At 34.0% G+C, this 132,389-nt stretch overlaps 10 protein-coding genes and 1 long non-coding RNA gene across 12 annotated transcripts; 7 read left to right on the top strand and 4 right to left on the bottom strand.

Annotated features, from left to right (window-relative positions):
• Positions 1–17,217: 17,217 nt before the first annotated feature.
• Positions 17,218–21,295, bottom strand: LOC131595601 (calcium-binding protein CBP-like). The gene is made up of 5 exons (XM_058867993.1): positions 20,583–21,295; positions 19,523–19,569; positions 18,961–19,136; positions 18,057–18,075; positions 17,218–17,537 (listed from the first exon to the last, which is right to left on the bottom strand). The coding sequence occupies exons 1-5, from the start codon at positions 21,136–21,138 to the stop codon at positions 17,433–17,435; spliced, it is 903 nt and encodes a 300-aa protein (XP_058723976.1). The 5' UTR covers positions 21,139–21,295; the 3' UTR covers positions 17,218–17,432.
• Positions 21,296–26,144: 4,849 nt separating this feature from the next.
• LOC131598130 (uncharacterized) lies at positions 26,145–36,389 on the top strand. The gene is made up of 11 exons (XM_058870761.1): positions 26,145–26,323; positions 26,411–26,494; positions 26,681–26,720; positions 26,924–27,067; positions 27,283–27,360; positions 27,447–27,476; positions 27,717–27,800; positions 28,616–28,695; positions 34,322–34,547; positions 34,638–35,088; positions 35,197–36,389. The coding sequence occupies exons 1-11, from the start codon at positions 26,145–26,147 to the stop codon at positions 36,387–36,389; spliced, it is 2,589 nt and encodes an 862-aa protein (XP_058726744.1).
• Positions 36,390–37,977: 1,588 nt separating this feature from the next.
• On the top strand, positions 37,978–40,839 carry LOC131600016 (TMV resistance protein N-like). The gene is made up of 4 exons (XM_058872249.1): positions 37,978–38,805; positions 39,060–40,140; positions 40,232–40,533; positions 40,626–40,839. The coding sequence occupies exons 1-3, from the start codon at positions 38,330–38,332 to the stop codon at positions 40,493–40,495; spliced, it is 1,821 nt and encodes a 606-aa protein (XP_058728232.1). The 5' UTR covers positions 37,978–38,329; the 3' UTR covers positions 40,496–40,533; positions 40,626–40,839.
• A 947-nt stretch (positions 40,840–41,786) lies between these two features.
• On the bottom strand, positions 41,787–43,910 carry LOC131600015 (uncharacterized). Of its 2 annotated transcripts, XR_009282978.1 has the most exons (4): positions 43,597–43,910; positions 43,287–43,361; positions 43,086–43,150; positions 41,787–42,463 (listed from the first exon to the last, which is right to left on the bottom strand). It is a non-coding gene; the product is annotated as an uncharacterized LOC131600015 (long non-coding RNA). The 2 variants fall into 2 exon arrangements; XR_009282977.1 differs by having other exon boundaries at positions 41,787–43,150.
• A 6,008-nt stretch (positions 43,911–49,918) lies between these two features.
• On the top strand, positions 49,919–63,257 carry LOC131595600 (chromatin-remodeling ATPase INO80-like). The gene is made up of 23 exons (XM_058867992.1): positions 49,919–50,282; positions 50,475–50,565; positions 50,720–51,113; positions 51,209–51,641; positions 51,723–51,923; positions 52,037–52,147; positions 52,589–53,013; positions 53,292–53,400; positions 53,499–53,579; positions 53,648–53,820; positions 54,818–54,943; positions 55,155–55,316; positions 55,401–55,458; positions 56,078–56,308; positions 56,456–56,602; positions 58,059–58,604; positions 58,723–58,986; positions 59,091–59,198; positions 59,621–59,715; positions 59,825–59,981; positions 60,193–60,390; positions 60,539–60,697; positions 62,631–63,257. Exons 1-23 carry the CDS (start codon positions 50,223–50,225, stop codon positions 62,910–62,912), a joined length of 4,611 nt encoding a protein of 1,536 aa, XP_058723975.1. The 5' UTR covers positions 49,919–50,222; the 3' UTR covers positions 62,913–63,257.
• A 1,243-nt stretch (positions 63,258–64,500) lies between these two features.
• Positions 64,501–66,436, top strand: LOC131598129 (omega-6 fatty acid desaturase, chloroplastic-like). Its single transcript, XM_058870760.1, has 6 exons — positions 64,501–64,545; positions 64,775–65,044; positions 65,131–65,274; positions 65,362–65,513; positions 65,605–65,727; positions 65,863–66,436. The coding sequence occupies exons 1-6, from the start codon at positions 64,501–64,503 to the stop codon at positions 66,434–66,436; spliced, it is 1,308 nt and encodes a 435-aa protein (XP_058726743.1).
• A 10,648-nt stretch (positions 66,437–77,084) lies between these two features.
• On the bottom strand, positions 77,085–80,936 carry LOC131595599 (S-formylglutathione hydrolase-like). The gene is made up of 6 exons (XM_058867991.1): positions 80,590–80,936; positions 80,447–80,494; positions 79,171–79,367; positions 77,819–77,917; positions 77,671–77,736; positions 77,085–77,408 (listed from the first exon to the last, which is right to left on the bottom strand). The coding sequence occupies exons 1-6, from the start codon at positions 80,855–80,857 to the stop codon at positions 77,229–77,231; spliced, it is 858 nt and encodes a 285-aa protein (XP_058723974.1). The 5' UTR covers positions 80,858–80,936; the 3' UTR covers positions 77,085–77,228.
• A 998-nt stretch (positions 80,937–81,934) lies between these two features.
• On the bottom strand, positions 81,935–83,659 carry LOC131598128 (large ribosomal subunit protein uL5-like). Its single transcript, XM_058870759.1, has 3 exons — positions 83,515–83,659; positions 82,406–82,569; positions 81,935–82,099 (listed from the first exon to the last, which is right to left on the bottom strand). Exons 1-3 carry the CDS (start codon positions 83,657–83,659, stop codon positions 81,935–81,937), a joined length of 474 nt encoding a protein of 157 aa, XP_058726742.1.
• Positions 83,660–92,036: 8,377 nt separating this feature from the next.
• Positions 92,037–95,686, top strand: LOC131600014 (glycerol-3-phosphate dehydrogenase [NAD(+)] GPDHC1, cytosolic-like). The gene is made up of 5 exons (XM_058872248.1): positions 92,037–93,216; positions 93,463–93,684; positions 94,324–94,571; positions 94,975–95,114; positions 95,247–95,686. The coding sequence occupies exons 1-5, from the start codon at positions 92,574–92,576 to the stop codon at positions 95,368–95,370; spliced, it is 1,377 nt and encodes a 458-aa protein (XP_058728231.1). The 5' UTR covers positions 92,037–92,573; the 3' UTR covers positions 95,371–95,686.
• A 2,498-nt stretch (positions 95,687–98,184) lies between these two features.
• On the top strand, positions 98,185–99,996 carry LOC131600013 (uncharacterized). The gene is made up of 5 exons (XM_058872247.1): positions 98,185–98,367; positions 99,173–99,215; positions 99,322–99,413; positions 99,492–99,584; positions 99,825–99,996. The coding sequence occupies exons 1-5, from the start codon at positions 98,293–98,295 to the stop codon at positions 99,870–99,872; spliced, it is 351 nt and encodes a 116-aa protein (XP_058728230.1). The 5' UTR covers positions 98,185–98,292; the 3' UTR covers positions 99,873–99,996.
• A 7,592-nt stretch (positions 99,997–107,588) lies between these two features.
• On the top strand, positions 107,589–116,026 carry LOC131595598 (putative calcium-transporting ATPase 11, plasma membrane-type). Its single transcript, XM_058867990.1, has 7 exons — positions 107,589–108,077; positions 111,600–111,654; positions 111,953–113,892; positions 113,975–114,133; positions 114,695–114,866; positions 114,958–115,256; positions 115,471–116,026. The coding sequence occupies exons 1-7, from the start codon at positions 107,907–107,909 to the stop codon at positions 115,774–115,776; spliced, it is 3,102 nt and encodes a 1,033-aa protein (XP_058723973.1). The 5' UTR covers positions 107,589–107,906; the 3' UTR covers positions 115,777–116,026.
• Positions 116,027–132,389: the final 16,363 nt, after the last annotated feature.

Raw genomic sequence — 132,389 nt, 5'->3', positions numbered from 1 at the left:
GATATGATGATTTAGGGATGACCGCAGCTACTGTTCATTACTTTTGGTCAATTGAGAGACATACACACACCCTTGCTATTCAATGTATAAACCACATAGAAATTAAAGTAAGGAAACACGTGATGATGCATATCATAGTGATAGAATTGGCTATGTACTAGCACTTGGCCAATTAATAAAATGAATCACTGTAGCCTTCGGTTCTATTTTTTTAAAAGAAAAGAAGGGAATCTACCTATATATGCTTGGTGCTAACAGATGAAACGTGGGTAGTTTATGTCCCTTTAATGTGATTACTACTGTAACTATTTCTTGGACCAAAGAAAGTGTTCCATACAATTATAAATATTGAAAACAAGCCATGTCACTCATGCTACCATAGCCTTTAGCGGCAGCATTGGATGTGAAGGGGAAAGGGGTGCCGTACGGCAACTCCTTTGTAGGCCATGGGTTGTATCTCACTACATGCTTGTGTTAAGTTTGCGGCCAATTGTGTGTTTTGTTCCATCATTCACTTAGCTACTAATCAATTAACTTTGGTCAATAGAAAGGTGAGATAAATATTATACTTATACTAGAAATATATAACAAACAGATTTTATAGAATAATTGGTAAAAGATTACATTTTGATAGAAATTGATTACTATATTAAATAGTGGACTCCAAATAGAAATGATACAAACATGTTCCTATGATTGTCCTAAAGTGAATTTTATTTTATAAATAGTTAGATGGCATGATCCTAATAACTTAGTAGTTTGTTATGAAAAAGAGTAAATCCTATAAAATTGATAAATTGTGAGTTAGCTTGTGATAGTATTAATTACTAATGTTAATTGGAATGGAGGATTGAAAATTTTGTGTTGACCATTATATGTGAATAATGCTTATGTGATGAGAATGTTGTGTACAATATTGTGGATAATTCATTGAGTGAATTATTGTGATATGCTAAAATATTAAGATGGTAGAGATGATCTTAATTGCATATGTTTGCTTTACATTGTACATACATTCATATCATGGATGCCTTGAAACAAAGGTGGTTTGCTTTGAAACATAAGCGAGGCTTAGATTCTAAAGTGAATCGGAAGCGGTAAACTATATGTTTACGTTTGGTGGGCTTTGGTCTTGTCCGGATCGGAAGCGTGGCTTGGATTCTAGATATTGAATCGGAAAGCGGTGAAACTTTGGGTTCACAATTCGGTACCACATGCATAGCGTCACATATCTTGCATTGAGTCACATTAAAATTATGCGATAATTGAGTATGTGAAGTTGATGTAGTTGTGATATGTGTATGAGTTTGATAATTGAAACGAGTGAAGTTTGAATACATATTTGATTAGATGTGTGAATATGTGAGAGTTATGGTTGTGTACTTAATTGAGAATATAATAGTAGAATTGAAATATTATACTATTTAAGCTTGTTGTATACTCGATAACATGTGAAATATGCATTGATTACTATTATCTATTCCGTTTTACATAGTATAACTAATTACTTGAAGTGTTGATTTAACCATTATATTCTGTTATACTTTCTTCATAATGGTTCGTATTCTCACCCTTCTGTTTTAATATTGCCCTCGTTTGGCGACATGCAGGTTTGACGATTAGTAGCTTGCGTGTGACCTAGTCGGAGTTTCTTCTGAGGTTGCTTGGTAATTAAGTAGTGAGTCAATGCTCTGGTCATGTAACACTGGGTAGCTTAGACATTGAACTCATGTTCTAATTGTTTATGTATTTTGTTATAACTTGTGAACTTATTTGTTGGTTACTTGTCATTTTGAGAGGCTTATAAGCCAAACCTTGATTATGTCTTATGTTGAATTGAGACCATTAATCGATGTATGATCATGGTATGGGACATGAATCATTATGAATCACATGAGTATCATATTTTCCGCTGTGAATGCATATCCAGGTTAAATTGTGATTTTATATTTGAGTGTTATTAAAATGACCAGGTGTATTGTATTTTGTGGATAAATGTTGTCGTTTTTAAAAGCTTTTAGTTCTTCTAAAAACAACGATGTGACGCCCTTTGAATTATATGCATGCTATTCTCTGATTATATGTTAAATTTTTGGGGTATAAAAAGGGGTGTTACATTAGTGGTATCAGAGCATGGTCGACCAGTTGGTCAATAGTCTTTAATGTCTTTTATCCTGTTGTATTTGATTCGTGTATCTGACACGATCGATACTGTTTTGTCTGGTTGTTTGGTTGTTTAGGCCGATGGCTGCGGGAAGGAATGTTGACACTAATGTTGAGGCAATGATGAGGTGGACTGGTGCGATTGGACAAGCGCCGCAAGAGAATGCCGGCTATGGAGGAAAGGATGAGTTTCGTGCTTTTGGAGACTTTCAAAGGTGCAACCCGCCGATCTTTGAAGGAGGGTATGGACCGGACAAAGCGCACGCATGGATGAGAGAAATTGATAAGATCTTTCAAGTCGTGAGTTGTACTGCTGTACAAAAGGTACAGTTTGGTACTCACGTGCTAACAAAAGAAGCTGACGTTTGGTGGAGTAATACTGTGCGGAGATTTGAAAGAGAAGGTATTGAAGTTACTTGGACTCTTTTCCATGATGCATTTTTGGGAAACTATTTTCCAGAAGATGTGCGTGGAAAGAAAGAAGTGAGATTTCTACAGTCGAAACGAGGAGGAGAACAGTTCCGTGGGAAATCGTATGATGACATGAGGGAACAATCTGGTCTTGGTAAGAAGCCAAGTGGGGGAGGAACTTCTACTCCGATTAAGTGCTACAGGTGTGGCGGGACGAGTCACAAAACTATTGATTGTGGAGTTGGTCCGAGTAGGATTTGCTACAGTTGTGGCGAGCAAGGACACAATTGTGCCATGTGCGATAGGCCAAAGAAGGATCAAGCGAAAGGAAAAGTGTTTGCGTTGTCTGGTGCTGAGACTACTTCTAAGGATAAGTTAATCTGAGGTACGTGCTTTATTATTGATAATGGTGCAACACATTATTTTATTCTTTGGATTGTGCTATAAGATTGAATCTTGTTTTATCTGTTATGCATAGAAGTATAGTTATTGATACAACTGTTGTGGCTTTGTTTCTACATCTTATGCGTGTTTGAATTATCCGTTGAACATCTTCAGTAGAGACTTCGAGAATTGATTTAGTTTGTTTTCTATTGGACTAAGTTGATGAGGATTTTGGGTGTGAACTTTTTGGGGTCGAACTAAGTAATGGAAACTGTAAGAGAGATTGTGGATCTCGGTGTTGTAAGTGATTCCGAGTGCGAGTTCCGAAGGAACACTATTATAGTTTAGTAACGGTGGTTTATGTTTCATTATAATTGTCAACTGTCTATTGACAAATTGAGGACTTGATCACCCTTAATCTATTGTTGATAGGAGACAATATCGTATTGAACGAGATGGACTTGTCTTACTAACTTGGTAGCGTGTAAAACGATTAAGGAGAAGTTGAAGAGTAGATTTGAGGAATTGTTTGAGAAGAGGTTCATTGTCTGACTGTATAGTAGTAGAGTTACGCCTATTTTGTCGAGTAAGAAGAAAGAAGGTTCTATGAGGTAATGTTTCTTGAGGATATTCGATTCTAAGAGCGACGATGATCATGTTGAACATTTAAGGATTGTGTTACCGGCACTGAAAGAGAAGGAGGTTATGTAAAGCTTTATGAATATGAGTTTTGGTTGGAAGAAGTGAATTTTCTTGGATATGGGATTTCGAGTTGAAGTGTGTTGGTGCAGATATCGATAAGTGGTAGCTTATGCTTCAAGGTAACGAAAGTACATAAGAAGGATTATTCGATGTATGTATTGGAGTTGCTTCCCGTTGTGTTTGTTTTGGAATGTAAGAGGCATTGTTTGTTTGGATCAAGGTTTGATGTGTTGAGTGATCACAAGAGTTGAATATGAGGTAAACAAGACGAGTAGAATTTCGAAGGATTTTAATCTTTGGTTTGAATTACCATCCTGGAAAAGTGAAGGTTGTGGCCGATGCATTGAGTAGGAAATAATTTTATAAGTTATGTTGAGAATTCAAGAATTGGAAATCGTTGGAACGACTTAGAGAATTGAGTTTGGTTGTGAAGCGACGTCTTTGTGTGTTAAGTTGGCATGTTGAAGTCTACTTGTGATTGTTTGACAAGATGATTTTGATTAAATCAAGGAAAAGTGATGACTTTTGGATTGTCGAGAATGGTGTCATGAGATGTTGTGATCGAGTTGTATTCCTGATGGTTCGAATTCGGACAAAGAGAATTTTGGATGAGGAACATCGTAATGATTTGAGTATTAATCATGGTGTTAATGATGTATCGAAATTTGAGGAAATGTGTAGTGGTAAAGTATGAAGAGGGATATACCGAAACTGTGTATTTAAGTTAGATTTGGCAGGAACCGTTTCGCTTGGTGCAACAGTTATCTACTTTGGGTGGAAGTGAAATAGTATCTCAATGGATTTTATTTCGAGGTTGTCGAGGCATCGAGTGATTGTGAAATGAGTTTGGTAAGTGTGGATAGTCGACGAAATGTGCTCGTTTTATTCCGATGAAGATGGATTATTCGATGAAGAGACTTGCTAAGTTGCGCATCAAAAGGATTATGTGTTTGCATGGTATTTTCTTCGGATACTGGAATGATATCTTTTGAAGCTTTGTGTGGTCGTAAGTGTAGAACGTTTTGTATTAGTATGAATCGAGAGAGAGAGTGGATGTGGTTTTGGTCTTGAGATGGTTGTGTCAATTGAATTTTCGAGGACGAAAATATTTTAAGTGGGGGAGAGTTGTAACAGCCTGAATTTTATTATTCGACTAATTAAATTAAATAAGAATTTATTTACTTAATTTGGACGAAGTTTGACAATTAATTGGATCGTCGGTGTTATTGAGAAACGTGTTCTAATTATTAAGTGAAGTTAGAATTTATTCGGTTAATCGAAGAATTAATAAAGTGGAGTATGTAGAGAAATAATATTAGAAATAATATTATTATTGAATTTTACTTATTTGAGAAAAAAGTCAGATTTAATTGGATTAATCGGAATATAATATTAAGGATAATAATATTATTTGTTGGAGCATATTATTTATTGGACTATTTTTATTTTATCAAATTGGGCCTATTTATTAGAAGTAGAAGTAAATTGGGGGTGTTATTTCTTAAGCCCATTAAGATAATAAGTTATTAAGTTAGTAAGGGTTTTATGAGAAGGAGAGTTGTTATTTCATTTGCTGAATTTTTTTAAAGAGAAGAGAAAGTGGAGAAAGGAGGCTAAGAGAGGTGAAGAGCAAAAGCTAGGGTTTGAAGAAATTCAAGAGGTAAGGGGGAGAATCCCTAATCATTGTGGGTTAGTATAATGGGGTAATTGGTAAGTTAACATATTTTAATTATGTGGTTGATTTCTGTTTAATATAGTAGATCTGTTGAGGAATTGAAATCTGGAAAAAACAAAGCTTAATGTCGGAAATGAATTCCCTTTTCAACCGCCACTGTAGTTTTCCAAAGTGCCATGTTTCATTCCTGTTCATTTCGTGTGTTTCTTTATTTACTCACTTGACTTGAATAATGATGTTAGCATTCTAAAATCCACACGTGAGATAACCTATCATGCTTTATTGAATAGAAGTAATTAAGTAGTAATTCAAGTAGTGAATTGAAGAGACCATTCATTATTAGTTGTTTATTCAATTAAATAATGGGAATTATAATATATGCTATGGAATGAAAACAAATGCTGCACAAATGTACCATTGACACACAGAAAAACGTGATATGATGATTTAGGGATGACCGCAGCTACTGTTCATTACTTTTGGTCAATTGAGAGACATACACACACCCTTGCTATTCAATGTATAAACCACATAGAAATTAAAGTAAGGAAACACGTGATGATGCATATCATAGTGATAGAATTGGCTATGTACTAGCACTTGGCCAATTAATAAAATGAATCACTGTAGCCTTCGGTTCTATTTTTTTAAAAGAAAAGAAGGGAATCTACCTATATATGCTTGGTGCTAACAGATGAAACGTGGGTAGTTTATGTCCCTTTAATGTGATTACTACTGTAACTATTTCTTGGACCAAAGAAAGTGTTCCATACAATTATAAATATTGAAAACAAGCCATGTCACTCATGCTACCATAGCCTTTAGCGGCAGCATTGGATGTGAAGGGGAAAGGGGTGCCGTACGGCAACTCCTTTGTAGGCCATGGGTTGTATCTCACTACATGCTTGTGTTAAGTTTGCGGCCAATTGTGTGTTTTGTTCCATCATTCACTTAGCTACTAATCAATTAACTTTGGTCAATAGAAAGGTGAGATAAATATTATACTTATACTAGAAATATATAACAAACAGATTTTATAGAATAATTGGTAAAAGATTACATTTTGATAGAAATTGATTACTATATTAAATAGTGGACTCCAAATAGAAATGATACAAACATGTTCCTATGATTGTCCTAAAGTGAATTTTATTTTATAAATAGTTAGATGGCATGATCCTAATAACTTAGTAGTTTGTTATGAAAAAGAGTAAATCCTATAAAATTGATAAATTGTGAGTTAGCTTGTGATAGTATTAATTACTAATGTTAATTGGAATGGAGGATTGAAAATTTTGTGTTGACCATTATATGTGAATAATGCTTATGTGATGAGAATGTTGTGTACAATATTGTGGATAATTCATTGAGTGAATTATTGTGATATGCTAAAATATTAAGATGGTAGAGATGATCTTAATTGCATATGTTTGCTTTACATTGTACATACATTCATATCATGGATGCCTTGAAACAAAGGTGGTTTGCTTTGAAACATAAGCGAGGCTTAGATTCTAAAGTGAATCGGAAGCGGTAAACTATATGTTTACGTTTGGTGGGCTTTGGTCTTGTCCGGATCGGAAGCGTGGCTTGGATTCTAGATATTGAATCGGAAAGCGGTGAAACTTTGGGTTCACAATTCGGTACCACATGCATAGCGTCACATATCTTGCATTGAGTCACATTAAAATTATGCGATAATTGAGTATGTGAAGTTGATGTAGTTGTGATATGTGTATGAGTTTGATAATTGAAACGAGTGAAGTTTGAATACATATTTGATTAGATGTGTGAATATGTGAGAGTTATGGTTGTGTACTTAATTGAGAATATAATAGTAGAATTGAAATATTATACTATTTAAGCTTGTTGTATACTCGATAACATGTGAAATATGCATTGATTACTATTATCTATTCCGTTTTACATAGTATAACTAATTACTTGAAGTGTTGATTTAACCATTATATTCTGTTATACTTTCTTCATAATGGTTCGTATTCTCACCCTTCTGTTTTAATATTGCCCTCGTTTGGCGACATGCAGGTTTGACGATTAGTAGCTTGCGTGTGACCTAGTCGGAGTTTCTTCTGAGGTTGCTTGGTAATTAAGTAGTGAGTCAATGCTCTGGTCATGTAACACTGGGTAGCTTAGACATTGAACTCATGTTCTAATTGTTTATGTATTTTGTTATAACTTGTGAACTTATTTGTTGGTTACTTGTCATTTTGAGAGGCTTATAAGCCAAACCTTGATTATGTCTTATGTTGAATTGAGACCATTAATCGATGTATGATCATGGTATGGGACATGAATCATTATGAATCACATGAGTATCATATTTTCCGCTGTGAATGCATATCCAGGTTAAATTGTGATTTTATATTTGAGTGTTATTAAAATGACCAGGTGTATTGTATTTTGTGGATAAATGTTGTCGTTTTTAAAAGCTTTTAGTTCTTCTAAAAACAACGATGTGACGCCCTTTGAATTATATGCATGCTATTCTCTGATTATATGTTAAATTTTTGGGGTATAAAAAGGGGTGTTACATTTGATGCCCTTAAAAACAACATTCGTGCCAGTTGTCGTAAACCCTAGTTCGTTTCTCTCTGGCTAGATTATCAATCCATCTGCCAGCATCCAAATTTTGACGATACGATAATGTTATAAGTGGTTGAGTTAATGCATATTCAATATTGAAAAGAGTGTTATGTATAACCTTATCTTTGATGTAGATCATTTTTTTTAAAGAAAAATCTATGTGTAATAAGAACCCCCAAAACATAGTTATCTAGATAAATTTTTTTAAAAGGTGATTATTTGCAGTTTTTTTCAAAACATAAAGTATGTTTTATGTTTTTTTAGGAACCTCATCTTCTCCTTTCATTTTTTCCCCTCCATTTCTCTCATTAACTAATTTTTTTCTTATTTCATCTCTCTTTATTTGTTTATCATTTTTTTATTAATTTTTTTCCATCTAACACTTATTTTTGTGCAAAGAATAAAAAAGGAACGAGAGAATTCAACGATTTTTTTTATGAGTTCTTACTAACATTGAAAGATTTAAATTGATACATTTTAATTATATTATTTTCATATTAGTTATTTATCTATAAAATTAGGTTGTAATACGAGACGTGTTATCTTTTATAAAATTATTTCAAATTTTATTTCTTTTAAATATGGGGACTTGTGTTTTTGCAATAATCGACTAAACTCACGCCAAAAATATAGGTATTGCAAATTTAAACATGTGTCTTAATTAACATATTACTCTTTTGTTCTTAATTATAATTTTTTTAAGGGTTAATACTACTTTACCCCTCTGTCATATAGGCGAGATTCGGTTTACCCCCTCTAAAAAAAACTTATTGAACAAACCTTGCAAAATAAAGATTCCATCAAATTTGACCCTGATCAATTTTTTTGACCAAGATTCTTAGAATCTAGCCTACATGGCATTTTTGGTAGTGATGACTGTACAGCACATAAGCAATGTGGCACAGTAAGCACTGCCACGTGGAATTTATTTATTTTTTTATTTTTTTTTAAATTTTTTGTTGATTTTTTTTAATTTTTTTTTATTATTTTTTTAAAAAAAATTAATATTTTTTTTAAAAAGAAAATTAATATTTTTTTTAAAATAAAAATTAATATTTTTTTTAAAAAAAAAATAATTTTTTTTACGTTTTAAAAAATTAATTGACAGTACCTGCGGATTTACATACGGATTTAAAAATATCTGCGGATTCACCAACGGATTTGACTATACCCGCGAATTTACCTGCGAATTTGATAATACGTGCGGATTCACCTACTGATTTGACAATACCTGCGGATTTACCTACAAATTTGACAATACCTGGGGATTTACCTGCGAATTTGACAATACCTGCAGATTTACCTGCGAATTTACCTACAAATTTGACAATACATGCGAATTTACCTACGGATTTAAAAATACCTGCGGATTTACCTACGGATTTGACAATACCTGCGGATTTACATACGGATTTACTTGCGGATTTACCTACGAATTTACCTTTAAAAATACATGCGGATTTACCTGCGAATTTGACAATACCTGCGGATCACCTACGGATTTGACAATACTTGCGGATTTACCTACGAATTTGACAATACCTGGGGATTTACCTTTAAAAATACCTGCGAATTTGACAATACCTGCAGATTTACCTGCGAATTTACCTACATATTTGACAATACCTGCGGATTTACCTACGGATTTAGAAATACCTGTGAATTTATATATAATAAAAATAAATTTTAAATAATAATTAAAAAAAATTGGAAAAAAATATTAAATTTTAAAAATTGGAAAAAAATTAAATTGGATTTTTTTTAAAAAACGTAAAAAAAATAATAAATATTTTATAAAAAAATAATAAAAATTTTTTTAAAAAAAAACTACAAAAAAATTAAAAAAAACCATTAATTTTAAAAAAAAAATTAAAAAAAAAAATTCCACGTGGCAGTGCTGATTGTGCCATATTGCTTATGTGTTGTACAGTCAACACTCCTAAAAAGGCCATGTAGGCAAGATTCTAAGAATCTTGGCCAAACAAATTGATCAGGGTCAAATTTGATGGAATCTTTATTTTGCAAGGTTTGTCCAATAAATTTTTTTTTTAGAGGGGGGTAAACCGAATCTCGCCTATATGGCAGGGGGTAAAGTAGTATTAACCTTTTTTTATTAGTGGGGAGGGCCTAAGCGTAAAGAAGAGAAATTTTACATAAACAACGCATTAGAATATGTGAATTCTAACCAATCAGCTAACATATATAATTTTATTAAAATAAACGTATTTATTTGTGTGAGATATTGGATCGAACTCTAGTATGGCCGAAGGGTAGCTTCTTGGTTCAACAGGGTTAAGCATGAAGTCGAAGGTTGTTCACATGCTTGTGTAGAAGATGCTACGGTTGTTAGCATGTTAAATTAGGTTTTAGTGTTTAAACCCTAATTTGTTAAGTTAGCTTGTTTATTAAGTTGGCTTGTGTAATGGGCCTTGTGGAAAAAGCCCATTAGTTAGTATGTTAGGTTTTATTATAAATAGCATACTAGTCTCTCATCATTGCTAAGCTGCAAATCCTAATTTAGGGTGAGAGAGGTTATTTGTTATTCTTGTAAACTTGTAATCTTGTTTTAAGAGAAAGTGAAAGAATAACAGTTATAACCAATTCTTGTGTTCTTCTTCTCCTCTCTAATTCCTTATTATACTTTGTTATTGGTATCGTTTTTCACAACAAATTGGTGCGGTGAGCGTGGAGAAGATGCCGTCAACAAAGTATGAGATTGAAAAGTTCACCGGAGTGAATGATTTCGGTCTGTGGCACTTGAAGATGAAAGCCCTACTGGTTCAGCAGGGTTGTTTGGAAGCGTTGAAGGGAGAGGCAGCCATGAATGCTGCATTAACGGCAGCGGAGAAGATAACTATGATTGAGAAAGCACACAGCGCAATTCTGTTGAGCCTTGGTGATAAGGTTCTACGACAGGTATCAAAGGAGACGACGACATCAGGGTTATGGGCGAAACTTGAAAGTTTGTATATGACCAAATCGCTGGTAAATCGACTCTACCTGAAGCAAGCTTTGTATTCATTCAAGATGATTGAAGACAAAGTATTGGCTGAGCAATTGGATATGTTCAACAAGCTGATTCTTGATCTTGAAAATACTGATGTGAAGATCGATGATGAAGATCAAGCGCTGTTATTATTGTGTTCTTTGCCTCGATCACATGCTCACTTCAAAGAAACTCTCTTGTATGGAAGGGAGTCCTTGACGTTTGAAGAAGTTCAATCAGCCTTGTACTCTAAGGACTTGAATGAACGAAAGGAGCATAAACCTTCGACTGTTGGCGAAGGTTTGGCCGTTAAAGGAAAACTCTTACGAAAGGATGGTAAGTTCGACAAGAAGAAAGGCAAAAGCCAGTCGAAGTCTTACAGTGGCGAAGCATCTGGCATTCGATGCTACCATTGTAAGAAGGAGGGTCACACAAGAAAGGTGTGCCCTGAACGCCTGAAATATCATGGAGGTAAGGATAATGGCAACGCTGCCATTGTTCAAGATGATTTCGAATCATCTGATGTTCTTGTGGTTTCAAGCAGTGACTCTAAGAAGGAGTGGAGTATGGATTCAGGTTGCACTTGGCACATGACTCCAAACAAAGACTTGTTCGAGGAATTATGTGATCAAGATGGTGGATCAGTATTGCTGGGAAACAACAAGGCTTGCAAAATTGTAGGTGTTGGATCTGTGAGATTCAAGCTCCATGATGAGTCAATAAGGTTGTTGACTGAAGTCAGGTATGTTCCTGATTTGAAGAGAAATCTGCTTTCTCTTGGTGAATTCGACAAGAAAGGATATGTTTTTTAAGGAGAGAAAAGTATCCTAAGAGTCATGAAGGGTTCGAAGGAAGTTTTGAGAGGCGTGAAGAAACAAGGCTTGTATACCCTTGAGGCTGAAGTTGTAAGTGGTTCAACAAATGTTGCATCCATGAAACCTTTGTCGAAAACAGAAATCTGGCACATGAGATTGGGCCATGTCAGTGAAAGGGGTCTGGTCGAATTAGGGAAACAAAATCTGCTTGGTGGAGACAAAGTCGAAAAGCTGAAGTTTTGTGAACCCTGTGTACTTGGAAAATCTTGCAGAGTGAAGTTCAACAAAGGCAAACAAAGAACACATGGATCCGTTGATTACATCCATGCTGATCTTTGGGGGCCTGCAAGGTGTCCATCACATTCAGGAGCAAGGTATTTTCTATCCATAGTAGATGATTATTCCAGAAAATTATGGGTATTCATCCAGAAGACTAAGGATGAAACTTTTGAGAATTTCAAAAGTTGGAAGACTCTGGTTGAAAATCAGACTGGCAGAAAGGTCAAGAGGTTGAGAACCGATAATGGCCTTGAATTTTGCAATGAGGCATTCGACAGTTTTTGTGCTGCCTCTGGTATTGCAAGGCATAAAACTACTGCAGGTACTCCACAGCAAAATGGTTTGGCTGAAAGGTTTAATCGAACTATTTTGGAGAGAGTCAGATGCATGTTGACTAGTGCGGGGTTAACGAAGGTGTTTTGGGCTGAAGGTGTTTCGACAACAACATATCTGATAAACAGATGTCCTTCAACAGCGTTAGATATGAAGACACCTAAAGAAGTTTGGTCGGGACATCCACCAGATCTCGACAAACTGAGAGTATTTGGCTGCGTAGCCTATGCTCACATTAGGCAAGACAAGGTCGAACCTAGAGCTCTGAAATGCATGTTCATGGGATACCCAGAAGGAGTCAAAGTTTATAGGCTATGGTGCTTAGAGCCAGGTCACAGGAGGTGTATCACCAGTCGAGATGTTGTTTTCAATGAAGCTGAAATGGCTTTTAAGAAAACTGATGATGTTGGTCGAAGTACAGAAACATCTGACGAAGAGCTGGAACAGGTAGAGATTCCTGTTGAGGTGGAGCATGTTGATGCTGAATTGCATATCCCTGATGAAGTCGAAGAAGAAGCAGAAGATGCTGAGGAAGTTGAGGAAACTGACGATGACTACCTATTGTCGAGAGATAGGTCGAGAAGAGTCATAAAGGCACCTCAGAGGCTTGGGTATGCAGATCTTATAGCTTATGCCTTAATCTCTGCAAGTGAGGTTCTAGACGAAGAACCTAGAGACTACAAGGAAGTTATGAGGAGTCGAAATAAGACTGAATGGCTGAAGGCCATGGATGATGAGATGAAATCTCTTCATGATAATCATACTTGGGAACTGATCAAGAAACCTGTTGGGGCAAGGTTAGTCAGCTGTAAATGGATTTTCAAAGTTAAGGAAGGAATTGAAGGAGTGACGTCGAAAAGATACAAGGCAAGGTTAGTTGCAATGGGTTTCACTCAGAAAGAAGGTGTCGACTTCAATGATGTGTTTTCTCCTGTTGTGAAGCAGATGTCCATTCGAATGTTACTTGCCATGGTAGCACAGTTCGATCTTGAACTGGAACAGATGGATGTGAAGACTGCGTTCTTGTATGGTGATCTAGATGAAACGATCCTGATGAGGCAACCTGAAGGGTATGTCGAAAAGGGGAAGGAAGATTATGTGTGCAAGTTAAAGAGATCTTTGTATGGGCTGAAACAATCTCCTCGACAGTGGAATAGGAGATTCGACAAGTTCATGGCACGCATAAGTTTCATTAGAAGTCAGTTCGACCACTGCGTTTACTTCAGATTTCGACCTGGTAATTCATTTGTTATTTTGTTGCTTTATGTGGATGATATTCTCATAGCAAGCAACAATGTTGAAGATGTGACGAGGGTGAAGGCTGAACTCAATAAGGAGTTCGATATGAAGGATCTGGGAGCTGCTTCCAGAATTCTTGGAATTTACATTCGAAGAGATAGAAAGAAGTCTAAGTTATGTTTATCTCAAGAGGCATACCTACGGAAGATTCTTGAAAAGTTTGGTATGTCGAATTCGAAGCCAGTTGTGACTCCAACAAACCCTCAATTCAAGCTGAGTATTGATCAGTGTCCCAGTACTGATGTGGAAAGAGTCTATATGAATAGCATCCCATATGCTAATATACTTGGTTCTTTGATGTATGCTATGGTCTGTACTAGACCCGACATAGCATACGCAGTAAGTCTTGTAAGCAGGTACATGGCGAATCCTAGAAAGGCTCACTGGCAAGCATTGAAGTGGATTTTAAGGTACATAAATGGGTCTCTGAAAAGAGTCCTAATTTATGGTGGAGCCTTGGGTGAAGATGGTAAATCAGTAATCGAAGGATATGTCGACTCTGATTATGCAGGTTGTATGGATTCCAGGAAATCTATTTCTGGATATGTTTTCACTATGTTTGGCACAGCAATTAGTTGGAAAGCAACACTTCAGAAAGTTGTTGCTCTATCAACCACTGAAGCGGAGTATATTGCATTAACTGAAGCTGTGAAAGAAGCATTGTAGCTTGAAGGTTTTGCGAAGGAGCTGAAACTTCAAGGTCGAGGTATCACTGTTAAATGTGATAGTCAAAGTGCAATACACCTGTCGAAGAATTCAGCCTATCATGAGCGAACTAAGCACATTGATGTGAGGCTGCATTTCGTCAGAGGAGTAATCGAGCGTGGAGAAGTCCAAGTGCTGAAGGTTTCGACTGAAGACAATGCTGCTGATATGATCACCAAGACATTACCGAGTTGCAAGTTTTTCCACTGTATGCAGTTGCTAAAGCTGCATGAAGAAAGCTAGTTTGTTCCCTTGATGTTGTAGAGTTAGATTCAAGGTGGAGATTTGTGAGATATTGGATCGAACTCTAGTATGGCCGAAGGGTAGCTTCTTGGTTCGACAGGGTTAAGCATTAAGTCGAAGGTTGTTCACATGCTTGTGTCGAAGATGCTAGGGTTGTTAGCATGTTAAATTAGGTTTTAGTGTTTAAACCCTAATTTGTTAAGTTAGCTTGTTTATTAAGTTGGCTTGTGTAATGGGCCTTGTGGAAAAAGCCCATTAGTTAGTATGTTAGGTTTTATTATAAATAGCATACTAGTCTCTCATCATTGCTAAGCTGCAAATCCTAATTTAGGGTGAGAGAGGTTATTTGTTATTCTTGTAAACTTGTAATCTTGTTTTAAGAGAAAGTGAAAGAATAGCAGTTATAACCAATTCTTGTGTTCTTCTTCTCCTCTCTAATTCCTTATTATACTTTGTTATTGGTATCGTTTTTCACAACAATTTGTATTTGAATATGAAAAGTTAACATTAAAGTGTGTACATACACAATTTATACACTTTGATTAAACTACAAATGACAGAAATAAGCTATGATGAGAATGTTTATTTTCAGAATTGAGACAAAAGGTTGGGAAATAAAATAGGGTGAATTCACTTAGCAAGGTGATATTGGATTAATGAATTGTGGCATTTTAATGTCTCTTAGAAACATAATAAGATGTTTTTTTTAGAGACCCGACCTCTAAAGGCATAGTCAGTCTACAAATAATAGTCTACAAATAAACGAAACAGTTTTCTGATAATCACGTGATAATGAGGCATTGTCTTTCTCATAGAGGATGCAAAAGCCCACAATTAAGTACCTAAAATTAGAAATAGAATTCCTCTTTTAAATTAGTCATCAACAAGTCGAGTGGTATACTAAACATGATTCACCCCCCTTTCATGCTATGAATTGAAAAAGGGCGACAAACAGAGGAAATCCCTTGATTGGGGAAACTCATACCGAAGATATACGCAAAAAAACCTAAACAATAAAAGATTGAATTAATATGACACATAAGGTCCGAAAGAGATCAAAACATTTTCATTAGAAGCATGGTTTATATATCTCGAGGCAAGCATCAATACAAAGATGAAAGATCAAATACACAAGTAATAGGTGATCTCGCAAGTGTACCAGTAATTTGTAAGTAATATTTATTAACCAAGTGATTTCGAATAAAAAACAAGGTGAATTGTGATATTCATGTGGAGTCAATCTTCTAATTGAATTATATATTTTTATCAAGATAAATATGTAGAAAGAAAGAAAAGATAGACTGCCTCAAACTCTCAAGGTCAAAGAAGTCAAGAAATCAATATATTGATTTTGGTCAAGATGTAATTTATTCAAAAGATTGGATTTTAATTAAGGATAATGCTAAATTGTGCCATAAGAATACAAGTTAAGAACTAAATGAAGAAATGATATCTTAAAAATTATGCATTAATTTGAATAAAAATATAGAATTAGTTTTTTTTTTGTTTTTTTTTTCAATACAAAATTTCTATAATGAGTTTATTAACTTGTGGAACCTAAGACACAAGTTAGTATTACCCCTTAATCTAAGAAATTAGGTACTGTACAATTTACTAATTACCCCTTTTGCATGATTGTAATTAAGGAATGTAAATTAACATCATTTTAGTGAGGTTTTAATTGTTTAAATTAACATCATTTTTCTTTTGGTCTTGAGTACAACTCTTAGCAACCACAAAATTAATATTTTAAAATACAATTTAAAGTCCTCACTTTAAAATTTGCTTTAGGCCTCTAAATGGGTTGGGCCGACCCTATAATTAATTAGAATAGTCGAGTACACAAGATTTTAATTGATTTTAATTGCTTGCAAGTAATTTATTCATAGCACATTAAAATCTAGCAATTTATTTTCCAAGATTTTTCTTATTATAATTCTGTTTAAAATTATTAGAGAAGTACACGTGACTCATTTTAATTAGTTAAAAATAACTCAACGATTTAAACATCACTCTCGAGTACTTCACTAACTATATCAATTATGAAATTCTAAAATAAAAGTTCAGAGTACATGTGAAAGTTTTAATTGATGGTGGATAATTTACTTATAATTTTGCAGCAGATTTATCTCACCAGCAGTAGGGCAGCTTCTCACAACAACATCGATTAAATGTCCAAAACCTTTTACATCCTCCGTTTATTATTATAAGTCGTTTTCTTTTCCTATTATATGCTTAAATATTTATTATTCTCTCTCCTTTCAATTATATAAATTTATCTTCCACATGTCATTAATGAAGGATAATTTTGTACAAACCTTCGTAATTTCTCATTTTCATACAACAATTATTATTTTTCTTAATCTGTGTGAAAAGTCTAAAACGACTTATAATAAAAAACGGAGGGAGTACCATTTAACAAGATACTATTACTACTATATATTCTAATTAAATAATCAATACTAGATAGAATATTTAATTTATCCATTTCATACACAAATATCCTAAAATACTACCTCTAACTTCTCAACTCTCATAACATAACAATTTGTAGTATTTAGGAACAAACTTGTTCCAAAACAGACTTATATTTAGACATATAAAGTAGTATATAGAGCTACCAAACTTAATTTCATGACTTCATTCACATAGAGTACTAGAAGGAAGTTATCGACAAGCTGAAAACAAAGTATTTTAGGATTTGTTTATAGAAAAAGACTAATGAAAAGCATAATAAAATTAAACGGCAGGGCTGTCCAAAGTAAACTCAATTGCCAACAGGAATAGCAGGAGAGTAAATTTACATAGTCTACTGACATACACCAGCACTATCCTATGCCACCAGGAATGGCAGGACAGTCAGCATAAACGCCTCATATGAAAATGTTGCAGAGCCAGTATACCCAGTATCCTTCTCCTTGAATTTGTCAGTTAGTCCCTGCAAATATACAATCATAAGTGAATTTGTCAGTTATTCCCATAAAAAAAACAATTTATGGTTCATGCTAGAAAACAAAACCAGGTTCATTATTGTTTCATCATGTATAAAACTAATAGCATAAGAAATTTTACAAAAAGGAATGTGTGTTTTTTGTAATAATCTTATAGAGCTAATACCAAGAAACAACATTATGCATACATGAAACTATAGGAGCTTGGAAATATAGAAACTAATTTGTGACACTATGGCTGCTAATGATAAAGCTCTCCATAAGACACTGAATATTATCATTGTCTCCGAAAAAAATGTTTAGTTTCAACACTGAAGTTTTGATAACAAACTAGCAGCAAACATTTACAAGGTTGTGTATATTGTGTGGAGTTTGTGTACATATACATGAATGTTGTGTTAACAAAGCTCTGATACCCTTATACTTTTCATTTTAATAAGAATAGTAAGATGTAATTTGACTTGCAAAAACAGATGAAACTATAAAAGAGAATTTCGATAGCTTACCTTCACAGTGAGACAGCACCTGCGATAGCAAACAAAGGAAAAGAATTAACTTATCAATCCATTTTACACCAAAACACACAAGGAAAAGATAAAACAAAGTTTTCCTATATAAGAAAATTTTAATTTAATCGAAGGTTTTTCTATATTAAATAATGAAATTTGACTCCAAACTATAATACATGACTGGGATAACTTTAATTGGGACCTAGAAAAGGACGTCCCATTACTCAATCAGCCCAAAATGCGACATAAAGGGCAAGGGCCACAGGACGAATCAGGCAGGCGTGACCTAGCAGGTCATTAGTCGCCTGATCCGACCCATCATGCCTAGGGCATGGATCCTGGCCCAAACTCGTGTACATCAAGTGACGACCACATGTTCTTGAAAGGACCGGTATTTGCCACTTCTCCAAGGAAGAAACCGCTCCTTTCTACGAATGAGGAGAACGGGTCTGGGTCTTCCTATTCCCATGGTCTAGTCAAGCAGTTGGGATGAAATCGGTTCTGCACCCAACAAGCATTCCTCACACAGACAGGATAATCTTTACTGTATATCTTGCCATTGTAATACATGAAACACAAATTAATAAATAACACAACAAATTTTTAAGTGGCAGGGGAATCAAATGGCACAATTCTTTTGTTGGTAAATTAGAGGATTAAAAACATGACTATTGCTTTCCAGTTTCCAACTGACTGTTTTTGCATTAATAGCTCCTTCATCCATTTTCATTGAAAATACAAATGATCAAGGCTTTATAATTTTCTTCTCTTTTTAGTCAAAATAAAGTAGTACTATAGTGTACACCGGAAAAGAAGACACCTAAGTAAATTCATCGGAAAAGAAGACTATAACTCTATAAGTAAATTCAATAAAAGAGAAAGAGTAGCAGCAAAGACATACTCAATGAAATTGTCATATTCAACAGCCTTGTTTTTGCCGCCAGTTTTGTCAAACTTGGAGACAAGCAAGTCCAATACCGTAGGAGAAACAGCATAACCCAAACTTAACAGTGCATCTCGCAGCTCATTTGAATCGATTTTGCCACTCCTGTCCTTATCAAATCTCTCAAATATTCCCTGTAACAACAACCACTTGGTCAGGAGAAGCTGATTACATACAGTATAAGTTTGTCTATGCGTATGTTCGGTTAATAATTTACAAATAATTTGATTTCGTAGAACTGATTTAGCATTTTCGCTAAACCTAAGTTTGAATAGAAGTAATTTATGTTGGTAAGCTTTCCCCCTAACGACAAGTTTGATGTAAAACTGTATCAAGTTTCAACCTCACCCATAAGTTACGATCATATCAATCTTGATTCAAAATAACCTAACTTGATGTTTACTAAAACCAAATTCGACCACAAGGAATTTTATTCCTCTACATTGTAAATCCAAATCCAAACGCTTAAGTTAAGATTAACTTAGTGAAAACTTGGAATAAAAAAAAGAAGAGAAAATACCCTCCAGCTCTGAAGACTGTAAAACAGAGAAGTGAACTCCTTGGGTCCTGCATTACCAAGTCCAAAATTCAAACAGTGAGGATGGCAAAAAAACAGATGACAATCAATGATTGAACAACACATTAGATTTTAGGAAGCAAAATAAGTTTATAAAAGAATAAAATAAGAGATTAATTAATATGTCCCATCAATATAAAATTTGTGAGTATAACAAAATTAACACGTGTAGTATTCATGAGTGATAATAAAAGTCAACCATTTATAAAAAGAAAATGCTAATCAAAGCTCTCATGGCTCTTTAAGAGATTAAAGTGGTAAGTTTTTTTAAAAATGCGTTATTCAATTCATTGAAATGCATTAGAAATTGAAGTAACTTTTATAAAAAATATTTTCCTTAAGATTGACCTGATGGCATTAAATTCATAAAATAATACTAGTTGAGATAATATAATACCCACACGTGGAATTAAGATTAAAAGAAGCCACCGAATCCAAATATCCAATGTAATTATTGGGACCAAGTAGAGTGGGACCAGTAGTAGATATCCGCCCACAGCATTGTCTCAAAAGTCAGTCCCGCGTTTGCATTAACGCGCGTTTCTAATTTTTCTTTTCGAAGCATATGCATGTAAACCAAGTCGCATCGCATGCAATGATGCAACTAACAATTATAATTAATCGGTGCCAAGTGTCATTTAACTAAAAGAATGAATTTAATTGGAATGCACTGACAGTGTAAAGAAGTTTTACACTGTCAGTGAATAATGAACGTTGGATTGTAAATTATATTTTATTTTTAATTTAATTATTTATTAATTTGTATTAGTGGGTGGTTATGATTCACTGACTGTGTAAAAAAATTTACACTGACAGTGCATAGTAATTAATCTCTTAAATTCATGTAGTTGAAATAAATAAATATTTGTTGCTTAAAAAAATCGTGAAAGCGCGTATGGTCCAAGGGCGTAACGGCCGTTCAGCCAGCGCATTTTATCACCGAGCGCCGGTAAACCAGAACAAGTTAGCAGAAAACCTAATTTTACCAAATCGGAACTCGTACCTATCTTTTTGACACTGGTGTTGGTGAAGTGGTACATGAGGAGATGCACAGTTCTCAAGCTGAAGCTCTGATTGTAAGAAGACAAAGCCCTCTGTAATTCCTTGTCATCGATCAAACCGCTTCCATCCTGATCAGCCACCTGGAAGCACGCGACGATGCTGGGATCGGTGCCAGGAGGAAATGTTGATGGCAGCAGTGACGCAAACGGGCTCCCGTGTGCCGGCGGTGGGTATGCACCGCCGCCGCTGGAGTGTGATTCTTCTTTTGGGGGTTTCTGATGAGGAGCGGCGTAGGGAGCCGACGGCTGTCCGTAGGGGGTGGCGGAGTACGACTGACCGGGTGGAGGAGCGCCGTACTGAGATGGAGGTGGTGCGCCGTAGGATTGAGATGGAGGTGGTGCGCCGTAGGACTGAGATGGAGGTGGTGCCCCGTAGGATTGAGATGGAGGAGGTGCGCCGTAGGACTGAGATGGAGGCGGCGCGCCGTAGGATTGGGTTGACGGTGGTGCGTTGTAGCCGTAACCGTAATTGGGTGGCTGATTTGGATAACCGGACATGTTGAAAGGGGAGAGGGTTTTTCTTAGAAGAAAAAAATGAGTAGTGAGTAGAGACAAGTAACAGAGGGTTAGGTTGAGGTCTGAATTTATATGAAGATATATGCTGAGGTGAATGGGTTCTGCCTGCTTACTCGAATAAAATGATGCTTTTTTTACCTAATTAACCCTTTTCTAGGAGTTCCCTTTTCCATAAATTGCCAAAATTCTCAACTTTTTTCTATAAATACAATTGACATTTTTTTAGTTGCATAAAAACAAAAACGCCAATTGTTTTGAAAGCCTCCACACAGTTTTTGTTATATTAAAAATTACTATATTATCTAAACAAATAAATAAGAGGGCCAGGGTTGCTTATCACGGCTTTGGCTAATATGCATAAGGATTTTCCTTATGCACCATGCATACAGGGGCGGATCTAGATATTATATATTGGTGTGGCTAAATATTAAAGAGTGTATGAACTAAATTATATTTAAAATAAGAAATAATACTGTTAAATGAAGTACGTCTACGATGAAAATTACTTACCATCAATTTTTTAAAAATAAGCTAAAATAATATCATTGTTAATTATTTCAAAAACATCTCTATCTATAAAAGTTACAAGAGGATCATTTAACCATTAATCACTCATTTTATTACATAGCTCATTCTTTACAAACTTCATCCCAAACTTACAATTGTTGTTGATAAGACTAAAGCCGACTTCAAAGTTTATAAATCATATTAAATGTATTGTACTTATTTATTTCCACAAAATTTGTGGAAAAAAAAAAACGAAAGTCTTTTTAAATTTATAAATTTTGAGTCAAATCAAACAGTCACTCCAAATAATAACTGACACATCAAACATTAAACTATAATAATTGACACATCTATTTCTTTTGAAAAATAAAAAAGATTATTTTATTGTTATATCAAAAAAAAGTTAATTAAATAAAATAAACTATTTTTAAAATAAACTTGTTAAAAAGTTTAAATCTCCTTTTCATGATAGTATAGTATTACTTGTAAAAAAAATAATATTTCACTTTAGTGTTAAGAATTTTTTTAGAATACTCACGTCACTTAACTAAGAATATCAGTCTGTGAGAAAATAAGTGATTTTTTATTAGTACAAAATAGCAAATCTAATATATCATTTGGGGGTGAAACAATTTAAATGGGTGTCTCTTGCAACAAGCTAAGAAATATGTTATCCTTAATGTACATATAATATAAAGAAATGAAATAACTGGTGTGGCTATAGCCACACCCTGCCCCAACGTGAATCCGCCAATGCATGCATAAGCCTACCTAAGTCATTGGATCATGTTTTTAATTCAGTATTGAGTATTGAGTATTGAGTATTGAGTGGTGAGTATTGAGTAATAACAGTTGATGTCTAGAATTTGATCCAATGATCTAATGGTCCATAATAATCTATGCACGGTGCATAGATTTTTATCTATGCACGGTAACTGCACCCGCTTATCACATCTTAATTGATGGAAAACACTTAAAAAAAAGTAAAAATGTCTCTGATTTTGAAATTTTCGAACCTCATTTAAAAACTAGTGATCTAATTTAAAAACTTAAAAATTATTCCGTTTGAAATTACACTTCCGAATACATTCCAATTTTTTTTTTTTTTAAAAATTCAAACTTACTATAAACTAACAAATTTTATGCAACAGTTATTTACAGAATGTTTAAAATATTGTAAAATATTAAAAAAAAATTAAATGAGAAGAATTAAATATGAATTTTTAAAATTTTAAAGGTTAATGATAAAAGTAATAAAAATTTTAACTTAAAAATTAAATTTTAAGTTTTTTTTTCAAAGAACTTTTTACAATGTTTTAAACATGTCTACAAAATAATCATTCAAAAATACACATTTGCTTAATATCGGAGACTAAAACTACGTGCATAATAATTTTGTAGGAACCAAAACATGTCACTTTTTTAGGGATCAAATTTTTTTTTTGTAATTTATAGGGAACAAAAACATATTAAACCCTATTAATAATTTACATTTTTATTCTTATTATTTTATATAAGTGATATGATATTCAATGATAAAAAATTCATAAATATTTTTTAGCAATAAAATTAATAATATTGAATAATTTAAAAAGTCATAAATTACCGCATAACATTAAAATAATTAAGTACAAACTAATTCATATTGTAACTATCCAACACAAATTAAACAACGTGCCGATAACAACTTTTAAATACATAAATTACTTTTAAATACATAAATTACATAAAAATGAATAGTTTAAAATTTGATATAAAATAAAATATAATAGAATACGTAATAAAATTAGAAAAAAACTAGCATAAATAAACTGAAAAATAAAAATTATAAAAAATTATAGTGATTATAATCTATATTAAATAAAAAAATAAAAAATAATTTGAAGGTGAAAAATAATTATAATAAGTTAATGGAAGCAATAGAGAAAAATCACTCAAAAAAGAAGCAAGAACACGAAAGAAATTAATAATTTTGAAATAATAAAAAAAAACTGAAGGTATTTTAGTAAATATAATAATTTCCTAAATATCAAAACTCATATTCTCTCAGTTTCCCTCCCTTTCAAATCCCTTCGGTTCTGAGAGACACAAAAAGTGCGATTTGAACAAACACATTTCATTAGAAATATCACCTCCCTTCCCCTACATCTACCTCAAACCAACACACCCTTAAAAGCTAATTATTACTTTTTCTTGGATCAAATATAATAAGAAAAATTAAAACAAAAACTGAAAATCCCAAGTCACATGTTGTTGGAGTTGAAGTAGTAGTGCATAGCATCGACAGTATTTTGAAAGACTTGTTTTGTTTGGTCCAAGCGGTCCTCATTTGGTCCTTTCGTTGGGCTAAGGCTTGATTTCGCTCACGGAAATATGTTTCCATGTTTGCAGTAGTGGTAAATGTTGCCTCAAGTTTTGAATTGGCATGTGATCTCAGTGCTCCTCATAGTAAGGTGTAAAGTTCGATGAAAATCTTGATGGATCGACATACAAGTTCGGTCAAAATTTTAGTGATCCAACTTGCCATGTGGAGGGCATGCTTCTCCAACCTTTGCAAACGATAAGGTGTTTAATGTTGTTGTCGAGGAATTCCCCATGGTTGTTGGATTTGTGGATGATTGAATTGGTCTTCCTCTTCATGTTGTGCTTCTTCTTGTCCTCCTTCATGAATAAGGTGTGTCAGAGTCCTTCTCATGGCACTTTAGTTGATTGAAAGCATTAGTGTGACTATCTCATCATTTGGATAACTTCAAACTCCAACAAACATGCATAATTCATTAATAACACAAAAAGGCTCACAAAGTCGTTGCAGTGTGTCAACCATATATTTGATATTTTTAGCAATTAACAGCCTAACATCAATTGGCTCATGATGAAGAATTGCCACCAGAGTCATACAACTTTTCACAATAAGTCCAGGCAGATTGGATGTAGATTCTAGAGTTTGAATAATAAAAGATGCTCTTGCTTAGGTATTGGGCTCATCTGCCTTGTACGCAATCTCAAATGTAGAATTCTCACACTAACTTACTCATTGTATGAAATTGCTATGTTATTTGATTGTCTTTTATTATTTGTCTAATATATAATTTTTGAAATCTTGGCATTTGAAGTGAGCCAATTCCACCGTCAACTTGCAGGGCTCCGTTTAATGTTAAAGTCAGGGACGGATGTAAGTAATGTTAATTGGGGTCAAGTGACCCCACTTGATTTTTTTCATTAAGACTAATAATAATAGTTATTGATATATTGACCCCACATAAAATATCTTAATGTCCCCACACCACTCATTTACTTTAAATTTTATCCTCTAGGAAACATAAATCTTACACTTAATTTTTCTTTATTATTTTTATTTTCAAAAGTAATTGCAAATTAAAAAGGCATAGGAAGTTGAATAGTTTTTTTCTAAACTAAATCTACCGTAGCACTAATTCTTTCATTCTATTTTCTTTTTTGTCTTCTTCTTTCTTCTACACACTACTTTATTTTTTTCTTCACAAGTCTGCAACTTTAAATCTTTTTTTATCTTTTATCAAAGTGAAGCTAAAAGACAATCATTCAAGTAAGCTTCTTCCTTCATTTTTTTTCTTTGGATATATTATTATATTATTGTGTTGTGATTTTATATTTTTTTCTTAATTTTTATGATGTTTTTAATTTACAATATAAGAAAGTTTACTGATCTGGAAAATACCATATTGTCCTTATGTTACTAAATTCTGCCACGTGGATGCCTTGACAATCTTTCTTTTCTTTTGCTTCTACTTTATGTGCCTAGGGTTACTTCTATTTTGAAAAACCTTTCTCTCTCTTCCTCTACCTCTCTCTTCATCTGCCTCTCTCTTCCTCTTCCTCTTTATTTTGTCTCTCTTTCTCTATTATCGTTCTTCTTCTGATTTCTGTGCAGATAAATATGATGTTGATGGTGACGATGAACACGTTTGCTGATGATATCGTGATGTTGATTTTGAATCGTTGATGGTTGTTGCTAAGGGTTACGGTCGTGAAATTGATGATGATGTTGGGGACGCTCAAAGTCACAGCAAATCAGTGAGATCTTTCTTTGTTTTTCATGTTTTGAGTTCTCTAATCTCTCTTCTTCTCTCAATATTTTCTGAAGGGTTTATGTAAAAAATGAGGAAGATGATGATAAAATAGGGTTTCATGAATGTTAGTGTTGTATCCCATTTACTGAATATGAAATGCGTTCTTTTTCTTTCTTCTAATTATTTTTGGAATATTTGTATACATGAGGATGATGATGATGGAATTTTAGGGTTTTAGTTCTATATTCTGCTGCAGTGAAAAAATGTGAATCAGATTCTCTTTACTGTGAACCAAAGTTTATTTGTGATTTGTAGTAAAGATTAAGCCCATGATTTGAATCATTCCCCTTAAAAATTATGATTCCTTCACATAAACCCTAATGATGAAATCTGACAGGATGTTCATTGTTCCCGGAAAAGAGAGTATCTGTCATGGTACCCGATATTGTTTCGTTCATCAGTATAATTTCAGCTTGTGCAAATGTTGCTTCTAAAAAGCAAGGTAAGGACATTCATGGACATCTGGTAAAAAGCTTTTCCATACTCTTCTTTTTGCAGCAAATTCCCTTTTTGATTTTTGCTAAAGGCCTCATTCCTCATATTCTCTATTTGTAAGCGCTCTTTCTCACACTTTCTACAATCTCCACAATATTCTACCGCTGCATTCATATTGTGTGGACGTTGATGTGGTGTTTCAGATATGGATCAACTACCACTGCTCGTGATTTTGAAATCTATGATCTCAATGCTTCCTTTAAGGATCCTCTTATGCGTGCACACGGGTATGTACTACTCTTTCAAACATGGTTGCTACTATTGAGATTATTGAAATTATATTTTATTTATAGATTAACTGTCTAACTTCCTGTTTTTTTAATTTACCGAGTTCACCTATTTTAGGTAGCAATGAAAATTGCTAAAGTAAAAGGATAATTTGACTAACACAATTAAAAATAATGAAACTGCAGGGTGAAGCAGATCAAATCTGCATTCTATTCTCTTCCTAAGGTTTTTATTACCACATTTTGGTCACTATTTTGTCTCTTTCTTCATGTTGATTCAAGATGAGTTGTGAATCACTATTGATTACACTAGGCGAAGAAACCGAATTTATTTATGCATGGCCAACGCAAAGTTGCACATTGCGTTCATTTTACAGGGAGATGTTTGTATGAATTTACGCACCGTTGTTTGCTATCATTGAGTTGCAGTTGCGGAATCAGAAATATACGGGTGCTGGAACAAGTCTACCGCGTGACAGTTTCAAACAAGATGTGTTAATTGTTATTGTGCCTATTTTCGTCGAAAGTGGAATTATACTGCTTTTCTCTTTAACTAATTGCCTGTCATTTTCTGTTAGATTCGCTACGTAAAACTGTTTTGCAGATGCTCTGTAGGATCGTCGGCAGTTTGGTACACATCCGTACTGTGCATGAAAAGGAAGACGCGAAGCTGGGCTCACCGATCCAAGAACTAAAAGAGGCCAACACAAAGCTGCACATGGCGTTCATTTTACAGGGAGATGTTTGTATGAATTTGCGCCCTGCTGTTTGCTATCATTGAGTTGCAGTTGCGGAATCAGAAATATACGGTTGCTGGAACAAGTCTACCGCGTGACAGTTTCGAACAAGATGTGTTAAGTGTTATTGTCAGCAACTTTTTAATACAGTCAAGAAGCTGAGGATGTCAGCAACTTTCAACTATATGTGTTATCTATTCAATGCTAATTTACAGTTCTTTCTAATGACTGATGATTATATAGTGGTACTCAGTAGCATTTTTGCATTACTTTTGTATCTTTTTATAGTTATTATATTTTTCCGATTTTCTAATTCTTTCTGAGAACCAACTCTCTTCTTTTGTAGGGTCATCGGTCTTTGGCCAAAAGCCTGCTTTTGTAGATTTTGGCTTTACTCCTACTCAAACAAGTCCATTTGGAAGTAACACCTAACAATCTTAAATCAGCATTTGGAAGCAGCATATTTTTGTTTCTCTTTGATGTAGATACTAGCAGGAAATGCGAGAAAGGTGAGCGTTGTTCCGTTTGAAAGGCTTGATAATGGTGACGAAATGTTGGAGGCAAAAGAAGTAACACGAATGTTCCTAAAAATTGTAAAAAGGAAATGGAACAGTGGTAATGTATTGTTTTCTGCAGTTGAATGAGGTTTTGGTTCCTAATCCATTCAATCTTGTAGCACACCATTCACATGACCAATTTTAGAAGTCTATTCGACATAAATCATTCTGAGGAGTTGGAGATTTATCGTTATGCTGTTAAACAAAGCTGCAGTCATCTGAAAAGTAATTATTATTATCAATCATTTTTCTTGCCTGCTCATGTTAATATTTTAATTATAAGTGATTCATTTTCTCAGATGTTGTGTTGCTTATTATAATGTCTATGTAATTTGTATATCTTTGTTATTTTATCAATCTGTTTTTAATGAATTACGATTTAAATATGCAGTGTCGGTAAGTCTATATATATCTAAAGAGTTTTATTTATTTGTTTTAGCTACTTTGGAGGACTGGAGTAAATTGTTTTGAATTATTAAATCAATTCATTGTGGGACTAAACTAAAAACAAGATGTATCAAAGGTTAGTAATATAAACTCTAAGTGTCAAAAAAACACATTGAGACTTGTCCTTATTAGGGGGGTGAGGCTGAGTTTCATTTTTCTCCATTTCTCTTTTGGCTCTTGCTGAGGTGTTGTAGGTTTTGATGTAGTTCTTCTCTCCATTGCCCTTAGTTGTAACAGTATTTCTGCATTGCTTATGGTGTATTCTATTTTTGCTCCTCCTTTGTGTGAATTTCAGCAGACTTTTGTAAATGTTATATATAATGGTACTTTCTTAGTGTTGTGCTCTTTATTCTTTTGGTTATGCTTAATGTAATTGGTAGGGAGCTGTACACAAGGAGCATTCTGGATTTGAGGGCCCATGGACTTCTAATCTTCTCATTTTTGACAACTCATACTTCACGTAAGTCTTTTAAGGGTCCATGTTCACTTTTTTGGTATAATAAGAACACAATACATATTCCGTTATTTTCATTTTAGACTTAATCGCCTGCTGCCGATGATGTTCATGGCTCATCATGGAGTCCTTCTCACATCGGAGGTGGTTATGCAGCTTCTGCTAGACAACCCGATGACACTACATCGACTTTAGAGGGAACTGATTCTATAACTAGGCCAGCTTCAAATTATTCCTTTGATTTCTTTGATTTCTATGTTGCTTTATAATTCCTTCTCTTTGTTTTCGGGCGTCGTTGCTTCTGTTGGTTCTCACAATATGGTTGTGGTGTCTGCTATATAAACATGGCGGTTTGTGCGTAGTGGCTGATTTCATCGAATTTGGAGAGGTGATATGGCAGCAGAAAAAGCGACCATCACCAAAACTCTAACATCAGGATGATTTTATAACAGTTTCTCCCAATTCTTGATAAAAAAACAAAAGAAACTTTTCTGCAGTTGGCATGGATATTAGAGTTGATGATAGATAATGTTCTCTCTCAACATGTATATTTGAAGAAGAAAAAACGTTAGAAAGTGGATAACCCAAATAATTTAAAAAATAATCGTGTAAAATGCAGTTACAGTGTTGATAGTTGTGTATAGTGAGACATAATTTTTTTTACATCAATTATCTATATTTATTAGAACTGGAAAGTTTTTTTTTTTTTTATAGATTGAAGGGTTAATGAACTTTTTCGTCCCTTTAAATATTGCAGATTTTGTTTTTAGTCCCTCCAAAATTTTCCTTTAAGAAATCGTCCCTTCAAAATTTTTCTTCCGAACTATTGGTCCCTAACGTCAAATTTCGTAGCTAATCGGTGGCTAAAGTCGTAGCTAATTTCTAGCAAATTTGACGTTAGGGACCAATAGTTTAGACGAAAATTTTTGAAGGGACGATTTCTTAAAGGAAAATTTTAGAGGGACTAAAAACGAAATCTGCAATATTTAGAGGACCAAAAAGTTTATTAACCCTAGATTGAAAGTGGTTTAATTAGACGTCAAATGCAGTTACAGTGTTGAAAACAGTGGCGGAGCCAGGGGGTGACTGGGGAAGGCTACGGCCACCCCATTTTTTTTGAAAAATACAAAATGTATAGATTGGATTAGTGACTGGACAGACTACTTGCTACAAATTATCTTAAAGCAATGCTATTCTAATACACAGTAAAAAAAGAAACATATTCATTATAAACATTGGAATGAATCATTCTAATTAATTACCAATATCATGGTCCCACAAACTATTACTTTTCGCTACTCATATATCTATACTTCAATGCTATTTTTGTTTGTTTTTCCATGAACCTTCTTTATTCCATGAACAACTAGCAGTCCAAACATTTCAATGTCCAAATAATTGTTCTGACCTTATTTTTTGTTTTCTATTGTAAAAAAAAGAGTCACTTTTATTCTACAAACCTCATAGTAAAAATAAAAAAAATCAATAAAAAATAAAGACAACAATCAAATAAATTTTTTCTAAACCTTATAAGCATTGTTGAAGTCTGGCATTTCATAAAAGCATAAGTTCCAATCAATTTCATAGGACTTAACAATGTTGTTCTAAAAATGTGTATATATGTATTAGCTTGGTTTTAATTTCTAATGAATGAGAATTTTAATATTTAATATTTGTTAAAAACATTTTGCAGTGAAATTTAATTCTTTGTTCGTATTAGAGTTTGTGTTGATGAATGTGATAGAAAAAGACTTATGTGTGATTATTATTGTTAATAGATTTGAACATTTAAAAATTTTAAAAATAAATGTTTGGTAATACACTAACGAGGACTTGATGATCTCTCATTTTAGAGGTTGCATAATTTATATATTTAAAATTTTTAATTTATTTTGGCGGCCATCCCAAATATTTTGGTCTGGTTTCGCCACTGGTTGAAAGTTGTAAATGAGAGTAGTTCAAATGAAGGGTAAATGAGAGTTTTTGATACAGACTACTTATACAATGTATTGACAAAGACAAAACAAAGGTTCAAGAGAAATTATTCACCATCATTTTATGATACATAACTTTATACATAATTATAAAAAATTATCAATAGGTTATATGCCTATACTATTGCCAATAATAATTAATCAGTACGTGCAGAGTATTGCATCCACTTCTTTTAATAACTATGACAAATATACTTTAAAAATTGCAGAAACGATGTAAGAATTTTTTTTTAATCACCATGTTAACTTAATTTCAAATTCAATTATCTAACCAACAATATAAGAATTTTTTTAATCACCATGTTAACTTAATTTCAAATTCAATTATCTAACCAACAATATAAATTGAAGTGAAATGGTACAGCCATCATTGTTATTTCAAAAACTCTTTTTAATAGCAGAAGGAAAATGAGAATAGCTAAAATTTAAGAGTATAAAAAATTTGATAATAAACTAATTAACCGAATGTTATATAGAGCACACACTTGAGATAGAGATGAAGAAAGTATACAGTAAATGAAAATGGTAAAGAAAGAGAAACTAAATTTGTATGAGATGCAAATTAGTGTGTAAGAACAAAATAGAGTTAGAGAATACAATATAAAAATATAAAAAAAATAAAATTGAGAGTAATTTTGGAACATGTGTATAGTATTTTTAGTTTTTAAAATATAAAAAAATAATAAAATATAAAAATAATTAATTGAGAGTAATTTTGGAACAAAAATAGGTCAGCCAAAGAAGATATCTCCTTTATATATAGTTATAGATTTAATATTTTATGTATCTGACTTCCTACATGACTTAAAGTTGGACAAAAAATTGACTCTGATTAGTTTCATTTAGAATACAATTGGTCTTATCTCTCTCCAATCTGCATATATGATCAAAATGACACTATTACGCAAAACCTACAAAATGGTACTTAAAGTTAAATTAAGTGTAGGCTATCCTTCATCTCTTTGTACTTTGTATGAATTGAACTTTCTATAGTTATATATTTTGCAACATCTATAAAAAATTTACATCATAATTTCTCATTTTGTAATTTGTAATGCAACTCGTGTGAATTTGATCACTAAAATTATCAATTTATTGTTATATTTTAAGGAAATAATGAGAGAGATATTTGTAAATTTTACCAACTCCTGTGATTTTTATCACTGAAACTCACTATTTTCACGGATCACTATTACCACAATACATTTTTTAATTTAATCAACAAAATATTTATAAGTATTTATAATTATTAGATATTTTAGGTTTTATCATGTTGGTGATTTTCTATATATTTATTTTTAAATATTTGCAGGTATTCGTGACAATTTTCTTCTTTATTTTAAAACACGGGTACTGCTATGGTACGCATATATGATACTGATATTAAACTATTAATATTTTTTTAATAAGCAATTGATTGAAGAAATCGCACTAGGGATGCAACCCTTACAACAAAGAAGGAACTACATAGAAATGAAACAAGATAGAGGTAACTTGTACCAATCATAGAAACTAGACCGGGACGAAATATTGCTACACACTAACCATCTCCACGAGAAGAACATAACGTTATTGTACATCGCCTCAAAGCTATAAGAGACATTATCAAAAACGATTAAATTCCTCATGAGCCAAAGACTCCATAATGTTGCCAACCAAATAATATTAACGATGTCTCGAGTAGATGTGTTTCTCACATTCTCTTGAATAACATCAAAGCCCATAAACTCCTCAAGAGAAAAATTAATGTTGTCTCCTAACCACATATAAATCTTTTCCCATACAGCTTTTGATGTTTGACACAAGAAGAATAAGTGGTTCAAGGACTCCTCATGGCTCTCGCAAAGAACACAATTTAGATTGAAGGAATTATCGGACATACCTCTTGGCGCCAGCAAGTCCCTTGAAGGCGATTTGGAGATAAACATCCTCCACACAAAAACTCTGTTTTTTAGCGGAATGTTCGTCTTCCAAATGATATTCAGTCTCCGGATAATGATAGGGTGCCATGCTGATTCCTTCTGCTCGAAAATCAAATATGTAACCCTCGCAACCGTGAAAACTCCATCGAGCTTCTGCTGTCAAACGAAGGAATCTTCTGCTGTAGGATCCAGACTAACCGCGAGGACCATCTCCTGAAGCAGCTGCCACTGAACCAACATATATCCTCATGTCGTGCCTTGAACCTGATTAAAATCAGAACCAAACAATTGAACCAAGTTCCAAGATTGATTACCGTTCTCCCAAACAACTAACTCAACAACAGTACATAGCTTATTGGTTGATAGATCAAACAAATCCGGAATAAGACGGGAACATGATATTATTGATTAAACTGTTGAATATTAATGAGAACATGAAGTTATTGATCAAAATATTGAATATTAACGGGAACATGAAGTTATTGATCAAAATATTGAATATTAATGGAAATATGAAGTTAGTGATTAATATATTAAATATTAAAGAGAATATTAAATTACTGATCAAAATATTGAATAATAACGAAAACATGAATTTATTAATTGAAATATTGAATATTAATGGGAACATGACATTATTGATCAAACTATTGAATATTAACTGTAACATAAAGTTAATAATAAAAATATTGAATATTAAAGAGAATATCAAATTACTGATTAAAATATTGAATAATAAGGAAAACATGAATTTACTAATTGAAATATTGAATGTTAACAGAAACATGACATTATTGATGAAACTATTGAATATTAATTGTAACATAAAGTTATTAATAAAAATATTGAATATTAACGGAAACATGAAATTATTAATCAAACTATTGAATATTAATGGGAATATAAAGTTATTAATTAAATTATTAAATATTGAATATTAACAAAAACATAAAAATACTTATCAAAATATTGAATATTAACGGAAACATGAAGTTATTAATCAAACTATTGAATATTAACGGGAATATGAAATTAATAATTAAATTATTAAATATTATCGAGAACATGAAATTATTGATCAAACTATTGAATATCAACAGAAACATAAAGTTACTGATCAAAATATTGAATAACAATATAACTATTTTACTAACCAATATAAAGTTTATTCTCTTACTTAATTTTTATTTTCAATATTCAATATTTTAAATATTAGTATTTCTATAACTTTTTTCATTTTAACCCAAATTTAATCTTTTATTAATATTTTTTATTTTCTTCAATCCAAATGCGCGAAAACGACGGGTACCCGTGCGAACGCACGGGTATCACACTAGTTTTAAGCTTATGGTTGTAATTGTATTTGAATCAAGTAACTAATTAGAGTTGTATTTTTATGTGTTAGAAATAGAAAAGTATTTCAAAAGAAAATCAACATTAGAGTCTCAACAAGTTAATGAAGTGGAAAATACATCAACACAACCATTAGAGCCATCTTTGAAAAAAAGATTTTTAAATGTTGATTTGGATAATCTTCCTGCTGATCCTGGAAAGAGGAATCAAATGTCATGTTATCATCCAAATGACCGAGATGAAATTCGAAGAGCTTACTTACAAAAAGGACCTTTTCAACCAAAGGAGCATAATTTTCCACAACGACAAATTGGTACATCTTTACGTAAAGTTCAATCCTGATTGGTTTCTTGAATTTGGTAGTTGGTTAGAATATAGTGTATCAAAAGATGCTATGTTTTGTTTATGTTGTTACCTTATGAGATATGAGATAGGAGAACACAAAGGTTGGGATGCATTTGTGACTAAGGGGTTTTCAAATTGGGAAAAGAAAGATAGACTCAATGTCCATGTGGGAGGTCCTAATAGTGCTCACAATCAAGCTTTGAGAAAATATAATGCACTAATGAATAAAAAACAACATATTGAAGTTGCTATCAACAAACAATCTGACTTGATTAAGAGGGAATATCAGATTCATTTAACTGCAATAGTTGATTGTATTTGACTTTTATTAAAGTTGGGATTGGCATTTCGCGGTGATGATGAATCAATGAATTCAAAGAATAAAGGTAATTTTCTTGAGATTCTACAATTTCTTTGTAATAATAATGAAGAGATTGATAAAGTATTGAAAAAAGATCGGGGAAATCTCAAATTAATGTCACCTAGCATTCAAAAAGATATTGTGAAAGCTGCTACTTGTGAGACCACTAAAGTTATTATTGTTGATCTTAACAATGATTTGTTCTCTATTTTAATTGACGAATCTCGAGATGTTTCAGTTAAAGAGCAAATGGTTGTTGTTTTACGCTATGCAGACAAGAAAGGATGTGTCATTGAGAGATTTCTTGGCATTGTCCATGTTGCAAATACAAGTGCTATGTCTTTAAAGTTGGCACTAGAGTCTTTATTGACAAAGTACAATTTAAGCTTTTCAAGAGTTCGTGGACAAGGAAATGATGGGGCTAGTAATATGTGAGGGGAGTTTAATGGACTCAAAAGTTTGATTTTAAAAGAAAATAATTGTGCATTCTATGTTCATTGTTTTGCTCACCAACTCCAATTGGCACTTGTAGCGGTTGCTAAAAAGCATGATGATATTGCTTGGTTTTTTCTTGTAGTTAACAATTTATCTAATGTTGTTGGAGCTTCATGCAAGCGTAGAGATATTCTTATAGAAAGTCAAATTCTTAAAGTAATGGAAGCATTAGAGAGTGTAGAAATTTTAACTGGCCGCTGCTTGAATCAAGAAACTACACTAACAAGAGTTGGAGATACTAGATGGGGATCACATTATGGTACATTGCTAAGGTTGGTTTCTTTGTTTCCTTCTGTCTGTGAGGTGCTAGATATAATTTTAAAAGATAGCCTTAGTGCAGAGCAACGAGTTGAAACTCGTCAATTATTGAATACTTTGCAATCCTTTGAATTTATTTTTAAATTGCATTTGATGAGAAATATATTGGGAATTACTAATGATTTGTCTCAAGCACTACAAAGAAAAGATCAAGATATTGTAAATGCTATGACATTTGTTAAAGTATCAAGGGAAAGATTGCAAAATATGAGAGAATATGGTTGGTCTAGTTTACTTGATGAAGTGACATTGTTTTGTGAGAAGCATAGAATTGACATTATAGATATGGATGATGCCTTCATGTTACATGGAAAACCAAGGCGTAATGTTGAAATAGTTTCAAACTTGCATCACTTTCAAGTCGAGGTATTTTATCAAGTGATTGATAGACAACTTCAAGAGTTGAATAATAGATTTACAGAGGTGAATAGTGAATTGCTTAATTGTGTAGCAAGTTTAAGTCCACGGGATTCATTTTATGCATTTGATAAGGTAAAATTGATTAAGTTGGCTCGATTTTATCCGTCTGAATTTTCTCCAATAGAGCTCATGGGACTCAACAATCAACTTGAAAATTATATCATGGATGTTTGTTCTAGTGAACAATTTTCTAATTTACATGGAATTAGTGATCTTTCAAGAATGGTGGTGGAGACTAAAAAACACACTGCTTATCGGACGGTGTATTTACTTCTGAAGTTGACGTTACTTTTGCCTGTGGCTACAACAACAGTTGAAAGAAGTTTCTCAGTTATGAATTTTGTGAAGAATCAACTGCGCAATCGGATGAGGGATGAATTTTTGAATGATTGCTTGGTAACGTACATAGAAAGTGATATATTTGATGGTGTTGAAAATGAATTTTTTTTACAACACTTTCAAAATATGAAGACACGTAGAGAGCAATTATAATTCTTGAATATTAAGTTGTCTTCAATTTTTTTATATACATTAATATTTTGTTTTGTAATATTTAACTTTTTAGATATACATTATCATCATTTTACACATAAGTATTTATATGTTTTCTATAAATATTTATATTATGTGATTCTAATTTTTGTATAAAAAAATTTGATCTTAACCCCACTTATTAAAACTTCTGGATCCGTCCCTGGTTAAAGCAAAGCTTTGTGTGGACTTAGCCCATCACATGAATTGTTTGCATCTAATCAGATTTAAGCTTGAGACCTTAAGACCCGAGTCATCACCACTAGACCGACCCTTAGGGGTTATTAAGTAAATGCTACCGCTAGTAATCGAACTTTGGACCTGCAATTTACACTCATTTAACTCACCTATCTATATTGAGGTGAATTACTCCATCCCCTTATATGATATCTACTTTTAATATTATTTATTGACTGATCACCAAAGATTTGAGTGGTATGTCCGAACGAATACATGTTTAATCACCAGGGCCGGTCCAACCCGTTTAAAGGCCTAAAACAAATTTTAAAGTGAGGTCTTTAAAATATATTTCAAAATATTAATTTTGTGGTTGTTAAGAGTTGAACTAAATACCAATAGAAAAAGAGGCCTATATATTAACAATTCAACTACAATAATAATATACGTAATTCAAATATCATTATATATTTTTGTATTGAAATAAAAAAAATTTGAGGCCTTTTTTAAGTTCAAATTTTTGAGGCCTAAAACCCTAGCTTTAGCAGCTTGGCTCTTGGGCCGGCCCTGTTAATCACTAAAAAGATTAAATAATATAAAAAATGAGTAATCATAAAAAATAAATAAGATGAGAGTGAAACTTTAGGTTAGAGTTATCCATACAAATCTTTTATAATTACAAACATTTATTTTCTCATCATTCAACATCCAAACAAATCAATCAAACCTGTTTTTAGTCGACAAATATCAAACTAAACTAAACACTAATTTGATTCTTTGATGTTTTCTGGTATTCCCATAAAAAAGTTTATTAATACTGTCAAATAAATAATTTCAATTTTCTTTTTAAAAACATGAATAACTAAAATACTTTTTAAATTATATATTAGACATGCCATATCAATAATTTTATTTTTAAATATTCTTATTTTAATAGCTTTTATATTTTAAAATTACAAACCAAAATAGAAAACTAAAAGGATAAAATAATATAAGTTATAAAATTATTTTGAAATACGTCATGAAATAATGTTAAATTTCTCCAAGTATGATTGAGTTAATTTATGATTACATAATTTTAGTAATTTTGATTCATTTTGAAAATAAATAAGAGATAGCCCCCAGAAAAAGATACAGAAGTTCAAAGTTACTCCAATCCAAACTTGTTTCTACTTTTTTTTTTTTTTTTTTTACAAGAATGTAATTTCCCTTTCTTTCTATGAAGTTTACACGACGACCTCCTTTTTGAAGTCAATGCTATGAGCTCACTAGTAACTTACTTATAACGAGTCACTTTCCCTTTAGAAATTGGAACGCGGCTTTCCACACGCTTTTGGTTGTTTACTCTATTATTGATGGAGCACGATTCACGATGGATATATCTTTTCTACTAACCATTAGGGTTTCACCCGTACTTGTTATTACTGCTAAACCTTTGAACACCTTTTAATTTCTTTTTCATCATTTTGTTTTGCTTATAATATGATAGGCCGCAAGTATTCGACTATTTACAATATGAATTTTAAGTTTAAAAATCTTTTATAAGGGGAAAGTAATCTCTGGATCAGAATTGAACATCTCTTACAAATATATAGCTATTTTCGCACCAATGATAGTTGAAACCTTCATAAATAGTGTTTTGGAATTTAGGAGAAGAAGATTTTTGAAGAAGACTTGACAAAGAATCGAAGTCAACTGACAACTGAATGCTTATTGGTGTATAGATGGCTTCTTCTTCTGAGTCAAACTCAAAGCATCGTGTTTTTCTTAACTTCAGAGGAGAAGATACTAGATGCAATTTTACAAGCCATCTCTATGCTGCATTTTGTGGAAAAAACATCCAAACATTCATGGATGATGAGCAAATTCAGAGAGGAGATAGTATCTCACCAACTCTCCTCTCAGCTATTGAAAACTCCAACATTTGCGTAACAATTTTCTCGCAGGATTATGCTTCTTCTACATGGTGTTTGGATGAACTCGCGAAGATCATTGAATGCAATGACAAGAAAAAACTTGTTGTCATACCTGTTTTCTATCACATTGATCCATCTCATGTGAGACACCAGAGGGGAACCTATCAAGATGCCTTTGCCAAACACGAGGAGCGTTTCAGTGACAATCTAATCAAGGTACACAAGTGGAGAACTTCCTTGCATAAAGCTGCTAACTTAGCAGGATGGATTTCCTCCAAAAATAGGTAAATTTGCCATATATGGTAAATTATTTGTTTTTTAATAAACAAATCTTAGTTATTAGTATATTCATTGAAAAATATTTTTGATTGAATAGCTAATCAAAAACATTTTGACAGAAAAGCAATAGATTTTGAAAAATATTTATTTTGCGAGTATGGTAATATGCTATATGAGTTTAAGTATAATCAATCAAAGAAACAGTGGTTATTTGATCCTCACGTGTCTAATAATTTTGCAATTTTTCTTCTTCATCTAGGTCTGAGGCAGTTCTAGTTAAAGAAATTGTTGAAGTTATATTAGATAAACTGAAATGTATGGGCCCAAGTGTTCTAAAGAAGGGGCTTGTTGGAATTTCTCGACACATTGCACATGTGGAATCATTGTTATGCTCTGGGCCAGCTGACATGCATATTATTGGAATTTGGGGTATGGGCGGTATAGGCAAGACAACCATTGCAGATGCTGTGTTTGCAAAAGTCTCTTATCAATACGAGGGATGTTACTTTGCTGCCAATGTCAGGGAAAAATGGAGAAATCAAATAAAGTTGCGGAATAAAGTTCTGGCACAAGTGTTAGGGGACCAAAGCATTGATATTAACACCCCTACTATGAGTTCCAGGTTTGTGGTTGAAAGACTTAAATGTAAAAAGGTCCTTGTCGTTCTTGATGACGTGAGTTTATCCAAACAAATAGAATATCTTGTTGGAGGGCGAGATTGGTTTGGACCAGGCAGTCGAATCATAGTGACAACCCGAAACAAAGAAGTATTTAATGGTGGAGTTGATGGAGTATACCAAGTGATGGCATTGAATTCTCGTGAAGCACTGGAGGTTTTTAGCTTCAATGCCTTTCAACAAGACTGTCCACCAATGGAATACCAATACTTGACAGAAAGGGCAGTAGACTATGCTAAGGGCATTCCTCTAGCTCTTAAAATTCTGGGATCACATCTTCGTTTCAAACGACCAAAAGAACGGGAGAGTGCATTAGAAAAACTGAAGAAAATTCCCAAAGCTGAAATTTATGATGTGTTGAGATTGAGTTATGAAGGATTAGACCCTGAAGAGCAGAATATATTTTTAGACATAGCCTGCTGTTTGAAAGGAGAAACAAAAAGCCAAATAGCAAGTATATTAGATGCTTGTGGCTTCTCTACGGAAATTGGGATGAGAACCCTTGAAGACAAGTCTCTTGTAACTGTTTCTAAAAACAACACAGTACATATGCATGATTTGTTACAAGAAATGGGACGATATGTAGAATATATGAAAAAGCCTGGAGAACGAAGTCGGTTGTGGGATCCTAAAGAAGTTTACAATGTCCTAAAGTATTGCAAGGTAGAGATCAAATTGCTTAGTCCATACACTACATTAGTAAATTAATGTGCCCATCATTATGTTTAAATTTATTTACTCTTTTGTTTGTCAGGGTATTGAAAGTATTGAATGCATTGTCTTGGACATGTCACAAATCAAAGAGTTGACATTAAGCCCTCAAACATTTCAAAGAATGTACAGGCTAAGGCTTTTGAAATTTTATATACCCTCAGGCGATACGAGAAGAATCAATGTGCATATTTCCAGAGGTCTTGATTGCATGCCTGATGAAATAAGTTATTCAGATGGGACTGTTTTCCATTTAAATCCTTGCCAGCATGGTTTTGTGCTGAGAAGCTTGTTGAACTTGATATAAAACATGGCCGAATTGCAAAGCTCTGGGATGGAGTGCAGGTATTTTGTTAAAGCTTGTTTACTTCATAGACAAAGAATTGAGAAAAAAAATACACAACTTGTCAAATAAATTTTACTTTCTTATAATACAGGATCTTGTGAATTTGAAGTCGTTATGCCTAAGCGGTTGCAAGAACTTGGTTGAGCTCTCAGATTTGTCTTTTGCCTCAAAACTAGAAAAAGTACATCTTGATGATTGTACAAGCTTGTTGAATGTGAAAAGAAATGTCATAAACTGGTGGTTCATGCAAAAGACTGGTACTTCCATGGCCACTATTAAATTCAATGTTGCTTCACAATTACATACATTGAATATTGAGAGACGCGACAGCAGGACGATAGAAGTTACTTTAAAGGATTTATGTTGCGACACTTCCGAATATATGATCCTCGATAAGAAACAGATCGAGTTTTTAAAATATATAAAAAAACAAAGACAAAAAAGAATTTGTTCCTAGAATAAGAATTGTTTCTAGAACTAGTAAGATACCCGTGCTTCCGCACGGGTAAATTTATTTAATACGGTATAAAATTATTTAAATACGTGTAAATTTAAAATGAGTTAATTATAAAATGAACAATGATCATATAAATTCAATTATATTAAATAATATAATCATACAAAAAAATTAACATTTGAAAAATAAGAATTTTAATGCTCAAATAAAACAATTATTAATTAAATTAAAACATGTATTGTGTTGATAATGACCCGTGAAAAATACAATATAATAGCATAGTAGATTGTAACGACAAAGTATTAGACCGAAAATTGAGTCAAATATCTATGTTGTTTCAAATATTTATGCCATTAAAATGCATCTAAATTATTTGAAATGCAAAAAATGAGAACTATATTATAGTCGTAAATGAATGCCGATGTTAGTTGACACCTTAAAATGCATCTAAATTATTTGAAATGCAAAAAATGGGAACTATAAATTTTTCATTGATAATGGTTTAATCAATCGTTTAAAATCAATTAAAATAAAATTTAGTTGGTTGTTAAATTATAAATAACTTTAATGTTGTATAGAGAATCTTATATGACTTCAACAAATTCAACAAACAATATGAAATAGGTTATATAACTTCAATCCACTCTATTTATATAGAGAATGTTTAATAGTACAATACTGATGTACCTATTGAATAAGTATTTAAATATTTTTATATTTTCAAACATGCCAAGAGACATGCCAAGAGTAACATGATACAATAGAAAATGAGCCATGAGACATTATATTAAGAAGAAAAAAAAAAGAAATTATATTAAATAAAGTCAAATAAGGCATGAGACATGCCAAGAGTAACATGATACAAAAGAAAATGAAAACCCTGCTAAACCTAAAACAAATTTACTCCAAAACCAATTTACACCAGAACCAACAAATTTCACCATATTATAATTGTGCAACATTGAAACAACGGCATGCAAAGACCGACACTCCTACTCGACAAAGTTACACCTTTTTTTCCGAAAGCATCTCGTCGTGACATTGTGATTCACAATGAAGATCTCTTAATCGGACTGTTGTGCATGAGATTCACACATAGTACCAAACATCCAATACTGAGAATTAGCTATTTAGAGTTTGGTTTCAACACTGACCCTTGCTCCAATCCAACCTAAATCTCGACGTTCTCACATCTCAGCAAGAAATTCAGCTTCCTCGCTACCTAAGCCGGAGCGAACCTACTCTGCTTCAAATACAAACCTGTGCTTAACTCAAGTGCAAGAATACTGCATTATCAAAGCAAGACATGTCTGCAGTATAAGTTCAAAGACCTCTTGATGTCAGTTTCTGGTAGTTGTGTCATTATGTATCATAAACATGTATAATGTGATAACAGAACTGCACCATTATCTCACTGAATCCTTTCACCTCGATCTCTATCGATTAACTACACCACAAATTTTCCCCTGAAACTTTGTTCAAGAACAACGTGATGAGTGTGGGTTTTGATAAATATTGTTAGAATGAAAGGTATGAAATATATGAATACAATTTCTTGCATTGGATCTCATTTTGATAAATGTTGTGTTTGGTTATTAACATAAAGTGCAAGAGAGAGTGATTTTACTCCTGTATGAACTCATTTAGAAGTAAATCGTATTTGGTTTAGTAGGTCTATAGTTGTAGAAATCATATAGATTTGGAGTAGTAAGAGCCAAGTGCAAGAGCTACAAAGGTAAAAAGGAAAAACTCAGTATGTATCACAATATTATAGGACCAAAGAATATCAAAATGTTTAAAACTTGAAAACTCTATTAGAAAAATGGCCATGTCTTCTCCATATGCAACAACTTCCATTATAGTAGTAAGCGTGTAGCCTACAATGCCAATAAAAGGGACAATGTTTCTGAATATCAGTATCGAGATAACAACTAAGTAGATTCTTTGCATCACTTATAGCTAAATATTCTCCCTTGAAGTGTCTGAACAAAAAATAATATTTATTTCCAGATTAATATACATGCTAAGTTACACTTCTGGGCAATATGATGTTTTTGAAATTTCTAGCAATGAAAGTCACTATAAAGCATCTACATGTGGTTTCTTTACAGAAGATCAATCTTTGCCTTTCGTCTAGTGTATTCAACTATCCGGTTTTCCTGCACAATGTACACTTAGCTACTTAGATCTTTAATATAATTCGCAATTGTTAACAAAACGACAAAACCATTCAACAAAAAATATCTGGTATTCTACTTCTTTAAGAAATATAGTCAAATAAGGTTCACATAATACCTTAACTTCCCTCCCAAATTCATTTGACGATGTTTCAAATCTTCTATGGGATTAGAGTAGTCATCTTTTTCAACACTGTAAAGAAGACCAAGAAACTTTTAGATATAATTTTTGTAAGAGCTTTTCTCCATATTCCAGTTATTCTCCTGCTTTTTGCTTCTTAAATTAAACCCTGAAATCAGAAAATGAGATCGAAACCTAGAAAGACCTAAAAATTGAAATCAAAACCATGGTGATTCTACTCGTTTCCTTCTTCTTCTTTTACCCAACTCACATCAATAAACAAATAAAAAACAGAAAGTAAGTATACCTTTACAGAATCAGCTGGAATGGTGTGACGGCAGCTGAATGTGCGACGGCGGGGAGGGTAGATTCCACGCGATCTGGGTGTGCGACGGCGGGGAGGGGAGATTCCACGCGATCTGGATGTGCGGCGGCAGGGATGAGAGTCTGTGGCTTTTTTTGGTTCTCTAAAGAGATCGTGAGGAGAAGAGAAACAAAATGGTATTGATTTCTCCATTGAAGGTGGAGACGGCCATAGATAAGATGGAGAAGGGGGCGGCGCGGATTAGGGTTTTGGGAGAAGAAAGTGCAGAGAACACGGGTTGAGTTTGGAAAAGAAAGGATGGGTTTTTTTGGATGCAAGAGAGAGAGAAAGAGGGACATTGAGAGTATATTTGTTGGAGGGAAACAAAAGTTTCTGAAAAGTGTTATGGCAAAAGTACAAAAATTGAATAAATTGACCAATTGAAGGTGAACAAATGGCATGGATGAATATTGAATTTGTTAATTACATGAAAGACCTAGTGTAAAAAATATTTGTTGTAAGGGCTAATTAGTAATTTTGGGCTACATTTTAGTATTGGGTAGATAGTTGATTTGTTTCTAAAATAAGGGAAATAAATCATAAATTGATTTGTTTTCAATGTAATTATTTAGTGTAATTATCCGAATAGTTATGTAGCCTTTATATATACAAGAAATGACAATGAGAAAGACATCAAGTTGGTGGGGCGGACATGATTTTTATGCCCATTTTACTTGGTGGGCTTGTCCGTCCCGCTCGTTTTTTGGCAGGCTTAAGGCGGGGCGGGCTGCCCGTTTTGCCACCCCTAGGTGAGTGGTTTGAAATTGGTTTTGGCTTTCAATCCATGGGCCATATGTTTTTCTGCTCGCCATCCCTATTTTTTTAAGGAATTTTTAGTACACTTTTATATGGTGAAAAACACATCTGAAAATTCCAAAATACCTTTCGGATATCTATATCCGAACGCATCTAATTTTTAGTTTTAGGTGTTTTCGGATATGCATATCCAAAGTATCTCAATATTTCAAATTCAGGGGTTTTTAACCGGTATTTCAAATTTCTTTTGATTTTATTTTTAAATTTTTTTTATTTATAATATAATTATAATATAATTAAATTGAGTTATTATTAATAATGAAAAACTTAAATTTATAATTGAAAATTAAATATCAAAATTAATTTATGATATGCAATTAAACAATGAATGTAATAATTAAATTTCGATTTGCAATGGTGAAATGTAATTATCTTTATTTATTTAAAATTATGAATAATTTTTGAATAAAATATATAAAAAGTATTCTTTAATTGTAACTTTAAAAATTTAATTTAATTTAAATGACAATTTTATTTGGAGAAATAAAACTGACATTTCTAATTAAACTTTTTTTAAAAGTTTTTATCATAGAATTGATAAAAACAAATAATTTACAATATTAAAAAGATATTTATATTAAAAAGATATTTATATTATAATCAAAATTTGAATGTTATTAATAATTAATAATATTAAAATAGGACATTTAATTATTAAATGAGTAGATAACGCGTTAATTTCTTGTTAAAAAATGATGAATAATTTATAAACTATTGGGATCATCTATAAAATCTTTTCAAAATCAAATCAAATATTTTTTTAAAATAAATAAATAAATATTTATTAATTAATTAAAATAGTTATATTATAAATAAATAATTAAAACCAAATATTTATTTATTGTATTATAACTATGTTATAAATAAATATTTTTACAAAATAAAATCAAAAGAAATTTGGTATCTTGATTAATACAATTAATTATACAATTAATACAATTGATTCACCTTGATTTTAACCTTTTTAATAAATATTTGGTTATTTCGGAAATGCATATCTGAAAAATCTCAAGACCAAATATTAGGATATTTCGGAAATGCATCTCCGAAAATACTTTTTTCGCAAAAAAAGAAAAAGATGAATTTGATGAATTCGGAGATGCATCTTCGAAAACACTTCTAAAAAATAAAATATGATGTTTTTTTTTTGTAATTCATCTCTTTATTATTTTATTTTTTGGTTGTAGTTTACTTTAGTCTTTTAGAATTTGTTTTAATAAAAAAAATAGTATTGAAGTTTTTTTTAGCATTCATTATTTTTCATAAATAAATAGAGTAATTATTTTTTCTTGTTAAATTGATTTTTAAATCCAAATTGATTTTTAAATCCAAATAGTTTAGTTTTCTTTTCTATTTCAAGTTAATTAAAAATATTAATTTAGAAGTTAGGCTTTCTTTATCAAAATAGGATTAAACAATTTTTTTTTAAAGAAATTTTTTAGAGATAGCTTGGTAAGTTTGAAAGTGCTTGATTTATCCTTTATGTGCATGTTTGTATGGTTTATGTTGTTCTTTTAGTACTTAATTATTTGCTAGTATGGTTATTTACTTGGATAATATCGATTGTTAAGCAAGATAAAAGCATGTGCGCAATAAAATCGATCTTTCAAGATAAGTTTCAAAAGCTCAATCCAACGTCGAGCATCCTTCCCGCTTAACTCGAAATACTTTTGTAAATCAACCTCAAACATTTGATCCAACGTCAAGTTATTACAAACCCCGTTTCAAAAACATTTTTCATAATAAACTAGAATGAAAATAAGGTGATTGGGTTTAGACCTCTTCCCTTCCTGAATACTCAAACACTGTTGTAGAGCTCACTGTTTGAGTATTTGTCTTCCTAAGAAACACGAATCTTGATTCGTCTCACACTTTTTCTTAATAACTTTTTTGGATGAAAAAAAAGGTGATTGGATTTAGACCTCTTCCTTTCCCGAGTATTTGGATATATCCGTAGGGCTTCCTATCTGGATACTCTTTTTCACTTAAAATCAATCCAACCAATCAAACTTCTTTTTTCCTCGGCGCAACTTCAATTTTTTCATAAATGAGTGTGTTTTATCCATTTTGACGTGAACAAACAAAAGATTCACCCTCATAGAGCAAGCATCAATCAAAGGTTTAAACGCTCGAAATGTCTAATACATCATTCTCTAAAAGAAATCAACCAACACATGGTTTTCTATTTAGAACTACATGGTCTTGAGTTCTTCATTGTAGCAGGGAATACGTAGGAGCGAGAGCCAACATCTCGTCAAACCCAATAAACTAAAAAAAAAACTTTCTTATCTTTTTCTCGCTCACTAAGTAGAAGATTACAAACGATTCACGCTAACACTCATACGCATGACTACCTAAATGGGTATCGTTGAGTATAACGAATGTGAGTGGTGCTAATACCTTCCCTTGCATAACCAACTCCCGAACGTATCCATGGTTGCGATGACCATTCGTTTTCCTTTGTGGGTTTTATTCGATGTTTTCCCGCTCCTTCGGAACAAATAAAGATTGATGACGACTTTGTTGTATTTCAAGTGTGCGATGTGTTCGGGTATTTTTCGCGTCGTGAAATGCTGTTGTATGTCATTAAGGTGTTGTCCTAATTGTTTTGTTAATCGTGCATCCCCTCTCCAATTGATTTGCTGGCTCAAAATAGTTTTTCCAATCAATTGGCATGAGTTTCCAACGATCACTAATGATCGTTGTCGTCATCAACTTCATACATGTAAGCACATAGATCCACATTCTCTCTCTTTTTGATGATGACAATTGTTGCCTGTCCTCAAGTAACTTGCTTGCAACTGCACATTTCAAGCAGAAAAACAAACTGAAACAAAAACAAATGAACGTCACCATTTCAATATTTTTTACCTAATCCTCATTCTTGTTCCTGACTTCAATTGAGAAAATTCAGAAAAATCCCCTCAACCTTGTCAAGTATTCAAGTTGATCATCATCTCACTATAACTAACTAAATTTGATAAGGTAACCTTTCTATCAATATGCAAAACATTTTATACTGAGTTTGATCACGTTCTAATAAAATTTATTAAGGTAATCAAAACACACATATATGAGGGCTTTTCGGTTATAACGAGGCTTATGATCGAGTAGGATATTTTTTGGAAAGTAGGCTTAAATCTTTGGAGTTAGGTGCACAGTTTTCCTTTTGTTATCACACCAACTCTTTTCCTGCTTATCGGTACTGGAGATCGAATACAAGTCTATTGATTACCTTTTTCTTCCTTCTCATTCAATTCGTAAGGAACCTTTCTGCAGGTCACATTTTTATCTTATTGATTACCTGTTCATTGCTAGAGTTGCAAATTTTTAACTGCAGAAACAACAATCACAAACTCATTCATTAAGTAAAGCATTAAAGAAGTGGTACAAAAGATAGTCGAATATTTTAGGTACTACTATTGGAACAACAATCACGTGTCAATGGAGCTGAAAAAGTCTGGCGCGTCTTGCATGGTGTTGTTGAAGTCTTGGTTTTGTTTGGTTCATTATGCCCTTGTCTGATTGATGTTGATGCTCGAGAGGTGCGACTTCATTTTGGACCAATTTCCTGAAATAACAACAATAATACTAGAAAGTGCAAATAGATTAGCGATAAAAATTAGGATTAGAGAGAGTTTTTTATCTCTCTTTCTTCTTTCAATCTATTTCTCACATCTTTGTCATATTGCTCCTTAATATGACATGCTACAAAATAAAAACGATTAATTGAAATAACATGAAATTTAAAATTGTAAATAAAATAAAAAACTTATCTGATGGGTTGCCTCCCACTAATCGCTTATTTAAGGTCCTAAGCTTGACCTTTCAATTTTTTTATTAGGGAGACTTATATGACATGAAAAATATATCATCCTTCTTCTTCCTTTTGTTTGGTAGGAATTACTTTAATTTGAGGAATTGGAGGTTTTTCCTCCACATTCACTTCAGCTTGATAGTATCATACAAGGCATCAATCTCATCCAATACTTCATCCTATTTCATTAACTTTCTTGCTAGAATTAGAAATATTCTTTTGTTGAAGATTTTCTTGTTGGATATCTATGTCTAATTGAATTATTGAGTTTAGAGCTTCATCCAAAACTATATTATCTTTATATTGCATTCTTGCTCTTTTCCCACATATATTTTTCACATCCGCTTCTTTTATTCTTGATTTTTTTAAAATCAGATAGTGTGCATTTTTCTTCTTCTTTTTCTTTTTCAACCAATCCTTCATCGACTACCTCTCATTCTTCTTCGACTTCTCTTTTAATTTCCTTATCTCTAGGACTATCTAACATATTTCCATAAAAATCCCCATTAGATCTCAGTTTTAATGTTAAATGGCTAGATACTTGACAAAGTTGCATCTCTAAATTCTTGAAGGATGTTCCCATGCCACTCCACACAGTTTCTTGATGCCTGTTAATTTTCTCAAAATTGAGTTTAGTCATCTTTATATACTTAGTTAAGATTTCTTCAAGTCGAGATGATGAATCCTCCTCCCATGAATGATAAGTGTTGATGTAAGGCAATGACTCTGATTAGTTTCCCGCATTTTCCAGAATTAGAGTTTTTGCTAAAGTTTCTTTGAATAAGCTTCGAACTTTGCTAAGTTAGCATAAACTTCATAATGCTTCTTTGTCTTTACCTCACATAAAATAAAAAGAAGAACACCTTAGTAGCACTACAAATTATGCGAATGAAAAATATTGATTGGGGAATTTTATATTGTGTTGCAAAAACAAAATAAAATTGATTCAAATTTCAATAACGAAAAAGCGGTTAGGTTTTACTTGAATCTCTTGTATTGTTCCTTGTTGATGTTTAGTGTATTATGTGAATGGTAAAGCCGTTATATTCCCACGGCGAATTTCCTTGTTGATGTTTAGTTCACTAATTTCTACTAGAGGTCTTTTATCCCTATTCAACCAACATAAATGAAATTAGGCAATGTAACAATACGTTAATTCAAATGTCACTACTAGAGGTCTCCTATTTCTATTCAACCAACATAAGCACAATAATTGCTCTAATTCAAATAGATAGGCTAAGGGATAGTATTACCTAAGCGTCCAAAATCAGACTAACAGAGAATCTCAAATAAAAAACATTGAGTTCAAGAGACAATTAAACAAAAATATAATTTTAATTATTCATATAATATCAAATTAAATATATGTTGCAACAAATTTAATACAAATTCATCTCATAAAACCTAGACTAGCTACTCATATTAGATAGATGGATGATAAAGAGAGGGAAAAGAAATTCCCTACAAATAATTCAATTTATTTTTACTTTTGCGCGGTGATGAAATTATTCAATTTTGCTGTGGTGACTTATTTTTTGTGCCATTCATGGGTCACTTTTTTTTAATTTACAATCAACACTTTTTGCAACCGATTAACTGCCAAGCTGATTAGCGCGGAATCTGAAATTTCGCAATATATAAGCCGAGATCTACAAAAACAAAACAAGCTCTTCAAGCGCACGTTAACCGATATGACACTCACCCCGCGTATGTTAGCTCGCACCCATGCTTCACACACCGCCTGTGTTTACGATCTTTCTCTTTCTCTCCGCAACAACATACCTTATCCTACGCACCCTTTCGTTACCTTCTTCCCTTTCTTCTCTCCCACTCCTTTTAGGGTTAAGTTCTATTCTCTTTCCTCAAACCACTTCTCTCGCTCTATGCTCTCTCGGATAATTAGGGTTCTTCACTCATCGATACCTTCAATTAGCGCATGGATAACACTAACAAATCCAACACTTCCCTTTCCTACTCTACTCTCTTCAACATCGAGGTTTGTCGAATTGCATTTCCCTATAACTTTTTTTGTGATTTTCACTATTGTTACGTAGATTGGAGATTTTGCATGCTTTTGTTTTTTTTTTCAATCTTTTCCATAATTCATCTTTTTTGGTTGATTAGCTATGGACATTTTACTGGATATGTTGTTTATGTATTTTTTTTCCTGATTGCATTGTTTTTGTAGCCTTTGATGAACTTTCAACTTCCAATACACGATGATGAATTTGATTATTACGGGAATAGTAGTCAGGATGAAGATAGCAGAGATAATGGAGGTGCATAACTCTTCAAAATTTTTTGCTCTTTTTCTTTTGTATTGTTTTTTGGATTATGTGACCTGCATTACCTATTTGGATTACAATGTTATGTGGTAAAGTTTACTGTCCGATGATGGTGAGCAATCAAGAGTTTTGTCCTGTTTATAAACAGGTGGGGCAATTTCAAATCACACTAATGGGAATATGCATTCGATGGATGTGAATTTGTTGAAGAAGAGGGTGAGGTCACAAAAAAGTGACGACGAAGGCAAAGGAGGTTTTTACGGGACATACATGACAGAGGAGAGGTATCGGTCAATGCTGGGCGATCATGCTCAGAATTACAAGAGGAGGTCTAAGGATGCATCCTCTACTCCTGCCCAAAATTGTGCTGTTGTCCCGCTTATGAAAAGTAATAATGGCGTTAAAACTCAGAAGTTAGCGAATGATCATCAGGGAGGATTGCATGCTGCTGATACTTTATCCGGATGGTTGTATAATTCCAATTCTCAAAAACATGGAAACTATCGCAATGCAGATTTTGTGCAGAGTAATGGCACTGATAGGTTTGCATTAATATTCTGTTGGCTTGATAGTGTCATTTAGCATTGAATGATTTTTTATGTCACAAATTACCTTACATTTTCTAAACATCTTGTAGGGTTATGTATGAACCTTCTATTTTAGAAATTGGGGATGGGGTCACATACAAAATTCCTCCAGTTTATGATAAGCTGGCTACGTCGTTGAACCTTCCAAGTTTCTCGGATATCCATGGGGATGAATTTTACTTGAAGGGTACCTTGGATTTGGGGTCGTTGGCTGCAATGATGGCTTCTGACAAAAGGTTAGGAAATAAAAACCCAGCTGGCATGGGTGAACCCCTATCTCAATACGAATCTCTTCAGGCACGAATAAAGGCCATGTCAACTTCAAGTTCACCTCAAAAATTCAGTCTGAATGTGTCTGATATTGGTCTCAATTCATCCATTCCGGAAGGGGCTGCTGGAAGCATAAAGCGGTCTATTTTGTCTGAGGGAGGTGTGTTGCAGGTTTATTATGTAAAGGTTTTGGAAAAAGGTGACACTTACGAGGTATGTATCGGTTGAGATTATAGTGATCTTCATTTTCTTTATTTTTCCTTTATATTCAGTTTTGAATTATAACTTTTTCAGATCATTGAGCGAAGCTTACCCAAGAAGCAAAAGGTAAAGAAAGATCCTGCATCAATTGAGAAGGAGGAAATGGATAGAATTGGAAAGATATGGGTAAACATTGTAAGAAGAGACATACCAAAGCATCATAGGAATTTTACTGCTCTTCATCGAAAGCAACTCATTGATGCTAAGAGGTGCTCAGAATACTGTCAAAGAGAGGCATGTGCTATCCCTAGTACACATTGAATTATTCTTTTTTTCTATATAATTCAAACCTTATGTTGTTTGTTTTGTACTTTTGGCTTAACTTATTTTAATAAATTTTTCTTCAGGTTAGAATGAAAATTAGTAGATCACTTAAATGGAATAGGGGTGCTAGCATTCGCACCCGGAAACTAGCTAGAGACATGTTGCTGTTCTGGAAACGAATAGATAAGGAGATGGTACCTTTTAATTCCTCTATGAAGTTTATTGATTTTGTTGATTTGGTTTCCTAATGCATATTCTGTTTATGCAATGGTTCTTAGTTTTACTTTGTTTGTAATTTGTAATCTTCTGTATCGATGAAATTTTTGAATAGGAAGCATATGTTATCTATATTTATCTGGAAATGATTGATCCAAAATTTTCTCAGGAGTGAAATTATGTTTTATAAAATGTTCAGCTTATTTGACTTTGGAGACCCAGATTGGAAGAATTATGCTCTATTTAGTAGATATATTGCACCCTGTTATATCCTACAGAAAAATATAGTTTTTTTGGTAGACTTTCACATCTCATTATTTGTTCTTAGATTTATTTTTGAATGTGAAAATGTCAGCACGAGTGTACACTTATACAATTGGCTTAAATTTGTTTTAACTTAACAATTTCATTTGTCACAGGCCGAAGTGAGAAAAAGAGAGGAGAAAGAAGCTGCTGAAGCTTTGAGACGTGAACAGGAGCTCCGAGAAGCTAAGAGACAGCAGCAAAGGCTTAACTTTCTGATACAACAAACTGAGCTCTACAGTCACTTTATGCAGAATAAGTCAGATTTACTATCTTCGGAAGCTTTACCTATGGTAGAGGAAAAAACAAATGATCAAGATGCACCGTTCGACTCATCAGATGCTGGGCCTAATGAGGAAGAAGATCCTGAAGAAGCTGAATTGAAGAAAGAAGCTTTGAAGGCTGCTCAAGAAGCAGTGTCTAAGCAGAAAAAGTTGACTGATGCTTTTGACAATGAATGTTTGAGGCTGCGACAGGTGGGTGAAGCAGATTCACTTACGCAAGAAGTTGCAGGAGCGAGTAACATTGATTTGCAAACCCCGTGAGTTCTCTCTCTCTCTCTCTCTCTCTCTCTATATATATATATATATATATATATATATATATATATATATATATATATATATATATATATATATATATATATATATATATATATATATATATATATATCTTGCTACATGGATGTATAAATGCACACACTACATGGATGCATAAATGTATATTAGCATATTTGTGTGTTCTTCATCTGCGTGTTATTGAGGATTGTGAAACTAGGCAATAACTTGTCAGCTTAAATATTATGTTGTCACATTGCAGATCAACCATGCCTGTAGCATCCACAGTTCAAACACCCGAATTATTTAAAGGTTGTCTAAAAGAATACCAGCTGAAAGGTCTCCAATGGCTAGTTAATTGTTATGAGCAGGTTCTAGAGCAATTCAAAATAATTTCCTGATTTTTTTTCTTACTCTCTTCTCACCCCCTCTTTCTGGGTTGTTAAGTTAAATTTTTGTCTTCTTTCAGGGTTTAAATGGTATACTTGCTGATGAGATGGGACTTGGAAAGACTATACAAGCTATGGTTTTTTTAGCCCACTTAGCTGAGGTAAGCTATTCAGACTGGTGCTTTTGTTGATCTTTGTGACATTATTTTAACTTATGTGTCTTATGCAGGAGAAAAACATATGGGGGCCTTTTCTGGTTGTTGCACCCGCTTCTGTATTGAACAATTGGAATGAGGAACTTGAGCGCTTCTGCCCTGGACTTAAACGACTTCCGTATTGGGGAGGGCTTTCTGAGCGGACAGTACTTAGGAAAAGTATTAACCCAAAGGACCTTTATCGTAGGTAATGTTAACTTCGGGTGCATTTCCTTTTCCTAGAAAAAACTGGTGGCAGTAATAAATTGTTTCTGGGCGAGATGGCAGTTTTATTCTTAGGGTAGATGTTTCTGTAAATCTTTGTAGCTGAAATTACTTTTATATCTTGAATACCAGAAATATATTTTCTTGATCGCTCAAACTTCTGAGAACTGCCACTGATGTGTTTATAAAAGTAGAGATTTAAGCTCAGTGCAAGATTCTTTTTTGCAATAGAAGAATCATACCTGCAATGATATTTTTTTATTCAGTTATTCTCTCTAATATCTTGTTCAGTGGGTTATCAATGTTGGAAAAATGAGACATAATTTTAGTAAAATTTAGACAAATTACTCATTTGGTTGCGGGAATGAAAAAATAAAAAACAGAATGTATGGTAGTTTCAGATTCTAATGCTTGGTTGTGGGAATGGAAAAAACTATTGTGCAAATCCAAAACTTTAGATAGTGGGCCCCTGTGGAATCTAGATGCTTTTAAAAGAGGAAAAGTAGATAAATCAGGAGAATTTTTCCTTTTAATTTAACATGCACCTACTATAAGGGTATTACAATTGAGTATTGACAAACTTCAAGATAAAAAGGCCTGTATAAGGGGGTGTTTAAATATCATCTTATTCATTAACTTCCTTTTGACACAAAGCCTATTCATTAACTTCCACCTAATAGCTCAAGGTTTTAGATGAGCTGGTCTTTCACATGCTTTTAGAGAAAAATAACTGGTTATTCACATGTATTAGTCAAGTAAAGTCATTCATAAAACTCAATTCTTAATGTCTTAGTTTGAGAGAGTTGGTTCCTTACTGCTTACAGGTGTAAAGAAAAATATCAATTCGAGTTAATTATATGATGAACTGTGACAATTTTATATCATAAATAGAATGAAAATTGCCTTATAACTGCAACATATTTAACCTAGTAGTTTGAAATCATCTCCTAAGAGTTAGAATTATTTTTCTTGTTTACCAGGGAAGCTAAATTTCATGTTCTCATTACAAGCTATCAGCTATTAGTAGCTGACGAGAAGTATTTTCGTCGCGTGAAATGGCAGTACATGGTTTTAGATGAAGCTCAGGCAATCAAAAGCGCAAACAGGTTTTGTATAATCACTGTATTTAATGTCTGTAGGGCATAACTTATTTATTGATCAGCTCTTGACCAATGTTTTTAATATTATAAGAAAACTGTTACTAACCATGGTGCATATTTTCATAGGTTTGAATGGTGCACTTCTAATCATTCAACACGAGTTTATATTAAATTTTTGAATGGTCCTCTAATTATTGAATTTTTCTTGATCTAACAGTATAAGATGGAAAACACTTCTCAGCTTTAACTGTCGGAATCGTCTACTGCTGACTGGTACCCCTATTCAGAATAATATGGCAGAGTTGTGGGCTCTTCTGCACTTCATTATGCCAACTTTATTTGACAGCCACGAGCAGTTTAATGAGTGGTTCTCAAAAGGGTATGTATTCCTCCTTAACGTCCATTGGACAATATAGTTATTTTACTACAGTCTTACAGTCTTTTATTACCAATCATATGTCAGAATTGAGAATCATGCAGAGCACGGGGGTACTTTGAATGAGCACCAGCTTAATAGACTGGTAAGTTTTCTTTCCAGTTGGATATTCATAGTAAGCATATGAGTAAGATGTTCTACTATATTATATTTAGTTAGGGACAGTTTTAAATGCTTAAGGGACAGTTTTAAAGAGAGAATAATAAATGCTTAAGGGTATATTAGAAAAAATAACATTAATAATTCATTGGTATTGTAAAACGACTTATAATTTGGTACAAAGATTTTTCCAAAAGCGACTTATAATGAAAAATGGAGGGAGTATAATTTAGGCCACTTCTGTGTAGCTTTTGTTGTGCAATGAGGAGTTGCATTGGATTTTGCATTATCGGTAAACTATTATTTTACTGCTTGCTAGTCTATTTTGTTGTGTATAAGACCTGCCTCTATGGATCCCTCACTTTTGCAATGTTCTTACCTTTGTTGGCTATTAATTTTTTTTCATATGTTACACTAATTTATGCATACTTTATGTCTTGTGATACATGTTTCAGGGTGTGATAATTAAATCCACGCCATATTGTGTTAAATGCCCTTATATTTATTATCATCTCTAATTATTTAAAAGCTGGTTTTGTTTTATGTCCCGTTATATTTTTTCTTTTACAGAATTTTGATTGCCTTTTATTTTATTTTATAAACAGCATTCAATTCTAAAACCTTTCATGCTACGGCGTGTCAAAAAAGATGTAGTTTCTGAGTTGACACAAAAAACCGAGGTTATGGTGCATTGCAAATTGAGCTCTCGACAGCAAGCTTTCTATCAAGCAATTAAGAACAAAATATCTCTTGCTGAACTGTTTGATAGTAATCGCGGACAGCTTAACGAGAAGAAGATTCTGAATTTGATGAATATTGTTATTCAATTGAGGAAGGTAGATTAATAGGCCATGCCATAAATACTTTCTATTCTCCTTTTTTTATTAGGTTAAATTTTGCTTCGATCATTTCATTTTATTTTATTTCCTTCCTCCCCCAAAAGAACTTTGCCTGTAATAAATATTGCTATTGAAATGTGGTAGGTTTGTAACCATCCAGAGTTATTTGAAAGGAGTGAAGGAAGCACATACTTTTACTTTGGTGAGATTCCATATTCCCTTCCACCTCCTCCATTTGGCGAGTTGGAGGATGTATACTATGCTGGAGGTCTCAACCCCATAACATTTCAGGTACTTCCTCAAATCTTATCTGCTATATCAAAAGTCAGAACATTCAATTCAATAATCTGCTTTTCTCTTTTCCTTCTTTTTACGAGTTCATTAACTAATATTATGAATATATAAACAAAGTATGTAAGCTCAATTCAAACACATCTGCATCAATTCTTATAATGTAGCGGAATTTGAACAAATCCCTATTGTTTCAATACGCTATTTAGTAGAAATTGTTCTCAAATAGCAGCTACTGTGGCACTGTAGCGTAGTATAATTTGAACAAACCGCTATTTTTTTCCTGATTGGCAAGACCGCAAACCGCTATTTTTTCCTGATTGGCAAGACTGCCAAAATTCTTAGTTTTTATATGTTTTTTAAAAGGTGAGTCTATACTCAAGAGTTAGGACCATGTTCAAATTTATTGGCTTAATTTCACTTTTGGTCCCCCCCAAGTATTGCGATTGTGCGATTTTGGCCCTTTTCTTTTTGAACGATTTTGACCCTTACTATTCTTTTTGAACGACTTATTACTTGTGGTCCCCCAAGTATTACGTTTGTGCGATTTTGGCCCTTCTCTTTTTGAACGTTTTTGGCCCTTCTCTTTTTGAACGTTTTTGGCCCCTTATGTTCCCCTCTTTATGATTTCGTAGCCCCCCTGCCAATTTTTGGTAAGGTTGAATCATTTATTGACGTGGCACCCAACTCCAATCGTCATCGTGACTTTTTTGTAAAAATATAGATGCCAATAAGTTTGAAACTCTTAGTAGGGAATTCATTCACTCTGACGTGTACGGGTTGATTTTTGGCGTTTTTCAATTTCAAAGAATAGTCACGCTGGTTACGTGCCACTTCAATAAATGAAGCCACCTCAACGAAATTTTTGATGAAATTGGGAGGACTACCAAATTACGAAGAGGGAAAATCAAAGAGGCCAAAAGCACACCATCTCAATTCTTAAGGGGCAAAAATGCAAGTAAGCAATTTTCTACATGCTAGTTTATGTGGCTATTTGGTGTCTTATGTTTTAGGGTTTAGGTTACGAAGAGCATAGATAGTAGATAATGCACGACTTTTTCTGTGTTTTGTACTCCTTGTGTCTCAAATTAACTGACCCAGTTGACCAATTCTCACGGGTTAAGAAAAATGTATAAATGAAAGAGAGAAAAAGAAGAGTACTTTGAGAAAAACACCTTTATCATATATTGGTGTATTCAATTTTTACTATAATTGCAAAATGGAAGATATTAAATTAGGAGTGATGCAATCAGTATTAATTAAAGGGTGCAATTAGAAAATTGTAATTAATGTGATATTGAAAATTGAAAGACGTTAGTCATTATGGGACAATTTTTTATAACAATTTGATCAGTTATTTTTGGACAGAGGGAGTATATCCTACTCCATTAGGTTATTTTCCACCTTTTTTTTCTGATCGCATGTTTCCCTTTCTCCCTCCCTTTAACATTTGCAGATACCAAAGCTTGTGTATCAGGAGATTATGCAAAGCTCTGAGACTCTCAGTTCAGCTGTTGGCCGTGGTGTCTACAGAGAAACATTTCAGAAACATTTTAATATTTTTAAACCAGAAAATATCCATCGATCTATTTTCTCTGAAAAAACAAATGTTGAAAGTGGAAACTTTGGTTTTACCCATTTGATGGATTTGTCTCCGCCAGAAGTGGCATTTTTGGCCACTGGTTCTTTCATGGAGCGGCTATTATTTTCTATGATGAGATGGGAACAAAAAGTCTTTGACGATGTTGGAGACTATCTTGCAGAATATGTTGTAGATGATCCTGAATGTAATATCCTTGAAAAAGGTAAGGTGAGAGCTGTTATAAGAATGTTATTGCTGCCGCCCAGATCTGAGACCAGGTTTCTTAAAAAAAAATTTGCAACTGGGCCCTCCCATGCTCCTTTCGAGGGATTGGTAGTCTCACATCAGGATAGGCTTTTATCTAATGCAAGGCTTCTTCACTCAGCATACACATACATCCCACCAACAAGAGCTCCACCTGTATGTGATGATATTTTGGTTTCTAGTCTTCAGTTATTTCCTCCAGAACAATTGCCTTTATTTATCCAAAATGGTAACTAACTATGGATTTTTTTTTTTAAATATAAATTCTCTTTAGATTGGTGCTCATTGCTCGGATAGAAACTTCTCCTATAAAAAGATTGAAGAATTACATGATCCTTGGCTTAAGAGGTTTTTTGTGGGATTTGCACGTACATCTGAATGTAATGGGCCTAGAAAGCCCAATCACCATCATCCTCATTATTTAATTCAAGAGATCAATTCTGAATTACCTGTTTCACAGCCTGCAATGCAGTTAACTCACAGTATTTTTGGCTCCTCACCCCCTATGCGGAATTTTGACCCAGCAAAGTTGCTCACTGTAAGTGGTATTCTTGTTCCTTTTGTTGTGTCTGCTCAGTGCAACAAAACTCGTTGGTTCTGAACTATCACATTGAATTGATTATTTTATGTTGCATAATGTAGGACTCTGGGAAACTTCAAACACTTGATATATTACTGAAACGCTTACGGGCAGGAAATCATCGTATTCTCTTGTTTGCCCAGATGACTAAGATGCTGAATATTTTGGAGGTATTGTTGAAGTTAAACCTTTTGATATTGGTTTTGTAAAAATCATCTTATTTCATGTCCAAACGTGTTCAAAGATGTGAGTCTCAGAATAGAGGGATATAGTTATTGTTATTACAAAAAACCTTTGTGTCAGTTCATTTCCCTTCAAGTTGATGGTTACACAGAATTGACTTGGTAGGATACCTGGAAATTGAAATTTTCCTCCTATTAAAGCAATTAATGAGTTGGATGTGTGATTTTACCTTTTTATCTTGGTGGTTGCATCTGTGATTTGAAAATGGAAACAATCCTACTACGCTGAAGTTCTATTTATACAAGCAGCATTGTTCTTGTACATGTGTCATTTGTTTTCTTTTAACTTTAATGGTTCTGTTTCATTTTTGACATGGAAGACTAACAGACGATTTATTCTTTTGCTGCAGGACTATATGAACTACAGAAAATATAAGTATTTTAGACTTGATGGATCATCTACAATTCAGGATCGCAGGGACATGGTCAAAGACTTCCAACAAAGGTAATTTTTTTTTGATGTCTTATGATGAAATTCTACTTTGGTCAGAGTACTGAATATGAATTGTTTCTTTTTATATTTGATTGTGTTTTTATTAATATATTTTTTGCAGGAGTGATATTTTTGTGTTCTTACTGAGTACAAGAGCTGGTGGATTGGGTATCAACTTGACAGCAGCTGATACGGTCATATTTTATGAGAGTGATTGGAATCCAACATTAGATCTTCAGGCAATGGATAGAGCTCATCGTTTGGGTCAGACAAGAGATGTTAGTTCTACTTTCCCTCTTTTTAAGTGTACACACCTGTTAATATTATGAATGCTATGTTGCTTGAAGTTAAGACCTCAAGTTTTTGACACTGGCTCCTTGTTTTCCTTTCTATCTGGAAACTCACCCATTTTGCTTGAGATTTAGCACCGAGTTTTTTAATAATTTTTTTTTATCAAAACTAAATTTATATGTATTTTGAAACTTGTAGGTTACGGTTTATCGACTTATATGTAAAGAGACAGTTGAGGAGAAGATTCTTCTTAGAGCAAGTCAAAAAAGTACTGTACAGAACCTTGTCATGACTGGTGGTTCTGTTGGTGGTGATCTTTTAGCTCCTGAGGATGTTGTATCTTTACTTCTTGATGATGTTCAATTGCAACAAAAGTTTAAGGAAATCCCTCTCCAGGTTAGCTGTGAATCTGGTCCACTGAAATTTGTATATACCTGTGAATACCCTCTGTTTTTTTTTGACAAAAAAATAAGGCAAAGTACGAGTTCCAGAATTCTCAAAACAATAAGACTTTCTAATTATCTGACATCACTTATCTTTTCAGGTGAAAGATAAGCAAAAGAGAAAGCAATCTATGAAGGGTATTCGGGTCAGCGAAGATGGTGATGCATCTGTCGAAGATTTCACAAACTCTGTAGCTCAAAGTGCTGCAGATAATGATGCTTTCATGGAGCCAGAGGGGTTAAAGTCCAATAATAAAAAGGTATAATTATACTCCCTAAAACATTGGATCCTAGTGTTTGAATCTCATCTAAACTAATTCATATGATAATTGACTGTTAAGTTTGAAGTGGAAGCTTTGTTGTTTCCTTTTAATAACTGATGATCTATTTGAGAAGAAATCATCTTATGGCTTGAAGATACGTTCTAGGCTTTTTTGATTTGTACAGTTTATCTGTATTTAGGGATGTCAACGGAGCAGGCAATGCTTGGAGGATGATTCCCCGCTCCCCGCCCCACCCTCCAATCTATTCCCCATCCCTATCCCCAATTTCTGCAACGGGGGGATATTTCCCCCATCCCCACATATCCCCACGGAGATTCACGAAGATCGAATTTTTAAAAAAATTCTATACTTTTTGAACAAAATTATGACACTAGTATTTCGTTATTACCATATATTTGAAGAGTAATTATCATAAACACAATGAACAAAGAGAGCGGTTGTTGTGGTGATGATGAAGAGAACGGAGAAGATGATGAATTAAGGAGACAAAGATAATTGAGAAAAGAAAATGAGGAGACAGTGTGTATATTTTATGTATTAGGTGCAATTTCTAGAGTTAGATATTTGGGTAGTGAAACAATACATTATACAATAACACATAAAAATAAAATGTTAGACTAATGACTCTTCATTTTCTAATACATTAATATTTTTTATGTAAACTTTTATTATTATAATATAATATACAAAATATAAAAGTTAAATAATATGGTCGGAGTCGGGGAATCCACGGGGTGGGAGATACTTTCCGAATTCCCACCCCAAAGTGTCATCGGAGGAACTTTTCTCTCCATCCCCGTCCCCGCGGGGAAAAAAAAATCTCCAACTTCGGTGCTCCAAACAGATAATCCCCATAGGGCTCTCCGTTAACAGATGCAAATTGACATCCCTATCTGTATTGTTGCTTGCAGTAAGTAAGATAAATATAAATATAATTCTATAAAATAAAAGCTAACTATTACTTTAATAAATCAAAAGAGACTGCTAATGTATTGGTGCCATAGAACATGTAATAAAGAAGTAGTTTTGAAGAATCTAAGTAAAATTATGGTTTTATGCCAATTGTTTATACCACTAGTATTTAAACCTCCGCCATGCACGGAAGAAAATCACTTCTTGTACGTGATTTTAGATGTATTACATCAGTTTTGTGGAGTGATTAACTATCACTTTGATCTAACGACTAATTTCAACACTTCACTATAGTAATAACAATAGTAATGAAATATATCAATGATGTTATAGAAGAAAATATAAATTCAGACTAGGACATATAAAAAAATAAGCACTAAATTCTTTCTTCCACTGCAGAATTTCAGCTAACACATGCCTGGCATTTCCAATATCAAACATTTTTGCTTTTCAGAATTTGGTAAAACTTAGGAATTGACAAAGTATATAATTTGTGGTTTTTCTAAAACTAATATGGCAACCTAATATAGCATTTTTCATCAACACCTGCATTTGTCCAAAGCAATTACATTGATGAATCCTGCTACCCCACACTATATTCCCACATCTGGAATGAAAAAAATAAATCCAAAAACAATTTAGTAGCCAATATTGGTGCAATAGAACAAGCATAACTATTTTAGTATGGTGTACCTTCTCTTTCATGCTTAAGCTTTCTGAGTGGTACATTTTTATAAATCATACTTGCCTTTCTTCCATGAAATGCACACATTTGGTTACAGATTCTAGCTGGTATATTTGATCAATTGTGCATCTGCTGTGCACCTAGAAATCCATGGATCTGTATTCAGGAAGAAACTTAAATCATAGTAACTGTAGTGTTTTATTGAACTTTTATGATAGGTTTAATTTTAATTTTAGGCATAATAATTATTGCAAGGCCAACAAAGTTTACAATATTATCTTCAGTTTGGTTAACAGTTATGTCAATTTACAGAGAAAAGCAACTTCAGACAAACAAACTTCAAGATCAAAGAATTGTAAGAAGACGAGTGAACATGGAAGTATGCCTATAGATAAACTGGATGGTGCCCATCTAAATAATGATCCAGCGGGCCAGAAACCAAAGAGACCAAAGCGGGCAAAGAAGAATGTAAATGAAAAGTGTGAAGAAGGTTTTACTGGAACAACTACCATATTCCCTGAGCAGACCCAATTTCCTCCTTCACATGATTTCACTTTTGGAGGTTCTAAAGCAGAGACAGTTCAAGACACATGAAGACATTGACTTTTATTGATAGTATAATTTACTAAACACGGGGCATCATAATTCTGTTAAACTCTTCAATTGACGTTTTTGGATAAACTTCCATGTCAGCCTCTTACTGATTATAGATATATAGTATTTTTTGGGGCAATCCATTTTGGCTATACATAGTTAGGGTGAAGCTGAGGCAAGACAGGCAAAATTGTATAACCTAGGCTGTATATATATGGTGAATTGGTGATAGTGCTAAGTATATGTTGCTTATATAGAGGTCCACCCCCTTCAGTGTCCTGACTTTGTGTATAAATTGAATTATTTTTTGCTAGTGATTCATTTTTCTGCTGTAAGCAATATTTATATCCAATATGGTACTGTAAACTAATATCTGATTGCGCCACTTGGCCATCTACTTCCACAACTGGCTTGGTCGCATAGGGTGTGGTATGTGGTGAATGATGTTGGCCGTTGACAATCTTGCATAATTAACAATGTCAATGCCAGACCATTAGAATGCGATAAGGCCACATGACATGTAGTTTTAAAACTTGTTTATGCTATATTTCACCTTATTGTAAATTAGTATAACCGACAACACCAAATCTTTTTGTATACTATATCCTTCTCACAATAACTATCCTATCTCTCCATTCCAAGTTCCAAATTATAAGGAAAAAAAAAGCACTTATTAAGAAATCAGTTAATACTCTAAATACTTTGCTTCCTAAAAAGATTTTGGATATGAGGGTTTTGGAGGGTTTGATTTTCTTTATAACACCAAAAACCCCATAAAATGGGGGAACTCAAAAATTGTATTGAAGGAGCGTTTACATAAATTTTTCAAATATCTTTTAGGTTGTTATATTATTTTGAAAATTAAAAATTTTGTAATGATAATGACTCTTTTATCATTCTAAACAAAATCATTTTTTTAAAAAATGTCAAATATTTTTTTTATATTTTTTTAAAAATTCGTATTCGGAAGCCTTCCCCTCCTCTCCAAACTCCCAAACATAGTCTTAATATTTAATGTAAAAAAATTGATTGCATGACACATTGAAAATCAAAGGAAATAAACATGACTAGAAGCCTAACTGTAACAAAATTATGCATTCTTGCACAAACCAATACACCCCAAGTGGATTCCGATTGGACAAGGTCAAGAATAGCTACTTAATCCTTGTGTGTTTTCCAAGAGTCAAATCAAGGATATCAATTCTATTTCTAATACACATGCATTATTTCACCATTCAATTTTCCAGGTAATTGAAGTGTTTTTGGAAAATATAACTCAATAAATATTAAGGTTACTTTTAGAACACCAAATTTACATCGGTCAAAACTAATTTATTTTTTTTCTTATAGTTTGGGACAAATAAATGTCTTTTTTCTCTCTCTGAATAGTTTGGAAAGGAGAGAGTAACTCATACAAATGTTACATAGTCAATTTTTTTTTTCTTATAGTTTGGGACAAATAAATGTCTTTTTTCTCTCTCTGAATAGTTTGGAAAGGAGAGAGTAACTCATACAAATGTTACATAGTTTCTGACGTTCTTCACTTTTTTGTTGTTTTCTTCACTTTGAGGTTCTGACCACAAACAATATGTCTTATATGCTTACACTTGCGGATTCTTCACTCTTCTCCATGGTTTCAATTTTATCCCTTTGGTGGCAAGAGTTTAGCTTGTTTTATACTTTTAAGGTGTTACATTATAATAGGTACATGTTTTATTAAGTCTCGTCTTATGTTAGACTTTGCAGGGCACACACCAAAGGCCAATTTCAAATAGAAATACAACAGTCCACTTCACACCTGGTATGCTAGTATTAACTAGAGAGTACAATTATAAAAATTAAAAAAAAACTATGCATCATAGTTACATCACTCATTAGAAATAAATAGCTCTAATTTTTCTACAGGCTTATGTAAATCAAACAAAGACTATTCTATCTACAAAGGGTTTAGGCAACAAAGAATTTCAATCTTTAGGAAGAAAGCTTCCATCACAAAAGCTGTGGCAATTCCAGCGGAAAACACTGATGAATACAGAAAACAACAATGTGAACGTTACGGTTTTAAGAAAATTGGAGAACCACTTCCTGATAATGTTACGTTGAAGGATATCATCAATTCCTTACCCAAGAAGGTTGTTTTTTACTCAGATAATAGTATTGTGTATATACATGTATTTTATAACCATATTTTATTGACGACTTTAATTTTCGATAAAAGGTGTTCGAGATAGATGAAATGAAAGCATGGACAAGAGTATTGATATCGGTGGCGTCTTACGCATTGGGATTATTTTTTATTTCAAAAGCGCCTTGGTATCTACTTCCTCTCGCTTGGGCGTTTGCAGGAACAGCAGGAACCGGGGTTAGTTAGTTAGTTGGTTAGTTAGTTGGTAATCCTCCTATTTTCTCTTCATTGATATTATTTTTTATACTTTTTGTTTTCCACCAGCTTTTTGTTATAGGGCATGATTGTGCTCACAAATCATTTTCAAAGAATAAGTTAGTAGAAGACATTGTTGGAACTTTGGCTCTTTTGCCTCTAATTTATCCATACGAATCGTGGAGATTTAAACATGACAAACATCATGCTAAAACTAACATGTAAGTTTAGTTTAGTTTTCTATTTATCTTAGACGCGGTTTTACAAAAAAAAAAAACAATAATTGTGTTTTTGTTTTTCCTCTTCCTTTAGGTTGTATGAAGATACAGCATGGCATCCGGTTTGGAAAGAAGATTTTGATTCAAATCCAGTTTTGCGGAAAGCACTCGTATATGGATTGGGTCCTTTGCGTCCTTGGATGTCTATAGCACACTGGTATGTACTACTACTCTCTCCGTCTAATATTATAAGCAAATTTCACTTTTTAGATTAATTGAATAATTAATGTATCTTAACAGGCTTCTTAATCGAATAAGTACTAAATGAGTTTGCATGTTAACGATGTAACAGGCTTATTTGGCATTTTGATTTGAACAAGTTCAGACCAAATGAAGCAAAGAGAGTGAAGATAAGTATAGCTGCTGTGTTTGGTTTTATAGCAATTGGATGGCCTTTGATTATTTACGCCACGGGGTTGAGTGGTTGGTTTAAATACTGGTTGATGCCGTGGATGGGCTATCACTTCTGGATGAGTGTTTTCACTGTGGTGCATCACACGGCACCACACATACCATTCAAATACTCTCAGGACTGGAATGCTGCACAAGCACAGCTTAATGGAACAGTTCATTGTGAATATCCTAAATGGGTTGAGTTCCTCTGCCATGATATCAATGTTCATATTCCTCACCATGTGTCTCCGAAGATACCAAGCTATAACTTACGTGCAGCGCACGAGTCGCTACAGCAAAATTGGGGTAAGTATATGAATGAGGCTAGATGGAATTGGAGATTGATGAAGACAATCATGACGGAATGTCATGTGTATGATAAGGAGAAAAATTATGTTGCATTTGATGAACTTGACCCTAAAGAATCTCGTCCTATTACATTTTTGAGGAAACTCATGCCTCAATATGCATGATTTCTTCTATTTTTAGGTCAATTTTCTATTTTGCTCCTGTGTTTGATTTGTATATTTCATAATATTTGACATATCATATTAAGCAACTGATTATACCAGAAAATTGAATTTGTGTTGTTTTGATTTGGATACGGTGTGATCAATCTTACGTGTAGGATCAAATAACAATACAAAAATTAGAATTGTAATTTTAATATGAAATATTAATGTTAATGGATCAATTTATGATTCTAATTTTATTATGAAATATTTATGTTAATGGATCGACTCATTATTCTAATTTTAATATAAAATATTTATGTTAATGGCTCTGCTCATATCTTATTAGGAAACATTTATGCATTTGTTGAAGCCTAGACTAAATACTTATAATTCAATATTATAGATTTTCGAAAATTATTGCAGTTTACTCCTCTAAATTACAACTTAAGATAAGGCACCAATGTGTTATAGGCACATAGAAGTTATTGTATGCAACCAATTGTTATAAAGTCCCTGTTACAATAGGAAGTTTTAGTGATTGGATGCAAAAAGCATTAATAAATCATCACGATGTTATAGTCTTGTGTCTAATGATATCTTCTAAGTTGTTAAAGAAACTACAAAGGACATAAATACATGTTTCAAAATTTTCTCTCAGCCTTTAGTTGTATTTTTGTTGTTTTTCATGTATCACTGTCTCCTTATTAGTTAGTTATTAACATATCACAATAGAAAATGACTGATGACAAAAAAAAAAATTATAATAAACATGGTAAAGTATCACAACATGCCTCAATATGTATAGAAATTAAAAAGATAAATCGTCCAGAGCCCAAAGCTTAAAGCAAGGCAAGTGTTTGAAACTATTAAGATACTATCATCCAATAGTAAGGATTCTCTGTCTCATGGAAGGCCTCAGGCCAGTCCACAAACTCTTGCTCATGTTTTTTCACCTTTAGGACTTTTCGGGGGTCCATCAAACACGTCACTTCTTCTTCTGCTATATGCCTACCATGTTACTCTTGACAATTAAAACAAAGAAGTATATATAGTATTTATTTATGATTTAATCATATTTATATTGACATTAAACACCTAGCATTCATACATTCATTGTCGTGGTTCTGCGAGACACTAAAGTGAATCAGCCATGGTAGGAAGAAGATAAAGGGATTGGTGCAGCCCGATGCTCCATGATTTGAGGAAGTATTAGTAGCATCAAGACCAAGAGATATTTCTAGGACTAGTTTTTGATTCATTGACCATGGACTTGACTATGATTTTGTTGAAAGATGAAACTCAAAGACTTCTCCCTTTCATCTACCCATTGGTGAGAAGAGTTCACTATGAACGATGTATCTTTTATTATGCATTTCTTATTAAAGGTTGATTACTGATTCTGTCTTCTATTAGAGATTCAAAACACTAGAATTAATGGTTTAACACTTTGGAGATGATCCCTGTAGACCGAGCTTGAGATTTTATATACACGGGGATCCCATGCATGATTTGGATTTCTGAAGGTGATTGATAGCTTTTAAATTGTTTTCAAGTGTGTATTATATTTAAATTTAAGTTGTTTGATCTCCGTTTCTACTTGTTTATGCGTTTTCTCCGCATTTCAAGTGAAAAATAATCAATTATGGTCGAATGGGAGTCAAGGGAGAGCAAATCCATAAAGACCATCAAAGAGAGGAGTAGATGGTACAAAAACTATAGCCCACTACGCGTGACCGTAGCGCCCGCTAGGGCCATAGTGGCCCCAATCCATTGCCCTATAAAAAACAAGAGAGCTTCTACGCGTGACCCATAACCCATAACGCCTTCTACGGACCGTACTGGCCACTAGGACCCACCCATAGCCAATGCTACGGGTCATAACATCCCCAGTGCCAACCTCAAATTCCTTTGATTTGAGTAGTTTCCTTCTATCCCTTCAAGTCTCAACCATTTTTTATCAGTTGTAAAACTTCACAAGGGCTAATTACACGAGTTTAATGTTGTAATCATGTACTAGGGCCTATAAATAACTAGGATTCTGAGAGAAACAAGTACCACATTCTCTAAGATTCTGAGAGAAACAAGTACTACATTCTCTAGAACTCAATTTTACATTGTTATCTAACATGCCACCCTTATGTGTCCTCCATCTCTTTTTGGGCATCATTTGAATCAACTCCCAAGTATTGCACCATCATATACAGTGCATCAAGTTTGGTGATTATGAAGTGGTTTAATAATCTTTCTCTAATCGAAATATATAGTAGAGATGACACATCATCTAGTGAGATAGACATCTCACCAATCAGAAGATGAAAATATGACATATCTGAGCATCATCTTTCCATGCATAAATATTGACTACCTAGATAGTTGCATGGCATCATGAAACCATTACTCTTGAGACTACTGCAGCTTCGCAATCTTCATATTGTGGTTGATACATTTTAAAGCATCACAACACTCCAAAAGAAAATACATTATCATCGAAAAATTCTAATATTATAACATATATGTTTCAAAGTATAAATACAGATTTATTTTAACTCCCCATCTCACATGTGCATCTCACATTTGCATAGCAGTATAGTTTGCATACATGGGAAATAATTAAGTGTCGTAAGGGCCTCCTCCCAAAATCTTAAGAATAGATTATGAACGGAAAAATCGATAACATGTGCATCAGCATGGACTGGTGGGGCTTCCGGCCTACAACATGTGACACTTGCCTTTAAGAAGATGAAGCAGGTGACCCCTAAACTCTAGAAGTAAACGATTCAGCATCAAACATACTAGTACCAACTGATGGTCGTTAGGGTCTAGCTCTCTCCATGCGAACACGTTCATGCTGGGACACTTTATCATTCCTCAATCAATCTTAATTGTTAGCCATTTTACCTCTAATTAAACAAGACAAAACAGACAAAATCAAACCCATATGACAGACATGTAAAGTAAAGTCAAAAAATGCAGACATAATACGGAAGTGCACTTTAATAACTCAGAAAAATCAAATTCAAACAAAATATGAAATTACAATTTCGTATTTTTCTAAAATGCGGCAATTGCACAAAACGCATAAATCATCATACATGCTCTAAATATCAATCATGCCTCAATAAATTATGTATTATGGGTAACTTAAACAATCTATTTAGTAATGCATGCATCACAAATCATAAAAAGGAGATAAATGAAAAAAAACTTACCAAGTGTGAAATGTGGAAGCTCTTAAATTGAATGTACTTGAATAGTAATTGATAAAACTCTTAGATCAAACACAATGCAGTAGAAAGTTTGAGAAATATTGAAAAATGGTAGATTTGGAATTTCTCTCTCACACCATTTTTTTTTTGTTTAGAGGAAGTTCCATTGGAAATGAAAAAAACGAAAAAGTCTGGCGTAGTATAACACTCAAAACGCATCCAGAGATATATTTCCGTAAATCTTACGAAGATGCCGTGCATACTAATTTATGGCAAAATGCATCTAGAGATCATTTGTTGTGGTTCAAAGAATCCCTCCAAGGCAAAATTTCAAAAAGGAAAAGGTTGGTCATTTGGTTATCTACTTGTTGGGCCTAGTGGTGTGTGAGAAATGCGGTAATTTTCAAACAGTTAGATTTCCATGTAGGAGAGGTTATAGAAAGTGTTAAGCTTTTGTCTTGGTTTTGACATGTAATAGGTTCGAAAACAAAAAAGTGTACAAATTTCTACTTTTGGCGTCATAGTCCGTTGGACTTTTTGTGACAGTCGTAGTCGATGTAATCGGGCGAGTACCCCTTGTACTCTTATTATTAATCTCATTACCTATCAAAAAAAAATTTTTTTTGGCAAAATGATGATGATAGCTCACTTACATATTGTGGTGTGTAGTTTTGGTGCATCCAAAAATACCTCTTCGTATTTTAAAAACATTTTTTATTTTTCAATAGGGTGTGTCACACCACTAAAGATGCAATAAATGATCCCCATATATTTTGAGTGCTGTAAATGATTGTTGATAACTGAGATATGCCAACATAGTCGAAATGAAAGAGGGAAACTAGCCTAAGTATTATTCTAACCTAATTGTCATCATGATTTCTACCTAAAGTTATTATGATTCTACTTAAGGGAGCATACTTATGATACTAACAAAATAGGCCAAAAATATGGCAAAAAACAAGTAACAAAAATCACACAACAATTATACAAAAAAATAGCATGGAAATTATACAAAAGAAATAAACGAAGTGATCAAAAAATTAATACTAAAATTAGTCTAAAAATACTACTATTTTTATGGGTTTTTATAAAAGAACTTAAATGTCAAAATTAACCTAAAAAATCTACTATTTTTTATGAGTTTTGTGGAAAAATTAATGTCAACAATTACCTAAAAAATCTAACAAGTTTTATTGATTATTACCTAAAAATTCTAATAAGAAAAATATGTGAGTCAGGGGGTGCTAAGTTGAAAATAGGGTGCTGTCCAGTGATCCAGCCGCAGGCCCAGGGTAATGTTTTTGTTGCAGACTTTCTTAGTGCCAAAAAAGGCGTGGGCCTCAGGAGGGGTGTAATGAGCATTTCGTGGCCCAACAGTATTGTTTTCATATTTTTGTTCATGTTTCTTCATACAAAAAAGATGGTGATGGGCCAAAAGGGGGTGGATGTAAGCAATTCGGGACCCAATGTGTTTTATGATCCACTTGATTAATTCATAAATAATAATTAAAAAAAACAATAAATAAAAAAAGAAAATAGAATTGGGAACTTAGGGTTTATCGTGTGACGCTCAGACTCTCAAATCCTTCTCCTTCTTCGAAGACTCGCGGCGGCGACTTCTCAACCGCTCCGGCGAGGATTTTCCCCACCGCACAACTCTTATCTCAGTCTCAACTCTCACCCCGTTCACTCTCCTATTCAATCCTCATCTCAATCTTTCAATTCCTCTTCAAACCTATTATATCTAATCATTATAGATTGAAACCAAAAGACCTAAATCGTGAGAACAGTTCAGTGCCATAGATTACAGGTTTGAATACATACGACAATGCTACACGAAGATGCAAAAGGGATAGAGGATGAAGATCGAACGAGTTTCACGGTGTACCTATCGGAGACGAGTCCGGAGCTTCTTTAACCGCAAACACGAAGAAGTAGCATCCGGAGGATAAGCGTTGGACGCCCAGGTATGCACGTTCTTGCCTCGCTCTTGCTTATGATTCTGTCAGCTTGCTCTTCTTCTACTCTTTCCCTTTTTTGAACTTCTTTATGTTTCTTGCGTTGCGTATTGCGTGTGTCGTAGTGATTGAGAGACTGAGTCCGTGAGAATGAATTAAGAGAAATTGAGGTGAAGGTAAGATAACCAGTGATGCAGTTTAGCTCTGGTCCATTGAAGTTCAGTGAGGAGCTTCAATGGAGCGTTGGTTTTGAGCGTATAGTGGTGAGGGTGAGTGTGGGAAGTGCAGAGTGAGGGAGATGGATATAGGGAGAAGAGAGGATTCAGAGAGAGAAGGATGAAAGAGGTGGTTGTGGTGGTGGTGAATGAGCGTGAAGATGGTGATTGAAGGTGGCGGTTAGAGGTGGAGGAGAGTGGTGTGTAACGGTTGAATGGTGATAACTTGTAACGTGGTAACGGTGCCAATACAGGGTTTTCAAAGAGAATGATTGAAAAGATAAGATCTCAAAGCGATCTATGACTCAACATCGACTCGAAACCAGGAAAAGACCTATGGGTGATCTTTAGGACTGAAAGGAAAAGATCTCGTAGCGATCTATGACTCAACACCGACTCGAAACCAGGAGAAGATCTATGGGCGATCTTCAAGACTGAAAGATCTTGTGATGATCTATGACTCAACACCGACTCGAAACCAGGGTGAATGACTTGAAACCAGGGTAAGATCACCGGACCTACGACCCACAAGAATTGAAAGATAGGATAAACATCAACACTGTGGCTGGAGAAGGAGAAGATTATCAACAACACTGAGGCTGGGGACTGGGAATTGGTTTGATAGACATCAACACTAAGGTTGGAGGACATCAACACCGAGGTTGGCGAAGGAAGGGATTAACATCCACATTGAGGCTGGGAGAGGAAAGGATTAACATCAACACAGAGGCTGGTAAAGGAAAGGCATCGACATCAACACTGAGGTCGGAGGACATCAACACTGAGGTTGGAGCGAGAAATGATAAACATCAACACTGAGGTTGGGAATGACGATTGGCATCGACACTGAGATCGGTGAAGGAAAGGGTAGACATCAACACTGAGGTTGGGATTGGCATCGACACCAAGGTCGGTGAAGGAATGATAGACATCAACGCTGAGGCTGGGAAAAGAAAGGATTAACATCAACACTGAGGCTGGAATGATGATTGGCATCGACACTGAGGTCAGGGAAGAAAAGGATTATCATCAACACTGAGGCTGGGAAAGAAATAACAGACATCAACACTGAGGCTGGGAAAGGAAAGGATTAACATCAACACTGAGGCTGGAATGATGATTGGCATCGACAATGAGGTTGGGGAAGAAAAGGATTAACATCAACACTGAGGCTGGGAAAGAAATAATAGACATCAACACTGAGGCTGGGAAAGGAAAGGCATCGACACTGAGGTCGGTGGACATCAACACTGAGGTTGGAAAGAGAAACAATAAACATCAACATTGAGATTGGAGAACATCAACACTGAGGTTGGAAAGAGAAACGATAAACATCAACACTGAGGTTGGAGGACATCAACACTGAGGTTGGGAAAGAAATTTGGGCATCGACACTGAGGTCGGTGAAGGAATGATAGACATCAACACTGAGGTTGGAGGACATCAACACTGAGGTTGGAGAAGGAAAAGATTATCAACAACACTGAGGCTGGGGATTGGGAATTGGTTTTGAAATGGTTTGCCAGGACGGGAACTGGGCTTTGAAATGGTTCGAAGGTCGGAAGGCAAAGGACTCACAACGCGGGGGTTGGATTTGAAAATTTTGTCCGCATGAGGGAAGTGACCACGGAGACTAGTGACGATTAGACTCGACCCAAAAGACAACAGTACATACTGAAGAATCACGGAGATATCGATGCTTGCGAAGCCTAAGAATTACATTAATCCCTCAGGCCAAAAGGCAGGGTGTAACTCTTCAAGAGCGGAAATTATTCGAATTGCCACACACCAAGTATGGTTATTCAAACGATTGAAAAATGAGATGGGTTGAATGCCCACCCTCATTCACACTCTAATCTGCACGCAGCACACGGGAAATAACCACGACAAGACTAGTAACGACTAGACTCGACAAGAAGATGACAGTAACCACTGGAGATTACGGAGATATCGATGCTTACGAAGCATAAGAATTACATTAATCCCTCAGGCCGAAAGGCGGGGTGTAACTCTTCAAGAGCGGCAATCGTTCGAATTGCCACACACCAAGTATGGTTATTCAAACGATTGAAAAATGAGATGGGTTGAATGCCCACCCTCATTCACACTTTAATCTGCACGCAGCACACGGGAAATAACCTCGGAGACAACGATTCTGACGAAGAAAGACATTGTGTCCGACCCACACTGGAGAGAGAAAACGAGACTTCTTTTGGGGATTGAGGATACCAGGTATCGGCACCGGGGCTTGAGGAGATTTGTAATGTAGTAGCAGATATCGATCAGAGTTTGTAAGGACAACCTTTTATGTGGGGAAGTATCGTCGTCTTGATTGAGTGCTGATTTGTGTTATCTGGCTTATACTTTGTATGCATGTTTGAATTTTTCTATGGCGTAATGATTCGCTTTGACGGATATGCTACGCTTTTGAGGATGCAATGTTATATGCAGTGAACACTATATGCAGAATGCCAAATAAAGGCCTTGGTAAGACAAAGGAACAGGATCATTGGGGTCCGTTGCTTGTTCTCTCGAGATACCAATATGAGTTGGTGTTGAAAACCCTGCAGCAACAAAGATTATTGGCCACTGCGCTGAGGGTTATACTGCAGCTTTGTTGGGGAGGAAGGGACCGGAAAATAACTAAGACACTGTTTGATGAAACCAAGAGGTGGAGCGACAATTACTTCAGACAGGGAGGGCCTCTGTTCTACACCGAGATGGAGTAATATTTGAGTTTGCTTGTAGATCACCACCAGAATTGTTGGATGGGGTCTCTATTTTTTTATGTTGAACAAAGCTATTCGTGAATGAACTCATTTGCCTTAAGGAGTTGTTATGAATGAAAATGAATTGCCTGTTGTTTCCACTTGATATCTCTTTTATCACGTTGTTGTTTATTCTTGACCAATAATCAAATTTTGGATACCCTGAAAATGACACATCACATCATATGCACACATGCACGCATACATTCACATTATCACATTGCATTTTCAGGTTCTTGTATCAGAAACTAATTGGGGTCCCTTTCAGCTCAAATTTCTGCTCCAACGATAAAGCTGACTTCCCTACATCCGTACCGTACAAGGAACAATCAGAAGAGAATCATGGATAATCTCGAACAGATTCAGGCCGCACTCCGCAAAGACATGGACACTATGGGGGAGAGGATGAACCAACTCTTGGAGACCCTCCATGCTGTTATTCAGGGGCAAGATGAGCTCAGGAAGAACGTCGCTAGCTTGACCAAGGAAGTTCCTACCACTTCTACTGAGGGAGGACAGAAAACTAGTGAGGTGCCGGAGGAGGGTATTCCTAAGGAAGTGGACGATCATCACAATGTTATTGATCTTGATCAGGACCTTACTCCTGATCTGGCTGAAACTGCTAGGATGTATCATGCTCTTGAGGAGCGTCTCAAAGCCATCGAGGTTGCCAAGACTTCTAGCTTCAATACTGCTGCTTTGTGCCTAGTTCCTGGGATTGTTATTCCTCCGAAGTTTAAGGTGCCTGATTTCGACAAATACAAAGGTGTCACGTGCCCAGAGACTTATCTCCGTTCCTATTGTCGTAAGATGGTTGCTCATGCTGAGAACGAGCCTTTGCTTATGCAGTTCTTTCAAGACAGTCTCACCGGAGCTCCGTTAGAATGGTATATGCAACTCGAAAGGACTAACATCCGTACTTGGGGAGAGCTTGCTGATGCTTTTTTGAAGCATTATCACTATAACACTGCTATGGCTCCTAGCCGTGCTCAACTTCAGAATATGTCACAAAAGCCTGAGGAATCCTTTAAAGAGTATGCCTAGAGGTGGCGTGAATTTGCTGCTCGAGTCCAACCTCCTCTCTTGGACCGTGAATTGATTGATCTGTTTATGGGAACTCTGAAAGGGCCGTATCTTCAGCATATCGTCAGTAATACTTCTCCTTACTTCTCAGATGTGGTTATTATTGGTGAACGAGTTGAGAATTGTGTCAAAGCTGGTACCATTCAAGGTGTCCCTGGTCCTAGCAACTCTAATGGCAATGGTAAGAAGCCGTACTCTGGGTTTGTAAAGAAGAAAGAGGGTGAGACTAGTACTGCCTCTGTTGACAAGGGCCAAGCTCCTGCCTATTCTGCTGTTCCGCCTCCGTATTATCCAATGCCTTTTGCTATTCCTGGTCAGTATGTTCCTCAGGCATATGCTGCTGCGCTTCCGCAACCATGGGTGGCACCTCAACAACCTTTCGTACCACAACAACAGGTTGCTGCTCCTCAAAATCGTCAGCAAAATCCTAGGCCTCAAGGTCAGAGAGCTCCACAGAGGCAAAGATATCCTGAAAGGCGTATAGACCCTGTTCCTTCCTTTGTTAGGTTTTCTGATATTCCTTTCCCTTATGGGATAAATATATTGGTGGCGACTCGATTCATTTTTCGCGAGCATGCGACACATTGGAAATGAAAAAAACGAAAAGTCTGGCGTAGAATAACACTCAAAACGCATCCAGAGATATATTTCCGTAAATCTTACGAAGATGCCGTGCATACTAATTTATGGCAAAATGCATCCAGAGATCATTTGTTGTGGTTCAAAGAATCCCTCCAAGGCAAAATTTCAAAAAGGAAAAGGTTGGTCATTTGGTTATCTACTTGTTGGGCCTAGTGGTGTGAGAAATGCGGTAATTTTCAAACAGTTAGATTTCCATGTAGGAGAGGTTATAGAAAGTGTTAAGCTTTTGTCTTGGTTTTGAAATGTAATAGGTTCGAAAACAAAAAGGTGTACAAATTTCTACTTTTGGCGTCATAGTCCGTTGGACTTTTTGTGACAGTCGTAGTCGATGTAATCGGGCGAGTACCCCTTATACTCTTATTATTAATCTCATTACCTATCAAAAAAAAAATTTTTTTGACAAAATGATGATGATAGCTCACTTACATATTGTGGTGTGTAGTTTTGGTGCATCCAAAAATACCTCTTCGTATTTTAAAAACATTTTTTATTTTTCAATAGGGTGTGTCACACCACTAAAGATGCAATAAATAATCCCCATATATTTTGAGTGCTGTTAATGATTGTTGATAACTGAGATATGCCAACATAGTCGAAATATTAATAATCCCTTAACACCTCAATTTTGTTATATCTATAACTGATACTTTTATAAACAGTGCACCTTACTGCAATCCAATGCAGCCATTTAGGTGCACTAGTTAATGGATAATCATCACAAGAATTAAGATTTAAGAACCAAAAATCATGGTATGGTTTCTCACTCAAACATGGATTAGTTTAGAACCTGCATGTAGACATGAAAGAAGTTCCAATTGATATCCATAGTCAAACACAAAGCAAAGTATCACAATTCCCAAATAAAAAGAGTGAGTAGATTGAGTAAAATAAAACAGAACAGTTGTAGATCATTAGAGTGCACACAACTTTATTAAGCTTTAAGCTTTAAGAGCTTGAGCATGATGCCGAATGTGGTCATCAATGAAGGTGGCAATGAAATAGTAGGAGTGGTCATAACCAGGTTGAAGACGTAACAACAGTGGAACGTTGCCATTCTTGCAGGCCTCTTCAAACTTGTGAGGCAACAGTTGATCATGCAGAAATTTGTCATCTTCCCCCTGAAAATTAGAGCAATAGTAAGATGCAGCAAGAATTCAAGAGAGCATCTATGTAATAACTTGAAATCTTGCTGTGACAAACAGCATTATATCAGTATTATATCGCCCTACCATTTTTCTTTACTCAACCGGTTATCAAAAATTGATTTCTCAAAGACAAATTTAATAAAATCTGACAGCAGCTCAAATTTTGTCACTCATTTTTATTATACAGTTCACAATTTTAAAAAAGTAAATGAATAAACATCACAAGATCATGTACCTGATCAATCAAAATGGTGGTAGATGCATTGGGATGCTTTTTGACCAGATAAGTGGCGTCGTAATCCTGCATTTTTCAAATGCTTATAATAATGAAATATCAAGACTTAATAAGAAAAGTGAACATGAAAGTTTCCCCCCTAATTTACCTCCCAATCAGACTTATTGCCACCTAGATAATTAGTGAATGCCTTCTGACCCCAAGGACAATTCGCAGGATTTGCTATTGGTGCAAAGGCAGAAACTGACTGAAACAGTAATAAAAAACACAAGAATAAAATTATGTTAGAGTTCCCAGTAATAAGTACAGTACTTATCATGACAATTGAGAAATAACAAAATACACTTCCATATGTTGTTTTAGGCAATAGAGTTCTACAAACATCAAAAAATGTAATCAGAAGAATGAGATGTTTGGTTCTAACTTGCAAAAAAATCTTAGACAGTTATTATGAATACTAAATTTATGTGCAGCAATTTTTGGTATAAGTTTGCATAACCTGAGTGCAGCAATCCCCAGTTATTAGCTCCAGGACATGGTTAATAAATTTGCAATTTCATGCTCACTACCATTACTTAAATGAAAACTTCTTATTCTGGTGTTTCTTTTCAAGCCTCAACTTAGATGTTACAACAACTCCTTGAGTCGTCAAATAGAACTATTTTGTTGGTAGAAAACATACATTAAAGCACTAACTCTTATATGTTTCCAAATCCTATAACTACATCCACCTATATGATGTTGACTCCAGGTAATATAAATCTACGGATATAGGAAAACCTTTTGGTACACCTTCATTCTAATTCCGAAGCTTCCATATCCTAGCTTAGAATGGAGAATCGGTGCCGAGAAGAAAAATGGTAGGGTTAGGAAGCAGCATCCATAAATGGAAAGTCACAACCAACAATCTTAACAAGTCCTTGCCCGTCTTTAAGAAAACATGTGACATCTTACCGCAATCATTATATTACATCATAAAATTGAAAAGGAAAAAAAAAACTATTGATGAACTTCAATAATATACTCTTACAAAGAATAGTTACTACAGCTATGTCCCCTGAAGGCTAATATTAATTGTACCCAAAATCTATTCAGGGAAGCATCCGATAAACATTTTTTATTTCTGACATTATCTTTCAACAACTAAATACGAAAGGTTCAATTTAAAAGGTAAACTTTATACTCATCAAGACTATGGAATATCCTGAAAAATATTTGAAGCCACAAACCTTACGCCAAATAAATCACCGAATATTTCTCAACTGTCCAAATGCAATTGAGATTGCTAAATATGAAAATACTAAGACAGCCAACTTTGGGAGTAAAAAAATATTGATGTGCAATATCTTAGTCAAGGAAAGCAATTGTTAACAAAAAATATATTACGTCAACAGCAATACTAGCCATTATTTTTAGGACATTGCCAAGATGAAGATTTTCTATGTAACTCCTTTCGGCTATATTGAAATGAGAAGTTTTTTGTTCATCCTTATGACTTACCTTATATTTATCCAGGTTTTTCAGGTAGATAGTAAGTGCACCATGCCCACCCATAGAATGGCCAAATATGGAAGCTTTTGATGTGTCAAGCTGTGGAAAGTTATCACGTAGAAGCTCGGGCAGTTCCTTGACAACATAATCATACATTCGCCAATTCTTCCATTTCTCTTGTGTAGCATTGAGATAAAATCCTGCACCTGTTCCGGAAAGTAAATATGCAATTAAGATATCTTCTGCAAAAAAAATATGTATATGTACATCTCAAGGTAACTTTGCCTATAGACCAGAACTGATAAACTAATTCCACTAAAGAAAACAACAATGTCTTCCAAATAGGAATGAATATTTTTTCCTAAAGAAAAATTGATATTTTGAAGTTAGTGGTATAAATTTGAAGTCCTGTTTTTCAGAGTACACGCACAGGAGTAGGTGAACTGTAACTGCATACACAATGGCATTTCTTTTCAAAAGTATTCTCTAACAACAGAAAATCCCCTCAACCCTTTTGTGGTATCAACCGGAATACTAGGTTATGGTATTTGTCCCATTTATGCCAAGAGAAGAGAAAAAAGGAGGGTGTGGGTCAAATGGTACGTTAAAGGAGAAATGAATGGGTTGAGATGCCAGATGGGTGAGGGGCATAGGAAAAAGTTGTCGAATTCAAGGCCACTGATTAAATGAAATTGATAAACTATTTTCAAAATGAACATATTTGCGCAAACAGAATAACCAAAACACCATATGACTGTGCAATATGGAGAGGATGTGGGTTGGGGAAGGAGTGGATGGAATGATGGGTAATTATAATAACAGATTTAAATTTGTAAGGATGTGGTAAGATGTAGGTTGAAGGGAGACCCTACCCTCTTCAAAGGAGAGGGTGTCATCCAGAGCCGCAATTTTGAACTGCGGGAGGAAGAGCCAGTGGAGGAGAGGTTCTTAATTGATTGCATGCTGCACCAAGTGGAAGCTGCATTTGAGGATGAAATTCCAAGTTGCTTCAAAATTGTTTTGGTAGAATTTGCAGAGGTACTTCATCATGCTAAAAGGGGATCCAATCTATATAGTTAATCTCACATATAGCATTGCGTAGCACCGACCCCCTAAAATGTTACAGGGTACAGTGAAAAGCCACTATTACAAAGACTATAAATCAGTGTAGAAAGTAAATATAAACACTAAAAAATACACAAAATTAAAGAGACCGTGATACTTAATAGTTAAAGAACCTAAATGATAGAGCAATTAAATCTCAAATGAATACAAACACACATACCTACACCAAAATCCCAGGAATCTGCTTCTCCTTCAACATTCAAACCTCCTGTTACAGGAATTTTACCGTACCATCAATCAATGGATCATCATGCATTACCAATTATATATATCTAACAAAAAAGGGAGAGGAACAAAAGTTACTGGGAGAAGTGTCGGGAACGATCAAGGCAACACCGTGTTGGGAAGCGGCGCGTTGAGCACCGGATTTGAAAATGAAATTCTCGTCGGTGCAAGTGAGACCAGATAGCCAGTAGAGAAGAGGGAATTTTTGGGAATCGGTGGAATCGGAAGGTGGGAAGTATATGTGGAAGTTCATGGAACATCCAAGGGTATGGCTGTAATGTTTGTATCGCTTGTTGTAACCTCCATGCATCTTCGCACTACTCGTCTCCGTCACTCCTCCCTCCATTTTCGTTTTCTTCTTTCTCTCTCTCTCTACAAACTCTCTCACTCTTTCTGACTAAGACTGTATGTGACACTGACGATGGGGTGCCCACTTCCGAATTATATATGCACCATACATATCGTATTCAACCCGAACCGGGTCGACTGGACATGTTTATCAATTTTCCTACATTTTTGCCATGAATTTTCCATTTTGCCCTGACCCATTTTACCTATATCTGTTATTTTTTTTTTTTTAATCATTTACTCAATTTTACCGTAAAAAAATTAATTAGTTTTTCAATGTTGCTTAGCTTCCCAAATATATATATACTAGTGTTTCTACCCGTGCGAGGCACGGGATAAAATTTCTTATAGTAAAAAAAAATCTTATAATTACTTATAATTTATAAATAAAGTTATATTAACATTATAATTTGTCTTCGTTATTAGTTGCACACACATTTTTTTTATCAATAATAAACTATATTTTGTTAATAAAAATATCTTTTTTACTTAAAAACTTAATTTATTTATCTATAAAACAATTTTTTAGTTTTTAAATTATGATGCTAATTTAAAAAGAATAGAATTTGTTAATTTCTTTTGTAAATTATAAAAAAAACATTTAGTATTTAAATATATAATATCAATTAAGAAATTAAAATAACTTTTTTTAGAAACTTATCTACTACACACAAATATCCTATTCTCACTCTATTCTATATTCACATTGCAAGTAAGATGTTCAAATGATTTTGTTTTGTTTTCCTGTTACTTTGTGAAAGAAATACATATATCACATTATTCCAACCTAATAATAGTTATGTTACACACAACCATTATCCCACTACACACTATTTATATAGCAAGTGCAACACACACTTTGAATTATAAGCCAATTACAAATATCAGGATGGTTACAAATAATTAATGGTTTTGTTAAACATCATTCACTATGTTTGATTGTGTTCAAAAGAGAAATAAACAGTTCAAAACAAAAGAGAATAAGGCTAAAGACTAAACATATAATATAGACATAATTATTCCTGCTTTGCCTTTGAAGTTTGAACCTTTTAATGGTTTACCTTCCAAAACCAGTCTATAGACATAAAACACCACTACAGCACCACTTCATGGCATCATCCTCTGTGACACGATACTGAAATCCAACATGTGCCTTGCACCGGCGACGACGTCCAACACAGTAACCAGGGCGCTCCAACACCACAAAGAAATCCATTCCTTGAATGTCAGTGGACGGATCCTACCTGAAGCATAATTTTAAACATATCATAATTTTTTTTGCTCCTCGACTTCAAATTTTCACACAACATCTCAGTTGCAGCCGCCACGACAAATTAAAATGAACAGGCCAGATAACAATCACAATCACATCAACACACTAATTAGTAGTCAAAAGAAAGAGCAAACTATGCAAGTTTTATCGTAATATGAAAATATACGAACGAAACCTATTATCAAATATGTATAACAAATAAGAACTCTATTTAAGCATAAATTATAGTTTTCATGGGTTACTTGATCCCCAAATCTATATGTTCTTGAATACCAAAGCCAAAACATCCAATATCGTTGAATTTCTCCTCAACAACTCATATTCTTTGACTTTCAACCCGCTTTCTAAAAGCTGCATTGCCTTGTCGCCGCTAACAGTGACATAACATGCCATCTTTTCATTCCTTCTATAACCAAAGGATCGGACGGTGTACCTAGCTGTTAATAAGCACCACAGTGAAAGAAGAACTAATCAGATTATAACTCAAACGCTAACCCAAGCATCCCATAAACATTTAAATTATGTCGTGAATTGGTGATGCCATCAAATAAATTGATGTTTTAAACTATTTAAATAGACTTGTATTACGATTTACGAATGAAATTCTCTCAGTGAAGAGGGTTGGTAATTAATGCCCATCTGCAAGGTACGTGAGCATTGAAATAGATTGTCCTATTATTTATTAGATGTTCAAACAGTCTGTTGATGCAAAAATGTACCTGAGCACCCTCTCTTAAGTCCTTAATCTTGACTTTAGGTAACATGCATCTTGAATAGCTGCCATTGCCGACGGGACCAGGATCATGAAAACTAAAATAAAAAAGTAAGTAGTGTATTAATCAAGAAGACAGTCTACACAAAGAATAGAAAGAACAGTGTTTTTTAACTATTAGAAAGCTACTGCAATTGCTTTACCTTTCTCATCAACACTTTGTGATATCAAGTAAAACTAAATTCCTTTAAGCCTTAAGAATCATTGTGAAATAGGTAGCTTGAATGAAACTCTATGTAATTAAGAGGAAAACTGTAAGCTGACTCCTCAGCCAAAATCTCATCATTGATGCAATTTAAGGAATTAAACAATAAGAAAACCAAGCCTAGTATATATTGATCAAAAGACCAAGGTGACTCCAAAGTCTCTGTATTGTTAACATTCTGTAGAATCATAAATAAATGAAAGGATCAAGGTGAATTATAGAAAGTAGAAACTCGCACACACAACCGCAAAATAGAAAGAAACATAAAAGCTACGTCGGTAAATAGAAAGAAACACAAGCCTCATTCATTCTGCGATATTGAATACTGTCAACAATATTATTGGTGTCATGTCCACCTCGTAAAGTACCAAGGACAGTTCCTCCGCACTTATGTATCCCATTAACATTCAACGGAGTTAAAGCGACTGTATTGCATCATAGTTTCATCTTCAATGGTAGAATTTAGTTTCATAAGTGAAGCCACAACAACTTTCATTCTTGGACATCCTTTCGAGTCTTGATTTGTGCAATCCTTTGCAACTTGTGCCATCTGCTAGTGGAAAACAGGTAAACCTTATATGATGTTGAAATTAGAAAAAAAAATTGTTTATGATTCATAAATAATACCTTGTAAATTGAGTAGTTATCTCCTTTGATCCAGTAGCTTTCTTAGACCCTCTGTAGAATTTCCCTCTTGATCAAAACTTCTTCAAACTGACATAGATATCATTCTAAATTAGCTTTATATAGCTATAAATAAGGTTATAAATTGAGAAATAAAAATCAACTACCAAATTAATAATAATAATCTATCGATAATCAATAATGACAGTTAGAATATTAATCATTCAAGATCTGGTGCTCCAAATGCTTCACACTTCATTTTAGTATTAACATAAGCACTCGTAGCGATATTACGATCTTCAAATGCAACACCTGCAATAAGAAAAGTTTCATAAGACACATAATACTAAACACATTATAAACTCTCTTTAGTATACATTTACAACAAAAAGCATGTTATACCTGGTTCTGTGATTGCAGTTCACCATAAAGATCAAGAAAGAAATCACAAATCAGTTATTAGTTATTATATAACGAAATACAAATCACAAATCTCAAATTAGTAGTCATACTTCAATGCTCCAGCTATAATTCAGTATATACATAAAATAGATCCAAACAAAATGGTAAAACTATTTGTTACATGACAACAGCTAGTGTGGAACCAACAGCTGAACTCCCCTGATATCAATAACAACATTTACGACATTTTATTTAAGCAACATACCAGCGTCGCTTCTATCATAAACAACAAAAAAGAGGTTCAACAACGAAAAAATAAACGACAAAAAAGAGGTTCATTTGAGATGTCTTCTTCCACATGAACCTGAAATAGAATAGTCACAAAATATGACATTTACTTTAAATATAATTCTATCAGTTTGATTTTAACACTAAGGTGACTTCAGTGCTTCAACATCTGCTACTGGAACTTTGTAAATTTGAAAGGAAAAGCATCAGCAATATATCAAGATAAACTAACCACAAACATCTCGAGAAATCCCAAGATTTGCGGTCTCAAGACCATCATCATCGTTTGCTTTAGATGGTTGTTCTTCGAATGAAAAAGCTTCGGCGGCGAAACCAGCGTGAGTGCCAAGGAGTCACAAAATAACAAACAGAAGTCAAAATCGTGTCTTGCCGCTGCCATAGTGGGTTAAGAAAAAATCGTAAAAGAAAAAAAGTAGGGTTCAAAGGGATGAAGATCTGGAAATCAGATAGCACATATTCATACAAATAGTTGAATGAAAAAAACCTTCAAACTAAAATTGATGATGCACTGATTAGGTTTTAGGAGATGAGAAGGCATCATTGAAGAAATTGCATCGTGAATTCAATCCATTGAGCTGAATCGTTGCAGAGTAATGGCTATTGAGAATAATGATAAACCTAAATTCAAATTGTAAAGTTATTGTGAGAAAATCAAGAAAATCCCATAAATGTTGGCTGCTAGTGTGTGTGGAAAAAGGAAAAGATGGGAAATGTATTCCAATAAATTTTGACTGTTGTTGTTTAAGTGGAAAGGTAATAAAACAAAATAAAATATAAAAAACAAATAAAAAGTATTAAAAACAAAAAAAATATATTACTTTATATGGAAAGTTTAAAAATAGCATGGGAGCTAGAATGATGACACTTGGTAGACTTGCCAAAGTTCTCATCTAGCTTTTTTATTATGAATGATATATATATATATATATATATATATATATATATATATATATATATATATATATATATATATATATATATATATATATATATATATATTGTTGTTTTCAAGACCTTATTTTTATCGTTTCTTTTTCTATGTTGCGGTGATTAGGGCCGTTTTCGGTCCGGTTCGGTCCGGGTATTTGATATCCCGAGAGCCGGACCGAAATAGTATCGGGTAAATTCGGACCGGACCGAAACAGTGATGGATTAATTTTTTGGACCGAAATCGGACCATTACTTCGGATATCCGACAAAAGTATCCAATAAGTATCCAATATAGTATCCAATTTTGATATCGGATAAAAAAATTACCCATTCCCGAACCGAATAACATTTGGTCGGTCCAATGGACCGGTTCCACCGGTCCGGTTTCCGGTCCGATTCTCGGATCCTATGGACCAAATACAGCCCTAGCGGTGATAGTCACTCTTCATTGGTTTTTATGACAATTTATATTTTTGGATAATAGTAATTTTGGTCTCCCTATTTTATTTTATTTTTAATTTTGATCCTTTCATTTTTTTTTACAAATGATCCTTCCATTTTAAAAATTTAGATTTTGGTCCCTTTTTAATGTTTTATTTTGGATTTTAGTTCTCCATTAAACTTGGGACCATTTTTTAGTGGAGAAAGGCTAGTCATACACTGAATTTTGACAACTACATTGTAGTTTGCTACGGTTTTGTATGTTTATCATGTTTAATAACTATATTTTATTTATTTTTCACACAAACAAATACATAATCATGCTTTGGTTCAGATGGTGTAACATACGGTGTATGTTTTCAGTGTAAAAATAGCATGTATCTTTTTAGTGAGGTGGTGCTGCCTTTGATGACGTGTTAGTTTCTGTTACATAAGTATCGATTTCCACGTCACAATAATCATTTTAAATAAAATAAAATTTAGTTATGTCATTAAAATTATTATTATTTCATTATATTTATTATTATTATTATTATTATTTTATTTTCATTATTAAAACATCATTAAAAAAACCTTGAAGAGACCCATCTCCACCCTTTTGATACAAACCCACGAAGGAAGATGCAAACCCAGGAAGACGAACCCTGAGACGCCGTCATCATGGCCATTGCAATCCAAAGTAACCAATCCTTGTTCACGTATCTATCAATCTGAAATGGCAAACCCAACTTATGTTTTGAGGTATGCACAATTCTTGTAATGATATGTTTCGATGTCAGTCCAATACTTGCGTTTATGTTTCGTTGTTTAGGTTTACGTTTGGGATTTCTTGAGGTCCTAGTTTGTCTGTGGTTTCTTTATGTTTACATTGTGGTCCCTGATTTATTTTGTGGTCCCAGTTTATTTGTGGTTTCTTTATTTTTACATTGTCCCTTATTTATTTTGTGGTCCCAGTTTGTTACCTTCCCGTTGTTGCTTGTGTTGGTCTTTATATTCAGTCCCAAAATTTTGTGCTTGTTGTTTATAGTGGTGTGTTTTTATTTTGTGCTTGTTGTTTATAGTGGTGTGTTTTTATTTTGTGTAGGCTAGAATACATCATAGGGGAAGTTTGGTGCAACACCCAGTGAAGTTGTATGTTGGAGGGATTGCAAGTGAAATAAATTGGGACTGGGGTGTGGACTTAATGTCCTATATGGAGATTGAAAAGATGATTAAAATGAAGGGTATTGTAATATACGGTGTTTATGGTATTGGAATCCTAAGTATGCTTTTTCTCGTGGACTTCGTCCTTTGAATGATGGCAAAGATGTAAGGTTTATGGAAGATATTAGAGGATATAAATTGGTTGACATTTTTGTTGAACACAAAGTCAGAGAAGTTGATATTGAAGATGTTAGGTTTGATGATGCAGTTGATGAAGAAGCAAATGTTGAACAAGAAAATGTTGAACAAGTAGATGTTGAAGATGTAAATGTTGAAGAAGTAACTATTGAAGGATGCAGGACTTGCATGTCAGTTCATCTGTGATTTGAACAATCTTGTAGCATTTCTTTGTTCCTCAGTGAGTTGGGAGGGTTGGAGTTTGTTCATGACTAGTAATAATCCAATTGCAACAGACAATAAAAGAGCAGAAGATAATTTCATAACCAAAAGTGGTGCAACTTCCCCACTTTTAGCAGTTAAAGTTATCATGGAAGACAAAGCTTGTGAGAACATTGTTCAATTTTATGAATAAGGTTTCCATGTTAACAACGTTAGTGCCATCTCAACGAAGTTAAATGATACATCAGCGCCGTTTGTGCCAACTCAGCTTTTTTGGAACGAATTTTATGAATAAGGTTAACGTTACAGACTTTAGTTAATATAAAGGACCTACTTGTAGCGAAAAAAACGTAAAGGACCACATTGTTATAATTAAATAACTTAAAGGACCCAACAGGTAATTTAGCCTATTTATTTTATAGAATTCAAGCCTAAAAGGAATCCACCTTAAGTCAAAAACTTCTCCTTTGTCTAACCCATTACTCTAAGTCCTTAGCACCAACTCCTAACAATCAATTACCATCATTAAGTATCAATTTTGTACATGCATAACTTCAATAAACAATGGGGACTAAAAATAGTATTACCTCCGTCCCTAAATATAAGACCTTATAGACAAAATTACGTTAATTAAAAAAATTAGTTAGAGTATTAAATTTATTGACTATTTGTACAATTTTACAAATTTATCCTTAGGAGAGAAAAATAATTGATTTTCATACATGTGTATTTATTAGGGGTGGCAAAACGGTCTGCCATACACACCCGCTATAAAATGGTGGGTTGGGATTTTGTGCCCACTGCGCACCAAAGCCCGCCCCGACAAAATCCGCTGCCCGCCAAAGCCTGCCTCGCCTATTCGTTCAGCATATCCCGCCTTATGTCCGCTCTTTTTTAGTTAATTCTAGTAATTACAATTCTTGATGGTTTAATTTATACATTTTTTGTTTGAATATATGCAACATTTTTAAAGTGAAATTTGATAAAAAGATGCTTTATAAAAATTGTTCTAAAAAATAAGTAAAAAATTTAATTGAAAGGTAAAAAAGTCTATAATCTATTAAAAAAATGAAAAAAAAATAAATTAATAAAAAATAGACGGGCAAGCCAGTCCGCCACCTTGGTGGGGCATGCTTAATTTTTTAGGCCCATTTCGACTTTGCGGACTTGTCTGTCCCGCTCTTTTTTTGGCAGGCTTAAGACGGGGCGAGCGACCCGTTTTTTCACCCCTAGTATTTATTATTGATTGCAGAAAAAGATGTGATATAATTAGAGGTGTGTTTGGAAAAAATAATTAATGCACTTTGTAAGTTGAAAAAAGTCTTATAAAAAGGGACAAGAGAAAAACTCAAGAGGATCTTATAATTAGGGACAAAGGTAGTATTTTTTTACAAATCGAGGGTTTGGTTCACTTAGGAGGGTGAAATAATGGAGGAACAACACTTACCTCTATTTTTTTTTTTACAAAGATGAAATTGAGTGTGGAAAAATGAGAGTTGAAGTTGATTTTGGGAGAAGAAGAAACAAAAATTGAGTTTTGTGCTTAAATATGTTTCATGGTCGTTAGCTCAAAGACAGGGCCGGCCCTGGGCCAGGGCAAGCAGGTCCACAACCCAGGGCCTCAAGAAAATGGGGGCCTCAATTTGAGAGGTGTATATAAAAATTATAATACTGATGAACTAAAATATATATTGGTTACCGAATTTAATAAACATTTGAATGTTGGTGATCCAGCAGTTTATTCTTTGTTTTGTATGCTTATTGTCACCGGTTCAAACCTTACTTCTACCTTATTTTTCATTTTCATAACATTATAATTCATTATTTCATTTTCATAACATCTCAGTAAATCATTTTCATAACATTATAATTCATTATTTCATAACATCTCAGTAAATAAAAATGGAGGTATCTAATTACATAGGTTCTCAAATTTTAATTATAACTTTTTTTATACCATCAATTGAAAATTTTTAATTATAACTTTTTTTATACAATCAATTGAAATTTTAAATCAAATTTTATTTTCAATTATTTATCATAACTCTTATAATTTTAATTTATTTTAGTGTAAATTTAAAATTTATTTATATGTAATAATTAAATATTTAAAAGTTAATGATATAATTAACTTATTTATTATTCAATTTTTATGATGAAATCAAATTCACTATTATTTATATAAGCTTTGATTTATTATTTTTATGATCATAAAAATAAATTTCTTACCAGTCAGGTAAACCTACGTATTAGAATCAAGACGTTGTTTAGACTTACTTTTATATTTCTTAGTCATATGACTTGGTTTTTCACAATTAAATTAAGAGAAAATACTACTTTCATTTCTTTGAGATGATGTTTTTTATCTATAAATTAGAGCAATTAAGGTCCTTAAAAGATTTTTATTCTTAATTCAGTTAATCATATTGTGATTTTGAATTCTTTAATGATTTGCAGATGATCTTCTTATTCGTATTGAAAATCTTTTTCATATTTTTGATCTTGTCTTTGAGGGATCCATTTTTTATTAATTAGGGGTCCATTTTTTTTGTTTGCCCTGTGCCTCTAAAAAGTCGGGACCGGCCCTGCTCAAAGAAGAGGAAGAAGAATGAAATTTGGATTTCCTCTCTTGCTCATTGAGTCTTAAATACTCTATTGAAAAAATACCTTATCACTCATCCTTATTTAAGTTTTTCAAATATGCCGTTCTTAAAAAGCCTAAAATGCTCCCTTTCTCTCAATGAAATCTCTATTTTAGCATATTTTCTCAAATATTAATGAACTCTAAATTATACGATGTATAAGAGAAAAAACCCACCAATAACAAACAAAATAACTTATTTGGATTGGGTCTTACTTATACTGATCGATTGTGCTTAGTTATTATCAAGTTGGAGGGTTTCAAATTCGTTGTTTAGGACTGGCCTTAAGGTCTTGACAACCTTTGACAAATTAACTTGATCGTCCTCTAGGATTTCATCTTCTCATACATCAAGGTCGACCACACCTAAATGAGTCATTAAATGCCAAAAGGTTCCCGCCTTAACACAACTTTCATGCACAAAATCTAATCTCATGAAGACTTTGAGGTACATCAAGTCGTACGAGTTTCTGTCATTGTTGATGATCCCCAATAATGAGGGGTTGGTTATGATGACAATTATGACTAATGAAAACATTTCATTAGGAGTTCCATCCACCTTCTCGTTGTCTCAAAACCTTCAAATATGTCTATTTTCTTATTGTCTTTTTAAGGTTGTTGAAGATTTGAGTGAGCTTCATGGTGGTGCAGAGCGGGTCTTAGGTGCGGGGATGCGGAGTGGATCTGCAAGATTAACACTTCAATGTCTAAGTCAGTAAAAAAATGAGGAGTAATCAATGTAGAATGCAAAAGGTCGTCCGATAACATTTAACTATTGGCTCTAGAGTAAGATTACATTGTACCTTTAATGCTTGGGTGGAGAGACTTTGGATTGGTGATCGAATCTATCTCTTTTAAGCATATAACCAACTAAAACAGGCTCTAAGTAATCGATGGAGTAACTATTCTTACACTTATTTAAGAAGATACTTAATCTAATTTAATGTTTTAAAATAATAAAAAGTTATTGTATTTTTTAAATTATCCCTCTATGTTTGATTACAATAAATGGATTATAAAAAGGGGTTAAATATGTTTTTGGTCCCTATAAATATTTCAAATTTCATTTTTAGTCCCTATAATAAATAACAAATTTCAGTCCTTACAAAATTTTTATGCATTCAGTTTTAATCCCTTCTATTTTCTAAAATTTTGAAAACTGTTTAATTACCTTTAAACTTTTAAATTTTTGAATAATTTTTCTCCTACGTGTTTAGAATACTATAAAATGTTTCTTTATCAAATTATATACTTTTTTAAAATGAAAAGAATTAAATATGAATTTTTTAAATTTTAAAAGATAATGATAAAACTAATGCAAATTTTGACTTAGAAATCAAATTTTGAGTTTGTTTTTTTCGAGAAACTTTTTATAACATTCTAAACATGTCTGTAAAATACTCATTCAAAAGTACACATTAGTTTAACAACACGGACTAAAACTACGTGCATAACAATTTTATGGGAACTAAAACATGTCATTTTTTAATAGAGACCAAACTAAAACATGTCATTTTTTAATAGAGACCAAAAACAAAATTTGATAATTTTATAAGGACCAAAAACATATTTAACTCTAAAAAAAATAGATTTAACTATAATTATGATCATTCTAACTAATCTAACTTACAAAATAAATTTCTGGTTTTAAATTTAAATAATAATTTCATATATTTTTATTAAAAATTTGACGTTGATTTCTTAATAACATATAACTTATATATTTTATATTTAAAATTTCATAATTTTTTTAAAAGTTTTTTATTTTTGCACCTAAAATTGATAGTGTAATCAATGAATAATAATTCATTTATGACTATGACTACATTACTCACAATTAATGAAGGTTGGTTTTTCTTATTTTAAGACAAATTAAAAAGATTAATAAAAATATATATTTAAAAAATAAACAAAAATTTGCAAACAGTGAACAAATCTTCTGAAAGAGTTTTTATAAATTAAAGATAGCAGATGAAGTAAAGGAATGGGCCAATCTAAAGATGGGGTAAGGGGTACCCCTCACATGGAACATGATTGGCAAATTCATCCAATATTAATGCCCAATGGGGAAGTTGGCATCTTTAATGCCATTCCTATATGTTCCAACCATTTTCTCTTACTCATAACCTTTGCACATTGCATTATTATTTTCATCATTGCCATCTTTCTCACATTATCATTTTCACTTTCCTTTTGTTTTCTGTCTTCATCTTTTCAGCATTTCCTTCAACAAAGCCACTTCCTCACATTTAAAACAATACAATTTTATGGTAACTTTGTACTAGTTCCTAACACGCGTCTTACAAGTTGTGTTTGTTTGTTTTTCTTTATTTTTTTATTAGTTCTAGTGTTGTTTTCAGTTGGGGTAGATCAACAAACTCTAGACGGAGAAAACTAAGTTGTGACATTTTTTTTATACATCCTATGTTCTGTTTGATTAAAGTTCTAACTGAAAGAAGCTTCATTTTTTTCTTTCTTTCAAGGTAATAGTTTGTTATTTTCATATGCACTGAAATCATTGGAGATTTCAAGTACTGTTTCATTTTTGGGCTATAGAGCTTGGTGAGGTAGCATAATGGGTGTAGTTAGTAATTCAGACTCAAATGGATCTGTTCAAAATTGCAATGGTTTAGAAGAGAAGCTTGATGATCTTCGTCGCCTTCTTGGTAAGGCTAATGGTGATCCATTGAGGATTGTTAGTGTAGGAGCTGGTGCTTGGGGGAGTGTTTTTGCAGCATTGTTGCAAGACACGTATGGTCAATTCCGCGACAAGGTACAAATCAGGATATGGAGGAGGCCGTTGAAGATTGTTGATAAAGCCACTGCGAAGCATTTGTTTGAAGTTATCAACTCTAGGGAAGATGTGTTGAGGAGGTTGATTCGGCGTTGCGCTTATTTGAAATATGTTGAGGCAAGGCTTGGAGATAGGACATTGTATGCCGATGAGATTCTGAAAGATGGTTTTTGTTTGAATATGATTGATACGCCAATTTGTCCTTTGAAGGTTGTTACAAACTTGCAGGAAGCTGTTTGGGATGCAGATATTGTTGTCAATGGATTGCCTTCGACCGAAACACGGGAGATTTTTGAAGAGATTAGTAAATATTGGAAGGAGAGAATCACAGTTCCTGTAATTATCTCTTTGTCTAAGGGTATAGAGGCTGCATTGGAGCCTGTTCCGCATATTATAACTCCAACAAAAATGATTCACAAAGCAAGTAAGAGGTTTTCTTCATCTCTATTTTTATAACTTAACTCAAAAGAGAAGAATTTTCTCATACAATTGAGCAGAAATATCATTTCTGATTCTATAATATCATTTCTCATTCTATAATATATGTGATACCAACGAATGGAAGCTAGAAATTTAGTACTGTGTAGTAAAGGATGTTTATTGTTTTGCTTGGTTTTCTTTTTGAACATTTTAATCAGATTTCATCTCTTTAAAATGTATACTTTAACAGCTGGAGTTCCCATGGAGAACATACTTTATCTTGGTGGTCCAAATATTGCATCAGAAATCTACCACAAGGAGTATGCAAATGCTAGAATATGTGGCGCTGAGAAATGGAGGAAGGCTCTGGCGAAGTTTCTGAGACAACCACATTTTATTGTTTGGGACAATAGTGACCTTGTTACCCATGAGGTTATGGGTGGCTTGAAAAATGTTTATGCAATCGGTGCTGGTAAGCTTCAAATTAGTCATTATACATGTATACTATCTTTATTGTCAATGCTTTTCTATGATATAATTGTTTATGTTAGAAAAATTAGTTGAGAGAAACCCTAGGTGATTAAGATATATGTTTGAAAGTTCTAGCTTTGGTTAATCTGCTTTAACACGCTATACCGCTTTCACAATTTTGGGGTTGTCCACCCTGCGCCGCTATTCGGGACTGACAACTGTGGACCTAAGCAAATAAAGATAAAAATCATTGGCAATAATAACCAAAAATCTTTTTTTCTTCAAATGATGAACAACTTTTCATGCAGTCATAGACCAGAGCAGTTATTTTTGTTGTAGTTTTGTGAAAATTGAATTTCTTACGCTTTCAAATTGTGGTTGATTCTATCAGTATGAAGCAGCCAGATCAGTATATTCATAACTAGCATTTGGTGTGTCTTGCAAGTTGCAATACACTTTTGATATGCCATGTTTTGGTTTATTATTGTAGCTTCTTCTTTTCCTTTTATCAACTATTGAGTTGGAAAATTTAAAACTTCAACTGATAAATACAAACTTTTCCATTTCCATAGCATGTATTTTGTTTATGAACTACAATGTATATAATATATATATATCTTCTGTTTCTTATTGATGTCAGGAATGGTAGCAGCCCTTACCAACGAGAGTGCTACCAGCAAATCAGTATATTTTGCACACTGTACATCCGAGATGATATTTATCACTCACTTGTTGGCTGAAGAACCTGAAAAACTCGCGGGACCATTATTGGCTGATACTTATGTGACTTTGTTGAAAGGTCGTAATGCATGGTATGGCCAGATGTTAGCTAAGGGTGAACTAAGTCCGGACATGGGTGACAGCATAAGAGGCAAAGGAATGATTCAGGTATAGTTAGTGTTTTTCTACTTCTTAGTTGGTTCTATACATAAATGCTAAACTTTGAAGACATGCCAATTGCATTTTTGGAGTGTATAAACGGTATAATATGCATAAAAATGTTGATTATGTGATAGACTCATACAGAATTTGGCATTTTTGGACTGGTTTATTATTTCGTAATTCTAAATTGCTCACCTCCTATTTCGAGGATTGAAATGAATGATTTACTCATTCAAATGTGACTTGCAAGTACAATTTTTGTAAATGTGAAAGTGATGTACAAGTAGGATATTTTTTTACCATTTTATATAGTGCAAGCCATAGTCAACATTTGATCTTCATTCAAAATCTTCTGACTAAACAAATAATGAGAAGAGAAAAAAACGACTCTACTATTTTATATTTGCAGGGGGTGTCTGCAGTAGAGGCATTCTTTGAACTTTTGAGCCAATCAAGCTTGAATGTGTTGCACCCAGGAGATAATAAACCAGTTGCTCCGGTTGAGCTCTGCCCAATCTTGAAGACACTATATAAAATATTAATTTCCAGGTATTTTTCTGTAACCATTAGCTTGAATCTTAGATGCTTGACATGACACTCTCTCCTTCACGGTTGTGATTCAATTGGAAATTTCATATATCTATACTACTATGTATCTCATATATATGATTTTTATTTCAGGGAACAATCAACAAAAGCTATTCTCCAAGCTTTGAGGGATGAAAATCTGAATGATCCCCGTGAACGTATTGAGATTGCACAAAGTCATGCATTCTACAGACCTTCACTGCTTGGACAACCTTGATTAGATATATGGAGCATTTAGAAAAAGTTTTTGTTTTGTCTTGAGAAATGTTTTTTTGATGGACATTAACGTATTTATTTTAATAAGCTTTTGATACACATTGTATATATGATATGGCAAAATATAACCCCCAGTGACAACTTGACATGTTATTGCTCAAATTGTATACTTCATATTCGATGCAAACTATGACAAGCACATCGGATGTAAGATATACATATTGATGTAATAATATAATATTATGTTTTAGATAAGCTCCTAATTATATAGTATACTAGCATAGTGTCTGTTACAACATAGTGAGATTGTTCAGACGAAGGAGAAATTTCAGGAATGAATAGAACCTTTTATATTCATCAAAACGATTTGGTTCACAATTATAACTTATGTAATTCAAGAATTGCACCAAGGGCTAACAATCACAATCTTGCTTAAAGTAAGGAAGCAAATAGAAAGAATAAAATGGTAATTGGTGCCTTAAGTATTTCAGCAACAACAGCACATATTCTGGATCATTTTCCTTTGGCACATAGTTATTCATCCACCTAAGCTCAACAATTGGGCGTTTCTGTTGGACCTGGTCGAGTGACACAACTGCTTCGTTTACATTGGAACAACATGAGATAGAATGGTATGATAAGAGTGTTTGTGATATACACATTAATCTTTATGGAACATATAAGAATGCAATTCGCTTGTCATGAATTTGATTTGTGAATAATATACATTGAGAAATCCTATTTGAAAACTAATAATAGCGAAGGAATATAATTAATAGTTAATTGTAGTGTTATAATTGTAAACGACCTAATAAAGGTGGGAGCTTTGCAGCTCCTAGGAGGGGCGGCGACAATATGTCCCTTTTGAGGAGACATCGCCTTGCCCCAAATACCTTTCAGTTGCTTAGTTACGAGAAAAGTGGAAAAAGATATTTTTTGGTTAGAGAGAAGTCAGTCGCTTAGTTACGAGAAAAGTGGAAAAAGATATTTTTTGGTTAGAGAGAAGTTACGGTCTGATACATGTCTCCTTAGGAAATAGAAATTTAACGGTCAACCATTAACTGAATGGGCGATCATCTTTTCTAAAAAAACCTTAAGCTCAACGGCCTCTATAAATACTTCTCCAATAACGGGAGAAAGGACATATCATAATTTATATAGATCAAAACATATATATAACACAATTACACCATAAGCATAACACTTACATACATAGTCATTCACCTCATGCGAGATGCCCCTCTTATACCGCCGTAATCGCTATAACACCACCATACACGGCCTCTCGCTAACGCAGACAAGCCATAACCACCCTAAATTGTTATAAACCTACTAAAGTCTCTAAGTATCACTTACCCTTATATGGATACCATAGACGCCTGTAGTTTTTGATCAGTACAATGACGCCCACTGTAGGCCCCCAATAAAACTAACCTATATCGCACCTCTTTCATTTTCATTCCTTCAATCTTTGTTCTGAAGATGGTCAGAAAAACTCTACGCTTTAATACAAACACCATAGCCGAGGGGAAACAGAGGTTAACATCACCTTTTCCGACAAGGATTCCATAGAAGTCAACCCTAATGATATTGACTTTATGGTCATCACTATGCAACATGACAAATGGGATATCAAGCTAGTCTTGATAGTTTCTGGGAGTTTCGTTGACGTCCTATTCAAGGATGCTTTTCAAAAGCTTCAACTCAATCCTAACGGTGTCGAAGTGTTCAGGGGTTCGTTAATAGGGTTGTCAGATGAGTAGGTACAAGTATGGGGCCATGTGATCTTAAAGACAACATGTGGCGAGGGAGCAGACGTTAAGGCGATTGAATTAAGTCAAATACCTTATCGTGGATGCCCTGTCGCCTACAAAGTCATCCTAGACCGACTCGCCATCAATGCGTACCCGATCCTGAAGTACCCACTTCCTGGTGGACGAGTCGGTACAATTCGAGGAGACTAACAGATCGCTCAAGAATAGTATCAAAATAGCCTGGCGAAAGAGAGGGAAGAGCTCTCCCTTGTGGGCGCCCCTTACTAAAGTCCTAAATGCAGTCATCGATTGTTGGAATCCTAGGTTACACGCAGACAATGAGAGACTCATTACTCCGGAGGACCTGAAGGAAGTTAGAATAGGCCCTTCAGCCCATCAGGTGACGACGATAGGTACTTTGCTTACCGAGAAAGAAAAACACGAGCTAGTCAACCAACTCATTAGAAATGTTGACTTGTTCGCCTGAGCTCCCTCTAATATGTCTGAGATAGATACCAAAGTAATGAGCCACTGTCTCGCCGTTAACCCTTATGCCAAGCTAGTGGTGCAGAGGAAGCGGAAAATTGGTGAGGAGAAAAAAGTCGCCATTGATGATGAGATAGATAGGCTATGCAACGCCAGATTCATCATGGAAACAAAATATCCTACCTGGTTTGCCAACGCGGTGTTGGTGAGGAAGGCAACAAACAGATGGCGCATGTGCGTAGACTTTACTTATGTAAACGCTGATTGGCGTAAGGACTCGTACCTACTACCAGATATTGATCGTCTTATCGATTGATCCTCATGTTACTGCACGTTGAGCTTCATTGACGCCTACTTGAGGTATAACCAGATTCGAATGGATCACCTGGATGTCCCCAAAACAGCCTTCTTGTTGAATCACGACAACTACTATTAAAATATAATTATAATGTACAAAAATATGTTAACAATTTAAAAATGTCAATTACTACATATTGAAACTAAATTATAAATAAATAAATAAAAAAACAATTACACCAATCTACAAATAATTTGTTCACAACCAAGTTTAAGCTTTCTAAACTCAAAAGTGTGGTTTGATTAGAACTGGCTAGACGAGGAGGAGGAGGAGCTTAAAGCGGCGGAGCGAAGCAGACGAATCAAGAGACAGTAGAAAGAGAAGAATGGTTGAGTCCGTTAAAATTAACGACTTGGAACTCACCTTAAAGCCTTTCTATCGCAGAGCTTCTGAAGCTGAGGTTAATAATTCACTCTTTTTTTCTTTTTTCATTTTCATCGCCGATTCAAGCTTTCTAATGCCTCTATGGAATCGTGTCTTCTTTTGATGCATAATTTCATTCCGTTTTCCTTACCCTATTCAGTAATAACACCAAAATTAACATAACTGTTGTCCTGCTTCAACATTTTGAATGTAAATTGTATGAATCAACCCACCTAGCTTATGCTATGAAATTGAATTTGAATAATACAAGAGAGTGTTGAAATTCATGTGTCACACCAAATTACAACAGTGTGTGTTGCTAGGACTCCTCATTGGACTCTGTAACACCGACATCCCTGAAAATAGATGTGTCTGTGTTGGTGTCCGAATTGGACATCGACCGTTGTGATTACGTTAAAATTATTCATTTTCAAGTTATTTGCTGGTGTCAGGATCAGCGGTTTGTTTCTGGTATCCGAGCTTCATAGATAATGGATTTAACTTTGAACTGATCATTGCAAATGTAAAATTACGGAAAGAACTGTCCCTAGACAATCTGTTTCCTTTTCTTTCCAGCAATTTGCTCATATCTTGTGTAGATATTGAATAGAGCGCTTTTCATTTTTTTACGAGTTTCGTTAAAGCTTTTTGTACAAGTAAAATTACTTAAGATTTTTTATGAGTTTTGTTAAAGCTTTTTGTTTAAGCATGTTACTGAAGATTTTTGGTGAGTTTTTTTAAAGCTTTTGTATAAGCTAATTACTCAAGAGTTTTTATTAGTTTTGTTGAAGCTTTTTGTATCAGTAAATTACTGAAGGATTTCTTACCACTTTATATTTTAGGAACGCTTATCTAGACTCGAAGCTGCCATCAATAGTAAAAAAGGTATGTGCCGAGATACACAACACAAATTAATAGAATTTTCAGAGTGGAATCGAAGTCGGTTCCTGATATTATGAGCCTAAATTACATTTCTATGAACCTGTTGCAGATACTGGGAATGAGGAACACTTGAAAACGGTTAATGATCTTCAGTCGAAGTTAGAAGCTGCAAATGCTGAATTAGTTTCAGAAAAACAAAAGGTTTTACTCATTTACAACTTACATACATCTAATTTATCGTAACGGGTTGTATCCTTTTAACAATGATTTGATTTTCAGGCTGAGGTGCTTGCTGCAGAAAACGAAAAACTTCAATACCGTATAGTTCATCTTCTGCGATCACTCAAGAATGCTAATCTGAAATTAGAGCAAGTTAGTATTGCCGGTTTTTCGTTCAATTCATAAAATATATATTGATTAATTTGTAAATGCTTAGATTGTAAGTATGCGCAATTGGAATAAGTGTCTCTGAAAGGCGGGTTTATAAATTTTTGGTCATAGAATAACTTGGATGAAGTTCTGCACATACTCAAATTAGACGATTTAAAGTTGTGCTGTTATGTGAAATGTGACTCATGGCTAAATTGTTATTATTTCATTTCTTGACCTTAGGTTAAAGCGCGGGAACAGCTGGAGAGCTTGAAATTGCAAGATTCTTAAAACGATGAGCTTAAATAGGTTATTGGTTGTTTGTATTTCTCTCTTTTTGTTGTCAAATTGTATTCTGTATTCTTGATGATGCTAAATATGTTTGGCTTTGCTGGTTTTATAACTTTAGAATTCAGATTTTTGTTTGTCTCTTATATTACTTACAATAGACATCATAATAGACACTTAAAATACTTCCAATTTTGTAACCACATGTGAGTTGATTGTAATACTTACATTAATGTTCTAAACCAGCAAAACCAACATCAATATGTCAATCTTTCTGTTTTTTAGTGTTTGACATTTTTGGTACGCAGTTTTCACCACTCCTTCAAAAATTTCCAGTGACATTATTAACGACTAAGGCCATCTATTCTCGTCCACAAAAATAGCCCCTGCACTGCATTATGCAGTAAACCGGTCCCATATTAGCCTGGCTGTTATTATCTCTTCACTACAAAAGAAGCAAGGGAAGTATGATTTAAACATGAAAGGCAAAGTACACCAAAATGCTTAAACTTAAACTCATTGTTCTTGCAAATGAAAACTCTACAAGTGTTAGTGACAAATAAAGGTACAATATATATAGAATAGGATATTCTCAAAAATATAAATACATAAGTTTATATAAAAAGGAGTAATATCACTATATATACAAATAAAATCAAATGTGCCATATTAACCCTCCTACCCCATCATTTATAAATTAGCATGAACTCATATTTTGTCCATACGACACAAGTGTCTCCAAGAAGATTCTAGAGCCTGACCAAGGGCATTATAATATTTATATTAAGGGTGTAAGCGGATCAGAAAAAAATTAATTAAACCGACAAATCAAACTAAACCGAAATGAAACTGAATATTTTTGGTTCAGTTCTAAAATCGAAGGTTCAGTTCTAAAATCGAACTGAACCAATAAAAACCGATGTGGTTCGGTTTTCGATTTTAGTTTTTAGGAACCATCAAACCGATGAACCGAATCAATAGAAATAGTTATGCTCCAAATATTTTATTTCACTCATTATTAAGGTCAAATTTTGTATCGGTCCAACCAATAAAACACTCATCTAGAACCAAACTTAAAAACTTAAAAAATAGAAACCATAGGTCCCTAAAACTTGCTTTCACTGAACTTCTACTCTCGGTTTTAGGTTTTCGGTTCGTATTCTTTCGTATTCTTCAACAAAATTCTTTCTAGTCTTGTTACAAAATAATTTTTATGTGTGTTTGAGGTGTGAAACATGTTAATTGGTGTGTGCTTTGTTGTGTTCTATTTGCTAAGATTTTAAATCCCTCTCTAACCTTCTAATGCCAAGTGTCAACTTTTATATATGATCGTGAACTTATTTCATGATGCAATAGAAAATCATGTCATTGTTTCACATAGATCAAGAGGAACTTGTAATTTGTTTGAAAAAATAGAGCATGAAATAAATTACGAGAAATATATTATTTTAAAAATTAATAGCATAAAATACACCGAAAACCATGATTATGGAAAATACACTGACGAGTAAAATATTTTGAAAAACAACTTTGTAAACCGATCAACCGAACCAAACCGGTTAGGTTGGTTCGGTTCCATTTTTGAAAAAGGTTAAAAACCAAACCAAACCAAACCAATGGAGATATCATCGGTTCAGACCTTTTTTTTGACCAAAAACTGGTTCAAACCTATTCGATTACACCCCTAACTTATATGTTAATTTTAAGTCACCTGTAATATTTAGATACACAATATTCTAAAATTCTAAACCTCACACTTATATTGTCGGTGCCCTGATTGTTCGAGTGTTTGCAGGTAAACTTCCATTACTAACTACAAAGACCTTCATACCATAATTCATTATCAAATTCATCACCATCATCAACCATACTTGAAGAAAAGTCTTACTAGTTCATTTGACACAGTATGTAGGAAGCATCCTCTAAAGTTTCCTCTCTATTTTCATCTTATTGACCACATGTAAATTGAAGGATTATGTTAATGCAGTGCATCAATTACTTTTTGAAGAACTAAAAAAGAATGTTAAGTTTCTTAGAGAATGTTTGAAGGCAATTAGAGAATAAGTTATGTTAAGTTCCGACTCTCCCATGACGACAAACTAAAAAAGTCATGTTTCATAAGAGAAAACGTGTATCCGACATGGTTTTCCAATGTCGTGATGGCAAGAAAGAGAAATGATAAATGGAGAATGTGCAAATATTAGATTAATTTGAATAAGATATGCCTTAAAGAGCCATACTCATAACAAACATAAACTCATTGGTAGATGGGACATTATGTTAAAAATCTCAACTTCCTCCTAGTTGCCTACTTCGGGGTACAATCAGATCTTAATGAACCTTGCAGATGCCTCTAAATGACCATCATGACATATTGAATAAATTTTTTTCATCAAGTCACACCCTTTGAATTAAAGAATGTGTGAGCTAGATACTAGAGATAGTTGGACAAAATCTTATAAAAAGAAAGTGATGACAATATTGAGATTTACATGGACGTCATGGTCATCAAGAACTGGGAAGAAGAAAATCTAATTCTAAACATTTGAAAATATGATTTGATTAAGTCAAGAGATGCAACATGATGGTGAATCAGAAGAAGTATAGTTTTTAAATCAAAGGAGGAAATTTCTTATGATTCATGATCATTGAGTTATAGAGGTTAATCCAGAAAAGTGCAAAGCAATACCAAATTGCACCTCTAATTATTTCTATCTTAAGTTAGAAGATCATTCACTACCATTATATTAGGGGATTGCTCTTCCTACCTTTACGGGTGCTCCCCCGCCACCGTGAAAAGTCACAACTGTCTCTAGTATTCGAAGAAGTATTTTCAAATGCACCTTTTTCGCACACTCTTTGGTGCAAATTGATAAGAAGTCCTTACTTTGCCAAAATTTAATTAGGAGATGCATCTCCGTATCTGTATGAGGTTAACTCGAAGATGTATCTCCGTAGACACCATTAATTTAAAATTCAAGGGGTGGTATGGAGATAAATCTCCGGATGCGTTTAATACATTAACCCGCGCTTGAACCTTTCCTCTACCTCATTCATTTTATGAAAACTCACACAATAAAAAAAATCCTACTTGTGCATTAAGGTGTTACCTTTTATTCTTGATTGCATTCATTTTTAGGACACAAGTGCAATTTACGTCTATGTGGTCTATCTTAAGTACTTCATCGACTAGGCGGAGATTCACGGGTACAACTGAGAGGCCTTCTGTTTGGACTACCTGTTTTCAGATTATACCAAAACCTCCCTTTGGGTTCGCTCCTCCCACCGTCTGCTGCAGATATCTTGATGCAATACTTAAAGATTTTGTGAGTCATTTGGTACTAGAGTAGTAACCCAAAGTGCCAACTCCTGTACATTAAGCTCATGTAGATGGTTACATGACATGGTTCTATAGGATGTCACACCATATCTTAATATCACACGCTCTTGGAAGATCACATAGGCCAACTAACTAGGTGATACTTAAAGGCTAGGGATGACCACATCGAGGATGTGTCAGTGGTCTGTTGGCATATTGTGGAGATGGGGTGAAGGCATTGAGGCATGACTCTTTGAGGAAGACAGCTCCCAATTGGCCCTCGTAGAAGGCATGATTGCCGAGACATGGAATGCCTTGCAGTACAGGTGGAGGAGAAGCCGGGGGGGGGGGGGGGGGGGGGGTTAGACATACCGACTAGCTTATGTGTGGTTGTATTTTTTTGTTTTTTCGAAACAAGTTATGTATTTTTTTGGTTACGAAAACAAGTTATATATTTACTGCACATTTTTATTTTACTTTAATTAATGTGTGAATCTTTTAATGCATGTTTGAATCAATTAGTGTATCCGTTTTTTAATTTATGGCCTAAAATCACCTAAAATATGAGTTGGTCTAAAAAAATTTCAATGTTGGGACAATGTTGTTGCCTTGAAAGCCTGGTTTCGGTGATGTATCTCAGAAATATCTCATATCCTATACCTTTAAATGACTTCAGGGATACTTTAGAGATGCATCTCCGGAAATACACAAATAATATACGAAGATGCATCTCCAGACCTGGCAGACCATATTTTGTTCAAAATGGGGGTGAAATCCATAAAGATAAAGGCAAATTTGATTTTAGGTGCGTCTGGAAATGCATCTCATTTTGAATTGAATAGTAGGTTGATAATGAGATTTTTTTCAAGGTTTTTTTTTTTGTTATGGAGGTGTTATGTGATTTTTGAAAAGTGAAGAAGATAATCATACAAGGTGGTTATATACTCAAATTCTCGGTGGACCTTTTCGGAGATACATCTCCGAAAATATTACTGAGTGGTAAAAAAAATTCTAAATGAAATAGGTGACTTTGGAGATGCATATCCGAATTTACCTAGAAACATTTTTCGTATTTTCAAGAGTGTGCCTCATTTAACAAGGGTGAGATGAGAAATCACCAGATAATATTTTCCCACTCTTCTTCATAGTATCACATGCCCTATATATATATATATATATATATATATATATATATATATATATATATATATATATATATATATATATATAAGGATCGGTACAAGAGCTTTATGATCAGGGGAATTTCTTTGTACACCCTTTAACCTTCTTAGGGGCCTCTGGCGAAATTCTAGTTTTACCCCCTGAATTCAGAGATGTATATTCGAACGCACCACATTTCATTCTTTAGGGGTTCTTTCGAAGATGTATTTCTGAATTCACCCATTGGTGAATTTCGAAAGCACATATCAGAAATATCCGAAATAATGATTTCCAAAAAACGAAACATAAAAAGCAGATAAGCTTAACATAAATTTAACATAGATAGTCAAAATTGCATGGATATTGAAATAGAAATTTAACATTACATGTTGTTATAAACGAGTAATTAAGGATGTCGGAATATTTTGGTGACATCTTCTCCCGATCTCTCAATCTTCGCATCCATTTCAAACGGACCCTTAGTAGGGTATCTGTGAAAAGTACTCCACATAACCTTTAAATCGTCACCCATCTTCAGTACAAACTGGGTGAAATGTACATTTCAAATCAATTTCTAGAAGTGACACCAATAATTTCTAGAATCAGAAGCCTATACTTGTTGGTCTTGTATGTTGAATCAATTATAAGGACGGTTGGAAATGTGTAGAAAACTTTGATACTGTCTCTATGAATCCAAAAAATGTCACGGACATTGGCTTTATCATCACACACTTTGTACCTTGAAAAATGGTGGTTATCGACCAAAAGTTTCAAAACTTGTTGCATTTAGGATCTCGGACCTTTGCTCACAATGTTTCGTTTATAACGTTCATTATATACCTGCTTGATGTTTGAAACACTTTGTGGTTTTTTCCGTTTCAAATCTGCAAGTATGTTTCTCGGCGCAATTTTGATTATTAATATTTGCGAAATAAATTTTTTTCTCCTCCGGCTTAAGTCGACATGCAATTGGATGACCTTGTAGCTTGATGTCCAACACATGATTATGTTTATCAGAAATGACACTAAATTGCCACGTAGCATCCACCCTACATGATCCACACACTTTAAACGTACACTTACATTTTCTCGATCCGGTATCATCATGTTTTAACTTCTGAATTTTTGAAACATATTTCTCACCTCTCTCGCATCTCATCGTTACAAATGATTGCTTCTACTTATGCCATTGTCGGACCTTCCAATCACAACACCAAATCCGAATTTGCTAGCTTCCATTCGGACCCATTCAAGCATATGTTGACGAGCATTGAAAACTTGATCATTTGTAAATTTTTACCGAACATCTATCTCGATAATAATCGTTTTAACACCGTCCTTCACCTCATTCGATTTAGCATCATCATTCACCTTGTCCGAAACAACTTTCAGGAACATGTCGGGGTGCACCATATTTAAAATGGGCAAAAACAACAAATTTGTTAAGAATTTTGTTTCTGTATAAGATGGTTTCGGGTATGTACTTTCGAAATAATTTAGGTGGGTTTCGAAAGTACATTTCCGAAGAAACGTAGGTTTTTCATCCATAAATCAGCTTTAATGCAAGGAAATGAGAGATGAAATGACGAAAATTTATCTTAAATTGCAGTGTTTTATGCTTTCTTTAACATGATAAAACGCTTGAAACTTGGTTTTAAAACGAAAATAAAAATTGAGAATGGATGAAGTTATTTGGAGGGTTTTGGTTATGGGGTGAAATGAGGATAATGAAATAGTTCATGCGACAAAGTGGTATAAGCTGAATATTTTCGGAAATGCATCTACGAAAATATTACTAAATGTTTAAATTTAACGTCCAAGTGTAAAATGAGTGTTTTCGGAGATGTATCCCCGAAACACTTAAAAATTTGATTTGAGGTGCGTTCGAAGATGCACCCCCGAAAATTATTTCAAAAATATGAATGCGTTCGAAGATGCACCCCCGAATATTTTAGGGTTTTAGGATTTTTTTCCGCACATCTGTACAAAGAAATTTCCTGATATAAATAATGGACTTATAATACAAAAGACCCAATGAAAAATTAAATGGTAAAACTATATACACTAATAAAAAATAAAACTTTGATTGGTTGAATTTTACATAAATTTTAGAAGTGTCCTTTTCATTATTGTTTCTTTTACATGTGATTTTTTAAAACATATATGCCTAAGACACACGTTATGATGACCACGATAATAATTAAGTTGCACTATTTATAAAAAAGAAAAGTTTGATTGTTGACATTTCTTTCAATAACGTGGAATGAAACATGTTTGAAAAAAAAAAATTATTTGTCAAAAGAAAGCCGGCAATTGTGAAAATAAAAGCCGGTCTTTTTGTAATTGAAAAAAGAAATAGTACGATTTGTAGTACATCGCATTGTTTTATGTTACTTTTTTTTATCATAATAAGTATTTTATTTGTATTTTTTTGTCTTCTTTTTAAAATACAACTTTTATATTTTTCAACTATTCTACTATTCAAATAAGAGGTTAAAGGTAGTGCACTGACAGTGTAAAAAAGTTTTACACTGTCATCCAATAGAAACAAATCGTTTTGCCATGTCATATAAGTTTTTTTAAAATTACAGTCTGACTTGTCCTGATTCATGGTCGTGATTGGTTGACAGTGTAAAACTTTTTTACACTGTCAGTGCATCACCCATTTTCTCTTCAAATAAATAAAAGAATTTTAGTGAATGATATTAGTTTTATTATTAAAATTAGTATATTTAATTATTTTTTTATAAACCATCCAGAGCTCAAATAAGATACATATGAGTAGGGGTGGCAAACGGGCATGCCCGCCCCGTTTAGGTCCGCCACGCAAAAGCCCGCGAAAAAATACGGCGGGGCGGGACGGGCATATTAGAGAGTGCGGGTCTAAAATCTTGCCCCGCCCTGCAAAAAAGTGAGGGCGGGGCGGGGAAAGCCCGCGGGCATAGAACCTTTTAGACCTAAAAATAATAAAATTGTATGAAAAAATGCATACCCGCAAAAGCCCGTAAAAAAACGGGACGGAGCGGGGCGGACACACTAAAGGGAGCGGGCCTAAAACCTCCTCCCGCCCCGCGAAAAAGTGCGGGTAAAATGGGCGGGCCTAAAACATCCTTCCGCCCCGCAAAAAAGTGCGGGTAAAACGGGTTTTTCCCGCGGGCCGGGCCCGTTTTGCCACCCCCTACATATGAGGCAGTGAGAGTATAGAATCAATTATAACTGATTTACGCTGAAAAATCGCAAAAGTTTTAAGATAATTGCGACTCCATCTCGACCGTTTTTTTAGTGGACTAGTTTTGTCAAACATTTCACATTACTCCAACTTACTACTGGGTCAACTTTCCATTATAGCGTGTTTATGCTGACGATAAATGCCCACTCTTCAACACGGCCTCTCTCTCTTATTCTTTCCAATTCAATCTTTGCCCTTTCGTTTCTGCGCCCAATAACCCTCTCTCTCACATCACACAAACCTACCTCGGTTTGTTGGTTATGGTTTTGCAGCGCGATTTTCTTTAGAAGCGAGTAACAGAAACAGAGTTAGTTATTAGATTCAATCCATGGAAGGTTTTCTCAAGGATTTCGAATTGGAAGACAAGGATCGTTCGATCGAAGCTCTCAGTAGATGGAGATCCGCCGTCGCCTTGGTCAAAAACCCTCGCCGGAGGTTTCGCAACGTAGCTGATCTCGCTAAACGCGCTGTAGCTCAGGAGAAGCAGAGGAAAATTCAGGTTTCATCGCCTTTCTTCTTCAATCCTCTTTCCCCTTTTTTGTTACGCGCGTATGATTCTCCTTAATAGTTACTGTGAATAAAAGAAAAACTTAAAAGTTAGGTGTCATTGATTCTCCCTTTTTTTCGCAGAAAGCAAAATTACCAAATGGTCCTTTCCAAATATTCCAAGGATAAAACTCACAATTTAAGTGAAAAATAGTTCAAATGCTTCCAAACTGAATTTTCCTTTTCGGAACTTCAAAAAAAATAGTATTGAATGAATGCATTTTACGCCACGAAAGTGTTGTATAATGTTTCTATTATTAGTTTCTTTGTTCTAATATAGGGGGAGAAGAGTGTTTGAATTTTCAATTCTGCAGGCTTATTTCTGGTTATAGTTACCAGTAATATCATGTTGCTTAGTTTTATAACCATTAATTTATATTTAATAATTTAAATAATTTAAAAAATACACGTTAATCTTTTAAACAAGTTTAATATCATCATCCAATAACATTATTAGTTTTCTCCCCATTATTTTTCAAATTTGCAACTACTATACTTTGTTTTTAATAAACGGGTTATCCTTTATACGCCACTGTAGAAACTAATCCCTCAAGCCGTAAAACTATAATAGACGACAAATTTTCTCTAAAAAATTTATCAATTTAAACATTGAAATTATAATGATACGGCCGCTTGGAGTGGCCCATTTTGTTGTTGCTTTCTTCTCATAATAATAAAAGGGAAGAAACAATGTTGTCCATGTGTCTGCTTCTCTTGCCCATAAGTAAATAAATGAATGTCAGATAATTGAAACCAGCGTACAGTTTAATTTTCTATTTGAGGGAGTACTATTTATTTTCACATGCCTAGTAGTGGCCAGCACAATTCAATTTTTTAGCAAGTGCTCTGCATCTTTATTTTAGGTTTATTTTATATTTTCAATGACTTTAGCATATGCTCATGACATGTGACAAATACATACTGTAATGAAGAACATGTAGTACATGAATGATTGCCACTTTGCAAATTAATATAGTATCTCACACGTTAGACGCTACATTTTAAAATCAACCATTTTTTTATGTCTTCAAACAAAAACAGTTGTGCTAATTTTGACCGGTAATTTTCTGTTTTTGTTTTTTACATAAGAAGAATGCTCATTATTTTTCTAGGAGATAATCTAATGTGATATATATATGGGATTGGATCCTCTCCTTCCATTATTTCTCTCCAAGTATCTCCTTCACAAATTTGTCTCTATCTCTCACTAACATTTTCCCTCTCTTCTTTTTTATATATTATATTTTATTAATGTTTATTATTATTACACTTGGTGGATTGAAGAAGAAGGATGTATGGAAGGAGATGATCCAATGTGATATATATATATATATATATATATATATATATATATATATATATATATATATATATATATATATTTATTTAGTTGATTAAATCTTTGGTCAATGGCCATCCCATGTGAAATTTTGATTTTATTATTTCTTTAGGGACAATGAAACTGAGATTATTGTTTAGTCAAACACCTTAATTATAGAAAATAGTACTAATATAAATCAATTTTTTTCAATTTGTGATAATGACTGCCATAACGAAACTTCGTGGAATTTTCAGTGCGGTATAAAAAGAGATACCACGTACTTTTCATCCGTTGCAAGTTAAATTATTCGAATACCACGTAAGAAATAGGACCCACTGGCGATTGGAAATGTTTTCAGTTCCACCCAATTACAACAATATGGTAATGTAATCTGTTGTGAAATGCAATGTATTATGTGGCGGATTTGCTGCCAATGAAAATTGGTCCAGTAAAGGACATGACCCATAATGACAAAGTCACGTCAATCCGTAATATTTTGTTTGGACGAGAAAATAAGAGGAAACATTATGGGAGGAATCAAAATGTGTGAAAAGTAATGATTAGTTTTTTATTCATGGCTTGTAGGAATGAAAGTGGGTTATTAAAGTATTTCTATAGGAAAATGTTAATCAGTGATTTCATGACAATGTTTAAATTTTAAAATAGTAATTTCATCTCGGTAATCTGCGTATTTAATGCCTTGAAAATTAAAATATTAAAATTTTTATAAATTTTTCTTTTTTTAGAAATGCTAAACATTGTCTTTAGGGTACTGGTTAGCAATACCCTTTATATATAACTATGATTTGGCATTAATACATTTTATATAAAAAAATGCATATAACACATTTGTATAAGTGTGTGTGAGTGTCTATGTGAAAAATGCTAGTTTAATTAATAAAAATATTAACAAAAGAATCAATAAAATATACCAATTTTTTAATAAAAAACAAAAAATTGAATTATATTTCCATATAATAAAGTTTATACATCTTTAGATCATTAACGGGCAACAAACTGCATTGTTAATTTTTTTTTAATTACAAATATATTTTTGACTCAAATATAATTAATTATTAATTATATTTATCAAAATCCTTAATTCCACTTGTCTTTACTGAATTTGTATTTTTCTTCTTCCAATTATAAAATGTTCAATATTTTCTCAATATAGAATCCTCTCCATTTTTTCTCTCCGTTTTTCCTCTCCATTACTTTAGTTTTGGAGATATATGTAAACCATAAAAAAATAAATATACACATTATGTGTTACATTATTACAATAATATTTTCAAAACATTAATAATGCACAAAATGGAGTAGAGACTCAGGGACGGATCTACATAAGGTAAACTACTGGGGGCAGCTGACCCCACATTCAAAATTTCATTTTAACTATTAATAAGACATCATAATGTTAGACCCCATGTAATATATAGCGATGCCCTCATCGCTAATGATACATACTAGTCATTCTATACTTTAATTTTATGCATATATTGTACAAATAAATGAATTTTTTATGCAACAAAGTACGTACGTGTGTGTCTATATATATATATATATATATATATATATATATATATATATATATATATATATAAATTTATTTAATATTTTTAATAAAAGTTAATCACATGAAAATTAATTTATAGTTAAAAAATATGTTTAAGTAATTGTTTGGTTAATCTCTTTCAACTAATTTGCAAAATTAGTACTCTTAATTCGAATATGTTAAAATTATTTGAAATAGGAAAATTAATTTTGTGAATTAGATAAGATAGAGAAACTAAACATATAATTAAACATAAACAATATCATATGATTATTTGCGTTAGATAAAATTACATGGTTATAACTGTTTAAATAAGATCTTGACCTCACTTGTTAAAATTTCTGGATCCGTCCATGGAAGGGAGGAAATGGAGAAGATCTTGTGTAGCTAGCTACGTATCATTATCAGAATCCTTAAAGTTAGAGCAGATTATTTGCTTTAAAGAGTTCACATAATTGTTAAAGTTCTTCACTGTTAGCATGAACTTTATACATATCAGTTAGTGTTGTTGGGTCCCCTATAAAATCTTTTTCTTCATTGACATATTGTGAATTAGTTACTTCTAGTTTGACTATATATTTTTTTACAACTGACATCAGGGAAAGTTTCGGGCTGTTATCAATGTTCAACGAGCAGCACTGCATTTTACGGATGGTAAGGTGCTCTAATTTCTATGATAATTGAAACTCATAAAATTGCTTTAGATAAACTTTTCAATAAGCACCGAGAGATATTTATGCATGAAATTTACACATTTAATACAATACTACTTTTCTTAATATATCGCAATGAGAGCTTACAAAGGGAAGGTGGTAGTATAGTAGAGAGTCTACTGCTGCCATTTTTCTAGTTTATATTCAAAAGCCCCCAGCTTCAAATTCAATTCCTTTATACTTACAAGGTCTAACTTCTTCCACAAGCTAATCCAAACTGGTCTGGTTTTCTTATGCAGCTATTGCTTCACCTGAATTCAATGTATCAGAAAAGACGAGAGAAGCTGGTTTTGGAATCGAACCGGACGATATTGCATCAGTTGTTCGAAGCCATGATTACAAGAACTTTAAAAAAGTTGGTGAAGTTCAAGGGATTACAAGTAAACTTTCTGTCACAGTTGATGAAGGTGTCCATCAAGACAGTTTACATAGTAGGCAAGAGATTTATGGGGTCAACCGTTATACCGAGAAACCATCTAAAAGCTTTTTGATGTTTGTTTGGGATGCACTGCATGATTTAACACTCATCATTCTAATTGTTTGTGCTTTAGTTTCCATTGGTATAGGGCTTCCCACTGAAGGGTGGCCAAAGGGTGTTTATGATGGTCTTGGAATCATACTTAGTATATTCTTAGTAGTTGCTGTTACTGCTATCAGTGACTACCAGCAATCTCTACAATTCAGAGATTTGGACAAAGAAAAGAAAAAGATAGATGTTCATGTTACCAGGGATGGTAAAAGACAGAAGATCTCAATTTACGACTTGGTAGTAGGAGATATAGTTCATTTGTCAACCGGCGATCAAGTTCCAGCTGATGGAGTTTTTATACATGGATATTCATTGCTTATTGATGAATCAAGTTTGTCAGGTGAGAGCGAACCTGTAAACATAGACAATCGAAGACCTTTCCTTCTTTCGGGAACCAAAGTGCAAGACGGTCAGGGGAAAATGATAGTTACAACTGTAGGCATGAGGACTGAATGGGGAAAGTTGATGGAAACTTTGAGTGAGGGAGGAGAGGATGAGACTCCTTTACAGGTGAAGTTGAATGGAGTTGCTACAGTTATTGGTAAAATTGGTTTGACTTTTGCCGTGCTGACATTTTTGGTGTTGACAGCAAGATTTGTGATTGAAAAAGCAGTTCATGGAGACTTTAGCAGCTGGTCTTCAGAGGATGCACTGAAGCTACTAGACTACTTTGCTATTGCTGTAACCATTATAGTTGTTGCAATTCCTGAAGGATTGCCATTAGCTGTAACACTCAGTCTTGCTTTTGCAATGAAAAAACTGATGAATGATAGGGCACTAGTGAGACATCTTTCTGCGTGTGAGACTATGGGTTCAGCTAGTTGCATTTGCACCGATAAGACAGGAACATTGACGACCAACCATATGGTGGTTGATAAAATTTGGATATGCGAAAAGACCACTGAGATTAAAGGTGATGGGAGTACTGATAAATTGAAATCAGAGATATCTGATGAAGTTCTAAGCATCCTTTTGCAGGCTATATTTCAGAATACTTCATCGGAAGTTGTTAAAGACAAAGAAGGAAAGCAGACAATATTGGGAACACCAACAGAATCAGCGTTATTGGAATTTGGCTTGGTTTCAGGCGGTGATTTCGATGAACAGCGTAGATCCTGTAAGATACTTAAGGTTGAGCCTTTCAATTCCGACAGGAAGAGGATGTCTGTGCTAGTAGGTCTTCCTGATGGAAGGGTCCGAGCTTTCTGCAAAGGTGCATCGGAAATAGTTTTGAAAATGTGTGATAAAATCATTGATAATAATGGAACAACAGTTGATCTTCCTCAAGAGAAAGCAAAGATTGTGAATGACATTATAGATGGATTTGCCAATGAAGCTTTGAGAACTCTTTGTTTGGCTGTCAAAGATATAGATGAAACACAAGGCAAAACCAACATCCCTGAAAATGGATATACTTTGATAGCCATTGTGGGAATCAAGGATCCTGTGCGCCCTGGAGTTAAGGAAGCTGTTCAAAAATGTTTAGCAGCTGGAATATCTGTCCGCATGGTCACCGGTGATAACATAAATACAGCTAAAGCTATAGCTAGAGAATGTGGTATACTTACTGAGGGTGGTGTAGCTATAGAAGGACCAGAATTTCGCAATTTGACTCCAGAACAAATGAAGGATATCATACCAAGAATTCAGGTTTTGATCTCATTATGTCCCGAGACTTTCAATTCTCTTTTATGATATGCTGGTCTTGCTAATGTGGTTATTATGGTTTCAGGTAATGGCACGATCCTTACCTCTTGACAAGCATACCTTGGTAACCCGTTTGAGGAATATGTTTGGTGAGGTTGTAGCTGTTACTGGTGATGGAACCAACGATGCTCCTGCACTGCACGAGTCAGACATTGGGCTTGCCATGGGCATTGCTGGAACTGAGGTTTGTCTCTAGTTATTATTGGTTTATCATGGTGAATGTCACAGTATTAACTATTACAATCAACTGCACTATTTTTATGTAGTTGCTTAATTTGAATCTTTTTGAAGGTACAAACATATTATCTTTATGTAGTTGCTTAATTTGAATCTACTTTTTAGAGAGGTAGATCCATCTTAAATTAATAGATGAGACTTGTTGAACAATTCTATTGTTATCTTTATTATGGAAGCAGTAGATAACTTAAACTGCAGTTTTTGAAAATCTTTTCATACTTTCGATCCCTAAACATTGATGTCTTTTGAGACATAAATTCCTTTTCTTATCCCTAAATTCTTCGACATGATTGCTACATGTTTTTTTTTTGGTTTTGTTTTTGGTAATCAAGTTATTCCCCAGAATCAAGCATTTTTCTTAAATAACTTGGTAAAAAGTTATGGCTTTTAGTGAGTGCTAGTACTTATCTTTTTAGAATTTGTTCTACTTGTTCCAGTATCTGTTATAAGTTAATGCCTAATTGATGTTTTATACTATTTTTGTTTTAATTATACCTTCCTTTTACAGGTTGCAAAAGAGAATGCTGATGTGATTATAATGGATGACAACTTCACTACCATTGTCAAAGTGGCTAAATGGGGACGGGCCATATACATAAACATTCAAAAATTTGTGCAGTTTCAGTTAACAGTCAATGTTGTTGCTCTGATTACTAACTTTGTTTCTGCATGCATCACTGGTTTGTTAATTTATACTAGTTTTGTTTTCCACTGAAAAATTGCCGAATATGTTTCATGGAACTGAGATTAAACTTTCTTCATTATTTTCAGGAGCTGCTCCACTAACGGCTGTTCAGTTGCTTTGGGTTAACTTGATTATGGACACTCTTGGTGCATTGGCCTTGGCTACTGAACCTCCTAATGACGGACTTATGGAACGGCAACCAGTTGGAAGAAAAGCAAGTTTTATTACCAAACCAATGTGGAGGAATATCTTAGGTCAAAGTTTGTATCAACTAATTGTCCTTGGAGTTCTAAATTTTGAGGGGAAGAGGCTATTGGGACTAAGTGGCCCAGATTCAACTGCAGTACTCAACACTTTGATATTCAACTCCTTTGTACTTTGCCAGGTAAAGTGTCTCATACCCCTTATAGAAACCAACTGCGATTTTATGGTAGCAAACTTTTTTATAACCGGATTGGACATTTAACATTGTTATTGCCTCTATTATCTATATCAATTTTTTCTTAAATACCAGTGATGCATTCAGGAAAGTATATATATAAAATGATCTAGTTCCATTCTGTTCTGCTTACTTTGTTGCTTTCCCTCTCTTTTACCAGGTGTTCAATGAGATAAACAGCAGAGAAATTGAAAAGATAAACATATTCAAAGGCATGTTTGATAGCTGGATATTTTTAAGTGTTATTCTCGCCACAGCGGTATTTCAAGTAATCATAGTTGAGTTCCTTGGAACATTTGCCAGCACAGTTCCTCTAACCTGGCAATTCTGGTTACTCAGTGTGTTATTTGGTGTACTTAGCATGCCTTTAGCTGTTATCCTCAAATGCATACCAGTTGAAAGAGTTACAACAACAAAGCATCATGATGGTTATGAGGCACTTCCTTCTGGTCCTGATCTGGCATAAAGTACTGGAAGAGTGTGAAATTTTTTCTCCATTCATTTTCTTTTGTGCAAACTTGAATGAAATTTTGGTTCTTGTTATTTTCATTTGCAACTACATCTTGAAAGAGATACAACAACAAAGCATCATGATGGTTATGAGGCACTTCTTTCTGGTCCTGACCTGGCATAAAGTACTGGAAGAGTGTGAAATTTTTTCTCCTTTTATTTTCTTTTGTGCAGACCTGAATGAAATTTTGGTTCTTGTGTTTTCATTTGCAACTACATCTTGAAATTTATGTTAATGAATTTCTCTCAAAGATTCAAACCAAACAGTCTCAAATAATAATCAATCTATCAACTAAATGTATATAAATCTTAAACTAACAGGGACAAGATACTCTCACAGAGCATCTCTCTGACCTACTACCAAACACAAATTTTAACAAGAGATTACAAATAATTTGGAGAAATTTGCTCAATAAATTCTTGAGAACACTTTTAAATTTCTACCCATTTGAAACTCAATCACTCCTCCTCTTAATACATGAATCATTCAATTCTAAAGTATACTTTGAAAGTATATCTCAACTCATAACCTTCAAAGATCTTCCAATTCTTAGCATTATACATTTCTAAGAATCTCTTCCTTTCTCTATCTCTAAAAAATTCTCTTTTTGAAAAAATGATAGAAAAAGTTTAAGTACGCTACAAGTTTCAATGCACCTGGCGCTTCCCTGGCAAGCGTCACCAGTCACCAACCGTTTCATGCTTGAGGTATAAACAAATTTATCCAAATTCCATTGTCCATCCTTCTTGCGGCCCTTGTTGGGCATCTCACACAAATTTTCACGTTGTCATCAAAACAACGTTGACGCCCACCATCAACTAAGTTGCCGATCTCTTTCATCTTAAATCACTCTTCAATAAAAATTGATCAAATCGTTTGACCTTTGGCCAAAGTAATGATTTGTTATACACATTTTCAAATTGCCTTTCAAAAACAACTTTTTCAACTACATTCTCCTACGGTTCAATCATGTCTTTAATAAAGTGCAAATTGATGATGTACTTTGTCATCTCATGATACACTTAATGATTAGTGAAATGAATTGCAAATTGATTATCACAATATATCTTCACACATGAATTGCACATTTTAATTATAGGTATGTATATATTATTCACACACATTCCTAGTAAATCATACAATACAATAATAATATTTCTATTTCCGAGTTTCGATTTTTTTTTTTTTTTTGTTAATAAGGAGGGCCGAAGCCCAAAACAACAAAACAATCCTTCTAGAAAAAACAATACCAATCCTATCTTTTTCAAGATACTTTCCCAACCATCCAGAAGCTTCCTGATAAAAGGTGTCTCCTTCCATCAAATTCTTCCCTTCTTTAGCTAACATGTGGGCACAATCATTAGATTCTCTAAAGATGTGATGCAAGTCAACCACCTCAAGCTTCTCCATCCAAGCAATGATTTGGTTAACCAAACTGCAGTTTCCACTCTACTTCCTGCCTCCTTTCTTAATGAGATTAATCGCCATTAGAGAATCGGTTTCAATCTCAAGATTCATGTGACCATGCTGATACGCATATTTAATCCCCACTAGAATACCCCATAATTCAGCCATAAGAGGACTGCTTCTGCCTATAGACTTAGCAAAACCCCCCAGCCATATGCCAAGATCGTTACGGAAACAACCACCACAACCCGATAAACCATCACTACCATGAGCACCATCACTATTAAGCTTCACAAACCCTTCCCTTGGTCTGTACCAGGCAACAAGGCTATCTTCATGGCAGCTATTCATGACTTTTTTATTAATCATTACAGCTGCAGAATAATCCTTAACTCTTCCTTTTATCAACTTCCATTCATCTAGCGGTCTTGTGAAATTTTCCACATGCACATCCTTGTTCCTCCATTCCCAAAGCGTATGAAACCCAACAGCCCAATGATGCACATCCTTATTTCCGACTTTAGCTTAAAGTTACCAATTACATATTCAACTCATTAAACACATCTTTGATGAAGTTTTAAAAAATGTTTTGTGAATTTAAAAATTGAAAAAGTAAAAAAAAATGGTCATAATGTTTTGAAAACATTATTTTAAAAATGGTTTTCAATATTATGTTTTTTAAAAGCTGAAAACTACAAGTGCTTAAACATGTTTTATGTTTGAGTTTTCCCTTTGAATTTGGAATAGAAAAGTGAAAACATGCTTAAAGTGTCGGTTATAGCTTTCAAAAATCATGTCAACATTCTAGAAGATTAGCACATTATAAGAATCTTAAAATACTTTAATTTTTCATAATGTATCTTCATCCATGTTGATACAAAAGATAGTAGAAATGATTCTCTGACTTCCAATATATCTGTTTCTCTTTTCGTTCTTTCAGATGATCCATTTTTTATGTTAATATGATAAAGAAACTTTTATGATAGAGACAAAACTCTTTTTACATTAGTTAAATTAACTTCCATTTTTTTATAAAAATTCACTTGCATTTTTTTATGTATGTTTGCAATATTTCAACTGAATCACAAAGAAATAATTTCATAAATCAATCATAAAATTGCATTGCAAACCATACATGCATTAGTCCCTTCATACATCATAATTAAGAATATAGTTAATAAGATCTCCGTCCATGTACGTACTACTATGTTTAGCACTTCTTTTTTAATAAGATCTTAAGTTGAAAGGTACATAATACGTTGATATATTATCAATAATATAATTGGTTTTTCAAAATAGTAGTAGAAATTCTAAAATATATTGAACTTTATAATTACTAGATTTTGAATAGCAAATATTTTAGTAAAAATTTATTTAGCATCTTTAAACTCAATAAATATTGTTTATATTTGTTTTATTGCATTGTAATTTTTATATGAATATATTTATAGGATATAACTTTGCCACCACTAATTGACCTTTCTGGATATATTACATGAGACTAAATTTATTATTTTTCTATTTTGTAATAAGAAACACCTAATATTTATCCATTCTAAATATGTCTAAAGTTTTATTGATATGTTATTTTTGAGATAATCTTTGTGATCTATAAATTTCTATTTCAATAACATAACTTACCGAAATTATATATTTCATTCCAATTTGTTTAGAGAGAAAGCTCATAATTATATACAATAAACCAAGTTCATTAGTTGCAAGAAAAATATGATCAACATATAGAATAAAAAATTTTACCTTAAATTTCAAAGGATGGAATAATATCTTTGAACTTGATATCATTGACGAGAAACATGCTTTAAGTTGATATATTAACTTCCTAATTTTACACACCATTTGTTTGTTTCCCTTTTAAACTAGGCCTATTAACTGATCCATATAACATCTTTTGTTGTTCATAAAAGTAGTTTTCAAATTCGCTGTAATTTTTATGAATGGTTTAAAAATCCATTGCTTTGCTCTTGATATCTTTGCTAAATCCAGGTTTTTTTTGTGTTGTTCTTTTGTAAGGGTTGGTGTACCCCTTGTACCCACACTTTCTTAATTCAAGAGTTGCTTATAAAAAAAAAAATTTCATTTTATATAACTAAATATAAAATGGAAAATGCTAACCAGTGTTCACGGTGCACTATTTAAGAAATTAAAGGAGTAAATTTTTATTAATATACATGTATTTAATGTATTGAAAATGTATTGAAAATTAAAATATTAATTTTTATAAATAATATTTTCTTTATTTAATATGCTAAAAGAGTGCCCTGAAGGCACTAGTTAGCATACTAAATAATTTTAAGTAAATCTTTATTGGAAACAGATGAAAAAGTTTTATTATATTTAATTAAATATTTTAAAGTAAAACATTTGGCAACAAGTAGGGTCTTTTAATGTCTGATATTTTCATGAGAGTCAAGCTTAGTCTTAAATTACACCAAACTTTTTTGTATTATTTGTGGTTATATGTGATGAACAAGTGTGTCAAAGATATTGATGATGACAAAGAAAACAAAACAAAAGTCATAAACAACATCAAACAAAGAATTAAGTTTGAAAAAAAATAAAAAACGAGAAGTTTTTGTGAATGGCACAAAAGAATCAAAAGATAAATAGCGTCATAAAAAACAATGCCAATCGTTGAAAACTCGCATGTAATCCAGCACAATATTGTTTATTTATTTTTATAGAATAAAAAAAATTAAATGTGTTCTCAAAGTATCAAGGTCGTATCACACACAGACATATAAAAATCTATATTAAAATTTTATATGTTTTTAAAAATCTCTTCTAAAAACATTTCGATTTGGAAAAAGATTTTGAAAATTAACACTTAATCAATTATAATAATGCTTAGTTAATCGATTATACAATAAAAATTAGTTCTCTAATCTGTTATGACGCTTGTGAAATCTAATATGGGGAAAATTGCTCAATGATGGATAAATGACGACTTGTAACCGGTTATGGTTCAGATCCAACAAAGTTTTTTCTATTTTTATAGGTCATATAATTGATTATGATTGCAGCATAATCAACTATGATGCAGATCCAACCCTAAATTCCTTTATTTCTTAGCTAAATATTTTACTATAAAAGGAGGATATGTGATCATTTGAAAACACACAAAAATATAAAAATAACCTTTCTTATACTCATTCACCCGCTCTTTTAATTTCCTCACTTAGTTAATACTATTTTAGCGTTGAGAGAATAATCACTTCAATAAAGTTGTTTCCAAAAGATGAGCCTTTTGTTTTAGAAGATCAACAAGTATCCGATGTCACTGATCATGCTAATGAAAAGTGGTTTGTTATACTTCTAGCTAATATTAGTGCACAAGGTTTAAGAAATGAAAGCAAAAGGAATATTATATTCTTTGTAAATGACAGCTGCAAAAGACTATGAAAATGATTAGATTTAAATGACAACTACTACTAGTCTATTTATACACAAACCTAGGGTTGCCACGTAGGCCCTAATAGAAAGTAAACTTAATAACTAAGTAAACAAAAATAAACATAAACTAGAACCTAATAGCTAAGCATAACAAACACAAACTCCAGAACCTAAACACACTTCTGGAACGCAACATCAAAAGTTTCTGCTTCTGAGCAACACTGCTTCTGAGTAATCTCCTCAGAAGCTTCTGACTCTAACAACAACTTTTGAATATTGAATTACTCTTCAATATCATCCCTTAATTCATATTCAGCTAGCCAAAATCTACAACACCAACTCCATCCCTCAAACGAATAAGGTGTTCAGTCTTGATATCCTTCATCAGAACATCTGCAAGTTTCTTCTGGTTGCTACAGTGTGCAACTTCTGATACTCCATTTAGAAATGCAGATTTCTCCTTGAAAACCCATTTGACGTTGATGGTTTTCTTCTCCTTTGGAAGCTTAGTTAACTTCCAAGTCTTGTTTCCTTCTAAAGCCTCAAGTTCTTATTTTATGGCATTCAGCCAAATTTTCTTCTCGAGTGCTTCTTCAATACCCAATAGTTCAGAATCTCCTTCTGATTCTGGAACCATATCTTCTTCCTGATTTTCTTCGGAAGTTTGACTACCGCCAGAAGTTCTACCTTTGTTAACTTCTGGGTCTTGTCCAAAATAACCACTTTTAGAAGTTGGATTGCCTTCAGAAGTTCCACCTTTAGAATCATGACCACCATCAGAGGCTGGACTACCTTTAGAAGTTCCTCCTTCGCAAGGTCCGCCTTCAAAGTCGTGATTACCATCACAAATTTGATCATCTTCAGAAGCTTGTCCTCCAGAACCTACGTCTTTAGAGTTTTCCCTTCCAGAAGCATGATCACCATCAGATTCTTGATCATCATCAAAATCTGGAACAGAATCAGATTCACCATCTGACTCATCTTCAGAGTCTCCTTCTTCTTCCTCAGAGTCACCTTCAGAGTCTGACTCACCTTTAGAACTTTCAAGTTTTGAATTATCTTCAGAAGCAGAATCTTCTTCAGATTATGACTCATCTTCTGATTCTCCTTCAGACTCAGAATTACCTTCAGATTCTGACTTGTCTTCAGCTTCAGAGTCATCTTCTAACTCCGACTCTTCTTCTGAAACCTCAGATTCTGACTCTTCTTCAGAATCTTCAAAGTCATCTTCTGATTCTGAATCATATAAAAATACTCCTTCAGAATATTCAGAGTTATCTTTTTCCCTTTCAGAATCAGAAAATGACAAACTCACATGTTCCTCATCAAATTCATAAACCATTAATAGCACAGGTTCATCATCAGAATCTCCTCTGGCTATTTTTGCTTCTTCTTCGTTTTACCAAAAATCTTTAGCAAAGTAGCCAAACCTATTACAACAGTAACATTGAACCATTCTCTTTTCATACTTCTCCTTTCCCTTCTAATGTTTCTCCTCATCTGAATAGAAGGCTTCTGACTTCTGTGACCTACCATGTTTTTTCAGCTTCTGGTCCTTCTTGACAAAAGAAGCCTTCAGAGCCTGCTCAACTACCCTCTCAGAAGTTCTTTCAGTCAGACGCAACTCTTGCGCCTCTAGGTTACTTTGCAGCTCTTCTATTCTCATGGTGTACAGATCTTTAGAATGTTCAATTGCTACAATAATAATCAAATTGAGGAGTAAGAGACCTTAATACATTCTCTATGATTACTTTTTCAAAAAAGGGTTTCTCCACAAGCTTTCATGTCATTAGTAATCAGAACCACTCTGGAGATGTACTCAGAAACCTTCTCGTTGTCCTTCATGTTGAGATTCTCATACTGCTTTCGTAGGGACTGAAGCTTCACCTTATTCACTAATGCGTCTCCACCGTAACACCTAATCAGTGTATCCCATGCAGCCTTCGCCGTCATCGAAACAACGATTTTCTCAAACATGTTCACATCCACACATTGCTGAATGTAAAACAACACCTTCTGATCTTTCTTCCTCAGTTCACGCTGAGCATTTCTCTGCGCATCAGTTTGTTCCTCCGTCACATCTGCTACAATTGGAACATAACCTTCGGTAACAAGCTCTAGAACATCTTGAGCCCTAAATAACACGCGTATTTGAATCATCCAACTATTCCAATTCTTACCATCAAGCACCGGAAGTTTCGTATTCAAATTACTTCCACTCATTTTAACCTTGTGCAAGTCACTCAGATCTCACCAAACACAGTGTTTCCCCAATCCCGCAGAATTAGAAAATGTGATTATATTCCAATTTTGTTCAAGATTCAACACCAATACAATAACCAAAATCAATCACACAATGCCTCACCGTTTCACTCGTGTTTCTCGTGGATCCGAACCAAAGCTCTGATACCAATTTGTTAGTGCACAAGGTTTAAGAAATGAAAGCAAAAGGAATATTATATTCTCTGTAAATGACGGCTACAAAAGACTGTGAAAATGATTATATTTAAATGACAACTACTACTAGTCTATTTATACACAAACCTAGGGTTGCCACGTAGGCCCTAATAGAAAGTAAACTTAATAACTAAGTAAACAAAAATAAACATAAACTAGAACCTAATAGCTAAGCATAACAAACACAAACTCCAGAATCTAAATACACTTTTGGAACGCAACATTAGAAGTTTCTGCTTCTGAGCAATAGTGCTTCTGAGTAATCTCCTCAGAAACTTCTGACTCTAACAACAACTTCTGTATATTGAATTACTCTTCAATAACTAACATAGTAAATGATCATTGCAATCAAGAATGTGAAAATATAGACATTGAGGATGATATTTTTATTAATACACCATAATTCCTTAAGAGTGGTCCAATTTTAGATGATATTATCTACTTGTAACCGATTATGGTTCAGATCGAGCAAATCTTTTCCTACCTTTTTTGGTCATAATTGATTACGGTCGTAGCGTAATTGACTATGATGGAGATCCGACCCTAAAATCATTCATTTCTTGGCTAAATATTTTACTATAAAAGGATGATTTTTATTTTGGTTACATGAAGGGCTACAAGCCCCAAGAAGAAACTAACCCGAAACCAATCGGGTGTGACCTAAACCGGTAAGATCAAAATCAAACAGATCCTTCAAGAAATAAGGACAATCCTGATATAAACGCAACGTTGGCATTTGTTGAATACCCTACTTAGCTAGCTGATCAGCACACTTGTTTGCCTCTCTGTATATATGCCTGAAGACTATCTCACCGTGCGTACGCCGAAGTTGCTGAATCTTGCAAATGAGATTGCCACCTGCTACCTCATGACTACCTTGGGGCATATCATGAATAACCTGTTTGGAGTCAGACTCCATGACAATATGATTGAACCCCGTTTTGATTCCAATTTGAAATCCTTCGAAAATTGCCCAAGTTTCAGCGTCGGTGACAGTAAAAATACCAATGTTCTTAGAAAATCCTCCCAACCATTCCCCATCCACTCCCCTGATGATACCACCACAACCCGCAAAGCCATCCTTATTTACTGCGCCATCAACATTTATTTTAACCCAACCTCCTGTCGGCTTCTCCCATCTAACGATTTGCTCTTATATATGAGGAGATGTTGCAACTATCTGTGCTATTTTAGCATCTTTATAGTGCTGAATTTGTCGCATTATGAAACCAACTTCGTCCGTTGGTCTGTTATAATTATCATCGTGTTCCTCGCTATTGTGCCAAAACCAAATGTAGTAGCACGCTGTTGCCCAGAAGGCTTGCCAGTCATTACTCGGATCCCATCCCATATGGTGCAGTAAATTAATATTAATCCAGTCTTGTAAGTTACCTGCAAAAAACAACACACTTTTGTTAGTTAAAACCGCTGAATTCCACAGCTTATTGGCGCTAGGGCAATCACGAAGAACATGCAGCGAATCTTCCTCCACATTCCCACATCTACGGCACATAGCACTTCCTAACCCCATTCGAGCTTTCTTTGTATTTGTTAACAAACCGTCATGTTTCATTCTCCAAACAAACATCCGGATTCTCTCCATGCTATTGATCTTCCATACATGCTTCCAATTTTGCGTACTCATTCCATCCTCCAGTTGCATTATACTATTATACATGCTTTTCACGGAGTACTTTTCACCTTCCCTCCCTCTCCCCATGCGAATATCAGGCCCAGCTTCCATACAAGGGGGGATATACCATGAATTCTCCAAACAATATCCTCCGGTAGCCAGTCCACTAGGATATCCCAGTTCCATGTCGTACTGTCCAAGCATAAGTCAGCTACATAAACATCTTGGAGATGACTAGGAATAGTTACGCCCATCAACTCCATACTAAGCCCTTCCTGAATCCAGTTATCTTTCCAAGCTCTAACTGACTTTCCATCTCCAATATGCCACTTGCAGTAGTAATCCAAATTCTCCCAATATCGAACTATAGTTTTCCAAAAGTTAGAATCCGTGGGCTTCGAAATAGGATCTCTTATATTCTCCCCTCTCCCATACTTCCCCCAAAGAACCTGACTCCACAGATCTTCCTTGTTATTATGAAGGTTCCAACCCATTTTCAGCAAGCAAGCATTGTTCATAGTGTCTAACCGTCTTAAACCGAGGCCACCATCCTCCTTACTTCTTGTGATAGCATCCCAGCCCACTGCATGGTGTTTTCTACCGTTGTCATTATCTCCCCAGATAAAACTGCGTTGTTATTTATGAATCTGATCCAAACATGCTTTCGGTAGCTTCATGGTCATAATGGGGTATAAAGGGAGAGCCTCTATCACACTTTTGGCAAGGGTGACCCTGCCAGCAAAAGCCAACTGCTGCCCTTTCCAGTTAGTAAGCTTCATGCGGACCTGGTCAATAACGTATTGAAAATCAGCTTTCCTCGGTGTCTTTCCTGTCAACGGAACTCCCAAATATTTGCCAAGCGTAGTTGTTTCAGTAAAGCCAGACCGCTGCACAATATCTAAAAAAAAAGGAGGATTTGTAATCCTTTGAAAACACACAAAAATCTTACTCATTCAATTAATACTATTGTAGTGTTGAGAGTGTAATCACTTCAGTAGGTAGAGTTATACTTCCAAAAGATGAGTCTTTTATTTTAGAATCATAAGATCAACAAATATTCTATGTCACTGATCCTGTTGATGAAAAATGGTCTATTATACTTCTAACTAACATAATAAATAATCACTGCAATCAAGAATGTGAAAATATAGACATTGAAGATGATCCTTTTATTAATACACCAAAATTCCTTAAAAGTGGTCCAATTTTTGATGATATTATCTATATGAGAAACAATCACGAAAAACACATTTGGAACCATCACTGCTTTTATTCTTAATTTCATTTAGCCCCCTAAACTTCCCATCATTTCCCTTTCTCTCCTCTACTTCCCTTTTATTTATTTTACTTTCCTCTAATTAAAAATTTAGCTTATTATCATTATTATTAATATTATTATTATTATTATTATTATTATTATTATTATTATTATTATTATTATTATTAGACTCCCTTTCCAACTCTCTTCTCTCATTAACCTTAACTTTCCAATTATTATTAATATTTACTTGCTAACAAATCAAACATAATAATAATAACACTGAAATAAATAAAATTATTCAAACACAAAAAAAATCAATTACTAAAATAATAAAGTTCGGAAGAAAAATATGAGTTGTTACAATTCTCCACCAATTATTAAATTTTCATTCCCCAAAATTAACCTGAAACAACAAGCCTGGACAAGACTCTTTCATTTGACCTCTAGTTCCCAAGTCATGCTACTGTAGTGTTACTCCGATGTTCTATCACCAACTCATGACCACTAAGCAAGAATACACAAACCCTGCAACATTCTTCTTCATGTCTGGCTATCAAAATATTCTTTTTTGGTCTTGGAACATCTTAGTAGCTTCCAGACGATAATTCAAGCCATTTATATGACCGTACTCCAAAATCCTCTTTTTAAGTTCTAGTACATCTGGCAGACAGCATTATCCTGAAACTTCATAATTCCATTATCGTCTGCTTTGAAGTCCATCCTTTTACCTTGGTTGATTAGTACCAATTGGTCTATCAAGCGCAAATCCAATTTTTGACCCTCGTTGAATTCCTCTAGTACATTGCTAGTTAAATTCAACATACCCAACTTCACACTTTTTGGCGTTATCTCACACACAAAGCTTAGATCTCTAAACTAGTCATTTAAATCCATCTCTTTAATCATTAATGTCGACATGTGTAATGACTTCCTACTTAACGCATCTACTACTATGTTTGCTTTACCCGAGTGATTCCATTCGAAGTTATAATCTTTCAAAAATTCCATCCATATTCTCGGCCTCATATTCAATTACTTCTGCTCAAACATATACTTTATACTCTCATGATAATTGGAAACCTCAAATCTCGACCCATAAAGATAATGCCTTCAGACTTTAAGCACAAAAACTACTGCTGCTAACTAAAAATCCTTGGTAGTATAATTTCTTTCATGAGTTTTGAGTTGTCTAGAAGCATAAGCTACAACTTGACCTTTTCTGTATAAGCACACACCTAGTCCTAATTTATATGCATCACATTATACCACAAAAGATTCACTTATATTTGACAGGATCAAGACTCGCGTTGATGTTAATCTCTTCTTCACCTCTTGGAAGCTTTCCTCACATTGAACATACCAACCATAAGCATGCCCCTTATGGGTCAACAGAGTCAAAGGAAAAGCCAGCTTCGAGAAACCTTCTATAATAACCAGCAAACCTGATAAAACTTTTGACCTTGATTACCGACTTAGGCCACTCCCACTGTAATATTATGTCAACCTTAGACGGATCCACTTCCATTCCACCACTAGAGATTACATGTTCCAAAAAAATTACCTCTCGCAACCTGAATTCACCCTTGGATAACTTATTACACAACTTTCTTGTCCTTTAAGGTCTGCAACATAAATCTTAGATGTTCTACATGCTCATCATCCGACTTGGAATATACTAGTATATAAACACCACGACAAACTGATCCAAATAAGGGTGAGAAATCCTATTCATATACTCCATTAATACTTCTGGAGCATTAGACATACCAAAAGGCATAATGAAGGGACATTTTAGAATTAAAGAAGAAGTGTGTGGATGTGGAGTGGTGATTGTGCGAGGATTTTAACTCCATTGTTAATTCTTGGGAAAGGAAAGAGAGTAATTTATTAAACAAGATCTCAGAAATGAGGGAGTTCAAAGATTTCAATGATGAGTTGAACCTCATAGACTTACCTTACAAAGGGAACAAGTTCAGTTGGTTCAATAGAGACGGTAAGTCAATGAGTAGAATTGAAAGATTTCTTCTATCTAGGCCTTTGATTTAAAGACGGGGGGTTGTAGGTCAATTTATAGGCACTAGGGAAATCTCTAACCACTGACCGATTTGGTTATTTAGTAATGATTCTGATTGAGGTCCTAAAACTTTTAACGTAAACGATTTTTGCTTTGAGAACAAAGATTTCATTAAGTTTGCGGAGAAAGAATGGAAGAATCTTAGAGTAGAAGGAAGGAGCGATTTCGTTATTAAGGAGAAACTCAAGTTACTTAAAGGCATCCTTAATAGGTAGAACTTAGAAGTTTTTAGTAGGATGAATCTTGAGTTATAAGAGAAAAATGATGAGATCAAGGAGATGGATGATTTTCTCTCAAGTTACAAAGAGAATGAAGTGGTGGATTTGGTTAATAGAAGAAGCATCACTATCAGTTTGTTATGGAAGAACCTAGTCATTAAAGAAAATATGCTAATTCAAAAATCTAGATTGAAGTGGAACAAAGAAGGGGATTTGAAAAGTAGATACTTTCATAACATCACGAAAGGGAGGAATAAGAGGAAATTTATAGGGTCTTTTATCATTGAGAGAGGTATGGTGGACTCCTTGAGGTAACCTGTGCTATTCTTTTTCAATCTCACACACCCAAAAAAAAAATATATTATGCTTTATCTTATGTTGTCCATTTAATTAACATACTTCCTTTTGAACTTCTTCATCATAAATGCCCTTTTTTTACTTTACAACCAAATACTTGATTACTATAACATTAAAATATTCAGTTGTTTATTTTATGCTTATGGTACGACTGTTAATAGATCTATGTTAGACTCTAGATCTAGAAAATGTGTATCTCTTGGTTTCAAAAGTGGAGTCAAAGGCTCATTTAAATGTGATGTCAACAATAAGAACATTTCCATTTCTTGGGACATTGTCTACTTTGAACATATCTTCCCCTTTCAAAAAATTCAATAACATAATCCCATAAAACCACAATCTGTCTATCACACGCATACTGATGATGACCTAGATTATACCAACTTCCCAACTACACCTTCCACACCAAACCATGCACAACCTCACATGAATCCAACATCAACCATTACTCTCTCATTTCACCTAACATCCATGTCAACCAAATTCCCAATCCTACCACCATCCACAAATCTTCTAGAACATCCAACCCCCATCATATCTATAAGACTACCATTTCTCTCTCATATCAGGTAACTCTCATCCTCCACCACCATCCAATGCAGGTACTACTCCTTACCCTATCTCACCAACGAACTTAAATATCTCAATGATACTAACACTTGGGACATCACTACTCTACCTTCCGACAAAAAATCCATGGATGTAAATGGATTTATAAATTGAAATATTTACCCAATGATAAAATTGAGAGATATAAGGCTCGACTTATTGCTAAAGGGTTCAATCAAACATAAGGGTTGGATTATTTAGTGACTTTTACTCATGTCATTAAAATGACAACTGTTATAAGCCTTCTTAGTAGTGTTTCCTTTCTCAATTGGCATGTCCATCAATTAGATATAAGCATTTCTGTTCTCCATGCATACCTTGAGGAATAAGTATATAGGAAATCCCTCCCCCCCTGCGGGTCTTAACTTACCTAAAGATATGGTATGTAAATTAAACAAGTCTAGTTATGATCTTAAACAAGTTAATCACCAATGGAGTAAAAAATGAACCAAAACGTTAATTGACATTAGCTTCTCTCAATCAAAATGTGATTATTCACTTTTCACACACAAAATTGACAATGACTTCATTGATGTACTTGTGTATGCTGGGGATTTGATACTTGTAGGTACCAATATGAACAATATTAACAAAATTAAGCAAATCAGCATCAAAGACCTTGGATACCTCCGTTATTTTCTCGGTTATGAAATAGCAAGATTATCCAAAAGCATCACCCTTTGTCAGCGTAAGTATTGCTTAGACTTGCTTGAAACTACTGGCCTTCTTGGAGCCAAACTCGCGTCCACCCCATGGACCCTTACCACAAAATTGATTAGCTAGATTCACCTGTGCATGTTAATCCTGCCTAATTTAGAAGTATCATAGGTAAAATAATATACCTCACGCATTCCCGTCGTGATATTGTCTTCTCTGTTTGCAGATTAAGCTAGCACTTGTAAACTCCAACACAAACTCACTTAATGGCAATATACCAAATTTTCCGCTACTTGAAAAATGCACCATCAATAGGGCTCTTTTTCAAATCATATTCCATACTCATCCTCACGGGGTTCACTGACTCAGACTGGAGATCGTGCCCCGCAACTCGGAGATCCACAAATGGCTTCAACTTCTTCCTTGGCGACAACCTCATCTTTTGGAAAACGAAGAAACAACTAGCGGTTTCTTGTTCCTATTCTAAAGCTGAGTACAAGGCGTTGGCTAACACATCATGCGTAGCCCAATGTATGTTGTATTCACTCCAAGATTTTCAAATCTCACATAATCAACTTGTAACCATCTATTGCAACAACAAAAGTGCAATACACATAGCTATCAATCCGGTTTTCCAAGAGTGTACAATGCATATAGAAATGGACTCTCACTTAGGGCGAGACAAAATTCAATCCAAAATAATTCATCTCATGTCGATCAAATCACAAAATCAGGTTATTGACTTATTCATAAAGCCACTTCTCCTAGGCATGTTTAGCTCTTTAGTTTCCAAACTTGGAATGTTGAACATTCATTCCAGTTTGAGGGGATGTTAAAATATAATGTTTTTTTGTTTTGTTTTTAGGCCCATTATGTTTCAATTGGGCCGAGTATAAAACTTGTATTATGGCCGTATAAATGGCTTGACTTTCTACCTCTATAACTTCTCAGGGGTCTCTGGCGTAATTTTTTTTTACCCCTAGAATTTAAAGATGCATCTCCAAACGCACCACATTTCATTTGTATAGGCGTTTTTGGAGATGCATCTTCGAATTCATCCATTGATGGATTTCAGAGTTACATCTCCGAAATAATGATTTCCATAAACAAAACGAAAAAACCAGAAACACTTAACATAAATTTAAGATAGATGTTCCAAATTACACAGATATTGAAACAAAAATATAACATTACATATTGTTATAAACGGGTAGCTGAGGACGTTGCAACATTTTAATGACATCTTCTCCAGAGATCTCTGAATCTTCACATCGACTTCAATCGGACCCCTAGTGGAGTATCGATGAAAATTACTCCACATAACCTTTAAATCGTCATCTGTCTTAAATGCAAACTGGGTGAACTGCACATTTCCTTCAGTGTCAAGTGATGGTGAACGATACTCGAGCTTGAATACCTTCTGATTTTTTGGATATTGCATGAGAAAATTGAGTATGGTAATCAGTTTGGCGAGCGGCGTGTCCTCGGAGAACCTAAATTGAAGTGGTGATTTTGCAGCATTGAAGTACAGAAAAGTAAGGTGAGGATATGTTTTGGTTAGAGACATATCTCGTATTTATGGTGAATGATGTTGAAGAATTGGTTAGAGACCCTTTTTATAGAAGCTTTGGAGCAATTTAGTCCTAAGATTTCTTATCTTGTGTCAAGGTATATTTCGGAGATACACTTCTGAATTCACCCCCTAACTTTTTAACGTAAAATTGGTGTTTTCGAAGATGCATATCCGAAACAGGCCCTGAAGGTTTTTTGAAAACATTTCGGAAATGCATTTTCGAATTATGTAGAACCAAAAACATAAATTAATTAGGCAGAATCAGCACCATGGAAACGTAAAAATAATTAAATCGCTAAAAATAAGCAGCGGTAAAATGTTGAATAGATATATTATATAGGTATTATATTGTATAAGATTTATATTGTGCACGACAATACATACAAAAAATGGTTCGATTACATTCTAAAATATACTGAACAAATTGTCACCGCTTAAATCTAAAATCGGTTCTTTCTTTGACTTCTGCCTATTTGTTTCTCCCTAAAGCTCCGTCAACTTGGTGAAATCTTCCATTCTTTCCAAAAAAATGATCCGGCCAAGTTTTTGTCTCTTTTGCGGAATGTGTCGTCCACTCCACAGATGTATCCAAAATAGGACACCATGGTTTCAATTAAACCTGAACAAAATGGAGCGATCTAAGATACCCAATACAAATGATACGGCCTGATGGGTCTTGAGGTGGACGACTCTGAAGTAGGAAAAGTGTCTCCGAAAAACCATATCTCGTCAGATCGATACACACCCTGTCATATTCACTTGCTATAAGATAACCCATTTTAAAGAAGCACATCCACTTTTTAGGTGGTGCAGAACCAGTAACACATGGAACAAGAGTATTGTGAATTTTATCGAATCCTTCCTTATTCCCATATAGTCATGTGTAAGCTTCCCTATGCACTGTCTACTCC

Source organism: Vicia villosa, linkage group LG4 (assembly GCF_029867415.1).
Source record: "Vicia villosa cultivar HV-30 ecotype Madison, WI linkage group LG4, Vvil1.0, whole genome shotgun sequence".
Taxonomy (NCBI): Eukaryota; Viridiplantae; Streptophyta; class Magnoliopsida; order Fabales; family Fabaceae; genus Vicia; species Vicia villosa.
The sequence above is the reverse complement of the archived record's forward strand: the minus strand, read 5'-3'. Positions and strand labels throughout refer to the sequence as shown.

Coding starts and splice junctions, on each gene's coding strand:
- LOC131595600 (XM_058867992.1), top strand. CDS start 50,223: ATGGATAACACTAACAAATCCAACACTTCCCTTTCCTACTCTACTCTC. Junction 56,603..58,058: donor TCAACCCCATAACATTTCAG/GTACTTCCTCAA, acceptor TAACATTTGCAG/ATACCAAAGCTTGTGTATCA. Junction 59,716..59,824: donor GTCAAAGACTTCCAACAAAG/GTAATTTTTTTT, acceptor TATTTTTTGCAG/GAGTGATATTTTTGTGTTCT.
- LOC131600014 (XM_058872248.1), top strand. CDS start 92,574: ATGGGTGTAGTTAGTAATTCAGACTCAAATGGATCTGTTCAAAATTGC. Junction 94,572..94,974: donor GAGGCAAAGGAATGATTCAG/GTATAGTTAGTG, acceptor TTATATTTGCAG/GGGGTGTCTGCAGTAGAGGC. Junction 95,115..95,246: donor TATAAAATATTAATTTCCAG/GTATTTTTCTGT, acceptor TTTTTATTTCAG/GGAACAATCAACAAAAGCTA.
- LOC131598128 (XM_058870759.1), bottom strand. CDS start 83,659: ATGGCACAAGTTGCAAAGGATTGCACAAATCAAGACTCGAAAGGATGT. Junction 82,570..83,514: donor TCGCTTTAACTCCGTTGAAT/GTTAATGGGATA, acceptor GCTTATTAACAG/CTAGGTACACCGTCCGATCC. Junction 82,100..82,405: donor TATTGGATGTTTTGGCTTTG/GTATTCAAGAAC, acceptor TGCTTCAGGTAG/GATCCGTCCACTGACATTCA.
- LOC131598130 (XM_058870761.1), top strand. CDS start 26,145: ATGGTACCCGATATTGTTTCGTTCATCAGTATAATTTCAGCTTGTGCA. Junction 26,324..26,410: donor ATTCCTCATATTCTCTATTT/GTAAGCGCTCTT, acceptor GTGGTGTTTCAG/ATATGGATCAACTACCACTG. Junction 27,801..28,615: donor AAATGTTGGAGGCAAAAGAA/GTAACACGAATG, acceptor TGTAATTGGTAG/GGAGCTGTACACAAGGAGCA.
- LOC131595601 (XM_058867993.1), bottom strand. CDS start 21,138: ATGTCCGGTTATCCAAATCAGCCACCCAATTACGGTTACGGCTACAAC. Junction 19,570..20,582: donor CACCAGTGTCAAAAAGATAG/GTACGAGTTCCG, acceptor TTGGTAATGCAG/GACCCAAGGAGTTCACTTCT. Junction 19,137..19,522: donor ACAGTCTTCAGAGCTGGAGG/GTATTTTCTCTT, acceptor TTGTTGTTACAG/GGAATATTTGAGAGATTTGA.
- LOC131595599 (XM_058867991.1), bottom strand. CDS start 80,857: ATGGAGGGAGGAGTGACGGAGACGAGTAGTGCGAAGATGCATGGAGGT. Junction 77,737..77,818: donor GCAATAAGTCTGATTGGGAG/GTAAATTAGGGG, acceptor TGAAAAATGCAG/GATTACGACGCCACTTATCT. Junction 77,409..77,670: donor CCACCATTTTGATTGATCAG/GTACATGATCTT, acceptor TCTAATTTTCAG/GGGGAAGATGACAAATTTCT.
- LOC131598129 (XM_058870760.1), top strand. CDS start 64,501: ATGTCTTATATGCTTACACTTGCGGATTCTTCACTCTTCTCCATG. Junction 64,546..64,774: donor ATTCTTCACTCTTCTCCATG/GTTTCAATTTTA, acceptor TATGCATCATAG/TTACATCACTCATTAGAAAT. Junction 65,728..65,862: donor TGGATGTCTATAGCACACTG/GTATGTACTACT, acceptor ACGATGTAACAG/GCTTATTTGGCATTTTGATT.
- LOC131595598 (XM_058867990.1), top strand. CDS start 107,907: ATGGAAGGTTTTCTCAAGGATTTCGAATTGGAAGACAAGGATCGTTCG. Junction 108,078..111,599: donor AGAAGCAGAGGAAAATTCAG/GTTTCATCGCCT, acceptor AACTGACATCAG/GGAAAGTTTCGGGCTGTTAT. Junction 113,893..113,974: donor ATATCATACCAAGAATTCAG/GTTTTGATCTCA, acceptor TTATGGTTTCAG/GTAATGGCACGATCCTTACC.
- LOC131600016 (XM_058872249.1), top strand. CDS start 38,330: ATGGCTTCTTCTTCTGAGTCAAACTCAAAGCATCGTGTTTTTCTTAAC. Junction 38,806..39,059: donor TGGATTTCCTCCAAAAATAG/GTAAATTTGCCA, acceptor TTCTTCATCTAG/GTCTGAGGCAGTTCTAGTTA. Junction 40,141..40,231: donor ATGTCCTAAAGTATTGCAAG/GTAGAGATCAAA, acceptor TTTGTTTGTCAG/GGTATTGAAAGTATTGAATG.
- LOC131600013 (XM_058872247.1), top strand. CDS start 98,293: ATGGTTGAGTCCGTTAAAATTAACGACTTGGAACTCACCTTAAAGCCT. Junction 98,368..99,172: donor GCAGAGCTTCTGAAGCTGAG/GTTAATAATTCA, acceptor TTTATATTTTAG/GAACGCTTATCTAGACTCGA. Junction 99,216..99,321: donor TGCCATCAATAGTAAAAAAG/GTATGTGCCGAG, acceptor AACCTGTTGCAG/ATACTGGGAATGAGGAACAC.